Source organism: Pediculus humanus, genomic scaffold, assembly GCF_000006295.1.
Source record: "Pediculus humanus corporis 1103172108269 genomic scaffold, whole genome shotgun sequence".
NCBI lineage: Eukaryota > Metazoa > Arthropoda > Insecta > Psocodea > Pediculidae > Pediculus > Pediculus humanus.
The window spans coordinates 478,300-622,478 of record NW_002987838.1 but is presented as its reverse complement, the minus strand read 5'-3'; the positions used below and the strand labels follow the sequence as shown (position 1 = coordinate 622,478).

The window sequence follows — 144,179 nt, the reverse complement described above, 5'->3', positions numbered from 1 at the left end:
CCGACGTCGAAGATGACGACGGTTATGGTAAAAACAAAATGGACGTCGAAAAAAGTTCGAGCATAAGTTCATTTTCGAGCGGATGTAGTTTAACAAGTGCCATAAGTCGAGAAATAGAAAAAAGAAAAGAGGTAAGGATTTTTATTTAAAAAAACAATCGACGCCATGGTCTCGTTACCATTTTACCGATAATTCAAAACAATAAATGGCGACAATCGCAACAACTGACCGAACCGGAACAAACATGACTCATAACAAAAAAATCGATAATGATTACGCGAACAATACTCGAACCTTGACGAAACCAGGACGTTTTCCGATTCCCTGTCGATTGTTTTCCCAAACAAAAAAAAAAAAAAGGTTTTTATCGTCGCGAGCAGAACAACGACGACAACAATACAAACGAACAACAAACGTACCTAAAACAAAATCGAACGCGTTGAGAAAAAGTAGAATTCAATTCGCGTTGTTCGGGTTAGGTTTTTCCGCGTGAAAACATGAAAAAATCAAAAAATAAAATGTACAAATCGTATTTTTACACGGATTCGTTTCAGAGACGGCTCAAAGGAAATGGTGTGAAAATCGATGAACCGGAAACGTCGAAACCCAACGTTGTTTCCAAACAGCAAAGACAACATCAACACGATTTACTTATTGCGGAATTAAAGAGGAAACAATGTCTCGACGATAAAACTCTTTCGACTACAACGAATTCGACGCCGTCAAAAGTAAGTTTAGATTTTTTTATATACATTTGTGTATCCCAAAACGTAAAGCGTGTAAAACGGGCGGATTTCTCGCAGGTAAAAAAAATATACAAACGAATTTTTTGTTGTTGTTGTTCTCGTTTGTTTAAAATTTCTTTCGAATTTTTTTTTTATAGAAAACAACAACAAACGTTTTGATTACAATAAAAAAAATAATTTATTATTATTATTATTAATTGTTTACGACTCGAATTGTTATTAATATTATTATTATTATTAATCAACAATTCGTCGTTTGTATAATGATTTTGCCAAGGTTTTAAAATTCGCGATTTATAGGCAACAACCACAACAACAACAACAAACGATTCAATGTTCAATTATATTAATTTTAACGTTGAGGCTTATTCGTTTTCGTATTATTTTAATTATTATTATCATCTTCATAATTCTTAAATCAATTCGAAAATTTATGTCGAGTTTCGTAAATTTGACAATTTTTAATGAGATGATTTTATTATTATTATTATTATAACCGGAAAATCCTTCTCTCTTTTTCTTTCTCCCACAGGATTTTTCATTAAATTTTCCATCTAATGAAAATTTCAAACATTTTCGAACTTTATCAAAAAACCTTGATGAAAATATCAAATTTTTCTTTTTTTCTAAATTTATTCGATTACGACAACATTAGAAACAAAAAAAAAGGTACGGATAAAATTACTTAATTAACACCTGTTAATTAATTTTACCTTAATTCGCACCTGGTTAATTTTTTAGGAACCTCCCTAAAAAAAAAAAAAAAATTAAAAAAACGTCATTCGAGTTTTAAAAATGAATAAAATCCTAACCGAATATTTATTTTTTTATTATTTATTATTTTTATCGTGTCATTAGAATAGAGAGAGAGAGAGATCGAACTTTAAAAAAAATTACAAATAAGGAGTAAAAATTATTAAGTACGAAAAAAAATAAATTATGGTAAGAACGATAAAATTTCCCGAAATGATAAAAAACGATAAGAAAAGTTTTTAATTTTTTTTTTATCGCGTCATTGTTGCCAACTTAAACTTCCACGAAAAAAAAAAGAAAATGTCAATAATAATAAATTTAAAGTTTTTTTTTTTTTTCTTATTTGTTTCTTTAATATTTTGCGAGATAAAAAAAAATTTTTTTGAATTGATTAAGCGCACGCGCGCGTACTCGTTCGCTACAACCACGTCAAAAAAATAATTTTTTTTCTTTTTCCACGTTTAAAAAAAAATTGTTAAGGTCGTGGGACGTAAAAACTCTTTTTTATAAAAATAAATTATCAAATCTATCTGACAAACAATAATCGTATTTAAAAATTAAAGAATTCGTTACGAAATTGGCAGCCCTGATTTTAGCACTCACACTCGCACCTCATCCTCTCGCAAATTTAAAAAATCCGCCATTTTTTTTCCGGAACGAACCACCGACGCCATATTTAATTTTAAAAAAATTTCACGCTTCGTTCGTTCGATTATAATTAAAAGGTATACCAACAAAACAAAAAAAAAAAGAAAAGAAAAGAAATTCATTCGAAAAAATAACGTTTTTCGTCCGCGATTAATTATAACATTCGTTTTATCATCATTATTATCATCATCATTAATTAATTAATTAATAGGATAATCGGAACGTGAAAATATATATTAATTTAAATATACGCCCATCAAAAGAAAATTTCTTTATAATTATTAAATCGTTTGTTCTCCTTAATACGGTACTGACAGTCGTCGACGCCGCGCAGGATCTCATGCGCCGGTGCGTGAGTGCGCGTGCGGTGATTTTGCAACAATCTATTTACCTTTTCAAAAAGAAAAACAACCTGATTCCTATTATTATTATTATTCCCATTCCTTTTAGGTTTAACTATTATTATTATTATTATCATCGTTGATCCGTGCCGAGTGTGTGTGTGTGTGTGTGTTGTCTGCTTGTTGTCAGTCGAGTTATAACATTCGTACGAAGCAGAAGACGAAAAAAAAACGCGCGCGTAAAAAAAAAAAATTTCTTTTTTTTCGATTTGATTAATAATTAATTAATTAATTGTCGATTGATTGATTGATTCGTTACCGTTATTATCATTATTATTGTTATCGTTTGTTACGTCATCGCGATTTTTTTTTGTGCTTAAATATCCTCCTTCGGGATTGACAACAACTTGAAAGGTAAGATTAAGGTTTTCATTTTTAAGTCGTTTTTATTAATAATAATAATAATAATAATAATAGTAATGATGATTATGATGATGATGATGATGGCAAACGTTAAAGCGAACGGATGAAAACGGGGAGAGGGGGGGAAATTTTTCTTTTTTTGAGCTCATTATTATTATTTCGAGTGATGAGAAATTAATAAAAAAATATTCTGCTACCACGATTTTTTTCGGGAAAAAAAGACCTAACGTACGTAATAATAATAATAATAATAATAATAATAATAATAATAATAATAATAATAATATGGGTTTTGAACGTTTCGAAAGGTTTTTTTTTCAACCGCGAAAAGGTTTTTAACGGTTTTAACGGTTTTTAACGGTTAAATTTGATGATGATGACGTCATTAATAATTAATTTTCTTTTTTTTCCGATGATTTTACGAAGGTTCAGAAACGTTTTCTTTTTTAAAATAAATATTATTTTCTTATCAATTACCTTTTTTTCTTTTATCATCATTATTTCTAAGTAAAGAGAGAGAAAGAAAGAGAGAGAGAGAGAGAGAGAGTGCATGCGTTCGTTCGTGTGTGTGATAAGAAAAAGTTATCGATGCCGAAAAGAAAAAAAAAAATTTTCACAGTCCGTGACATGACGAAATTCTCTCTTTTTTTCGTTTAATCACGTAACAATAATAATAATAATAATAATAATCGTGGATGCAGATAATTTTAATTAATAATAATAATAATAATAATAATAATAATAATAATAATAATAATAATAATAATAATAATAAGGAAAACAAACGAAAAAGAAAAAAATTTTTTTTCAAACATTAGTTATAATTGAATTTATAAAATTGTTTGTTGTGATAATAATAATAACGATGATGATGATGATGATTATGACGGGTACGACGATGCGGAAAAAATTTAAAATATCCAGTACCTGATAATGATAATAATAATGATGATGATGATGATAGAGGCGAAAACAAAAAAAAAAATTCCCGTTTGCGAAAGTTCAAGGGTAACGTAAAAACGTCGTGTAAATAATTTAACGCGAATGCGAAGAAGTAACAAGTGTAACGAGAAAAACGGATGGGAAAAAATTTGAAAACGACGTGGAAGAAGAAAATTTCGAAGTGAAATTTTTTTTTTTTAAAAAGTAAATTTAAAAAAAAAAAATTAATCATCCGTGATAATAATTAATAAGTAATGATTGATAATGATAATAATAATAATGATAGGGATAAGACGTGGAAGCAGAAAAAAAAAAAAGAAAATTTTTTTTTCTCTTTTTAATTACTTGTTATTTTTATTCGTTTACCGTAACCGTAATTAAATTTTTTTCGATTCGAACGATTTTTCTTTTTTTTTTTTCATTTCTTTCGAAAGAATTTTTTTTTTTGCCGTGCGTATGTGCGTGAGTGAGTGCGTGAGTGCGCGAGTGTGCGTCGTGGCTTTAGTAAATCGTTTTGTGTAAAAAAAAAAAAAAAATTAATCGGTGGAGTCTCTCGTTAGCTTTTTCCATAAGCAATCCCCATAGTACGCAAACGACCTTTAAACACTTTAAATAAAAATCTTTATTTGAAAATCTTTGATTTTGACCTTTGAACTTTAAACACCTTTTAAATCTTATCAATGGCGTAAATAAGTGCGCCCACTTTTAACCGAAAAAAAAAAAAACGCGACAACCGTCGTAAAATTTTTTTGACCAATAATAAAATCTACCATTTTTAACGATTTCGATAAATCGTAGATAAAAAATAATAATAATAAAATTCATATTAAATCTTTATCGTCGATAAACGGAGTGTAATCGATAATCGATAATCGATAATTAAATATTTATTTTTTAACAAAAATAATTAATCCGATCAAAAAATAATAATAATAATAATAAAAAACAAGAAATATCGTCGTTTTCCTTGATAATTCTATTCGATTGTATAACATTTATTATTATTATTATTATTATTATTATTATTATTATTATTATTATTATTATTATTATTATTATTATTATTATTATTATCATCATCATCATTCATTTTTTTTTTTATTGACTTCCTAGTGGCAGCATTGAAATGCAAATTTTCTTTTTTTTTTTTTTTTTTTGTTATTTTGAAGTATAAAAACGTTAATTATTTAGTCGTGGAAATAAATTATAAAAAAACAACTAAAACAAAAGGTGGGTTGTTGTTGTTGTTGTTGAGGCGTTTGTCGAGGTTATAAAATTTACGGTAAACGTAAGGATTTGAATGAGAGTGAGAGAAAGAGACATAGAGAGATAGAGAAGGGGGAGAAAGAGAGACAGAGAAAGAATGATAGGGAGAAAAGGGAGGGAGGGAGAGATGGTAGAGAGGAATCACACACACACATAGAGAGAGAAGACAAAGAAGACTCATACACACACACATAGAGAGATAGATAGATGGAAAGAAGACACATACGTAGAGAGAGAGAAGGCATATAGCACAGACATGTAGAGAGAGAAGAGAAAGAGAGAACACGCACACAGAAAGAGAGAAAAAGTACACGCGTACCTAAAACGTACTTTGATAAAAGCTTCGGCTTTTAAGATTTTACGTCACTCCAGGTTAGGTCGTTCTTTCGAAAAAGGATTCGAGAATACGAAAAAGGACAAGAAAACGGAAAAAAAACTTCTAGAATATTTCGAAATTATCCGTTTATAGAAGTTGCGTTGGCCGCAAAATAAAAAAAAACCGCGAGAAAAACGCTATAAAAAAAATTTATAGCGATAAATAATCAATAATCGATTACATCCTACAGCATCCGATACGCCATTATTATCATTATTATTATTATTATTATTTTTCTCCATCAATTCAGCAGAAGTCATTCGTCTTCTGCTTTCATTTTTTAATCTGCTTTAATTTTCCTACCGAACGAGAATTTTAAATAATTTAAAAAAAAAAAAATTTTACTTTATTAAACTGGAGAAAATTTTTTTTTTACTCCTCCAGTTCCAGATGAATAATTTATCTAGATAATAATAATAATAATAATAATAATAATAATAATAATAATAATAATAATAATAATAATAATAATAATAATAATAATAATAATAATAATAATAATAATAATAAATCGTGATCGATCGATGACGTACATAATTTTTTTTTTTTAAAATTATTCACTATATTTTTTTTTAGAGATGATTATCGTCTGCATTTAACCGTAAATCACTTTTTATTTTTATTTAAATTTTTCTTTTTTTAATCTACGGTTGTTGTTTGTTTGTTTGTTTGTCGGTTGTTTCAAATATCGATTTTACATACTCGGCAACCGAGTTTTTTTTTTTTTTTTCCATCATAAATTTTTAAAAACATGAAAAATTTTTTGTTTTTGTTTTATGGAGTAAAAATTACACAACAAAGAAATTATCATTAAAAATTGTTTCGTTTGTTGTTGTTTGTTGGTTGTTGTTTTAATGTTTCGAAAAATGTTTTTTTTTTTTTTTTTTTAAATTTTTCCCATGTTGTTTCTTCATTTCAAATTTTTTTTTTTGTTTTTGTTCTGTTTTACATTTCGAATTCTTAATGGAAAATGATTGTAATAATAATAATAATGATGATAATAATAATGATGATGATAATAATAATGATGATGAAGATGATAATAATAATAATAAGCGACGGAACATTTCCGGTTTTTTGTTTTAATTTTAATTAGATTTTGCGGAAAATTTTTTTAAAGTTCGCATCATCGGTTGTTTGTTGTTTCATCACTCTTTTAAAAAACGTGACACGTTGACGATAGGATTTTTATCGAGGCGATGATTGTTGTTTGTTGTTTGTTGTTGTTACGTTCAACACGATTAAAAATTTTTTTTTTTTTGTTACCGTTCGATGGATTTGAAATTTTTGCTGACGTTAATTTTAAACGACGGGAAAAAATCTCAGACAGTAGAAAATTTTAAATTTGCTGTCGGTTGTTTGTCGTTTATCGTACAAACAACGACATCACCTTATCGCTCGCATAAACGAGGTTAATATTATTTTTTCTTTTCCCAAGGTTTTTTTCTTTTTTTTTTTTTTCCTAATTACGACCGGGAAACATATCGAAACGAATATAAAATTTTTACTATTTTATGATTGATTGATTGATCGATTGCTCGAAATACGAAATATCGAAATAATAATAATAATAATTAAATCGTTAAAAAATGTGTAAGAAAAAGTGAAATAGGTGTTTGTTGTTGTTGTTGTTAAAATATCGTGCCTCGCGGTTTTAAAACTCCTCCCACGATAATTTCAAAATTTTTTTTTTTTTTGTTATTTAACACGACGATAAATATGTCGACATTTTCCAAAAATTTTTCATTTTGCTGGAGGAGGAGAAGGAAAAGTGGGGAGGAGGGACGAAGGGAGAAGGAAGTGAAAAAAAAAAAAATTTCGAGTTGGTGTCGGTTGATTAGACCCACGCAAACAAAAAAAAAAAAAAATGTAAAACGTTTTAGAAATTTAAAAAAAAAAAAAACGTAAACCGATGGTACGTTTAAGGTCGTGGCATTAGACGAAATCAAAAAAGAAGATCAAAAAAATGTCACGTGAGCATCGAATTTTGTTTTAAAAAGAGGAAAAATAAATAAATAAAAAACGCTTCTTTTCCGGTTTCCGTCGTTAAAAAAAAAACAAAAAGGCAGTAATTAAATTTTCTAATTCCACGTTAATTTTTATTTTTATTTTCTACCGTATATCATTTAATTAATTAATTTTTTTTTATTTTTTTTTAAACGGGATACTAATTAATATTAACGGTTTTTATTAAATCATAAATTTTTTTTCTTTTTTTTTTATAAACGTAATTTCCGCCGGATATTATTATTACTATTATTATTATTATTGTCACTCTTAAACACGACAAGATTCTTATTTGTAGGGGTTTTAAGCATTTATTCCAGGTTTCTACCTGATTCTTTAGAAATAAATGCTCAAATTTCGTTGGTGCTATTTATAGAGTATTTTCCGAAGAATCAAGGGCCGTCCCACATAGTGCGATTTCCTTTATTATTATCATTATCATTATCATTATCATTATTATTATTAGTAGTAGTATTATTATTATTAGTATTATTATTATTATTATTATTATTATTATTAGTATTATTATTATTAGTTATATTATTATTATTATTTCGTCTTTTAAAAAAACATAAAGAAGAAAAAAAAATACGAACGGTTAAAAAATTTTTGTTTTGTTTTTCTTTAATTTTATAAATTTCTTATTATTTTCGGATTGATTCTTTTAATATTTTATTCAATCAATCAATCATTCAATCATTCATTCATTCATTCATTCAATCAATCAAATCATTAAAAAAAGAATTTTTTTTTTTTTGTATAAAATAAATGATGAACTACATCGGTTTTGGTTTTTACGGAAGCCGTCAGGTATTACGTCACGTTAACCGGGTAAAAAAAAAAACAGCAGAAGACAAAAAGTTAAGAGAAAAACAATCGAATAGAGTAAATAAAATATTGTCATAGAGTAAATAAAATTTAAATGGGAAAAAAAAAAATTTTTTTATCGTGTAATATTCGTTTTTCTCTTTCGTGTCTCGTAAATATAGTTTTATAGTCTATATAAACTATAAAAAAATAGTTCATTTATGGATTTATAGCACTGATAACACGATTGATAACAAATCCTTTTGTTTGTTTTGAAAAAAAAAATAATAATAATGAAACGCGATATAATTGTTTATTACATTTATCACACACACGCCAATTATTTTTTTTTAATCATTCTAAAACCACGTTCGATTTTATATTACAAAAAAAAAAAAAAATTCTTTATTAATAAAATTCATTCATTCATTGAATTTAAATTTCAATTGAATTGAATTTGAATTGAAATTTTTTTTTGCGAAGTTGTAAACATTTTGTAATTAACAAAAAAATTGTTTTTTGTTTGTTTTGTAAAACAATCGAATTATTACGTGATTATATTATTATTATTATTTTTTTTTCACTTTCATTGTTTTTTAAACCGTGAAACTCACGATTGATTAATACTAATAATAATAATAATAATAATAATAATAATGATTATGATTTTGACGGTGGTAGTGACGTCGAGGGTGACAGTAGTTTAGTTAAAAACGAATTAAAATTAAGAAAAAATTTTTTTATCGTTTAATTTTCATTATATTTTTAATTTAAAAAAAAAGTGAAAGTGGTACAAGATGATATTAAACGATGGGAATCGTGCCACGACGATTTAACGCGACCGATTTACAAAAAAAAAAAAAAATTTTTGACGTCTTTCGTCCTCATCCAAAAAATTTATATTAAAATCATTTTCATCGTTTGTTCGTTTTTGTTTGTCGTTACGATCACGATTTTAACGACGTTTAATAATAATAATAATAATAATAATAATTAATTAAATAACATTTTTATCGTCGTGTCACGAATCATTATATATTTTTTTCATCGCGTTTTTTAATGTAAAATTTTTTATCAATCCCACGATTCCATAGATAAAAATTAAAACTACTACCGGTTAAAAATCGTTAAAAAATTAATAATATAAATTATTATTATTATTATCATCATCATCATCGTTGTGACGTATGTGTCACGCACTCGTTCGATTCTTTTTCACACTCTGAATACGACAAACGCACGCGCGTTTCGAAAACAAAACAAAAAAAAATTTTTTTTCAACGGCCTCGAACGTTTATTAAAAATTTTTATTATTATCATTATTATTATTATTGTAATAATCACGTGATCGAGCGATGGGATCCTATAGACATAATGTAGTAATTTAATTGCGCTATAATTGCTATAAAACAAAAGAAAAGGAGGAGGAAATTTAATTAGCGTTAATAATTAAATGAATTAATTTGATTTTGATATTTAACCGTCATTCGTCGGTTATTATTATTATTAATTTCGTTTGCAACGTGGAAATTGTGAAAGAACATTTTATTGATGACGTAATTTTCTGTGAAGTAATAAGTAGTGGGGGAGGAGGAGGAAGGGGGGAGCAAAGTTCGTATCGCGATAAATTGTTCGAACCGTCGTTTCCAAAAACAAAATGGCGGATTGACACACGCGTGATGATAATTTTTTTTTTTTTTTTCAGGAAACGAAATTTCCAGAACCTCTACCGCCACCTCTACCGGAAAAATCCATCCCGATCGGAATAACAAAACCGGAAATTAGTCATCCGATCGTAAAATCATTGACGACTTTACAAGATCGAACTCCGCCGACGCCGTCACCGCCGCCACCACCTCCTCCATCTTGTCCGACTCCAGATTATTATTCGGATAATAATTCATCATTACCCGACAACCAAAGTATCGATGCTAGTCAAACGGTTAAAACTTCAATATTGAAATTCGAAGAGAAAAACAAAAGGTCGCCGAAGTTGTTGTTGTCTTCGTCTACGAACGGTGGAACGACAAACGTACCCGTTCATAAAACCGTCACGTTCGGCGTTAATAGTACAAAAGAAATAACACCGTTGAAAAAATCAAATTGTAAATTTTTAAACGCCGCCGCAATTAAAAATCATTTTATAAACATGTCGGATAAGAAACAACAACAGCAACAACAACAGCAGCAACAACAGGATAAAGTTGAAATGCAAAGCATTGAATCGTTAGATTTGACGGAACCTAAAAAAATATCACCCAAACCACCGCAAGTTTATTTTCAAAAAAACGATTGTCGCTCTCGCGCACCCCCACTACCCCCCGTGAAAAAAACAACCGTCATTAAAATAACGGAATATCCGACGGATAAACCGAGGAGGGAACCATCGAAATTCGATTTTATTAATCGTAATTCGAAAGAAAACGGTTTCGACAGCGAATTGGCATCCACTCTCCTAAGATCAAATCTTAAAAACAAAGTCGATGCATTTTCTAAATATTCAAACGGGAACACGGTTATTAAAACCGGAAACGATAAATCATCGACCGTTAATAACGTTAATTGTATTTCCGGTCGTTTAAATTCTCATCATCCGATTTGTTCTCCGACCGTTATTCCGACGGGTGTGATAACCGAAAATCAAATATCAACGGCTAAAAAATCATTGAAAACTTTTGAAAAAAATTCCCCCAGTAACACTGTAGTTTTCAAAATCCCTAAAATCAATTAAACAAACAAACAAACAAACAAACGAAAACAATCGAAAAAAAAACCGGTAAAAAAAATATTAAAAAAAATAATAAAACAAAAAAAAACTTTCGAATTTAAATTTAAAAATTATTAAAAAAAAAATGGCGGCCGGCGAATTAAATTTTAATCGTCGTTACTGCCAACTTTACAAAAAAAAGTTTATTATTATTATTATTAATAGTATTTACATTTGATTTGTTTAATTAATTAATTTTTTTTTTCTTTTTTTTTTTTTTTTCGTCGTCTTTGTCTTCATCACCCACGGGATTATTTTCCGCGGTTTTTTTTTTTTTTTTATACTCGTAATTTTCTTTTTTTATTGTTTATACAATTATCATTATCATTATCATTATTATCATCATCATTGTAAAATGTCGTTAAACAGAATACAAAAACTTTTATTCTCCGAATATTCCGATTTTGAAGATATGATATTAGTTGAAAGTCCTTTTGCGGAAACAACACGAGAAGGTCGGGGAATCAGACAGGTACAAATAGGTACGTTAGATATTATTATTTTTTCTTCTTCGACCAGGTTAGGTTAAGTTTGATTTATTATTATTATTATTGTTAGGTTTGACCCCGACGAAATTAGTTTTGGCGACGGATATAATTAAACATGCGTGCGATTATCCCGTTGCTTTTTTCCCCGGATGCATTGATGCGGAAATAGAAAGTTTAGAATTGATATCGATATTTCCGATCGAATTGGTCACCCTGAGCGTTTTCAGGAGACGAAGACGGAAAGTTTTAAAAGCTAAATTCCACGACGGAAATCCAAATCACAACAGCAAAATCGTTTATTTCGAATTGGGAGGCTCGGACAAGAGAAAGGTATTATTATCAGGTATATTTTTATAGATAATTTTATTTATTGCATTTAATACTTATTGATATAATCATCATCATCATCATCATCGTCATGCAGATGTTTTGGAACCTTTGGTGCGAACGTGTGAGATTTCTAAGTCCGGAAGATAAAGCAGGATCGTCCATGACGGAAACATCCGTTGCAAGTTCAACGAGTGCAAGTTCGTTACACGTGGCAAAAACGAGAGTGTCGAAAGATAAAATATGGCAATACTACGCTGGAAAACATCACAACATAATATCGAATTGTTCATTAAAAGTTTGTTGGTCGTTCCGATCCCCCCGCCCCCGCTCCCCGCCCCGTCCCTCCCTCTCTCGTGCAAGACGTAATAATAATGATTTTTTTTTTTTAGAAAAATCTTCGATGGACGGATAAAGATTTATTTTTCGGTGATAAACTCGAATTGATAAGTTACAAAATAGAACCGATATCTTATGCCACGTTATTACAAAACGATTCGGATGAAATTCGCACCCTGTATCGACGACAAAGATTTCAAATGAGTAGATCCTCACTCAGTAGCATACCCTCGAAGGAAGTGTCCATATGTAATAGTAAAAAAGCAGAACACATAAATCGTTTCGGGGAAGGTATAGACGAGGGTTGCAAAACCGGTTTATACCTTCCCGCGATAAGCTACAGCAAATGTTCATTTTCCATACAGGTACGTTATAGTTTTATATCTCTCGTTGATCGATGAGATGGACATAAACGCGCGCGTTAGATTTTTTTTTTTTTTTTTTTTTTTTTTTAGGGGGTAAAAGAATTTATTTTTATAATTTAGTCTATAGATTCTAGAACGTTAGTGCCGACGAAATTGAAACATTCACCTGCCACGTTTACTAAAATATGCGACGAAGCTGTGGAAACGTGGGAAACGTCACTTTTGGAAACGAAAGAAAATCGTCATCCGCGACATTATGGACTCACGACAATGTCTGATCTGTCCTACGGTTTGGGTATATACGCGACGGGAAAAGGAGATTCCTTTTCGATTCAGGTACGTTAAAGTGAGTGAATGGGGGGTGGGGTGGGGAAGGAGGAACGCCATGCGACTGAAAAATTTGTTTTTTTTTTACAGATGAAAAAATCCGTTTCGTTGGTACACGTGATTGACGAAACGACAGAAATGGAAAATGAATTTGAAAAACCATCGAAAAAATTACATTTGTGCAACAGCACGTCATACGAATCCTTTCGACCATGGAGTGCACAACACGTCATAGAACAACAACCCATGCAATTTTGGACAACGGATTTATGGTGATTTTCCATCTCTCTCACTCTCTCCCACTCTCTCAAATGTCGCCCGTTAAAACGATTTTTTTCCTTCCCCGCCCCTCCCATCCAGGTTTAAACCTTACACTATAAAAACAATATACAGAGCGAATCAATGTTATTTGAAAAAATTAAACGTTTTCCTCATGAGAAGAAACGGAAGTTCTGCAACCACGACAAACGGAAGTTCAAACAGCATAATATTACCGAAAAAAATGAGACTCATGAATTTTGGTAAAAAATTAATTAGAACGTCGAAAATATTTCATTTGAAATACGATAAATCCGAATCGGATTTTAAAAAAAATTTAAAACTCGAAAACGATATATCGATTTGGGATATCGATAGCACGACTCTGGCTTTTCAATTGACAATGTTAGATGCACAATTGTTTTTAAAGGTTTGCATCCCCCTCCACCCCCCCTTCTCTCTCTCTCACTCTTTCTGTTTACACGAAATAAATTTTGTTTTTTTTTTTTTGTTTGTTTCAGATACCACCGGACGAATTAAGATTATTAACAATTCATAAAAATGGTAAATCATCCCTTAATTTGATGACTTGGATAATTTTTTCATGCAGGGTATCATGTTTGATAGCATCTGAAATTTTATTAACGGATGATTTAAAGGTAAGGAAGGAATTCTTCCCGTGGGATGAATATAAATAAAATTCCTTTTTTGTCGTTTTCAGTTTCGTGCGAGACTCATATCGAGATTTATAAACGCGGCTGAAAAATGTCATATGCTACATAATTATCAATCCTGTAGGAGTATATTATCCGGTTTGCAAAGTCCTGGAATATACAGGCTAAAATATACTTGGGGACAAGTCCGACACAATCACGCAACAAAATATCAGTTGGTATAATTTTTTTTTTTTTTTTCTTAATTAAAATTTTTTGATGACGATGATGATGACGGTGATGGTGATGATGTGATGCCTACGTCACATTTCTAGAATTTTCGAAAAGTTAAGTCGATTGTACCGTGATCCAAGATTGGGGTCTTATCAGAAAGCTTTTAATAAATCATCATTGGAACAACCTTATCTTCCTTGTGCCACCCACATACTCTCAACATTTCTCGGTTATACCGTGAAAGAAGATTTAACAACTTCTTCGTCTACTTCTTTTTCACAAGGTAGTGCCACCATTTTATATTTTCCTTTCCCCTGCATGATCACCAGTTTTGTCATTTGTCGATATTTTTTTTTCTTTTCAGATTTGTTTTATTTTCCCGTCAATCACATAAACGGTGCTAAAAATTTAACGATGAGTAGTAGCGTGAATGCTGCCGCAGCCGCCGTCAATGCTGCCAACAATTATCAAACGGAAAAAAAAACATCAGTACCAAAATTACTAAAACAAATTTTTTCCGCATTGAAAATATATCCGTCGGAAAAATCCGTTAGAGAGAAAACAAACGAAGAACAATCGTCTGAATTTGATAAATCATCATCGTCGACAACGACGGATTCGCCAACCGGATTGTTAAATAATTTAGGTAAGAATTTTCTCTTTTCCTTAAGGGTTTTTTATGCCGCGGAGGGGCGGGGGGTGTGTGTGTGTGTGTGATAAATATTAAAACGGGAGATTTTTTTTTTTTTGAAGATTGTTTATCGCCGGAAGAAATGCTTAACGCGACGGTTAAAACATTTTTAAAACATTTTAAAAAAAATAAAATCGGAACCGGAATTGAAGAAGCGGAAAAATTATTGAAAAACGGACAGAAAGCAGCGAGAAAATACGATTTGAGCGAAAATCAATTGGCTAAAAATTATCTATTGAAAATGCCCTATAAAGAAAATAAGGATTGTTATTTTGCATCGTTTAGAATCGAACCTGATTAAGCAAAGGGACTGGGATAATCCGTGGGGGGCGATAAGAGCCCCCGTTGATAAGAAAACGAGAAGAAAATTTTTTTTTGAAATTTTTTATTTTTTATTTTGTATATATATATTTTTTCCCATCATCATCATCATCATCATCATCATCGTTTATTTTATTTAATTGGAAACTCGTTCGTCTTGTTGCCGTCGCCATTTTAGTATCATTTTGCGGAAGAGACATTCGAAAAAGGCGAAAAAAAATCGGAATTTTTCATTCATCAAACGTGGGATTTAAATACCAGAAGGGAATAATTATTATTATTATCATCATTATCATTATCATTTATTGATATTTATCAAAAATGTGTGATAAGAAAACTTTAAATAGTTTTTAAGTTTTTATAAATATATATATATATAAATAAATAAAATGTAATAAAGTAAAATATATAAAAAAACGTGTACATAGAAAAAAAAATATATTTTATACTCTATATATATTATAAATTTATTAATATTATTATTCTTATCAATAGTAATTATTCCCTTATCACGATTGATGACGTTTTTTCGGGAAAAATGGGGAGGGGGAGGGGAAAAAAAATTTTTTTGCGTTATGACGTATATTGGGTATGTACGAAACGAAGGAGAATCGTTACCGTTCAAATTTAATTTAATAATTTAAAATCGGACAAACAAACAAACAAACAAACGATAGAAAATTATTTTTACTTAAATAACAAACGATTTAAGATGAAAAAAAAAAAAATTTTTTTTTTTTTTCATCATCGGATTCGAACCGCCGTGCCTTCGCCGTTTGTCGTAACGCGCATGCTTCGTTTCGTTTGTTTGTTTGTTTGTTCGCTTTCTCAAAGGAACGTCCAAAAATAACGGAAGGTTATCAACCGACCTTGATATGATTTTTCTTTTAACGAATTTAATGAAATTTTTTTTTTTTTATTCCAATGTCAAGGTCGATTACCTAAATCAATTCATTTATTATTATTATTATTATTATTAAATGCAACAAATCCGAGGTCGATATTATTATTATTATTAATATTCACGGTAATTATCGTACGATTAATATAATTAGCAAACGATTCGGGTGTTTAAATTGTTTGTTTTCTTCTGCTTTTTTTCGCGCGTTTATAAAAACAATTTAATTTGTTATAATTAATCGAACGTGGCTTTAGACAAACACACGCTAGACTCACATTAACGCGTGTGAATTTTTGTTTTTAATTTTAAACGCACACACCCACACCTTGTTATTATTATTATTATTATTTTGTTATTGATGTGTGTTAGTTTTTATTTATTTCGTTTCCATTGATATGATTAAATTCTAATTCGTAACGTTTTTTTTTTTAAGGGGGAAGGGGGGGATTTAAAAAAAGAAATTATTAATAAAGAAAAACGTTTTCGTTTTTAAAAACAAAAAAAAATTCGAAGGGAATTTTTTTTTTTTTTTTTTTTTTGGTACGATAGAAAAAAAAATTTCAAAATGAAGTCGAAACGTTTAGTACTTATTTTTACCGCTGTTTGTTGTTTGGCGCTGATGGTTGCGGCAGGAATTTCAACTAAAAAACGTAACAGTGGTTTCGGTTTAAAACCAAAACAAGTTATGTTAAACACCATGTGTGACATCGTTTATTTCATTCGCTCGTGTGCTCGGAGGTTTTATTGAGTCGTCGTCGAATTTTATTAATAAAATTTTTATTTTTATTTATTTTGTTGTTTTCTGATGGGAAATATCAAAAAGGAATGAAAAAGTAGGTGAAGGAATGAGAAAATTATTTTCGTTTAACGATTATCATTTATAAATTAAATGAAAAATTTATGACGAAAGTTTTTTTCGAATTAACCTTTCGGTTTACGATGTGTAATTATTATTATTTATTTGCGTTTCGAAACGGATTCGAATGAGTTTTATTTATTTATTATATTTATTAATTAATAAATTTAATTAATATTTTTTTAAATTTGTGTTTATATATATATATATAAAAAAATAAATTTTTTTTGAAAGGTAAATAATAAGAAATATACGTTAGCGTTTATTGTGTTATCGAACTCGGGCGAAAGTGTTTTACTCTATGACCGGTGTTCACTCACGAGTGACGTCACTACGACCATTTCATGCGTTCCAAAGATGGCTGAAAGAGTACGTGAGGTGGAAAGGAACAGGAATAATAAAATACGATTAATGAGTGAAAATGGTGAGTTTATGAGTGGTAATTGTGAAAAACAAATCGGAGACGAAAGTTTGAATAAATTGAAAAGTTTGTTTTATTTAAATAATGTTGAAAACGATTGTTTTACTAAATATTCGGTGAATAACGATGGTGGTGTAAACCGCGCCTCGGAATTTTGCCCTGACGTTGATGGGTTTTCGTCCGATTACAAAGGGATATGCCCTAACAACGATGATGAAAATTGTGGGAAAAAAAGATGTTCGGATCGGTATGATAGCTCCGAAAGTTCCGACAGGTATATATATTTAATACGTTATAATTTTTATTTATAATTTATTCAAATTATATATATATTTCATTCTCATTGTACATATATACAAAGAAATAGGCTTTCGTCGGCCATTGGCCTAGAGATGTCTCGCCCAAGTTTAAGTTTGCGGTGCTAGAATAAATTCTTAAAATCAATTTTAAATTAATACTTTATTATTATTATTATTTTCTACTATATATAATATTTCTAACGATTAAGTAAATGCATAATTTTAAATATGAAATCCGTTTCATAAATTCTAAAATCATCTCTCATCATCTCATAGCATCTAATAAAAAACTTTGAACGCTTTTTTTTCTTTTTTTTTTTTTTTTTTTTTAAACTAACATTTTTTTCGTTTCTAATAAAATAATTCAGTTAGTAAATGTTATAAAGTAACTCCCCAAACATTATTTAATTAAAAAAAATTAACATTTCAAACGTTTGCCATGTTTTTTTTTTTTTTTTCACACATCTACAAACATTCTCTCATTTCAAATGTAAAAAAAAAAAAAAACTAAAATTTGAGATTTTATTTAAAAAAAAAAACTAAAACTTATTTATTATTATTATTATTGTTACTACCCTCATGCTATATTTAAGTTTTTTTTTTTTTTTAAATAATAATAATAGCTCTAAGGGTTTTTATAAGGAAAAAAAAAAAGGAAGGAAAGGAAAGGAAAGAAAAAAAAAAATTTTTTTTTTATTTTGTGGCTGCCATTTTGTTTTGTTGAACAGTAAACCCAAAAATTTTTTTTTTATCCTTCAATTTTTTTATTCTTTTCTTTTCTCTTTTTCTTCTTTTATTTATTATTATTATTATTATTAGACAGGTTATTGGTTTTTGATGGAAATCAATGTATAGGTTATTGATTTAGAAACTTTTTTTGTTTTGTTATGTTTGTTGTTGTTGTTGTTGTTGAAATGTGACCATTACCATCATCACCATCACCATCACAGTAAGTAAATTATTTTCATCGTGACACAAACCTTTAATTTGTAACAAACAAACAAACAAACACACGGTTTAATAATAAGGTAAAGTTGTTGTAGTTAATACAGTGTAATATCTAATTACACGATAATAAAACATTTACAATGCGTTACACGGATTATTTTGTAATTTTTTTTTTTTTTTATAATTCACACACACACACAAACGGGGGGGGGGGTTGGGATGGGGGGAAATTATTACTGCGATTTGTTATTATCGACTTATTCGTCTTGTAGTTTTTTTTTTTATTAACAACAAACGTTTGTAGTAATAAAACGACGAATGAGTTGATGCTCGCGATGATACCTGTGTGTGTGTGTGGGGGGGGGGTCATATTAGAAACCAAAAACTCACGAGTGAAAATTTTTTGAAAAAACGGTTACTATTTAAACCGTGTTGTTAATGAAACAACAACAACAACAACATTTGTTTGTTTGTTGGCGGTCAAAAATAATCTTTACCCCTTTTGGGAAAAGGAGAAAAACTTTTTTGTGTATATTCGGACTCCTTGCTGTGTGTACGGCGAAGGGTTGTTTTAAGGTAATTTAAATCTTCCATCGTATCGATTGTTTGTTGTTTGTTGATTATCATCATTATCATTATCATTTTTTTTACTCTCATCTCGGGGATTTTTCATAACCTTTGTAAAGGGAAAGAAGAAAAAAAAAAAATCAAACGAGAGAAGAGTAACATGATTCCAAATTGAATTTTTGTAATTGATATTCCGATGATGTTGTTGTCCGGTTGTTGGTTTGTTGTTTGTTACCGTTGAGAAGATCTAATATAAATATATATATATAAATCACCGTAATATTCAAACTCGTGATATCATTTGTCTATTTCAAATGTTAAATAATCGACAAAGGAATGCGAGAGTCTCTCTCTCTCACTCTCTTTGTGTCTCTCTCTCTCAATATGGCGTTTTATATTTTTGTGTAGGGAATAAAAACGTTCTGTCGATATTATTATTATTATTATTATTATCATTATTATTTTAAGTCGATAATACTTTTATTATTATTATTATTTTTTTAAATCGTTTTTGATAAGAAATTTTTTTAAAGAAAAAAAATCGTAAAAAAAAAGTTAAAGAATGATAATAATAAGATGTGTGTGTGTCGTTGTAATGGTGGCGTTTTTTTTTTTTATTTGGGGGGTATGGGGGGGGGGTTTCCAAGCTTGTCTCTTTCAAATGATTATGACAAAATTATGGTAGTAATAATAAGTTATTGATAACCTTCATGTTATCACACGTTCACGATTTTGTAAATTAAAAATTTTTGTTTTTTCTCATTCTTCTCCCTACCTTTTTGCTCTTCCCCTTCCTCCTCTCCCCTCCCCGTTTTAATACAATTCTTTTCATTCAATGGAAAAGATTACACGTCTCGTAAAATCAAAAAGGTGTTCGACTCGAATTCATTTGCATCGTTTTCGAATGTTTTTTTTTTTTTTTTTCGAAAAAAAAAGGTGTTCTAGACGCTACACATTTTAGTCGTTTGTCATGAATGATGGTCACAATACAAAAAAAAAAAAAAACCGGCTGCGTCACATTGAACGTGGTTTTTGTTAAAAAAAAAAAAAAAACACGTCGATTCCGTGTCGTCGTGGTCGTAGTGTCACCATCATACGTAAGATTAAAAAAAAAAAAAAAATGCGCTCGTTCGTGGGAATATCGAATTCCATCGCATGAAAATGACCATAGATGAAAAATCCGATGATGCGGTTCGGTCTTAAATGCTTCCACGATATTTTCATTTTGTCCTCTCCTCCCCCCCCCTCCCCCGGAGAAACGAAAGAATTTTTCTTTCCCCCCTTCTCTCTCATCCTTTTTACGAAAACTTTTTACACACGTTTTGAAAATTTTTTCCATTCGCTTCCATTCGCTTTCCACGAAAGAATCATTTACGTGCCACAATGTCGTTTTTTTGTGTTATAAAGCTCTAAAGCGATTAAATGTAGTTTTCCGGTAATAAAAGCTAAAGACCAACCGGCAATAATAACCTCGTGACGTAAAAAAAAAAAAAAAAAAAAACTAGTTAACAAAGACTTCTGGAAAATTATCTGATTCAATTTAATTAATTTAAAAAAAAAAAAAAAATAATAAAAACGTGAACATAACTTGGTCGAATGTTTTTTCCTCGGTTGTTTTGTATGTTTTTGATGTTATGTTGGGCGTTGATTAATTTTCCATCCCGTTTTCTCCTTGTTTTCTGTTTTTTTGTGTGTGGGGGGGGGGTCGGAATGGAAGTGAGGGAAGAGGGGGAAAAGGAGGAAAGAAGGAAAATAATTTTTTTAAAAAATTTATTTGTTTGACTTGCCTCGGAAAACTTTTTGGACAGTTTAAAATATTTTCAAGAAGAAAAATTTAAGGATAAAAAGAGAGAATGGGGGAAAGGGGGGGGAGTCGAAGGGTTTTTGTTAATCGGTTCTAAGGAAAGGTGTAAAATTTTTAAAATTTTCTGTCTCATTCGAATGCAATGATTTTCTTTTTCTTTCTTTTTTAAAGTAATAAATCGTATTTATAAATAATAAATGAATCTTTTTTGCCTTTTTCCCTTCTGCCTTATTTACACCGCAAATCCTTTGAGATTACTCAACTCAACTTAAATTTCCTTTTGGTTTTTTCCATTTTTCCATTTTTCATCTTGATTAAAATTATTAGTCTTATTTACATTATTTTTTAAAGGGTTGAAAAAACATTCTAGATATTAAAATTGAGAGAAAAGAGTTTTAAAAATCTTTTTTTTTTTCCAACTCGTATGATTTATAATTATTATTATTATTATTATTACCATTATCATTATTATTTTTTCTTTTTCGCTTTTGCCCAAATAGTTTTCCTTTTTCCTCTTGCAGGTGAGAAAAAACTTGTCGGGGCAAAAAAAAATTTTTTTCTTTCAAAATGGTTTCTTGTCGTGGCATTAGTGAATCGCATGAGTCTTCGAGGGGGTAGGGATGGTTGATGGGGAGTGGGGGAAGAACAGATTTTTTTTTTTTAAACGTTGTCGAAATTTGTTTTATTTATTTATTTATTTGCTCAAATGCATTTATTAAACGTCATTATTATTCTATGTACATAAGTTTGTGTTCCGTGAGCTTTTTAACAATGAAAATAAATGTCGAACGTGGCGCCAGTAGAATTTAATTATTATTATTATCATCATCATTATCATCGTCGTCGTCGTCGTTTTTATTTTCTTTTTTTTTTTTTATATAGATTTCTGATGATGATGATGACTGGGAGTGGAGTGGATGGTATGAAGTTATTCTCCACCATTTTTTTTTGTTGTTGTTGTTTTTGAAGGTTGAAAATAAAAATGGAGCAAGAGAGAGTGTGTGTGTGCGTGGAAAAATTTAAAATGGCGTTAATGATAATTTTTTTTAGCGAATTATTAATGAAAAAATTCGATTTTCAATATTAAAAATTTTTTTTTTTTAAAACCACTTTCGGGTATATATTTGTTGATCGTCGGGTTTTGCCCCCTTCTTCATTCCTTCCTTTGTTTACATTCATTATTTATTTACCGGTAATAATAATAATAATAATAATAATAATAATAATAATAATAATAATAATAATAAAGTAATAGTTTTTAGTTGGTACATCGTATACGAGATCGATATCGTTAAATATCCGGTTTATCCTCTCTATTAATTATAATAATTATCGTTTTTTTTGTTGTTGTTGTTGTTGCGGTTGTTGTTGTTGATTGACACGACTCCGGTAAACTTTTCTCTCTCTCTCTCTCTCTCTTTCTTCATCATCATCATCCATTTCTTTTTCGTTGTTGTTGTTGTTGTTGTTGTTAAGGTAATCTCGTACACGTCTTTTAAAAGTTGCAAAAAAGCAGGCAAAATTCTCTCTCTCTCTCTCTCTCTCACCTCTTTCCCGTTAGTGTGTCCTTTTCCGTCGTCTCTGGTGGTCTTTTCGTTTTGTCTTTACTACCCCTCGCAACGTTTATAATAACAAAAAAAAAAAAAAAATTTATTTTCTCGCTTATATTAATCTGTCATTTATTATTGGTGGTCGATCGCCGTTCACCATCATCATCATCGTCATTATCATTATTAATAATAAATTCATTCGTATTTTACGTAACAAAAGCGAGGAGAAGGATATCAAGTCGAAAGAGAGAGAGAGAGAGAGAGAGAGAGAGAGAGAGAGAGAGAGAGAGAGAGAGAGAGAGAGAGAGAAATATCATCATCACTGCATATTGCATCGCAATATTTTTTTTATATGTCGGATTTAAAGTCGAGTTTTTTTTTCAAATGATTATCGATTATCGATTATCGATTTTTTTATCGTAAATATGATAAACAGAGTATAAATATTTCGGTTTTAAATATTAGTTTAAAAAAAAAAAACGACGACGACGGAAATGAATGGACAGACAGGCGGGAAAAGAAAAAAAATGAAAAAAAAAGGTTATTGTCGTTTAAGTGACAAAAGAAAATGGCGATAACCGTGTACATTTTTTTTTTTTTTTTTGTAAATAACAATTTGTTTAGTTTTATTTTATAGCTTTTTATAGCGCTTAAGAAGAAGATGAAGAAGATGGGGGTAGAGGGGGGAAGGGAGGGAGGGAGGGGAAGGAAAAAAGAATTTTTTTTCTATATAAAAAAAAAAAAACTGGTTTTTCGTCTCGTTTTTTCTTCTTCTTCTTCTTCTCATTATTATTATTATTACGTTTTATTTTCATTTCAAGATTGTCGTGGAAACAGAAAGAGAGAGAGAGAGAGAGAGAGAGAGAGAATGATTTTTGTTCGAGTTTAACGTTCGTTTCTTTCGATCGTGATTATTATAGCAAATATAGTAATTATTATTATTGTTTAATAATTTTATCCTGTTCGTTACGGTCGGATTAATTTTGCAAACCAGATAATTTTTTTTTTTTAATAAACGTTCACATGTTTGTTCGTTTGTTTGTTTGTTTGTTTTTTAATTTCTATCCGTGCTTGAAAGTTTATTCTCGTACCGGTTTTTTTTTAATAAGTTTTAAATATGTAAATTTTTTTTTACGTTCGGATTTATGAGGTTTACGAAATACGACGTCTAGGAGGAGATTGACTAGAGGTATAGGGAGGGAAGAGTAGTGAGGTGGTAGTAAGAATAACGTCGTTAGGAATGGAACGATATGATGAGAGAGAAAAAACATTAACAACAACAACAACAAACAACAACCCCTTCGTTTCTTAAGAAAAAATAAAATAAAAAAGATATTTTAGATGATAACAAAAAAAAAAAAAAATTCAAGACAGGAAAAGTATGTCTGTCTGGCAATCAGTTTTTCTCTCTTCATTTAGTGCCAACATAAAAAATTTTAATGTTCGGAGAGAGAGAGAGCACCTAGTGTGTGTGTGTGTGAGAGGGAGGGATAGATTCATCGTTCACTCTCTTTCTCTCTCTTTCTTTCTTATTTTATTTTTCTTTCTTTCTTCTTCTTTTTCTTCTACCTGTTAAAGTAATGCGATAAGTCTCTGGTGGGTAGGCGTCACGGATTTTTTTTTCTTTTTTTTTTTTTTTCTTTTTGTCAGAATAATTAATAATACTTTGTGAAAAATAAGAAGTCATCTTTTTAAAAACTTAAGTCGTCGTTTACTTAAACGATTTGGGGGGGGGAGGAGGGGGGAAAAATGGAAAAAAAAGAGAAGAAAAAAACATTTTTTTTCTCACTTTTTTTTTCATTTTTTCATTTTTTTTTTTTTACAATTTTTACACTTTCATCCTATCATCATCATCATTATCATCATCATCATCATCATCATCATTATTATTATTATTTTTTAATTTTCCAATGGTAGACGTGCAAACAATTTTTTTTTTTTTTTTACATAATAAATGTCGAAAGGGGGAAAAAAACAAACGTGATTTTTTGTATTATGAAAGTTAAAGAAAACTTTAAATTTTTACCCCCCCCCCCACCGCACTTACGCACACACGCACGCACTCACTCACGCACTCGTACGCAAATTCCATCACATTAGACGAATTTTCCGACGCGAAATTGAATTTATTTTAATGCGCGGTTATAAAACGTATTCAATTATATTTTGTGTATTTTAAATCGAAATCTATCGATCGATATATCGATTTATCGACGAATGAATAATCGAATATTTTTTTAAATTATTTTCAAATTAATTACAACGTGCCCCTATTTTTTTATTTTTTATTTTTTGGAATTAAATAGAAAAGAAATATTGGGGGATGATGGTGACGACGACGACGACGCCATTTTGTTTCTTTTTGTGACGACACAACACGTGATAGTGGTTGTCGTCAAAGGCAGTGCATAAGCTTTTTTGTCCGATCGTATTATTATTATTAATCGTATTGGAAATTTGTTTTAGGGAATAATCTTTACGGTGGTTTTTTTTTTGTCCTTTTCTTTTTTTTTCTTTTTAATACGGAAAAATAGGGTTGGGGAGAGGAGGGGGAAGAAGAAGAAGGAAAAGAAAGTCGTAGAGTAAAAAAAAAAAAAATGATAATCTTGATATAATAAGGGTTTTTTTTCTATTTTTTTTTTTTTATGGAACAAAAGTAAAAATGTCGGAAAAAAATGGTGGGAGGGGGGAGAAACTGAAACTGAAAGAGAATTATTATTATTCTTAATATTAATAATTTTTTTGTATGACTATGATACTCTTTGCATCGCAAATTATTATTAATTTTAAAAACGTAAACAATTCTGACGGAAATTCATTTCAAACCGGAAACGCATTTTTTTTTTTTTTTGTTTATCGAATCGAACCTTTTTATCGAAGGATGGGAGGGGAGAAAAAAAGGAAAAAGAAATTCAACGTTCGGAATGTGACATTTCGGGTCAATTTATTTTTAAAGTCCTTTTCGATTCGTTTTTACCTTTTCTCTCTCTCTCTCCCTCACTATTTTTTCATTTCTCTTTCTCTCTCTCTCTTTTTTTTCCTTTACATTATTCCTCCTTCATTTTCAATTCAGTTTAGGAAAGTGAAAAACGTTTGTTGTTGTTGTAGTTTCCGGTTGAATATTACAATTGTTAAATTATGAAAGAGAATTTTCAGTTTCCGTTTTATTTCTTTTCCCCTACCTTCCTAAGGTATAGTGGGGGGGGCTACTACAACGGCTCGTTCTTTTTTTTTCTTTTTCATTTAATTTTTATAAATTCGATCGAGAGAAAAAGAGAGAGAGAGAGAGAGTGAGAGACGAAATAAGAGAATTTATAATTTGATTAAATAGCATTAATTTAATTTCCGTCTTGCATAAAAATCACAAAAAAAAATCCGACGAAAGCCGATCTGAAAAGAAACTGCATACCCCTAACCTTGATAGTCGTGGAAGTAGGGATTTGCTCACACGAGAACACGAAAAAAAAAAAAAAAATCATTTGAAAAATTGCATAACGACATTGTCACGAATGCGAGACCTCGCATTATTATTATTATTATTATTACATGGGAAATTGCATTGTTATCACGCGCATTTAAATTCAAGGTTGATCGTTTTTTTTTTTTTTTTTTTTTTTTCTAGTTTCTTACGTGCAATTTTACTTATTAATTTATTTGATTTTATTATCATTATTATTATTATTATATCGCTTCCGCGTTTGCTTCAATAATAGTAATAATAATAATCCACTCATTTTTTTTTTTTTTCCCTGATCGGTCATATTTTCTGATAATTAAAGAGAACGAATATGGCGGTGGCGGTGGTGGTGGTGGCGGTGTGTGTGGAGGTGGTTGCATTGAACAAGATGAGGTCAAGTACGATTATAATTGATTTATCGAGGGAATTTTTTTAAAAAACAACAAAATAGGAAATGAAATCGGTGAAGTTGCAGTTTTAATTTTAAAAAAAAACCCACCCAATGAAAAATGCATCGTTGAGAACGCATTGGGTACTTACTACCCGAAGGTTAAAAAAGTAATAAAACCGGTTATTATTGATCTTGATTGATTTAAAGGCCGATTTATCGTAACCAATTATATGTGAATACGTAAACGGGGGGGATTCTTGTCAACAACGAGAGAAATTTCATTTTCCACGAAGGGAAGCTAAAGCTAAAGATAAAATTATTATTATTATTATTATTGCTGCTGCTGCGTTACTCCGTGTGCGTGTGCGTGTGCGTGTATCTCGACGAATGACGAAATTCGATTTCGTCACTCGAAAAAAAATTTATTATTATTTTTTTGTTTTGTTTTACAATGTTGATGCAAAGGCGTGACTCGCGATTAATTATAATTTCGATTGATCGATCCATCGAACGATCGATCGATCGCAAATTATAATCGATTTAAATATGAATTATAACGGCTCCAGAGTCGTGATTTTGAAATGCAGTTTGAAAGCCTACGCGACTTTTACTTCTCTCTTAAAAGATTTTGTCGCCGATACGATGATGATCGTTTCGTCTTTGTTTTGTCTAAAACATCTAAGCGAGAGAGAGAGAGAGAGAGGGGGGGGAGGGTTGAGATAGAAAGAGAGAGAAAATCGAAGTCGGTTTGAATTGGAAAAGGAGAATTTTTTTAAAATTGCGTTGGAATTTTGTGTGTGTGTGTGTGTGTGTGTGTGTGAATTTCAGGCATGGAAAAAAATTATTATTTGCCTTCCGCCCCACTTTATCATTTCCCCCCGAACCGGATCGTTAGGTTTGTTAAATAATGATGATGATGATGATAATAACGGATGGTTTGTTTTTTTTTCCGATGCGTTTCCGTAAATGCATGCGGATGCGTTTTTTTTTTTTGCATAAAAAACAGTTATTTTTTGCATTTTTATTATTTTTTTTCGTGTCGGACGGGCAAAAAGTTTCCGCAATGTTCGAGAAAATAAATAAATAAATAATAATAATAATAATAATGAATTTTTTTTGTTCGAGACGATATTGTTGGCACCCTTGACTCAATTGGATAATATCCAAAACGGACGTGCATATGTGTATTAAAATATTTTCTAGAATGCAAATGTTACGAAATCGAGAAATTTAAGATAAAAAAAAAAAAAATCATTGCTGGAATTTCAAGGGTGAGTGTGTGTGGAGGGTGGGAGTGGAGGGAGAAAGGGGGGAGGGGGTGGAAAACGATGTTAAACAATGTGAGATTGATTGAACAATCGTAAAGTTCAAATTGAAAATTTTATTTTGTTACAAAAAAAAAAATCGTTCATGGTTGTTTTCTATTTAAATTTTTCCTGGAGTTTGAGTCTGGAAGAGAGAGAGAGAGAGAGACAGGGGGGGAGGAAAAAAGGAAAGGGAAGGGAAAGAAAATAAGAAAAAAATTTTTCCGGAAATAAATTTTTTTTTTAACGACAACGACGACGTAGTAGTAATAATAGTAGGCTTAAAAAATCGAAGTTTTGAAATCTTTAAAAAGAACTCGACCGACGCCGAAGTTTTCTCTCTCTCTCTCTCTCTCTCTCTCTATCAAACATTTTTTTTTTCTTCTCCAGTTATTTTATTTTTTTTTTCCTTCTTTTCCCCCTTCCGCAGATCAGATTTCCAGAAGGTCGTATTATTGTATACGACCTTTTCGAGAAGAGAGAGAAAGAGAGAGAAAAGCTTTTGAAGAAATTTAAAATATGCTTTGCACTTAAGTGTGAAGAGCATATATTTCCTGGAAAAAGCGCTTTTTTTTTATCTCTTTTCTTTTTTTTTCTATCTCTATTTCTTTCTCTCTTTTATTCTTTTTATTATAATTTTTTTTTTTTAAGCTCTTTCTTTCTCTCTCTCTTTTTTCTTCTCCACGTAGGAGGAGTAGGAGAACGTGAATGACGCTCTCAGTTTTCCAGTTCACATTATTATTATTTTTTTTTTTTTTTTACGCCATTGTTTATTTTATTTAACAAGTTTTTTACTTTAAAAAAAAACCACCGATCGATTTTCCCGTTTTTTTTTCTGGAATTTTCCAGCCTGAAAAAAAAATAAAATAAATAAATTTTTTTGTACAATGATCCGAAGGCAAAGAGTAAAAGAAATGAAAAAACATTATTATTATTATTATCGTGATGAGTTTATACGGTCAATGATACTAGTTTTCCAATAATAATAATAATAATAATAATAAGGGCTTCCTCGCCACCCTCGAGATAAATTCACCCCTTTTTTCTTTTTTTACCCGCCATCATTTTCCACTGCCCTAAATCTGAATTAATTGAAACGCGCATTTGTGATTGACGTCTCTCTCTCTCTCTGTGTGTGTGTGTGCGTGTGTGCGCATGCGCGTGCGTACGATTTTCCGTATGGTGAAATACACTTTTCCAAACGTGTTCTCTGTTCGACTCGAGAGATTTTTTAATTGAGATTTGAATATTCGCATTTACAACGTAATCAAATTCGATTTCGCATGCGATTGGTTCGTCGTTATTTGTTTGATTATATAACGCAGCAGGATGGAAAGGATCGATCTGCCCCCCACCACCACCTCGCCACTTCCGTTGATTCCTTCCCTTATTTTTCTTTATCCAGAAAAAAGGGTTGACTGACTGACTGACTCATTTTTAAAAACTTTTAATCCTGGTAAATAATCTTTTTCATTTCGATTTTTAAATTCGTTTTTATTGAAATTTGCTGTCGTCGTTGCTGTCGTCGTCGTGACGTCATCGTTTGTGGCGATTTCAGCGCGGCAAACGAAAGCTTTTTTTTTTGGTTGATTGGGACGATTTGGTCGTAGCACACATCGTAGGAAATTTTAGTTAGCCAACATATGTAGAGGGGAAAGACGGGGTGGGGGTGGGGGCGGGGGTAAACGCACAAAAGGAAAAAGCATAAACGATGTCGAGCATTCATCGATGGGGGAGTTTTTATCAAATGAATGCAGCCATGTCAAAATCAACAACGTCCGGGCTAATTTGATTTATGAACTTTATTTTTTTTTTGGGGGTGAAATTTCGGATTGGGTTTCCCTGGAAAATAAAAAAAAAAATAAAATTGTTCTTCTCCCCTCTCCCCAAATAAATCTCGTAGGTTTTTTTTTTTTTTATTTAATTTTTTCACGAACGGAAATTAATCTTTTTTTTGAGTTACGAATAAATAAAAGTCCACGAAATCCGTCGTGGACATTGATTATTCGTAACTATCCCGAGGGAATGTGAAAATTATTTTACCTTAACCCCACCCTCCCCACCATCTCCATTTTGTTGTTTTTATCATAGTAATAATGATGACGAAAGAAAAATTCGAAAGGAAAAACATAGAAAAAAAGTAAATTTTAACGGTGGGGGTGAGGGGTTGGTTATTTTCCTTAGAAAAAAAATTGAGAGAGAGAGAGAGAGAGAGAGAAATTGAAATGCTGATGAAAACCTTTCAAAGGTGGTTGTGGTGTTGATGATGATGACGATGATAAGGTCTAATTTGTTCATATTTCATTTGTTTTACAAGGGTGTTGTTGTTTTGTTGTTGTTTGTTACTTTCGTGCGTAGAATTGGTAAGGGGTTGCTCGCGATGAATAGTTGACGAAAAAATTAAAAAAAACAATACACGCCACAACAGGGTAGGATAAAGGAACAGGGTAGTAAAAAAAAAAAACGCGCCACAGGTGTCAGGAAATATAAGGAAAAACGATATAGTTTGAAACGTTCTTGGTTTTTAATAGCCATCAAAACCTTTCGGTTATCAATCATGAAAATCTAAACTGACCCTCTCTCTCTCTCTCTCTCTCTCTCTTTCGTTTATTACTTGTTATGTTACTTCCCCCTTAAAAATTCTTCATCTTCCTCCTCCTTCTCTTCCTTTACGATAGTTGGGAAGGGGGAAAAAAACCATTTTTACATCAAACGATGAAAATATAATCGTTGCTCTTCTCTTAAATGTTTATTTGTCTGGAAAATTTCGCAGGAAGATTCAATTCGAGGGCATCCTCGCACGACCATCATCTTCTTTTTTTTTCATCTTTCCCCATCTTTCCTAAGTCTTTTATGACGTCACAAAAACTCATCATCAGTCAATCGTACATCAATGAAATTCCGAACGTGTTGATATTATCATCACCATTTTCTTTCTCTTTGAGCTTTCGAAATATTTTGATTAATAAAGATATGTAAATAATAATAATAATAATAATAATAATAATAATAATAATAATAATAATAATAATAATAATAATAATAATAATAAAAATGGCGTCATTTGTAATCGAAGTTGTTAAATTAAAAAAAAACATTAAGTCAGAAAGAAGAAGAAGAAGAAACAAACAGTAACATCCCACGAGAGAGAGAGACATTAATATAAAAATTCAAATCGAATTTTTTTTCGAAATTGTTTTTAATAGGATTATTATTATTATTATTAATAAATTCCAGGATTTTAAACGACGATGTGTATTTACTAAATTTTTTTTTAACGGAAAAAAATTAATAATAAAACGGGGAATGGGGGGGGCATGGGGATGGGAAATCCATTATTAAATTTAATTTTAAATCCGCGTAGGATTTACTATATATATATATATATATATATCTTTCTCTCTTTTTCTTTCGTTCTAATTGATTTTTCATCTCTCTCTCTCTTTTTTTTTCTAAATATATATGTGTACAGGTTCAAAGGTGTCAAAAAAGCCACCATCCGGGAAATTTGAATGGATTAAAGTCCCCCCCAAAAAAAAAAAAAGAAGAAGAAATCGATGCGAAAAATATTTTTTTTATTACGTGCGTCCTCCATATTTGTTTTTACCCCCGATCGCGAATTATTATTATTATTATTATTATTAATTTTAAAGTTTTCATATCCGGTCGTTACGTTTACGTTACCGTTCTCGTACGCGTTCGTAAAAATTGGATAGAAAAAAAAAAACCAAAATGGAGTCGGCTGAAATGGTTAGTAAAAATGGTGCGTGAGAACATAAACACACGCACATGAGAGAGAGAGAGAGACAGAGAGAGAAAGAGAGAGTATATATCGAGCCGTTTAATAATTTGAAAATCACGTTTTTTTTTTTCTTTTCTTTTGAAATCTTTTAGCGAGTCGATTATAATTTATCGAAAACATTTCCGGTTATTGAAAAAAAAACAAAAAAAGGTCGCCGGAGTCGCCACCGAAAAAAAAAAAAAATTACAGGTGACGCCATTTTTTTTTTTTTTTAAACGACTACAACAAAGCCCGGTTCTCTCTTAATTCTTTTTCTTAAAAATTCCCGAAGGGAGGAGGGAAGGGAGGAGGATAAAACATTTCGAATTCTCATCGGTAAATATAAGAAAGAGAGAGAGAGAGAGAGAGGAAGAAGGAATCTCGTTTGTTGTTTCCGTGAAATTAAATAAAAAAAAAATTCAATCAACAAAATTTTTTGTGTCCTTTAAAGAACAATAATAATAGAAAGAAAGGAAAAAAAAATGGGGTGGATTTTTTTTTTTTTTTGAAAAAGGGAAATTATTACAACAATAATAAATAGTTCTTTTAGTTAGGGGTGGTTTTTTTTTTTTTTTTTTTTTTATATTCCTCACGACGAAAAGTGAAGTTTGTTGTTTGAAAGAGAGAAAAAGAAACGTTCGTTTACTTCCGTTTTTTTTTTTTTTTTTGCTCAATTTAAGAGAAAATAAAAAATAAAAATTCGCGTTTGTTGCTGTCGTTCGAATCTTTCATCATCATTATTATTATCATTTTCTGTCGTTTTTTACGTTGTTGCGACTTTTTCATAGAATTTTTTTCCCACGCTTTGTTGTTGTGCGTCTTCTGTTTTGATTTTGTAATTTTCTATTTGACCTTCTATAATCCTTCCTACCGAAAGAAGGAAATGGACGATGATGATGATGATGGTGGTGGTGGTGGCGATGGCGAAAGAGAATCGTTTGTTTTGTGCATACATACCTTCGCCATGTTTGTTGCATTTTTTTTTTTTTTTCGTTTCCTCCCACGCGATGTGTGAATCTTTTCGTCTTTGTTTCTTAACAAACGACAACCGCGAGCGTGTGACGTTGAGAGAATTTTTTTTTTTTTAATGTCGCGCGTGTCGGAAACCGTGGTTAATCGGACTGGTGATATTTATTGTTGTTGTTGTCGTTGTTGTTGTTGTTTTTTACGTCAGAAATGATTTTGCAATAATTTTCACGTCTTTTTATTTTTTTTCTCTCCCACTCCGATGCTCTTTTTTTTTTTATACATTAACGGTTGTCGCCAAATGGATTTCTTTTTTTTTTGGGGGGGGGGGATTTGTCGACGTTTTGAATCTACGATTTGGTTGTTTAGCCTAATCTCTGTAGATTTTCTAAGAGATAAGAAATTAATGGTAACTTTCGAAATCGCGACAAAACATGTGTATAGGTTGACGACGGGGGATGGTGCGGTTCAGATCGAAGAGTTCGAAGGATTAGAGAAAATGAGTTTTAGGTTTGCCGAATGTTATCGTGTCAGAAGAAAAGAAAATATTAAGCCGAAACAAAAACGAATTTTTTTTCCAAGAGGAAATTTTATAATCAATGAAATTTTATTTTAAATTAATTTGACGTGGCATTAGTATCTTCATAAGATGAAATGAGGTGGATGAGTGGGTGGGTGGGAGGTCACATCATTGGTGATTCATTTTATTGTTGATTCTTTTGTAATTTAAGGTTTGTGCTATTTTGTCTAGAATTGATGATGATGATGATGGCGTTTCAGGTTTTGTTAATTCGGTTGTTTTTCGTATCGTATGATGAAGCAGGTGAAAGGTCAAGATAATATCAAAAGTTTCATCTGGTTCTCATTGATAATGTCAATGTAATAATTCCTCAGGTAACAAAAATTTTTTTTTTTTTTGGTAAAAGTGAAGAGAGAAGACCGCCATTTTGAAGAATCTGTTGCACCTTAAAACTTTCCGAGTCCCGAAGAATAATTTATTTAAAATTTTAATTTTCACGTGTCAGGTACCAACGTCGGACATTCCCCCTCCCCTCGCGTTCAAAATCATTGGGAAAAAATATTTCACGCCATTGTTTGTTTGTTTGTTTTGTTTGTCGACATAAAAAAAAAATTTGTGATTTTGATTTTTTTTTTGTTTTTTTTCTGTTACAGGTATGTTTTTCTTTTTTTTGGTTTCTTTTTTTTGATAAACGACGACGGCGTATTTCCGGTTCCTGAAGTCGACACTTTGACGTCAGGTTTAAAGTTGCATAGATCGATCACAAGGGGTAAGTTTCGGGGTAAACGTTCGATAGATTTAATAATAATAATGATTTTCATTTAAAAGGTTTAAATGTCGATGGAAACGATGAGAAATTTTAAAGAGGGGTATAACTTTTTAAGGGTTGAAATTTTTTAATTACGTAAAGGGATGAATGTTACGAACATAAATGAACGTGTACGAAGAACATAAATTGGAATTTGTGCGTTTATAGCAGACGACACCTGTCCATCCTTTTATTTTTTTTTTTTTTTTATTGTTCGATTTTTCCTCTTTCATCCAACAGGATTTTACGTTTTTTTTTTTTTTTTCGGGAGGGGGTTTAAAGTTTTATTAAAAACACGAATGTTAATGACACGTTTTTAAATCATTAAACTAGTTACCCGGTCAGTTAATTTTTTTTTAATAAAAGGGAAAGTAACGAATTGGAAAAAGTTAATGAATTTATAAATTTTTAATGTCGCGCGTTTTGATTTTTCTTCACATCCTCTCGACATCAAATCCAAAAAGACTATGCGAGAAGCAGGTAGACAGGGAGCGAGGTAGCAAGCAAGCAAGCAAAGCAAACAAACAAACAAACACACTCGCACACAAACGCAAATTATATTTATATGGGGATATATTTAAATGGGGCGGACGAGTTCGAGAAAGAGGGTTTGTTGGATTATTGTTGTTGTTGTTGTTTCTTACGTAGGATAAATACACGAAAAGATGGTTTCCATTTTAAATGAGATGCTTTCCTTAGAATTCGTTTATGGTTGTCTCATCACGTTTGTCTCGATGTAGAGAAAAAATGTAGGTTTGTTTGTCCGAAGCGTTTGTTGCGTTTTAAATTACATGGAAAATCTAAAACGTTCTCTCTCTCTCTCTCTCTATGTTTCCCTAGCTCATCATTTTTCCGGTTGCTTCCGGTTCTTTACTCACTTTCTTACATTTTAGGCGATGAAAGAAAAGTTTTAGTCATGATAATGGGGGAATGGGGGGGGGGCGTTCGAATGAACGTACTTTACACGACGCGTACAATAAATTCGTATTTCATTCAATGATAACGATTACGACCTAGACGAACAAACGTTTTACATTATTATTATTATTATTATTATCGATTTCATAATGTTAATAATAATAATGATCATGATGATGATGATGATGATGATAAAAACAATTACACAGTTACCGTAATTATTACATGACGATCGAAGCCGCGATTTTGATTGAATTAAAAAAAAGTATTTATTCGATCGATAAATCGATTATTATTATTATTATTATTATTATTATTATTATTATTATTATTATTATTATTATTATTGGAATCGTTTAACGATTTACCTGTTATTATTATTATTATTATTATTATTATTATTATTATTTTTATTAACACGAGAATGAAATAATAAAAATTGTTAACTAAGCATAAAGTAATAATAATATTTTTTTTTTTTTTTTTAAGTTTCGGTGTCGTTTTCTTTTTAATGATAAATAAATAAATAAAATTGAACGATTCGCAATAAATTTTTTTTGTCGATTTCAACTGTTTATCATCATCATCATCATCATCATCATTATCATCATCATCTATTATTATTTATTCATTATTGACGAGGCGCTAACGTTTACGTAATAAAATTTTGTTAATGTTGTCAAAAAAAAAAAAAAATTAAATGATTTGAAGTCGGAGAAATGGTCGGATTTCTTTTAATACATAACAAAAAAAAGAAAAAAAGTGTAATTAGTGTTTTAAATTTCTTGTGACACGTTTCGTGTTACAGGCATACGAAAAATTTAACGAAAAAAAAAAAAAAAAACTGCTGAATCCGATCAAAAGTTTTTAATATTACAGAATCTTATTTTTTTCCCTCACTCCTTTCTTTCTCTTTTTTTTAATTACGATCGAATTAATGAAATCGTATCGCGATATATCGATATATCGATCGATTCAAACGGATTCAATGAAAATGAAATCGATTAAAGAAAATTTTTTTTGTAAATCAACCCTTATTTATAGGGTGAAATCACTAACGATGAGCTAATTATAATCGTTTAGTTTTACGAGTTTTTCCCCGGAAAAGTTTTTAAAAAACTCGAATCGACGAAAAGAGATTTCCAGTTTTTTATTATTATTATCATTATTCAATTTTTATTATCAAGAGAGGAAAAAAGTTTTGGAGAGAGCAAGAGATAGAGGGAGAGGGGGGGTGGTGGTGGGAGCGATGATAAAGAGATAAAAAAGGAATTTTCCAGATTTTTGTTTTTTAGTTTGATGACGAGACGATATCGGTCGCACGTGTTTGTCCAGAAAGGTTGTTTACGTATGACGTCAAATAATTCCAAGTTTGTCGTTTGTGTTTCGACTGGAGAAATTTTTTAATGAATGTTTCGTCAGATTCGTGTGTTGAACAAACTAAAATTTTGATGGTGATGATGAGTTTGGGACGGAAATTTCACTTTGAATTATTTATCTATCTTTGCGTTGTTGGGAAAATTTCATTTTTTTTTCTCCAGAGCTTCACGCCATTGCGTCCTGGAATAGAAAAAAAAAATTGTTGCGCGGCGTATTCTTCGTAGTCCTCCGACATTTTTTATTTTAAATATATATAGTACGATTTTCTGGGAAATTTTTGAGGTCGAATCGGAATTTTTAATTTTCCGGAGTCGAAAAGGTTAAATTCGAGGGGGGGAAAAGGAATGATGGCGTTCCAGTTTATCTTTTGTTTCTGGAGAGATTCTGACGACTCCGATCCGATTAAATTTATTAACTGTATCAACTGATTTACGAAAAAGTAAATTTTACACTTGCCAGCCGATATTTTTTTTGGGGGGTTCTGGAGAAAAGCGATGCTGGATTTTTTTTCGGTGTAGTTCATCACCCCCCCCCCAAAGAGAAAAAAAATTGAAAGGTTTTCGTTGGACACTTTTTTGATGAATTTCCTACCGGATGCTTTTTTTCCTTCTTTCTTTTCTTTTCTTCTGCTTCTTCACTTGAAAATTTATCTGGATCATTTAAGTGAATTTCTAACCGATCCTGGATTACATCATTTCAAAACCGCTGGAATGTGAGAATTTTTTTATTTTTTTTGGAATTTTCTTCTGGTTCAATGAATGCATTTATATAAAAAAAAAAACCTTGTTTTTTTATTTCTTTTGTAAAAATTTTACATCTGTTTCATCCCCCCGTTTTTTTTTTTTTTTTATACAAGAAACCTTGTAAGCGTGCCTTCTTTTGATTAAATGGAAAAGAAGAAGAAGAAGAAAAGGAAAAAAAAAAAAAACTGGAGTAAAAAAGAAAGATGGATAAATACAAAGAAAGGCACCATTCGCAGTCATATGGCTTGCATTTTTCTTATGCGTTTTGTTTGCGTGCGTGCGTGTATGCGTGCGTGTGTGCGTAAGAACGAACAAAGACGTAAGAAATTGTTAGCAGCAGCTGACACACACACACACACACACTAGTTGAGTTTTTTTTTTTTTTTTGATGACGCGGTTGTTTTCTTTGGTTTCTGTTAGAGGGTTGATTCCTTCCTTGCCATACAAGGATAAAATCGAAGGGGTTGTTAATTTTCGGAGCAATTTTTTTTTTTTTGGATCTGTCAGATTTTTTTTTTTTTTTTTTCGTTTCCACACCCTTTCTTTCTTTCTTTCTTTCTTTATTTCCATCTATCTATCTTTTTCTCTCCCTCACGCGTTCTAAGGTTTCTTTTTGTTTTTCTTGCTATAAAGCTCTCGTTTTTCTTGTTAAAAAATATCGTTATCGAGGGTTTCAAAATGGCCGAATTTACTTTAGTTCGATGGGTAATAATTGGTTATTTAGAAAGGTAAAAAGGTTTTTGTTGTTGGGGGAAGGAAGAAAAAGAAATTTCCAGTCGAAAATAAGAAATTCCAGAATTTTTGTTAAAATTTTTTTTACAATGTTTAGGGTACGAAGGGATCCGATCGAAATCAAACAGTTTTTTTTTTTTTTTTGGGGAGGAGGGAGGACGAAAGAGATGATGAGAAATAGAGATAGGGTAGTAGTAGTAGTATTATCAGTTTTGAAAATTTCCTACCCTTTGGGGTCAAAATCAGAAAATTGAAGACTGAAAGGTTATCCGAAAAAAAGGGAGAAATGTAAATAATACAAGGGGAGGGGGTTGTTGTTGTAAATGTTGTTTAACTTGATCTCGAAACGACGGACGCGGACTTATTTCGATTGTCTCGTTGGGGTTTTTACATCCCCTCTCCCCCTTCATCCCCTTCATCCCACCTCTACCCCAACCCCCTATCTCTCTCTCTTTACGACCAACACCACCCTTAAACGTTACACCGGATTAATAATTTTAAAAAAAAATTTGTGACGTCATTAATATTACAACGCAAACGCCCGAAAAAATTTTTTTTTTTAATTTAAGATGGCCGTCGTTTGTTAATAATAATTAAAAATGGGGGGAAGGGGAGAGGGGAGAAAGGAATCGGACGGGGGAGCTCATGATAAATTCGTGAGGGCCGTTTTTCTTCTTCTTCTTTTCATTCATTCAAATTTTTGTTACAAATTAAACTTTTTTATTTATACCAAAAAAAAAAAAAAGACAATAAAATAATAATAATAATGATGATAATAATAATAATAATTTAATTCGTTTAATTATTATTAATATAATGTCGGCCGGTCGGTCGAAATCAAACGTTTCGAGCCGAAAAAAAAAAAAAAAAACAAGAAACAGGATTTGAAATGCTAATGAAGACGTTTAACAAGGCAATAAAAAAACCTTTTTTTGTTGTGTGCGTTGTCCGTTTGTCCGTTTGTCGCGAGTATGTATATCTGTTGTCCTACGTAGTAGTAGTTAAATTTAAATGTCACAAATGCAAAATTTATAATATTTTTCTTCTTTTTTATTTATTATTATTATTAAGTTGGAAAGAGAGAGAGAGAGATGGGGGGGGCTTGATTCGAAACCTTTTTTTTTTAAGGTTTTATTCTAGAACGTTCGTTTGTTTGTTTGTTTTACCATTTTTTTTTTTATACCTGTGACGACATAATAAGAAATTTTTCTAAAACGTTTTTCTTTTTTTTTTTTTTTTTGACGTTGGTATTAAAATGAAAAATGTCGAAACTTTTTTTTTTTTTTTCTTTTTTAATTGAAGGCGTTGACACTTTTTGACATTGTAAATCAATCAAACTGGAGACAAAAGTTTTTTTTCTACTGGAAAAACCGTTTTTTTATTTTTGACGACGATGATGATAATGATGATGATTTCATGGAGACGCGGGGGGATCCGTAAGGAAAATAATAACAACAACTCGACTTACGCTTTCTGACAAGAAATTGATGAGTTTTTTTTTTTTTTTCAAAAAAATGTAATAATTTTCCAGGTTGTGTGTTCTACCATTATTTTGACAGGTTAATCGAAGGGGGAAAAAGGGAGAGAGAAACGAGAGAGGAGGGGGTTGAAAAAAAATAAGAAAAAAAAGATGGAGATTTTCCGTTTTTTCTTATTTATTTTGATTCCATATAAATCCTCGCGAGTTGATTGGATGTAAATAAAACAAGAAAAAAATTTTTTTTAATTTACGTTTTTCGAAAAGCTGTAAAGGGTGAAAGGTTAAAAGGAGGGGAGAGGAGGAGGAGGAGAAGAAGCGGAGAGAAAAATGGTTTACGTTTGGCATATTTGTATTTCGTTATTTTAAAATTGAAGAATAAGAAAAGAAAAAGAAAAAAAATTTTTTGAGTTTTCCAGATTTCTCATTCCAGTTAACTCGTGATTTAAAATCTTTGTTTTTCCAGTACGTTCTGGAGTCTTGGATATTTAATAACGTTTTTTTTTTTGGGTCGATAAATAAGCGGAGGAGAGAAAGAGAAAGATTTTGAAAACTATAAAAAATGTCGACATTTTTCGATTCCTTTTTTTTGTTAAAATTATTTAAAATTTTACTTATTATTATTATCATCTTCTTTCGTTTTTGTTGACGGCGGGAAAAAAGGTTCGATTGTTAAAATTTACATTTGATTTTGTCAAGTTGGTAAAATTTTTTTTTTTTTTTTTTTTTTTTTGGAAATCGGTCAAGAACGTTGACATTGAGACGATTTTTTTTTTTTTTATAAAGGAAAAAAAAAATAAAAAACTCGCATTTCTTTTTTCTGAGAGAGAGAAAAAAAAGGGAAAACGAAATGGAAAAGAAGTAAACGATGGGGGGGCGGAAAAAGAGGGGGTAGTGAGAGGGGAGGGGGATAAAAGGGTAGAAAACGGAAAGGAAAAGTGAAAAGAGGTGAAGGAAAAAAAAAATGCCGGAGGGGTTGAGGAAAAAAAAAAAAATTCTATTTTACGTAAATCTTTTTTTTTTCCTTTTTTTGTTCGAAAGCTCTCGAAATTTCAAAAAAAAAGGAAAAAAAAGGAAAAAAAGAAAAAGGAAATGAACTTTTATAAAATTCTCATCCATTTTCAATTTTTTTTTTCCTTTTTATTATTTTTATTTTTTTTCTACGTTTGAAAGAAAAAGAAAACGACGATTGATTAGTTTTGTGTTGCTTTTTTTTTTTTTATTAAATTTAATTTCGGTTCTTCCACCCCTTCCCCCACTCACCCCACTCCCATCTTTTCCACGTATAAAACAAATATAAAAAAAAAAAAACTGGAAATGGTTTTTTTTTTTTAGTTGATGTGCGTGACGTAAATTATAGTTTGAATTTTTTTTTTTATATTTGCATCCTTTCACGTGTAATTACTTACTCCTCGGGTTGTTTTTGTGTATTTTCATGGCTTTTCAATTATTATTATTATCATCATCATCATTATTATTTTTACGTAAGGTATACACACACACACACACACATGTGAACGGGAAGATATTAGAAAACAAAGTCGTCGCACACACACCTGTTCAATTTAATAACCCGCTTTATAATGTCGACTATGATGACGTCGTCGACGACGACGACGACGGTGGCGACGGTGGTGGCGGAGAAGGGAATTTCATCGTTTCGGGTCGGATTTTTTTTTTTTTTGGGTAGGAAAAAGACAAAAGCGAACAAAAAAGTTCATCAAAAGAAATAATATACAATTTAGGAACGGCCTTACTCTCCTCTCTCTTTCTCTCTCTCTCTGTCTCATTATGTCTCACTTATTCTCTATCTCTATCTCTTTTTTTTTCTTCACTTCATATTGTCTTCTTTTTTTTTCCCCTAGTCATCGTTCGATGAATCGTAAGTTGATATTATCGAATCATTTGAAAAATTAACCATATCCCGATCATCTTACAAAAAAAAAGAGGAAAAAAAAACCCGAACCCTCTGTTTGCTTGTAGGGTCTTAGCTGGACTCCAGCCGTCCTTGGCCCTCATACGTAGCCACCCTCATTTCTCTCTATCTCTCTCTCTCTCTCTTTCTATACGTTCCAGCTGATTTCTTTTTTGTCACCGGGAATGAAAGAGGATCGATCGTGAGAGGGATATACGCACATATATTTTAACAATCTCTTAACGACGTTTTTTTTTTTTTTTTCGTACACGCATGAAACTAATGGAAAATTTTTTTTTTTTATTATCGGATTCGTCCTTTCGGGGTAGTTAGTCGTCGGAGAAAACTTACTAGAAACGATAGTAATAAAATTGAAAAGTGGAAGAAGAAAAAGAAAAAAATAAGTCATAGATGGAGATTTTTATTGGAAAGGGAATGAAAATAGTTTACTGCTTCTCATATATATATAAATTTTTATTTTTCAATAAACTCTCTCTCTCTCTCTCTCAATCATTAAATTTCTACAAGTAGTAAAAACAATTTGAAATTTAGCGCGCGAAATGCATTTTCTCTCTCTCTCTTTTCATTCCCGAAGTGTCACAGCACAGCTGTTTTCATTTCATTATTTCGTTTGATCCCCTAAAAAAAAAAAAAAATTTTTTTTGTTGTTGTTGTTGCCTTCTGTGTACGAAAGAACGTATTAAAAAGAAATCGTCTGCTTGAGTCTTTTAAAAAAAATGATTGACTTTTTGTTTCGTTTCGTTTTTTTTTAAACAACCCTCCGGCAAAAGTTTTTAACAACAATAATAATAATAATGGTTGGTTGGTTGGTTGAAAAAAAAAAAATATTCAGGCTATTATTTATTAATTTTGCTCGTGAGAAAAACATTTATCGTTATTATTATTATTATTATTATTATTATTTTTATATTCAACGCCTTAAAACTCGACAAGCCAAAAGGAATAAAAAAAAAAAAAAAAAAATGTCTGACACGCTCGAGGCTTTACAGGGTTGAAAAAAAAAAAAAATATGTATGGGTATATACGTATATATAATAACGTGACCCATTCTATTTATTGATGGTTTTGGGCGGAGGTAGATAGGCAGACACCCCCTTCCTTCCTTCCTGCCCCCCCAAGTGCTCCATTACCCCCTTAATCCCTTCCATTTTTTTTTTTTTTTTAATTCTTAAAGACCCTCACGGCCATCACGGCGATGATTTAAAAAAAAAAAAACGACATCGTTTTACCACCGGTCAAATAATGTGTTTAAAAAATTTAACGAGTGAGTGCGTTTCGATCGCAATCGATGACGTAACAAAACGCGTTCGTTTCCGGTGAGTCGGAGTCGGAGGTAAACAAAAAAAAAAAAAATCTGAGGTTTCGAGGTTCGCTCCCCCTCAAAAAAAAAAAAAAGAATTTTTCTGAAAGGTTAGTTTAGTTACGCATGCGTACGAATCGTACGCACGTACGCACGCGTATTATTTACGCGGCGGCATACGCGTAAAATCAATCGAACGGCGGGTTTATTTATTTAATTTCGATTTATTACTTCCCGTAATAACAGGTTAATTAAATTTTTTATTTTTATTTTTGGATGATCGAACGTGTTTAACGATTTGGCCCGGGAATATTGAACGTGCGTGTGCGTGAGGGGTGGGAAGTGGGGAGGGATAGGGGAGTCGTACGCGCGAACGTATTTCCGGTAGAGATTTGACGTTTTCGACGACGTCGAGAAAAAATTATTATTGGCATCGTTTGTTATTTAAATGTCGATTCCGTTACTGCTCCTTGAACGTTATATATTAATTATATTTTAGTAATTACAACGTTTTGTAGTGGTTGTAGTAATTGTTGTTTGTTGTTTGTTGTTGTCGTTGACGTCGTACGACAAATTACAATTCGCAAAACGATTAAATGTTTTTTTTTTTTTTTTTTTTTTTAAATTAAATTAATTGCAAATCTTTCGAAGAGATTTTTTTTTCTCTCTCTCTCTCGCTCCATCGTTGAGTTTCGCTCCGGGAAATTTTTTTTTCTCGGTCTCTCTCTCTCTCTCTCTCTTTCTCTCTTCATTTCTTTCTTTTTCTTTCCTTTTCCTGTAGCAAAAATAAAAAAAAAAGAAAAGTTTCACCCTAAAAACGGTCGAATAAGTGGAAAATCGAAACTTTAGGGTGGAAAATTTCTCATCTCTCTCTCTTTCTCTCTCTCTCTCTCTCTCTCATTCTCTTTTTTTTCCTTTCGGTTATCGTGCAAACTGAAAATTGACGTGGAAAAAGACAGAATGAGAAAAAAACACACACGCACACGCACAAGCACAAACAAACAAAAACAAAAAAAAAAAAAAAAATTTAACGAATAAACTCGGATTTGAAATTCTTATCGCGGAGAATATTTTGATTTGACGTGGAATCAACGTTTTCAAACAAACAGACAAACGAACAAACAAACACACACACATACGGGGGAGGAGAATATGCGTGGTTATTCGAAATAACGTCGTGTCACGAATCAATAATCAATAATCAATTTTTTTTTTGTTTTGAAATTTATTTTATTTTTTATTTTTTTTTTCTCGTATTCGATTATCATCATCATCATCATCATCATCATCATCATCATCATCATCATCATCATCATCGTCGTCGTCGTCGTCATAATAATGATAATAATAATAATAATAATCGGGTATATTGATTGATTATCAATCTTGAATTTTTAATTGATGTTGTAATTTATTTTTAATGGTTTAATTATTTAAATTATAATATTAATATACCTACAAACGACTAGAAAACACGTGTTTGTGTGTTTGTTTGTTGTTAAATTATTAAACATTTTAAAAACTCGTTCGATTCGATTATCGAAAAAATAATTATCATTCGATTATCGTTTGATTTTTTTTTTTTTAAAGTTTCCGATGGTTAAATTCGAAATACGACGTTGGTTGTTGGTTGTTAGGATAAAACGGCCAACGATTTGTTTGTTAGTTTTGTTTTTTTTTTTTCTATAGTCGTAAACAGTTTTTTTTTATGTGTCTTGTGAGAAAATGTTGTTGGTTTGTGGTTGTTGTTGTTGTTGTTTTTTGTTATTGTTTTCGTTTCGTCTTTTTTTTTTTTTTTTTTTCGTTTTCTTAGTAACGTGCCAAGTCGAACATGTGTTGGCACCTTTTCTGTTGTATATACGATCGTTCTTAAACAAACAAGAGGAAGAAAGAAAAAAAATTAAAATTAAATTGTAAAAAAAAAATATATATAATTGTTGTGTCGTGTTGTCTGGTGCCACTTTTTTTTTTTTTTTTTTTAAATAACAATATTCGATCTCGTGCCTGTGGAAAATGAAAATTTGTTATTTAAAAAAATAATAATAATAATAATCGGGAGGAATGAATTTTTTTATTTTTGAAAATTTTGTTATGAATCTCGGAGGCAGCGGAAAAAATGAAAATTTTTTTTCATTTTACTTTTCCTTTTATTTTTTTTCTTTTCTTTTCTTTTTTTCTTCTTCTTAATTTTTCCTCTCTTTTTTTTTTTTTTTTTTTTCAAAAAGCGAAAAACATTTTCTTCCCGTCTACTTTTTTTTTTTTTTTTTTTTTTTTTTTAAAACGTTTCTCTCTCTCTCTCTCTTTCTTTTTTTACTGGCGGTGAAAATTTTCTCATAGCGATGCTTCGGGGAAAGAAAAAGAAAGAGAGAGAGAAAAAGAGAAATAAAGAAAGCAAAAGACTGAATTTTTTTTTCTTTTCTTATTTTTTTTTCGTTTTCGAGGAGGAAAAAACAAAAAAAAAAGAAAAAAATGTTTTCCGGGAAGGGAAAAAAGGAAACGTAAAAAGTTAAGAAAAAAAAAAAAAGAAAGGAGAAGGGAAAAGGTAGGAAATAAAGAATGAGTGGAAGGGAATGGGAGGAGGAAGAGGGGAGTGAAGAGAAGGGGAAAAAGAAATTGCCGATGAAAAATTTTCATGTTTTTCCTAATTAGTTTTTGACGATTCTAACCTTGACTTCTTTCTTTCCTTCTTTCTTTCTTTTTTTTTTTTTTTTTAGTTTTTTTTTCGGTTCATTCTAAAGAAGGAGCAACGACAAACAAACAAACGAACGAACGAAAGAACAAACGTTAAAATTTTTCTTTCCTTATTATTATTATTATTATTATTATTATTATTATTATTATTATTATTATTATTAATTTTTTTTGGAAAATGAAATTTTCATTTGTAGAAAAACAAAATTTTCATCGCGATTTTTAATTTAATTTTTTTTTTACATTTCTTCTTCACAACATTATTATTATTATTATTATGATTTCAATTTATAAGGGTAGTTTTCTTCTGCTGTCAGAAAAACTTTTCTTATTTTAAACTATTGTAATTTGAGAAAAGGGAAATAATAACGAACGAACGAGCGAGCGAGCGGGTGAAGAGAGGAGAGAAAAAGAAGGGAAAGAAAATTAGGAGGAAGAATGTAAAGGAAAACTAAAAAGAGTTAGAAAGAGAGAGAGAGAGGGGGAAGAGGGTAAAAGGTAAAGTGAATTAATAGCGTAAAATTTTAACCGTATTTTAATATTATTATTATTATTATTATTATTATTATTATTATTATTATTATTATTATGTGTTTAAAATCAATTTTACGAAAAGCATATTTTGAATTGAGAAAAAGAAAAATTTTTTTTTTTTTTTTTTTTTTTCTTGTAAAAGGAAAAATGAAAAATCGGAATTCAAAGCGTTGGAAAATGTATGTATGGGGACGGGGGTTGGGGGTAAATGGGTTGCCGGGTAAGGGAGGGTAGTAGAAATTCGGCAAAAGAGAGAAGAAAGAACAAAGGAACGATATGAAAGGAAATAATAAGTGGAAGAAGACCTATATAAAAGTGAATAAAAAGAGAGAAAAATTTCACGGTGGAAAACATTTTCTTTTAAAAAATTTTCTTTTCTCCATTGTTTGTTTTCCTTTTTTCCCTTTTCCCCCCACCCCTCCCCCCCTAATTTTTTTCGAAGAATTTCCAACGTCTTAATGAAAAAAACGAATTTAGTCGTTTGAACTGGAGAAGTATACGTATATTTTTTTCCAGCGGGTTGTTTTTTCTTATTCTTCATCATCGTGACCTTTTTATCATCATCATTATCATCATCTATGGCTACCATTGTGTGAAAGTGGTTTAAGAAAATGGTGGTAAAATCGGCGGTAGTGGTGGTGGTGGCGACGACGACGACGATGGTGTTGGTGGTGGTGAAATTTATCGGCGGTTGTCGCAGCGGCAGCAAAAACCGGAATCTCTCTCTCTCTCTCTCTCCCTCTGTCTTTTTTGCAACTTAACCGACATTTTGCAACAACTATGATTTCGTCGTGATGGAAAAGTAATCGTGATTAACCTCGAGGAACGATTATAGTCATAATGATAATAATAATGTTAAAAACATTGGTAACGAATTAAGTAAATGGTTAATTAAATTAATAATAATTAGTTATAGTTTAAATCGGTGGAAAGGTGGTAGTGAGGCGGGGGCGTGGAGCGGGAAATTATTATTATTATTAATATTTTATAAAACCATAAATATAGATTTATAAATTTTTTCCCCTTTCCCCTCTCTTCCCGTTTGACACGCATTCGTTTATTTTTTTCACGACGCGTTCGGTCGCGGGCGTCACGTGACTGTCGTTAAAATTAACCACCGTTTTTCCTATCGGCGACAATCCTTTTTTTTTTTTTCCAGATATTGATTTCCACACTCTCGGTTAATTTACTTTTTTTCTCTCTCCCCTTACTTCCTTCTTCCCTTCTTCCTCCTCCTCCTCTCCCCTTTCCCCCACACACGAGTTTGTCGGTTGTAAGAGGGTCAACATGATGTTTTTGTTGTTGTAAAAATATTTATTACGTCGAAGCATCGAAATTCAGAGAGAAATGAGTTTGTCGCGGTTGTCGAGCGTTGTTGTCGTGGCGCCAGGTAAATGAAAATCATTCGAATGGAGGGGGAGGAAAATTTTTTTTCGCATGGGGGGATGCATTTGTAAAAAAATAATAAATGTGTAACGGTGGCCCGGGGGGTTCGGGGGAGGAATAATTTTTATTTACAAGTATGAAAAATTGAATTTAACGTTATTAATATCATTATTTATTTATCGATTCCCATTTATTCCCTTATTTCTCCCTTCGTTTGTTCCCGGACACACACACGCACACGCACACACATCCCCACATCGAGTTTTTTAAATTTGTTACTTAATTACGTCACTGAATGCTACCCATTGTTGTCGTCGTTATTATTATTATGATTCTTCCTGTGGTAGTTATTATTATTATTATTATTACCGTGGCACGAGAAAGAAAAAATAAAATTTAAATTTTTTTCATTCGCGTTTTCCTCCTCCACTCTCTTCCCCCCCTCCATCGAATTTTCACGCGGATGAAAAATTGCAAGATTGATTTTTTTTTTTTTAAAACGCAAAACTCCACATCCGTTTTCGATTATTATTATTATTATTATCATCATTATTACCGTAATTATAATTTATTCCAGCGTTTTTATTCACGAAGCGGCTGGAATTGTTGTTTACATGTTGTACGTTGCATCGTCAGTTTTATTTATTGGAAAAAAAAAAAAAAAAAAACTTTACTCAAATGGTAAATTTAGCCGAGAGGGAAATTGCAAATTGCAATGGCGTCCGGTGACGTCATTTACCGTTAACGTTTGTGGATTGAAAGTAACAACACCCGTGATTTTTTATATTTATTTAAAAAAATATGAATTTATTGATTATTATTATTATTATTATTATTATTATTATTATTATTAGTATCATCATTATAAGGTTTTTTGTGAAATCGTCCTATAGGTAAATCCATGGGAAAGAAGATTGGAAGGGAGGGGGAGGGAGAATTTTTTAAAATTTGTTTGTTTTGTTTAATGTTTTCTACCCCCAAAGAAGAAACGATTAAAAATTCAAAGGAAAAAAAATGTTTTTTAAAAAAAAAAAAGGGTTGAAAATCACATGTAGGTGCTAAAAATAATAATAATATTTTCTTTTTCGATTTGGCAACGCTGTTTTCATTTTTTTTTACTCAACCGAAAAAAAAAAATTTTTTTTTCCTTTTTTTGTTTTGTAATTTTTCACAAAGGTTTTAGTTTTTTTTTTTTCCATTCCATTCCATTTTTAATAATATTTCCTTTGACCATATTTTTGCGGTTGAAAAAATTTTCCTTTGTCAAATCACATTTATTTATTATTATTATTAAAACAAGACAAAAACAATCGATTAGGTTTACATCGATTCTCTCTCTCTTTCTCTCTTTCTCTTTTTTTCTCTTTTTTATTCTTTTCCGTTTATTTTGCATTCGCGTTTCCGGTATTGAAATCATCAAAGGTGTGAAGCAAACTAGAAATTTTTTTTTTTTTTTTAATGACCGCGTAAAAGAATTTTCTGGAAAAAAAAATTTTTAAAGCGTTTGTTTTTGTCGTTGTTATTTTTTTTTCTCCAGTTCTTTAGAAGTAAATAGCAAAAGGTACGGAAAGCCGCGGTGGATATGCGTGACGTAAACGAATTATTTGGATTTTCGTACTTTTTTCTACTTCCACGTCGATTTATTCTCGTTCGATTCTTTCAAAAAAAATTTTTCGCTGTTTTTATTTTTAAATATTTATTATCGTTTTTTTTTTTTACCAGTTTGTTTGTTTGTTTGTTTGTTACATATTGTTTCCGTAATTATTAGTATTATTATCGTCATCATCATCATTTTTCCGTTGCGCGGTTGTTGATTTTTATGAATCGATGTAATTCGTCGATTAATAAGTATCAATAATGAATTAAAACACGATTTTTTTTTTGTTTGTCTCATCAGTCTCTCTCTCTCTCTCTTTCTCTCTTTAATTGTCGACTCGACTTTGGAATAAAAAATGCCAACGCGTGTGTAAAAATAGAAAATGGCGCGACATCATAATTTTGCGTTTTTTTTTTTGCGTGAAATGCTTAATCGACGGATTCGATAAACGGAGACGCCATATTTTTAAGGTTTACAAATCGAACGACGTGTGGCTGGCAGGAAAGGTTAGATGGAAAAGGTAGAAATTGTCCCCCCTCTCCCTCTCTCCCTCTCTCTCTCTCTCTCTCTCTCTCTCTCTCTCTCTCTCTTTCTCTCTCTCATTTGATTTTCTTCGTTGAAGTATTATAACCCTCTTTCACGGATTAATTTCATTTGGTATAAAGCAGATGGTTCATCGTCTTCGTCATCTTTCCTTCCATCTTTCTTTCCCCCCGTCCCCTCCCGTATTTTTAAACCTCCCTTCCTCTCCCTCCTCCATCCAAATACGAAAATGCATCAGGTATCTTTAAAGAGTTATTATAGTAATCATTATTATTCGTTTAAAAAAAAAAAGAAAAAAAATTTTTTTTTTTTTGCTATGCACAATCACGTCTTACCTGTTATAATAATAATAATAATGATGATGATGATGATGATGATGATGATGATAATAATAATGGAAAAATGCATTTTTTAAGGTATTCGTAAGAAAAATTAAAAAAACACGTAAATGAAATTAATTTTTTTTTTTTTTTATACGTACCTGAAAATTTTCTCACGATTTATTTATTTTAAGGTACGTAAAAATTTCGCCATTTTTTTAAAAAAATAAAAATAATTTTCTATCTCTTTCTCTCTCTCTCTCTCGTTAAAGTAATGGTAGTGGTGGTGGTAGTGGTAGCGGGGGTTACGTATCCGTGTAATTTTTTTTTCTTATACCTGAACGATGCATATAACGTTTGATTCGATCGTGTGTACCCGACGAACAGGTAGCATAAATTTTTTTTTTTTTTTTTTATACTTTAATATCGTGTTAGACACGTGATAATTTTTATTTTTTTATTAATCAGGCCCCCGGGGGCCCTTTTTCTTTCTTTCTTTCTTTCTTTTTTTTTTTTTTCGTAAAGTTTTGAATTCATTGATTGTGTATAAGAAAAAAAAGAGAGAGATGGGGGGACAGGGGGAGAAAGGGAGAAAGAGAAAGAAAATAACAATAATAAATTATATTCTTATGTTATGAAACTTTAAACATTGAAGAGAAAAAGAGAGAGAAAGAGTGTGTGTAATATACAGAAAGAAGAGAGAGAATGTGATGTACAGAAAGAAAAGAAAGAGAGAGAGAGAGAAATAGAAAATCTTATGACTTTTTTTTTCGTTTTCACGTATCGGAATAAAATAGAATAATTTTTCGCGTTTGTTGTTGTTTTTTTTTTTTGTACGGTACGTTTGTTTTCTTCGAGCTCGTATTGTGTTTGTTTCCACTCCCTATCTCTCTCCCCCTCCCCCTCGTCGTCCTATCTCTCTCTCTCTTTTTTAAATTTCGTTTTAAATTTTATAAAAGCGATTTATTTATTAAATCTAATAACCGTTCTCGGGGTTTGGGATGAGGAAGAACGCGAACGTATTTACCGATTGATTTAAAATTGTTTCCATATTGAATTCAGTGTTGCCAACATAGCGAAACAACAGATTTTTAAATTTGAACAAATAAAACAATTTGTAAGGTTGTTAAGTACGACGACGACGTTCGTTTCTCCACGGGTTACTACTCTCCGATTTAGGAATCTTGAGAGAACGTGTCTATATGAAAGCGTTCGAAATTTTTTTTTTGTGTGTGGTTAGACATCTCTCTCTCTCTCTCTCTCTCTCTCTCTCTCTTTCTCTCCTTTTAACGAAAAACAAAAAAAAAAAAAAAAAAAGAAAAGCGACGACGATGACAACTTCCAGATTGTTTTTAAATTTCGCGTGTTATTCGTTCGTTTTTCCATCGGATTTATAAAATTGAAAAAAAAAAAAAAATACGTTCTATTGTAATAAATAACTGGAACTCTATGGAAAAATAAATTCCAAAGGTTACGACTCTCTCTCGTAAACACACGCGCACGCACACACGCACGCACATACACATATTAAAATAATGCGATGGAATTTCAAGTCGTTTTTTTTTTTATATTTCGTATTGATTTTTTTTTTTAAATTTTAGTTTCCAAACGTCCGTTTGTCGTTTTATTTTGTTTGTTCCTTTTGGTTGTTTGTTTTCTTGTTTCTTTTTTTGTCCGTTTGGAAAAGAATTAAAAAGAAAAGCAAAGGAGGAGGGGGGTGGGCAAGTTTTAGTTAGTTTTGTCAAGTCAAAAACTTTTGCTATAAATCGTTTGTGGTTTTGCTATTTTTTTTTACCGTTGCAAAAAATAAATATGAAAGTTATTTTTTTTTTTAAAAAAACTTTTCGATTAAGTTGGTAACACTGTCACCATCTTTTTTTAAAAAAAACAAAGTTTGTTCGTTTGTTGTTGTTGTTGTTTCGTAGCGAGCTCGTGTTGTATTTTAATGTCGAACGATTGATTGATTCTCGGTGGTTGTTGTCAGTTTTTTTTTTAAAGACTCAATAAGAAGAATTTTATTTAAATAGGAAACATTTGGTTTGTTTTTTTTTTCTATTTCTAAATTTGAATTTAAATTAGGAAAAATACGTCGTGGCAGAAGACACACACGAAAAAAAAAAACAATTTCGGATACGTTTTTAATTTAATTATTTAATTCTTCATGTCGATTTTTGATCGATAGGAGCGAATGTTTTTTTTTTTTTTTTTTTTTTTTGGATTTCGTCGTGTAATTAACGTTTAAAAGTATAATTGAAGTGTCTTTAGAAAAAGTCTAAGGAATGATCGGTAAATATAATAACATTTTTTTTTTAAATCGATCGTCCGTGTCGAAAATAATAAAAAACAAAAATTTTTTTTTTTCAATTAATTTTTTTACTTAGTTTTTTTTGCTTGATTGTTCGTTCGTTTGTTTGTTTGTTTGTTTGTACGTTCGTTCGTTTGTTTGTTTGTTTGTACATTTCCGTGTAAAATACAATTTCGAATGCAAGTTCCACGAACATATCGTAAAATATCAATTGTTTGAATTTTCTTTCGCTACAATAATTAATAACAAATTATTATTATTATTATTTTAAATGAGAACAAACGAACAAACAAACAAACGAAAAAAAAAAATCGTGGCACTTTAAATTTACTACAAAAAAAAAAAAAATCTACAACCACGAGGAGGTCTAAATATTCAGTTGAAGCCGGTGTCGAGCTGCGGTGAGACCTACCATATCGATCGTGGGCGTCCGTTTCAACTCCCTAAAAACCTCCCCAACGAGCGTGCTCCCTCCCTCCCTCTCTCTCTCTTCCGCTCCCTCCTCCTCGCTCTTTTTGAAAGTTAAGTCTCCCCAACATTTTTCCTTCCCTCTCTCTTCACCCTCCCTCTCTTCTCTTTCTCTCTTCACTTCGTTTTACCTTCTTCTACTTCTACTTCTTCTTCTTCTTCCGCCGTTTTCTCTTGACTGTTTTTTCTACCCTTAGGAAATTCATAACAACCTTCCTCTTTTCCCTTATCTCCCCTACCCCCACCTCTCCTCCTCCGATCGCGAGGGTTCTTCTTTTTCTTCTTCTATCTTTTACGAAATACTACTACTACTTTTTTTTTTTTTTCATTTTTATTCTTTTAATTTTTTTTTTTTTTCCGTAAAAAAAACCTTTTCTCGCGCCACGTTTTTTTTCTTTTCTCTTCCTTCCCCTTCTCCTCCTCATCTTTTTTTTTTTTTTTTTTTTATTTCCTTTTTCCGTAATGATGTTGGTGGCAATGTTAATGATGATGATTATGATGATGAAGACGACGACGGTGATGATAAAAATAATTTAAGGCTCAAACTTTTTTTTTTTTTAATATTATTATTTATTTTAATAAGTTTTATCATAAGGTTTCGTTTGTTGTTGTTGTTGTTATCATTATTGCCATTATTATTATTATTATTATTATAAAATGTTTTATTACCAGTTTATTAGGTAATAAAATATTAATGGGCGTTTTTCATACTTTTTTTTTTTTTTTTTAATTGCGTGGCATATTTTTAAAATTTTATTTTGTTGGTTGGTTTTCTTCCCTTTCACTCCACCCTGCCCCCTGCCCCCTGCCCCCTCCCTCAAAAAAAAAGCAATCGGCAGCGTTGTTTTCTAGCGTTCGTGCGTGCGTGCGTGTATGTGCGTCAGCATATTTTTAATGATAACATTCCCATACGTTATTAATCCGAGTTTAAATTGTTTTTTTTTTTTTTTTTTGTTTTCGTGGGGGGAGGGTGGGAGAATGTTTTAGCAAATTGCTACAATCAATATGTTTTAAAAACGTGGTAGGTAAGGGAATGGAAGTGAGAAAGAGTGAGAGAGGAGGTGGGGAAATGAAAGAGATGTTAATGGGTGCGAAGGGAAATTGGAATAAAACGTGGAACAAGAAGAAGAAAAAGGAGAGAGAGAGAGAGGGAGTCAAAGAGGGAGAAGGAGGAGGGATTTTTAAATGTGAGCGTATTGTAAATATTATTATTATTATCATCATCATCATCATTTTTTTTTTCGTGCTGTTGTTTAATGGGCAATATTTTGTATTGAATACGATATTGGTTTCCGCCATTTTTTTTTTTTTTTTTTTTTAATGTTTAACGTTCTCCCTTCGTTCGTTTTTTTTTTTTTTTAATGACCAAATAAAGGGTTGAAATCGAACTTAAATGAACCGCGAGGTTCCTCTTCTACCTCTTCCTCACTTCCCCTTCCCCCCCGTGTGATTCGTATTTAATTCCGTTATTTTTTCGTAATGTGTGTATGTCGTCGTTCGAGTACACAACCGGAAACATCGAAAGGATTAACTTTTTCCACAAAACAAGTAAAAAATAAAATAAAATTTTATTTTATTTTTTTTGTTTTTAGTAGAAATTAGCCTTTTGTGTGGGGTGAGGAGGGGAGGGGGAGCGACAAAGGAAGAGGGTTCAGGAACGAATGTTTTCCAATTTAAACATATTAACTTGTTAAACCCTTGTAATTATCGTTTTCGACCGGCGTCGATCGGAGGGTTTCTTTTTTTTTCTTCTAAAAAGATCAAATAAAAGGTAAAAAAAGGAAAAAAAAGGTTTTTAAAAGAAAAGAAAAAAAAGGAAAATCAAAGGAAAAAAGTCAGAGAAATAATTTTTTTTTTTTTTTTTAAATTAAGTTAAACGCGAGGAGGGGGAGTGGAAAGAAGAAGAAGAAAATTGAATTTTGTTTTTAATTTTTACTTATTATTATTATTATTAAATTTAAAGGTGGGGAAGAAGGGTAAGTGAGAAAAGGTGGGGGAAAAGGAAACGTAAGAATTTTGATCGGAATGAGAATTTCGAAGGCTAACGCACGCACACACGCACAAACATGGCGACGAACGCCGTTTAGAAAACAGTTTCACAAAAGGTTCTACATTTTTCGTACGTTTCGAAGTGTTTTTTTTCCTTATACACTCCCCCCCCCAAACACCGTCGACATCCGCCATTTGCACTTCTTACACTCCCCCCTCAAACCCCCCCCCGCTTTGCAATTTTCGACTTAACTCGAAGCGATTTTGATGACGTGTAATAAAAACGTTTCTCCGACCATTTTCGTACGTATGTACCCTATGAAGAAGATGAAGTTTGGAGTAATCATTATCCGGAAACGGAAATGGATTGTTTAGAATATCGTCGTCACGGTTTTCACACGGTTTAAAAATGAAGGGGGAAGGAGAAGGAGAAGGAGGAAGAGGAAGAGGAAAAGATTCACCGAAATAAAAAATGAGAGAGAGAGAGAGAGCTGTGCTGTGTTTTGTGTGGATACGCGTACCCTCACGCACACACGCACTTCTTTACAGCATCTTCATCATCATCATCATCGTCGTCATCGTCGTCGACAACGGGTGTGGTTCTTTCGTTCGTGGTGTCTCGCGCATGTGTCTTCCTTCTCACCGCCTGCTTGCCCGCCTGCCTTCCTGCCTTCCTGTGCGTTCGTGCGTGCGTGTGCGTGCATGTGCATGTGTCTCTTTTTTTTTTAATGGATAGTAATCAACCGAGATTTTATTGCTCAATTACGCACGCATAAAATTTTTTTTTTTATTTTACGTACGAAGGGGAAGAAGAATCATCCATTTAAAAAAAAAAAAAAAATTTAAAAGAAAAAAGTTTCGACCTTCAGGTTCGCCAATGCATTTTTTCTCCATAAAGGTTTTTTTTTTACCGATTGTTGTTGTTTGTAATCATCATTTTTGCCTTGGTTTAATTTTTTCATTTTATCTCTATCTCTCTCTTTCTAATCACGTTTCTCTCCGTTAAGTTTCTCTCTTTCTCTCTCTCGGTTTGATATTTAAAATGCACTTACGGTATGACATCATCGAAATTATGCACTTTCAAATAAACGGGCCTTGATTTGAAGGTTGACGGTTTGTAGTAGTAGTAGTTGTTGTTGTTGTAGTTGTAGTTGCAACAATACACGAGATGCAAGAGTTGCATGGTGCGGTCAAGTTTCCTCTTTTGTGTTGTTTGTTGCGTTTGTTCTTCGTTGCGTTGTTACGTTCATTAGTTTTGTTTGTTTTTCTCCATCATCGCATTTGAAAAAAAGTTGAGGTATTTATTATTATTATTATTATTATTATTATTATTATTATTATTATTATTATTTTATTTTTAAATTTTATATTAAGGATGTTTGTTTGTTTGTTTGTTGATGGCGAATGGGTGAAAACAACAAAATGTCAACGCGCGTTGCTCTATTTAAGAAAAAAAAAAAACACGAATGCGAATAATGGCGTCGCGCGAAGGTCGGGGGAAGGGGGAAAAACAACTTTGTCAAATGATAGAATTTTCCAGGTGACTTTTCTCCAGATATCATATCAAGTTTTTATATCTGGAATAACATTGACTTGATTTAATATCACGTGTTAATTTTTGTTTTTTATTTATCTCGATAAATTTTCCCGTTTTTCCTTTTTTTCATCAACGAGGAAACTTTTTCCGATGTGGAAAAACTTTAATTAAAAAAAATCTTTCTCTCTCTTTCTTTCGTTCTCTCTCTCTCTCTTTTTTTTCTTCGTTGAGTTTGTTTCCAGTCATTCGACACCACTACAACCGAGAGAGTTTAATTAAAAACCTGATTTAATTGTTACGCACGCGTAACAATTAACTCTTCGAACGGTTATTTTTTTTTTTTTCACGTTACGAAAACGCGGCGTTTTTTCGAGTTTAAAACAAAAACGGGAGGAGGAGTGGGAATACCCCTTACGCGTGACGATTTTAACGATAATGATAATTTTTATATAAAAAAAACGCGGCGTACAAAATTTATTCGTGTAATTTAAGCAGATGACTCGCACATCTTATTCTTCTCGCGCTCCCTCGTAAGTAAAACAGGAGAAACAGTGGAGGGAAGGGGAGGGGAGGGAAAACATGCGTTGCGTGAGTAAGTGCGTAAGTGCGTGCCAATGTATTTTGCGTATAAAAAAAAAAATGAAAAAAAAAATTTATTTTTCATTTTCTTAATATCAAATGAATTTCTCCAGGGAAGTTTTTTTTTTTTTGAATCCGTGCGGTTAATTGCCGAGGGAGAAAAGTCAGATAAGTAATAAAGTCATTTAAATTAGTTAAAAGAAAAAGTGTGAGAGAGAAAGAGAGAGAGAGGAAGAGAGAAAATGGAAAACGGATTAGGTGGAAAAAATAAAAGGAAAATTTAAAAAAAAAAAAAAAAAAAATCTCGCACGAAGAAATACATTCCCTTTAAATTATTATTATTATTATTACTGCGATGATGAAAATGGAGGAAAAGGAAACGAAATGAAATAGATTGAGAGAGAGAGAATGAGAGAAAGAGAGAGAGAAAATAAAAAAGAAAAATTTTTTTTTCCATTCTGATTGTCTAGAGATATTTTCCTTTTTTTTTTTTTTCATTTTATAAATCGAATCAAATCAAAAAGAAAAAAATGAAAAAGTAACAGGAAATAATAATAATAATAATAATGTTAAGGCAAAGCTTCGATGGATGTGTATCAGCTGTTGTTTTTGTTTCGTTTGTTTTGTTTGTTGTTGTTGTAGCCGTTTGGAGTAAGAAAGCTTGAAAGTTTTTAGTCTTAGAGGAGGCCAGGCCAGCCACGACAGCGAAAAATATATATTAAAAAAAAATTTTTAATTAATTTTTGAATCAACATTAAATCACTGTCACTTATCCCCCCCTCTCTTTCTTTTTCATTCTTTTTTTGGGGGAGGAGAGAAGAGGGAAAGAGGGGGGGGGGAGAATAAAAAATAAAATCAAACAAACTCGACCAATTCCAACGTGTTTGATTTTCGAATGATTTTTTTTGTTTTTTGCGGGTTTGTAGTCGTTAAAGTTCCGTTTCCGGTTTTAGAGTGGGGAGAGGGAGGGAGGGGAGAAAATGGAAAACCGTTGAAATAAAATTAGTGTTTTCGTGTTTTCGTACTGAAAAAAAATTGATTCGTTCGTGTGTTAAAAAAAAAAACAACCAAATCAGCAAAAAAAACGCAGATCGTTCATTTTCTGTAATTCGACAGATACATACATTATATTCTATCTCTTTCTAATTCTCTCTCTCTCTCTCTTTCTAATTACCTGACGTTTTTCCGGTTGTTGTACAATTTCATTTGTAAAGGTGACAACAACAACAACAAGAACACATATTATCGTTTCGAAAAAAATGTTTTTTTTTTTAATATAATAATTATTTAATAATCTCTTTAATAATTTATGTAAGACGGAAAAAAAAGAAAAGAAAAACCAGTTGAAGATCATTGATAAAAATGAGAAAGAGAGAGAGAGAGAGAGATGATAAAAAATTAAAGGAGAAAAAGAGAGAGAAAGAATAATAATAACGAAGAGGGAAATATGTATATATTAACGTTTTCTCACCTGTTTAATTTAATTTAATTTTTTTTTTTCGATTTGATTTGTTTTTCCAGTTTTTAATTATCATTATTATTATTATCATTATCATTATCATCATCATTTTCTTTTTCCTTAACTGCAAAACTTTGAATAATTTTTTTTCTTTCTCTCTTTCTCTCCGAATGGCGAAGTCTTTCGTCGGTCGCCATATTTTTTTTTTGTCTGTTGTTTTTGTTTTGTTTTAAAAACCTGCGGCATCGTCGTAACTAAGATTTCGTCTGCTTTCCAGTTTATCTTACGAAGTAATGATGATGATAATAATAATAATAAAATCGTCGAATCATGACGATTATTATTATTATTATGTAATTGTTATTAAAATGTTTCGCACGACGTGTACGTAATTTTTTTTTCTTTTTTATTTTCCAAAGAATTTTCCGAATTTAAAAAACAAAGGTTATGATTTTTGACAAAAGAGGTCGTTGATGAGAGAAAAATTAAATTTTTTCCTCTTTAAAATAATTTATGTGATGATAATGATGATTTTGTTATTATCGAAAAGGTCCTGGAGTGCGTTTGTCGTCACGATTAAAACGAGCGTTAATTAGTAGGAATTATCTCACTGGAGAAAAAGACAAAAAAAAAAAAAAAATGGAAAATTTCATTTCGCGGTGAACAAGTTAGAGTCTCATCACCGTCGTTTTTTTTGAAGGGCTCGCGAACGTGTGACGTCATAGGAGTTTCGATTAAGGATTTACGACGACGATGACGACGACGATTTTTATTTGCTGTTTGTTTTTAGTTGTTAATAATTATTAAAAATCGACGTTGTTTGTTTGTTGTTGTTGTTGTTGTTATTGTTGTTACGTATGAGTAAAAAAAAAAAAAAAACTCTGCTAAAAATATGCCCTCGAAAATAAATTTTTTTTTTTTTATTTTGGCCCCCACTTGGTACGGGCCCATGCTTGGATTTTAAATTAATTTTTGTTTCGTTTTGTTTCTGACTGGGTCGTTTGTTTGTTTGTTTGTTTGTACGTTCGTTCGTTAATTTTCTTATGTTTTACAGTTTGTTTTGTGGTTAAAACAAAAAAAAAAAAAAAATGATAAAAAGGTACGTGTCGTGTGGTCATTTAAATAATCAAGATTATTTTTTTTTTTTGTTGTCGAAGTTGGTATTCGTGCGTTTTTTGGTATTTTATTCTGTCCAGAAGTTTTTTTTTCTACTGGAAATTTCGATGATGACGAGTGGACGGGGGGAAGGGAGGTGAAAAAAACGATCGAAAAAAGGAGGAGTCGAACGATGAGGATGTTAAACGAATCAAAAGAAAAAAAAAAAATTATCACTGGACAAAATTAATAGATATTTCCAGGATTTCTATCTCCTTTCTCTGTCTCTCTTTGCCTTTCGTTTGTTATAAAAACGTTTTTCTCTCTCTCTCTTTTCCCTTCGATTTTTTTTTTTTATCTTGATTGTGATTTCACGTTCGAAAGCGCTTCCAGCAGTCACAAATATAGTTTAATCGGAAAAAAATCCAGTTTTTTGTTTTTGTTTTTTTTTTTGCTTTTCGTACAGGGGAGAAGCAAGAGCACGGTAGAGGGAGGGGAGGGGGTGTGTGTGCGCGTGTGAGCAGAGGAGAAAAATGTTAGGTATGAAATTAGGTTTGCCATGTTTTGTTTAAAAAAATTTTACGGAAGGTGTTTTATTAAAAACTAAACGTTTACATCATCATCGTCGAGGAACCGCCAATTTTTTTTTGAAAATGTCGTGTTAATCACGTGATTTGGTTCCCCCCTTAAAATTTCCGCGCCGACATTCGGACCGAAAACCTTTTTTTTTGTATGAATCCGCCATTGGAACGTTTACAAAAGGTTTTTTTTTTCATTTTAGTCTTTTAAATGTGGGTTTGGGTGGGTTGTGAAATAGAATTGATCGATTTTACCCTCTTTTTCTCTCTCTCTCTGTCTCTCTCTCTCTCTCTCTCTCTCTCTCCAGAGTATTGTGTATTGAAGTCAGATGAGAGAACAGAGAAGAGAGTGAGAGAGAGAGAATTGATTGGATCTCTGGATTTTTTAAAAAGAGAAAAAGATCCCTCGTGCGTTGATGCATTCAAGTCTTTTTTTTTTTTTAAAAAAATAAATAAATTATTTAGGCGCGTGTTTATTTTTTTTTTAGGCTCCCTTCTTTTTCTTTACGTTTTCGACAGGCCTGATTCTTCCCTCCTCCCTCCCCCCGTTCGTCAATCCCATCGTTTCATTCTTATTCGATTTCGGAAAGAGAAATAAAAACAATATTAAAGTTTCTTCTTTTTTCTTTTCGTAATAATAATAATAATATTAGTTAAAAACAACGACGATGACGACGACGGCGACGACCCCAAGGTTCCCTCGACCGAACCAAAGAATTCCACGAGGAGGTAAAAAAAATTGTATTCTTTAAGGTTGTTGTTATCCTTGGCACAACGGAGATAAATCTTTTTTTTTCATCCGTGTTGCATTTCGTACTGATATCTTACTTTACATATGAGGCAAGACGAGAGAGAGAGGGGGGGAGGTAGAGGGAGAAAGGTAGAGTTGGAAGAAGGAGAACGATCGGTGAAAAAAGGACAACGCAAGTACTTACGTACGCACTTACACACACACACGCAGAAACGGGTGCGTGCGTGTATGTGTGTGCGAGAGAGAAAGAAACATATCAATTTGTTGTTTGTTTCCTATTGAAGTTTCCTGACCTAGGGCAAATGCAATGGAGAACCGGTCTTTGATTGTTTTTATTGCTGGAGAAACTTTTTTTTTTTTTTTTTTTTTTTTTTTTTTTTTTTTTTACGATCAAGTTTTCATTTATCAATCGCTGGAGCAATTAAATTATTAATTAAATAATGGGGGTGGGTAAGGGGTAAGGAGGGAAAAGGTAAAATGGAAAAGGATCGTATCACGGTTATTATTATTATTATTATTATTACTACTCCTGTAATTACAATTAAGAACGATTGCTCCTACAATTATTATCACTATTAATATTATTTTTAAATTGTGAGTGTCGTGCGTGTGTGCGTGTATGATAACGGGTTAGAATCGATTAAAGATTTTTAGGTTGGAAAAGGAGGGAGAGAGGGAAGTGGAAAGGGGGTGGAAGAAAATATGGCGGCTCACGAGGAAGAAGGTGATGGAAAAAAAAAGAAGAAAAGAAAAAAAAAGAAAAAAAAGAAGAATCACGTGGAAATACATTCGGGTCAAATAAATTTGTAATGAAATTGTTGTTGTTGTTGTTGTTGTATTTAGTAGGTGTCCTTGAGAGTGGACGTTCAACTTTAAGACAGCCAACCTGATCCTTGGGCACATCATCATCATCATCATCATCATACGTCGCTCTTTTAAGGTGCATACCTCTTCCGTTCGTTCATCCTGTCCGATATGTGTGTGTGTGTTCAGTTATCCTTCATTCAATTATTTGTTTTTTTTATTATGCGTGAGGGATATGTGCGTATTTGTGCGTGTGAAAATGCGTCTCGTTCGTTGCATCCTTCCTTCCTTTGTTTGTTTGTTTGTTTTTGTATTTTTTAGCACCGTTATTACCTCATTAATTAAATTATTTATGTAATATCACTCGTGCTATCTGTGAGTACGCTCGGTTTTCTATTTCTATGTCCTCCCCCCCCTCTCTCTCTCTTTCTCTCTCTTTTTTTTTGAATCATTGTTCAATCTTGTGAATTCGATATCTCGAGGCCGTGATTTTATTGAATGAGTTTTATGAACTTTCAAAACCTCGTCGCTTATCATCGATGAGTCAACTTTTTTTTTTTTTTTTTTTATTGTTTTAATACCACCCAAACGAAAAAAAAAAGAAAAGAAAGGCACGATCGATAGCCGGAAATACCATCGAAATTATCGTCGGAATGTCGGTAGAGAATATAATTTTCCTTAAAATAATTTTTTTTTTCATCGACGATGAAACCCTCAATCATTTCCGGTTTAACGATATGAATTTTTCGAACGTGCTCGTTTTTTTTTTTTTTTTTTTTTTTTTTTTTCATTACTTCTAACGAATAAGTCGGGATCGCGAATGATAATAATCGTGCACGTGGGCGGAAGGAAGAGCAACCGACAGAGAGGAGGAGAGACAGAGAGAGGGGAGAGGGGAGTCAAAAAGTCAATCGAGTAATAAAAAATTAATTTAAAAATTACTAACGACGAAAGATATGAAAAAGTCAGTTGATTATTCTCCATCGTCGCCATTTTGATTTGAATCTTAAAAAAAAAAAAGAACGACGAGAGTTAATCGTGTCATTAGACGAGATGCGGTGTCGGAGAGATTTTTCGAAATGAAATTTTGCCTTCCGAAGAGGGAGGAGGAGGGGGAAGGGAACGGAAACGCGATTGTCAGCAGGAGAAATTTTACGACGTTTTCTTCGAGTATTCTACAATTCTATCGATGAATTAAATTTTTGTTTTTGTTGTCTGTTTGTTTGTTTGTTTGTTTGAACTCACACGAGTTACGTGGATGCGAAATAACTGGTTATCACAGGTGGTTTCCGTATACCTCGCGGATATGTTTTTATACGATTTGAAAAAAAAACGGTGTTAACGGACCCTGGTGGCAAGGTGGTCTTCTCTCATTATTTCGTCGTCGTCGTCGGTTCCCAAAAAAAAATTATTACAAAGTCGTAATCAAACGAGTTTTTTTTTATTATTTTTATTTTCATTAATTAAATTAATTAATTAATTGATTATGTATGTAATTGATTTTGTACGAATGAAAGAAAGTTCTAGAAATCACGGAAAATTACGATTTTTAAATCGTGAAAAATACCCATTGGGAAAGATGGAAGTGACGTTTTATGAGTATAATCGAACGGGTATAATAATTTTACTCCGATTATTTTTATCGTGGCAGTAGAAAAGAAGAAGAAGAAGAAAAAAATTAAATAAATAAATAAATAAGAGTTTTTATTTACAACACACGACGCTCACGTAAAAAATTTGATTGAAATATTATTAAAAGGCGGATCGAAAAATATTTTATTATTATTATTATTATAAATTCTCGTAAGTTAAACACTGTTTGAAGTGGGAGAGGGGAAACGAGCATGGGCGTATATTTAACCGGAATCTACTCGCGCATACGTTCATTAAAAAAAAATTAATGGGAGGTTATGACCGTTAATAAAAAAAAAAAAAAGGAAAATTGCACAAAATCGTAATTCATACGTACGTTAAATATTGTGAATGTGTGCGTGCGTGCGTGCGCGCGCGGCTCATGATTGTATGTGACGTCACCCGAAGCGGGGGAGGGTCCCCGCTTCGTCATTATCAATTAACGGTCCTTTGTTTTGTTTTTTTCCCTTCTTTTGCGGTGGTGGTGGTTATCGGTGTTGTTGCGAGATCATTGTAATTTTTATCGATAAGAAATCTAAAGAGAGAGAGAGAGAGAGTGAGTGAGTGAGTGAGAGAGAGATAGATATTTTTTCCCCGCTGGAGAAAACTACCGTATCATTATACGTAGTAGTTTTATTAAGAGGAAGGAAAAGTTAAGGGGCGTCTTGGGGTTGCGTAGAGAGAGAAGAGTAGCGAGTAGCGATGTGAAGAAGGGGGCTGATGGTGGTGGTGGTGGTGGAGGAGCGTCGGCTCGGGGGCAAAAGGTGAGACGGTTTTGAAATTTTTTTTTTTTTTTTACCTGTTGGGGATTTTTTTTTTTTTTTTTGTATATTGAAAAATGGATTTTTTATTAATGACATTGCCCTTTATTTCTTTCTTTTATCTCTTCAACCCCTTAGGAAAGAAAGAAAATTTTATTTTTCTTTTCCCTCTCTCCCCCTCCCCCCTGTGTAATGGATTAAAGTTTACCTTTTTTTTTTTTTTTACCTTCTGCTTTTTAGAATAAAAAATTTTTTTTTCTTCACTTATCCTTACGCAGTCAATTATTATTATTATTATTATTATTCATGGTGGAAAATCCACGTGAGTGGATCCGGCGCGTCCGTTTCTGGAAAATTTTTTTTTTTTTTGCAATGTAAAAAATTTAAATTACGAATAATAACAGTTATCAAATTTATATTTGAACATGGTGTCGTCGTTTTATTTAGTCATCGATTTATCGATCGATCTATCGAACGATCTATCGATTGATGGGGATTCGATAAAATGTAATAATAATCGTATTTTTTCCTTTTTTTTTATTACGCGGAATTGTAGGGATTAAATTTTTTTTTGCGTGCCGGTACCGGTTTAAAAGGATGGTGGTGATCGTTGTTACCTTGATACGGCCCTGATCGGTTGTTTGGCAATTCAGTGAATAAATATTTAAACCGGAAATGGATCACCAAAAGTTTACCCGAGTACGTTTGATTTGAATTTTCTCTCTCTCACTCACTCTCTCACTCTTTTCTGAATTTCAAATGTTGCGTAATTTTTTGTTTGTTTGTTTCATTGCAAACCGGTAAGAATGAATGAATGAATGAATGAATCAATGAGTGAGTCAGTAAGTGAGTGAATGAATGAATGAATTAATGTTAAAGTTTTCGAATGGAAATTTTCTTTTTTTCTCTTTCCTTCCTTTACGGTTGGATGATGGTCGGTTGTCGGTCGAACTGTCGATCGGTGGTTAATATTAAAAAGGGTTGAAAAACCGGTGACGATGTTTATCTGGAAAACTGGAGAAGTTTTTTTTTTTTTTACGTCATTTCCTTTTCTCTCTCTCTCTCTCTCTCTCTTTTCTTTTGCCACGTTGTCCGTCCTTTTTTATTTGCAATTTTGTCGTCGTTTCTCGTAATACATCATAAGTAATAAAGATTGACCACCCTTTGGTTATTTTTTTAAGGGACAAGAATAGGGGGGGGCGTAGGGAGGCGGTTGAATGAAGGTGGGGGAGGACAGGGTGGTGGTGGTAGTGGTGGAGAATAAGTTTGAGTTTAAATCCTTGGATTTATTTTTTATTTATTTTTTTTTTTTTGCCTGAATTCGAATTGGAAATTTTTGCTTGCGATCGTGTCGTCGTTTGTTTTTTTGTTTTGTTTGTTTTATTTGCTTGCTCGCTCGCTCGCTCGTTTGTTTGTTTAGCTGTTACGATAAATGCAAATACGTGTCAACAGAAAATAAAAAAAATATTTACGTTCGATACGTATTTTGTTTTTATAATGCGAAAGGAAAATAAAAAAAAAAGAACGAAATTTTTTTTCCTCGACATGATCGAAACCTGATTTTTTTATTTCTGCGACAGGAAAAACATTTTTCTTTTATTTTTTAATTTACTATTTCCGGTTTTTATTTATTCTTGTTATGTTGTTCGAACGAATTTTCTCATCGTTTTCCTCATGTTCGTGTTTCTCTCTCTCTGTCTTCCTTTTCCGTTTTAAACTTGTTTTCCGTTTGTTTTTTTTATTTTTACTCGACGAGCGAAGGTCGTGAAAAAAAAAACATTGGCGTCAATGATTATTATTATTATCATCATCATTATTGTTAAAGGTGGTAAATACGTGATGTGTCATTAAGTCTCCTTCCACGACGTTTTAAAATCGTCAATTTTTTTTTTTTTTTGGGTTCGTCACAACAAAATCGAATGTAAAAAATTTTCTCGGAAGACAAAAGAAAAAATCGATGAATGAGTTTTTTTTCCTTGCGTTTTCATTTTAGTTTTTCCGTTTCCGGTTTTTTTTGTCGAGGTTGCGAAAAAGTTTTTTCCATGAAAAATTTGAATCGGAAATTTTATATAAAAAAAAATATTTCGAACAAATTAGAACCTTAAAGAAAAAAAAAAAAAAACCCGTCTAATTAGTGTAAATTACATACATTTTTCCGGTTAAAAAAAATTTTTTTTTCTTTTTGTCTTCTGCTTTTTATTTTAGTTCTCAACCTTATTTTACCGCCTTTAATTACGTTTGCCATTTTTTTTTTTTTTGAAAAAATTTTCACAATCGTTAGCAACCTGTTTTGTTTGTTTGTTTGTTGGTTTGGTTTTTTTTAAAAAAAATTATTTATCACGTTGGTGTTAAAAAAAATTTTTTTTTTCAAATGTTTGTATTCGTGCTGAACGTGGTACGTACGTACGTACGCGTCTGTTTCAGGTACGGTTTGTTACTTTTTGATTTATTTTTCTGCAGCTGTAGAGTGAGAGATTTCTTGTCTTTCTCTTCGGGGTCCCTTTCACGTTTTCTTTTCTTTCACCTGCTGTTTCAGGTTGTGATGTTTTAGGTACGCACGCACTCGCACGCGCACCTGCTTTAATCAAACGAGAGTAGAAAAAAAAGTATTCTGTCTCTTTTTCTCTTTTTCTCTTACTCTCTGCACTCTCTCTCTCTCTCTCTATTTGCTTTGTGTTTTCCCCGATTTATCCCTCGTTCTCTCTCTCTCTCTCTCTTTCCCTTTTATTGCTCGAGATTTGTGACTCTTTTAACCCCGCGGTAAAAAAAAAAAAGAAAAGTTTTTTGAAATTCTAAAAATCCCGTTTTTAATTTGATGCCTTTAATTTTTCCGACATTTTATTACAAAGTTTAGAATTCTTTTCTTCTTCTTCTTCTTACCCGCTAAAAGTTATATAAAAACTTTGGTAATTGAGAAAATTTGTACGGGGAAAAGAGATAGATAGAGAGAGAGAGAGAGAGAGAGAGAGAGAGAGAGAGAGATATGAATCGTCTGCTTCCGCAAACTTTTTATATTTGATTATTATATCATAAAAGATTTTTTTTTCGTTTTTTTTTTTTTTTTTGTTTTCATTTTCATCTTCGTCCTCATCATCATCATCATCGTCGTCATCGTCATCATTATCATCATCATCATCATCGTCGTCGTCATCTTTTTTTTCTTCTTTTTCTTCTTCTTTCAACGCGATCGGAAAATATTTTTATGATTTTTTTTTATTCTTCTCTCTTTCTCTTTCTCTCTCACTTACTCGCTCGCTCTCTCTCTCACTCTCTCTTGGAATTTTTTTTTTTTTTTTTTTTCATTCGGAGGGTTTTCTTATAAAATCTTTTTCCCATCTCTTTGAGATTACTTAATTTGTTTAACGAAAAAATGAGGAAGAAGGAGAAGAAGAAGAGTCGCGGCTTATGAATCCCTTGTTCTTTGACTTGGAAAATAATCTCTCGAAACTCGTAGGGAGAAGGTTTTAAAAAAAAAAAAAGAAATAAAAGGTGAAAGAATGAAAGAAGAGAGAGAGAGTGAGTGAGTGAGTGAGTGAGAGGGTAGAATGAGGAAAAAGGGAATAAGGAAAAAAGGAAATAAGTCGGAAAGGTATTAAAAAAAAAAAAAATTGTCGCCGCCATTTTTTAGGCTTCCCCCTCATCACGATGATCTCTGATGATTTTGTCGCGTTTATGTCGGATCGGAAATTTTTCTTCGTGTGTGTCGTCGTCGTCGTCGTCTGCTATCGTCTACGAAAATAGTACTTATTATTATTATTTTTGCGCGACGGCTCTCATCGTCGTCACGACGCGACCGTTATCACTTTTCTCAAACTTCGACCTTGACCCGCGAAAATTTTTCTTAAATACAAAATCGAACCGTGTAAATATTTGTCGGTTCGATTTCGAGTTCGAGTTCGACCTAGAAAAAAAAATATTACGTTATTAATAAATGAATGATGCGTGCGTGCGTGAGTGTGCGTGTGCGTGTGTTGTTGTCAATCTTGTCATTTTTTGAAAACAAAAAAAAAAAAAAAAATAGGAGAGAAATGAATGAAAACGAATGATTGGATTTTGTTATTTTTTCCTTTCTTTCTTCCTTTTTTTGTTTGTTCGTTCGTTCGTTCGTTTGTTTGTTTGTTTGTTTGATGATAGGTAGTTAGTTTTTTGAGTCGACTACTAAATAGGAAAGAGAGAGAGAGAGAGAGAGTGAGAGTGAGAAGGAAAGAAAGACAGGAAACGTGTTTGAATGAATAAAACAAGTGTATTAAAATCGAATTCAAAGAGTTTTTCGAGTCTCATTATTTCGACTTTTTCCCTCCTCTCCCCCTCCCCTCGCCCCTCATCTCCTTGTTGTTACACTTGCACACGACAATGACAATGAATAAGAAATTATTTTTTTCTTTTTAAAGTTGGCTAAACTGTTTTTGACGACGACTTTATTTTCGATCCGCTTGCCTTTTGTTATTATGATGTGCGTTATCATCATTTAATGATTAGAACGAGAATTCGTCTCAGCGTGATTTGACCCCACCGGAAATAATATCAATGACGTCATTGATTTTCTCACGGTTCTTCACCCGTTGTCGTACCTACCTACCTGGCTGGTCGGTAGGCCTACCGTCACGATTACAAATCATCATCATCATTGCGAGTTCGGTTTTACTCTCGTGAATCATATTTTGTAGTTTTTTTTTTTTTTTTCCAAACCCGTTGATTATTCTTCTTTCGAATTCTTTTTATTAATAATAATAATAATAATACTGTTTGCTATCGAGTACGTAAGGGCGTCGACGAATGGAATTAATAATAATAATAATAATTGCATTTAAAAAGAGTTTCCGGTGTGATGATGTTGTACATGCATGAATGACACCACAGGTTCGTCTACGCACACACGAACGAAACCTTGAAACGTGAATTTTTTTTTTTTTTGTAATGTTTTCTTCCCGATTTCAAAAGCGGAAATGCATTTTACGAACGACTTTTTTCGTTTCGCGAGTTTCCGGTTTTTTTAAAAAAGAAAAAATTTTTTTATGATGGGAGGAAAATGAACGGAAAGCGGTTGAATCGAAGATCGTGTCGCAAAAATTCGAGCACCGCCAGGTTGAATTTTTTTTTGTCTTTCTATTTCCACGTAAATTTCGTGGCAGGATCGATTAAAAAAAAAAAAAAATGAAAAATGTTTCTTATAACCGTGAAATTTCAGTAGTACGGAATGAATGAGAAAAAAACATCACCATGACGACAAGACGCGAAAATGCTGCTGCTGTTGTTGCTGGTGTTGGGAGAGGAGGATGAAAAAGTCGGAAAGGGGTTAAGAGTAGGTAAGGGGAGAGGGAGGAGAGGAAGGGAGGGATTTTGTTATTGGTCAATATCACTTTTTTTTTTTCCCTTTTTTTCTTCCTTCTTTTCTAACCCCGTGAATTATGTTCTTAAGGCATTATAATCTGTAAATATCCTTTTTGAAAATTTTTCTTGTTTTTTAACACTTATCCTTTATTGTTTGTCTTTACTTCTTTCCCTCCGTTTGTTTGTTTGTTTGTTTGTTTGTCGTTCTCATTCGTCCTTTTCGAATTTTTTTTCATTCCTATTAAATGGGGAATTTTTTTTTTTAAATCAGGTGTTTAGATCGTAGTAAAATTTTCGAATCGTATGATTTAATTAAATAATAATGATAATAATAATAATAATAATATGAATTTAAAATGAAAAAAAAAAAAGATTTTCCGGGGGACAAATCGTTCCAGATGGTGGGTAACATAACCAACGAAACCGCCCTAGGATATTCAACTCTTTTTATACGGATGATTGCATTGCCCATTTTTTTTCCTTTTTGTTGTTTTCGACTTGAATGAATTTCCACATGATGTATTAAATCGTAAGTTTTATCTGGAAAGTTCTTTCGTTTATTTACCAATTTTCTCTCTCTCTCTCTCTCTCGCTCGCTCGCTTTTCTTTAAATGCAAATACGAATGAAAAAATATGTAAATGTTATAATTGCCATTGAATATTAATTTAAAGTCGATTAATCAAAAAGCAATAAAAAAAAGTGGCAGCAGATTTTAACGAAGGAGGGGAAAAGAGGAGAAGAAGGAGGGAGAAGGTGATGGGGGTAAAAAAAGGGAGGAAACTGAATTTGGAAGACTTGACACAAACGATGTTAAAAATATTAAAAAATTTTGTGTTTGTGTGTGTTGAGATGCACTCACGAGATGAAAAGGGTCGTTGGACCCGCCAAGGACGACCACAAAATAAAAAAAACAAACGCACACGCACGTACTCACTTACGCACTCACGCACGCACAATTATTAGAACCTTAACGTTTGCCTTTTTTTATTTTTTATTTTTTGTTGACGATTTTTTAAAAGTTGACGACGAATTGTTTGAACCTTTCGGGGGAGTACGTTGGATGAGATGCAGAAGAAAAATGGATTCGATCGATAAATGATGATGATGATGATGATGATTTATTTGTTCGGCTTATTTCGATTATGGCACTCGCACGCGCACGCACGCACATACGTACACAAACGCAAACACCCACCCACACAAGCGTTCGCGGTTGAAATAATCGATGAAAATGATTCTTCTGGGCGTTAGTAAAAAAAAAAAAAAAAAAATTTCAATACCGGATGTGATAATTCCACGGTATGAATTTTATCCGGAAATGGTCGTTTCGCATTTGTGGGAAAAATTTCGTTCGACGTGGTACTGAAGGATCAACGACAGTGACGACGACAATGACGACAGAAAACGACGACGGAGTAAAAAAAAAAAAATGATTTCCTAGTATCATTATCATTATCATTAGTATTATCCCGAATTTTAAAAGCTCATAAATTTTTTCCTTAGTTTTCCCGTTGAATTCGTCCGAAATGTTAAAAAGAAGAAGAAACACGTGACGTGCGACGCCGCCATTTTTTCTTTTCTTTACTTTTTTTTTTTTCTTTAAAATTACTTTGTTAAATCTAATTATCGTAAATTACTTCCAGTTATCTTTTCTCTCTCTCTCTCTCTTTCTCTCTCTTTCTCTTTCTCTCTTTTTCGGCAATGTAGTAGTATTTTTTTTATTACAAAATGGCGTCGAATCGTCATCCATCTATGAAATCAAAGGAAATTTTTAGTAATTTTTATTGTTTATTATTATTATTATTACACATACGGCAGCTGCGGTCCAGCACGGGAGCCTTTGAAATATTTATTATTATTATTATTGTTGATTTTTTTTTTTTTTAAATGAAAAAAGCTTTGCAAATAATCGTTAACCGAAACCGTAAAACCGCCATTTTTAATTTTCAACTTTTTTTTAAAAAAAATTCTCCAGTCTTTTCTTTGACTTATTAATCCGATTCATAATTTTAATTGGAATTTAGAAAGAGTGAGAGAGAGAGAGATGGAGAGAAACCGCTTGAGGTTAAAAAGAAACAAAAAACGGCGTTTTTTTAAATTCAACATGGCGCGGTGTGTGTGTGTGTGGATTTTGGTTTTTTTAAAAAAAAATTCGTACGAATTATACTAATGAGAAATTCGATTAATGTCGAAATGGGAAGTGACGTGATGAGGGGAGGGGAGGGTGTAGAAGAATAATGGCGAGATGATGTTTTGTTAGTTATAACAAAAAAAAAAAATGTTTCGTAAAGAAATAAAATGAAAGCGTGTTTGTTAAGTTGGTTGATTGGTTGGTTGGTTGGTCCTCATATTGGGTCGCAGCATCCCTTACGAATCTGTTATCATCACCCTTTTTTTTGTTTGATAATCAATAGTTTGAAAAGTAGGCTTTTCACCCTTATAAAAAGTGGCTAATGACTGACGTCATGACAGACCTAGTCCCCCACATACTACACTGAGTCACACACACACACACACGCACACGCATCTCATCTCGTTCTTTTCGATTATTATTATTATTATTTAACTTATTTCGCTTTCATCTCTTTTTAAATTACATTCATCTCTTTGCTGCTGATGCTGTGAAACCCTAAAGAAATAAAAATAGGATAAGTCAATATAAGGGGAAGATGAAATGGGATGGGGATGTGTAAAAAGGTTGTCGGCGTTTTTCACAACCCTTTCGCGATGCGTATCCTCCTCCTCCTCCTCCTCCTCCCTACATATGTTCATCGATTTTCTTCTTACACGTTTCCATCGATGACCTTTTTCTTATCGTGTACAAATGATTGACGGGGAAGAATGAAATGATGGACGATGGTTATCCGCGAGTTTTTTTTTATTAGAGTTATTAAAGAAAATTTTAAACTTTATAGTTTTGCTCGAGGGAAAGGCGGCGGCGTCGTCGTCGTCGTCGTCGGCGGCGGGGCGGCATGAGGCGGTTTCGAATAATCTTGACATTCGGTTGTAATCTTGTAGGCCGCATCCTGACTTCTTCAAGTTGGTCTTTCATTTTTGCCTTGAGTTTTTTTTTTTATTCTTCGCACGCGCCCATGTTTTCTTCTTCTCGTGGTTGTTGTTGCCGTTGTTGTTGTTGTTGTCGTTCTTATCCTTTTTTTCTTTTTGGTTCGATACACCCGAGTACCTCTTATTTTTTTTCCCCCGTAGATTTTTGCCATCGTTGTTAATAATAAAAAAAAATCGGTTTCGTCAAATTGTTCTTGTTTTCGATATCTCGATGACATTTTGAAATAAAGCTCTCTCTCTCTCTCTCTCTCTCTTTGTGTGCGTGTGCGTGTGCGTGTGCGTGTTTCACTTTTTGTTTTATGGTTTTTTATTGTCGGACTTATTCGGAAAATCGTTTTGATTTTTATTACTTTTCTTTTTTTTGTTAATTTTTATCGGAAATGCCCTTAGTTGGGTTGTCGTTTGTTTGTTTTTGCAAACTAAGCGAACGTGTCGTCGCCGTGGTTTTGCTTTTTCTTTTTTCCTTTCCCCCCCTTCCCCCCTCTCTCTATCGATGCTTTTTTTTTTATTACAAAATGGTCATTAAAGTCTAACTCCCGGATATTAAACAGAATTTTTTTTTTTTTTTTTCACGCGATAAATTAAAGTACAGTCGTGTGTATTTCGTTCGAAAAAATAATTTTCTTCTGCTTTCAATGTTTTTTCTTCTGTTAAAAAAACGTTCGTTTGTTCGTAAGCGATCGTAATCGTACGCACGCACGCACGTGATTATTCATATCCAGAACGTGGAAAAAAAAAATAAAAATATGGAGAGAGAGAGAGAGAGAAAAAAAACAAAACAAAAACAAATTCGTCGGTTATCTTCTCCGTAATTGCATTTCCATCTTTACTCTCTCACTCTCTCACTCACTCTCACACACTCGCTCACTCTCTATTTCTCTCTCTCTTTCGCCGTTTCCGTAACGATTAGATAACCTCTGATACAGTTTGCCACCGCTTACGATGCGTGTCGCTAGCGTCGTAGCCAAATGTAAATGAACTCGTTTGTTAAGTTATTTGTATGTATTTAAAGGATTTAAATGTGATTTTTATTTTAAATTACATCAATAATCTCTAGGTTGTGAGTGTGAGAAGGGCTTAAACAACTTTGACGCGTGCATCTCGTCGGTGGTGGTGGCGGCGGCGGCGGTGGTTGTAGATCACCCGACCGTGTACCGAATATTTTTAATGATTTTTTTTTTTTTTTTTTTTTTTTTACTTATAACAAAATGGTAAGAGCTACTGCCACGATGAAAAAAAAAAAAATGGCGTTCGAAGAACAATACAACAAAGCTCGAAGGAGTCGTAATTGTATATACATTTTGAGATTTGAACTTGACCCAGGGAACGGTTAAACTCGCGAGATGTCAAATTTATTCTTTTCCCCCCTCCCCTGGAAAGGGGATGGGGAGGTTTCGATTTTTCCGAGAGGGGGGTTCGTCCGAAAAAAAAAGAAAATCCCGGACCGAACGTTGTACGTGATTCGATTCGTTGATCGCCATTTCACCTGAATTTTGTAGGCGAAGTTTGATGGCGATGAAAACGCCCGGAAAAAAAGTTTTGAAACAAAAAAAAATGAGAAACATATCGTTATTATTATTAGTATTATTTTGTATTTCGGTCACATTGCAAACGGTCCGAACAAAATTCGAGTTTGGCTCGACTTACAAAAAAAAAAAAAAAAAAAATGAGGCCGTTAAAAAAACTGACCATGCAAGACGTTTGTGTTGCGTCTGGAGCAGGGCAGGGAGAATTTTATTGTCGAACAAACACAAACCGAACGGTTTTTTTTTTCTCTTCTTTTTCCTCCTCCTCCATAAAAGTTAAAATTCGCCAAACGACCGGAGACATATTTGGAATTCAAACTCCGAAGAGTCACCGTGGTCATAATTTAAATAATGTATTTGGACGAGGCAGGATGGGGGGAGGCGAAGCGGGGGCGAAGGCATGGGGAGAACGGAAGGAAAACGACTGTGGTATAGAGAGAGAGAGAAAAAGAGCGAAAGAGAGGAAGAGAGAGAGAGAGAGAGAGAAAAAGAGCGATGAAGGGATGTACATGTCAGGGTTGATGGTGGGGGGTGGTACATTTTCCTACGAATGCGTTTTTTAAACTTTTTAAAAGAAATCTAAAGAGGAAGAATTTAAAAAAAGGGGGGAAGGAGGGAGGGAAGGAGGATTTTTCGAATTTGCCGAACCGTGACAAAAAATTATCATTATCATCAGTATTATTATCATTATTGTATAAAGTTTTTTACATAAATTAATTATTAAAATATAAATTAAATTGCAAAATTTTCACTCTCTCTCTCTCTCTCTCTCTCTCTTCCTCTCTCTCTTCCTCTCTCTCTCTCTCTCTCTCTCTCTCTCTTCCTCTCCGTCTCTCTCTTCCTCTCCGTCTCTCTCTCTCTCTTCCTCTCTCTCTTCCTCTCTCTCTCTCTCTTCCTCTCCGTCTCTCTCTTCCTCTCCGTCTCTCTCTCTCTCTTCCTCTCTCTCTCTTCCTCTCTCTCTCTTCCTCTCTCTCTCTTCCTCTCTCTCTTCCTCTCTCTCTCTCTCTCTCTTCCTCTCCGTCTCTCTCTCTCTCTTCCTCTCCGTCTCTCTCTCTCTCTTCCTCTCCGTCTCTCTCTCTCTCTCTTCCTCTCCGTCTCTCTCTCTCTCTCTTCCTCTCCGTCTCTCTCTCTCTTCCTCTCCGTCTCTCTCTCTCTCTTCCTCTCCGTCTCTCTCTCTCTCTTCCTCTCCGTCTCTCTCTCTCTCTCTCTTCCTCTCCGTCTCTCTCTCTCTCTCTTCCTCTCCGTCTCTCTCTCTCTTCCTCTCCGTCTCTCTCTCTCTCTTCCTCTCCGTCTCTCTCTCTCTCTTCCTCTTCGTCTCTCTCTCTCTCTTCCTCTCCGTCTCTCTCTCTTCCTCTTCGTCTCTCTCTCTCTCTCTTCCTCTCCGTCTCTCTCTCTCTCTTCCTCTCCGTCTCTCTCTCTCTCTTCCTCTCCGTCTCTCTCTCTCTCTCTCTTCCTCTTCGTCTCTCTCTCTCTCTGTTGTATTTCCTTTGATCCTTCGTACGAAGGATTTTTCTTCTTCCACGTTTGTTTTTTTTTTTTTCTTTTATTCTATCGTTTTGGCTCAAGCAGAAGACGCATTATTTTATTTTTAAAATTTCAACAAAAAAATTTACCTGTTGATAATATTATGTTCGAACGGATTGTTATGGTCGAACCGAAAAAAAATAGTAATGATGATGATGATGATGATGATGATGATGATGATGATGATGATGATACCCTGATGGTCCCGTTGATAAGGACACCGCTGGAAAATGGTTTGAACTCAATATGCGTGACCTTGAGGTGAAAACTTATGAGTTATCGGGTAGGAAAATGTTGTTTGTGCCCATCTCATACAAAACAATGCCACGGTGACGTAATGAATTCACTTGTGCGTTTAAAAATGGTGCGTGTGCGTGTGCCTATGTGCGTGAGTGCATACATGCTAGTTCGAAGATCTCCTTCTGCCCCTCACCCCCTCGTTAATAAAAAACTTGGCAGTAAAAATGAATTGAATTTATTCTGTTGTATTCGATGCATTAATTTCGTCGTCGTCGTGACCCAAATTTAATTTAAAAAAAAAAAATGAAATGAAACTGTGTATATGAATAATGTTATTATTATTATTATTATTACTGTTATTGGAGTCCGTGATTGGATTGAGGATAAGAAAATTTGGCGGTAAAATAATAATAATTTAATTGACCGTTTCGGAAATGTTTTGGTTTTTTAAATTGAAATTTTTGTTTATTCGTTTGTTTGTTTGTTTGTTTGTTGCGAAAAGATTTTAATTTTTTGTTTTGTTTCTTTTGATTGTTACAGTGGGATAGCCGTATCGAGTAGCGCTTCTTCCGGAACAAGTGACATCACCGACCCGGGTTCTCCGTTCAGCACGTCGAGTGACGATTCGACGAGTTCACCGGGAAAGTGTAAAATAATTGAAAAAAGGAGTCAAAGCGAAGAGAAATCAGAATTATCTTGGTCGGAACCACCGACTGAGAGATGCAGGAGCGAAGAGAAAATTTGGACGAAGACGACAGAGGGAGACACACAGTGGGAGAAGAAAAAGAAGAAAAAGCCGGAGGAAAATGAGGAGCAAAAATGCTGCAATAAGAAGACTGAGAATAATTTAATAAAAAACGCGTCTGAGACTGATTTTAAAATGGCTCCAAACGTGCCCTCGGCATCGTCTCCCTGTGACATATGGACTTCGATAAAGGGAAACAACACTGCCAATGACAACACTGCCCATTTTAATAAATCTGATAGCAAAGCCATTATTATCAACAAAAGACTGAACGTCGACGACGTGAACGAGTCGATACCTTCTCATCCTCCATTAAATAATAATAATAATAATAATAATAACGTAGTTAAAGTCCCTAGTCCGATTCTTAGTGAAATTGAACACGACGAACGTGTCATCGATAAGAACAATAAGAAGAAGAGCAGAAACGATAATTGTGAGGGTCCGAAAGTGAAAAAGAGAAGGTCGAGTTACGATAGCGGAAAAAGTGCCACGAAGGAAAGTACCGACAATGGTGGTAATAAGATAATAATAATTAAAAATGGAATCGTGAAAGGAGGATCGTGTGAGAAATTCGGAGTCGGATCCGTGTCGACGAAACCTAAAAACGACAGGAGTCGACATCAGGGTAAAATAACGGAATATTTTAAATCTCAGATAAAATCACTCGTGGGATCGAAAAGAGATTTCGGTTTGACGAAGAAAGACGCGACGGGAAATGGGAGCAAATCGAAATTGGTGTCGGGAACGGAAAACCTGGAAGAACCGCCGTTGAAAAAAATCGTCAAAGTCGTGCAAGAGGATAAACAGGGAGCCCCGCAAGAAGTTCCCGTTTTCGCGAAACCCTCGTCCAAACAATCCCCCCCACTTCACACCATAATGCCTTTGACGGAGCCGAGCCGATTGTTTTCGCAGCTTTCGAACTTGCCACGAGCCGCGGATTTCCTTTTGAGCAAACCCGCGGAAACGAAAACGCTTTTCAATAAGATATTACAAAATCACAAGAATCGGAGCAAACTCGCGGAGAGTTACTTAAAATGCAGGACGGTGCTCAAGCCGACGGGGAAACCGACACCGGAAACGGATGGAACCGTACAAAATCACGCGCCATATGATTCTAGTAGTACAAGAAATAACTATAACATTAATAACATTAATAATAATAATAATAAAGAATTAGATTCGAATTTGTTAAACGTTGTAGTTGTTTCAAATGTAACGAACAATGATGTGATCTCAAAAACCGTGGAAGAAGAAAAAGCGAATGCGATAGGATCGAAGGAATCGAATCCTCCGATATTATCCGTACCGAAAACGATAAGGTTTCCGGCAACGTGTCACAGCAACAGGGTGGATAAACACAGGACCTCGAGGGAAAGCATTTCCTGCAGGTGGAACGCATGCTCCGTACAATTTGATAGTGCCACCGGATTACTCGAACACTTACAGGTAAGGAGAAGGAAAAGAGAAGAAGTGAAAGAGAGAGCGAGAGAGTGAGAGGAAGAAAGAGAGGAAGAGAGAGAGAGAGAGAAAAAGAGCGAAAGAGAGGAAGAGAGAGAGGGAGAAAAAGAGCGAAAGAGAGGAAGAGAGAGAGAGAAAGAGCGAAAGAGAGGAAGAGAGAGAGAAAAAGAGCGAAAGAGAGGAAGAGAGAGAGGGAGAGAGAGAAAAAAAGAGCGAAAGAGAGGAAGAGAGAGAGAGAGAGAGAGAAAAAGAGCGAAAGAGAGGAAGAGAGAGAGAGAGAGAGAGAGAGAAAAAGAGCGAAAGAGAGGAAGAGAGAGAGAGAAAGAGAAAGAGATAGGGAGGAAGAGAGAGAGAGAGAAAATTAGTTCCACGACGAGGAAAATTTCGCCCTTTTTCCAAAAAGAATTTTTTTTAATCTTTCACGTCACGTTATCAGAAATTGTAGTCGAAGCCCTCGAGTGCCTGTCATCGATATTCTTCAACACTTATTCTCCTTCTTCATCATCTCCTTCTTCTCCTTCTTCATCTTCTTCTTCTCCTTTTTTGATTTTTCTTCAGCAATTTTTTTTCTCACTTCCAGTCACTTTTTTATTATTCATTAATAGCCAAAACAAATCCCAATCGAATAATTTTCAGCCCCTCTCTCTCTCTCTTTCTCACTCTCTTTTAATCGACGGGTAAAAATTTATTTTGTTTGTTTGTTTGTTTGTTTGTTTTTCATTCGTTTTCAGGTTCGTTTATATACACGGATATCAAATTATTTAAATGACTTTGATATATTATTACTTTCTCTCTCTCTCTCTCCCTTTCTCCGCGACGGAATAATTTTTTCACATGAAATTCAATCGTCTTCGTCTTTTATTTAATTTCTCTTTCTTTTTCTCTTTCTTCCCATCGAAAATTTTTATGAAAAGAGAGAGAAAGAGAGTTTGCACATGCGAACGTTAAAACATATTTTGGTGGCGGCGTGTCGAGTCGTTCGTCACCGAAGAAAATCTTAATAATCAATTAGGTTGTTAGTACAAGCGTGTGTGTGTGCGTGCGTGCGCATGTACCTGTTTTTAAAGCGTGAACAAACACAACAACAACAACAACAAAAAGGAAAAAATCGTTTTAGACGGACATCAATCACTTATGCATACTTATCATGTTCGTGTCAGCTGCTTCATAATGAATTATTATTATCATCGTGTTATATCTCTCTCTCTCTCTCTCTCGTAAGGAGGGGGGGATTCATTTGTTGAGCTCTTATTACGTCGGGAGAGTAAAGAAAAGTAAATAAATTAATTTCCTTTTTTTACAACGGGGTGGTAACTCAAAGAGAGAGAGAGAGAGAGAGAGAAAAGATGTAGGAATCGGTGGGTGGACAACGGTTGGTTGGTTGTTGTTGGTTGTTGTGTAGGCAGGTGAATATCGTCTTTTACGTCATTTACGAGGTGTCAGGTAGTACACGAATAAGTTGATACTCGAACGAAAAACTCGATTTCACGTTTGTTTTAATTATCGATCGGGGGAAGGGGGGAGCAGGGAAATAATGATAATAATAATGTTTTAATTAATAAAAAAATGACATGCGGAGGTGATGGCGGCAGTGACGGTCGTAATGGCGGTGGCGGTGGCGATTGACCGATGGATTGACTGAATTTTTCTTTTTCTCCCTCCCACCCTTTATCTTATATCCAATGTTTTCGAATTCGTACGGAAAAAGAGAAAGAAAGAGAGAGAGAAAGAGAGAGAGAAAGAAAGAGAGAGAGAGAAAGAATGAGAGAGAGAGAAAGAATGAGAGAGAGAGAGAGAAAGAGAAAGAGAGAGAAAGAAAGAAAGAGAGAGAGAGAAAGAAAGAGAGAGAGAGAGAGAAAGAAAGAGAGAGAGAAAGGGAGAAAGAGAGAGAGAGAGAGAAAGAAAGAGAGAGAGAGAGAGAAAGAAAGAAAGAGAGAGAGAAAGGGAGAAAGAGAGAGAGAGAGAGAGAGAGAGAGAGAGAGAGAGAGAGAGAGAGAGAGAGAGAGAGAGAAAGAAAGAGAGAGAGAGAGAGAAAGAGAGAGAGAGAGAGAGAGAAAGAAAGAAAGAGAGAGAGAGAAAGAATGAGTTTCCGAATAAGGCTTTCGGGTTCGATTTCCGGTGATTTTCGGTGGCGAAATTATTATTATTATTATTTTTATTACGTAGTAAATTTTGGTTACGTAATTTTTTAAATGCGTGCGCAAAATTTTATTTTAGTTGTTTGAGGTCAAGGTCACCATCCGAAAAAAAAAACAATAATAATAATAATAAATTTTATTTTTTCTGTATTTATATCCGAATCGAACCTGATATTTTAATAATTATTATTATTATTATTACTAAGGTAATAAAATAAAAATTTATATTAATTTATTATTTTTTTCGGTAATAAAAAGAGAGAGAGAAAGAGAGTGAGAGAGAAAGAGAGATAGAAGTTGAGACTAAATTTTTTTTATTTTTTTATTTTCAGTCTGCACACGTTTTAACTCAGGTCTCTGGAGAAAAATTCGTTTGCCTTTGGGTCGGTTGTAAAGTTTTCGATCAGAAATCATGTTCCAGAACCTGGTTGGAAAGGCACGTACTCTCACATGCCGGAAACAAACCCTACAGGTACGTACATACATGCGCGAATACAATTTTTTTTTTTTTTGCATTTTGCAAAAAATCATTTATTTACTTCTCTCTTACGCATTCCGTGCGATTTGTTAAATGATAATAATAATAATAATAATAATAATAATAATAATAATAATAATAATAATAATAATGGTTTTTCTTTCTTGTCCAGGTGCATCGTCGACGGTTGCGGTCAAGGTTTTTCAACTCAAGCAATTCTCGAACGTCACGTAAACAATCATTTTGCAGCAGACGTTAAAAAGGCATTAGATAATTCAATAGTTCATAAATTGTTTCGCAGAAATGGGAAAAAGTTACGGTATCGGAGGCAACCGTGGTCAGGTTAGCACAAAAAAAACCGATGTTTGTTTGTTTGTTTGTTTGTTTGTTTATCATATTCGTACGTATATCGATCGATCCATCGATCGCGCGGGAATTTTAAAGATAGAGGGAAAAAGGAGTAAATTTTTTTAACGGAAAGCCCAGTAGGAGGAGAAGGAGGAGTGAGTTTAAGCGTTAATTAAACAACTTTAAATAATAATAATAATAATAATAATAATAATAATAATAATAATAATAATTTATGGAGATTTATTCTCGTCTCGCTTGCGGTCAGAAATAATAATGATGATAATGATAACAAAACTGGAGAAGGAAGAAAAAAAAGTTTTTTATTTTTTCACATTTCACTCAAGAAAAAAAATTGGAATTAAAAAAAAAAAAAAAAATGACGTCGTTTGTTTGAATCTAATATTATTATTATCATTATCATCATCAGCATTATTATTATTATTATTATTATTATTATTTTAAATATCGTTCTCGAAGTCGGATTTCGATGAATCGACGAGAGTAATCGATCGATTGATAAAAACAAATAATAATTTTTCCCCATTTTCCTTTAAACCTTTGGGGAGGAGGGGAGGGGAGGCGGAGAGGTTTGCAAACGGTTATTAATTAGAATGGAGAAAGGTGGAGGGAGAGTCACGTGACACTTGTAAACGCGTTCGCACTAATTAATAATTTGAATAATTGTTTTTTTTTTTTTGTTTTTGTTTTCTTCTTCTTTTCCTTCTTCTCCTTCTTAAACTTTTCTTTTCTTTTTTTTTTTCTTTTTCCATCAACTCCATCGAAAAGTTTTTCGTCTGCTTTTCGTACCGTACGACGGGGAAAAAAAATAAAAAAAATAAATAAATAAGTTAACAACCGAGGATTCGACATTAATTAACCTCGCGTGTTGTTCTTTTTATTTTCCACCTTTTTTCCAGTTCTTTGCTACTACGCCTCATCCCTCATTTGTGTCTCTCGACTTGACGTGTGTGCGTGTGTGTGCATGCGTGCGCGTGTCTTCGTTCCGTTTCTTCCCTTTTGTGTTAATCCACTTCCTCCCATCTTTCCCGTTTTTCTCTTTCCCCTAAAGTTTTCCTCCAACAAAATGTTATTATGAATGTGGACAAAACGATTTTTATTGTGATGGAAATTGGTAATAAATGACTATTATTATTATTATTATTATTATTATTTTATTGATATTCGTGAGTGGTTTAATTATTATTGATCACTCCATTTCCCCCGCCCGCCTCCACCGCTTTTCCCCTCGATTGTTTTTTGAAAATCGTTGGATCGATGGATCGATCGGTAGACGCGAAACATTTCAAAATGTAATAATTATCATTATTATTATTAATATTAATTTACCGATGAATTTGATTTTCCAGCTCGAATGTTCGATTTTTTCGATTCTGGAATAATGGAAGGTTTAGAACACAGACTCGTAAAGTTGACCAAAGCTCGAACGGGAGGCGACATCACGGATATTCCTGGAAAATCCCTCGCACTCACTAGTCAGGTACGTCGTGTATCCTTCCCCGTTTTTTTTTTACGACGGGAGAATAGGGAGGGAGGGGGGGGGGTAAAAGAGTTTGTCTTATTATTATAATTATTATTATTTATTTTCGTTTTAAAGGTCATCGCGCGAAGAATGACCGAAAATGGAAAACAGCAGTTCCTGCTAAAATGGTTTCCCCAAAACATGTAAGTTTTTTTCCTGTTTAAAAAAAAAAAATGTCGAAAAAAAAGAAAGAAAAAAATTAAAAGGGGGGGCTTGGGTGTTTTCTGAACAGATTGGAGGATGAATGGGTGTACGAAGAAGAATTAATTAGAAAGAAAACGGTTTCAATTCCGAGTCTTTCACCCTCAGTGAGTTCATCACTTCAGGAAACTTTAGAATTGGTGACAAGATCATCATTGACTTATAGAAAAGGAAGGAGAAAAAATAAAGGGGTGGTTGTTGTATCCTCGTCTGTTCCTACGACTCCGTAAGTTAATCATAGAGAGAAGAGAACCTTTTCTGACTCTCGAGGTTGTACGTCACGTGATGTATTTATTTTTGGTTTCAGGGAAAAATTGGAAAACTACGAAGAAGAGGGATCGATCAAGGATTGCCCCCCGGTTACCGAAAAACCGGTAGAAAAGAAGGAAGAGAAAAGGGAAAATAATAATAAACGTCCCGACGAAGAGTGTAAAATCGTCAAAGTCGAATTGGAAAAGAAAGTTAAAATGGCCGAAGAACCCAAATTACCGCCGCCGAATAAATGCACAGTCGTGAAAAAAGTCAAAAGAAAAACGAAGGTGAAGAAAACGATGGAAGAAGGAGAGAAGAAAAAATTTGACGAACCCATTTCGTTACCTCCTGTCCTAGCAGCAAGAGTTCCTGTTTACGATGATAAGAAAAATGATTGTTTGATAGAGGAAAAGACGACGGTGTCGCTGAGAGCCAAAGAGGAAGGAGGAGGAGGAGGACCCCACCCGCACGGAGTCACGGGAGTTTTACCAGAAGAAATGTCAATGGTACCCGTTTGTTCGACCGCCGAAGAAATCGTACCCGTCCAAACAAATGGAATAATAATGGATAACGGTGCAAAATTAATTGGAACCCCAAAACCGGAAATGATAGTTAACGGTCCGCTCAAATTGGTCACGTCGCAGTACATCGAACAACCTTTCGTGCAAGCGGTCATGCCGGTACAAATGCCGGTAACATACCAAATACCCATCGTCAAATTATCACAAACCTCTGGAATGTTTTTCTCTCAAGTACCAAATTACATAATACCACCCTCGCCTCCGGTTTTCGGTCCCCCTCCTCCCCCGCCCGTTTCAACGTTCAGAAACGGTTTTCATTTTTCCACGAGCGGTACCGCTGTACAATTTCAAGCATCGTCGACGACGCTTCAACAAACGACAAACGGTTTCATGCAAAGTACAAATTCATCCGGATTTCAAATCGTTCAATCCCCCGCCGCGAACATACAGCAAAGCGTCCTCCTGACCGCATTTCAAAATTCCGGAATTCCGAACATAAATATAAAATCCCCGACGTTGAGGTTGTTGAATTGTCAACCCCTCATACTCAACAATGCGAAACCGTTGACGAACGTGAGTTTAACTGTCACAAACGTGTCGTCGGTATCGAATCCGAACGCCGCAAGTGCTGCTGCTGCCGCTGCTGCTTTGACGGTGCCTACACTCGGAGTTCCAACGATGGAATCCCCAAATAAAACCGGTCAAAAAATAATAACGGCCGCGACTCCGAATTCGTTGATGCAACCGATGAAAAACAACCCGGGACCAATGGGTGTGGCGGCGGCGGCGGTGTCGATGGTGACGAGTGGTACGACGACTCCAAAAAAATTGACTCCGAAAAAATTAAACATATTACCCAAACCGCCGACGACGACGAATTTAGGATCAAAAAGCGGAATCGCAGACGGAGGGAAGAGTAAAAAACAGTGCCTTCAACCGTGCGGACCCGCCCCCGGCACCACAACGTGATTGTAGGAGTAAGAAAATGACCAAGACAACACAACAACAACAACAACTACAAACACGTTCGGTGTGAAACAAACGGAAGAAAAGGTCACTAGGTGTTTAAAGACGACAAACAGCCATCTAGAGCCATTAATGTAGAGCCATGTACAGTTTGCCTACTGTTTAAGGAGGTACGTCGACGTCGACGTCGACGACGAGGACGACGACGACGATGACGTCACCGATGATGGAAGAGAAACTGGAGGAAAAGAAAAGAAAAGAAAAAAGGTTTTTTTTTTTTTTTGGTTTCCCCCCCTTTCCCTCCACATTTTCCGTTAGTTTAAATTTTTTTTTAATAATAATAATAATAATAATAATGTGTATATTATCATTTACGATAACGTTAATTTTTTTTTTTTGTAATTTTTTGCTACAGTTAAAAAAAAAAATTAGGGATAATAACAATAATAATAATAATAATTTTTATATGTTAGGTACGTGCGTGCGTGCTGCGTGCGTGCGTGCGTGAGTGCGTAAATTTTTTTTTTTTTTAATAAACTTCGCCTCTACAAATTTTATAGCGCTTGTTTTATAGTTAAGTTGATTTGCTATATAAATTACATGTGTATTTAAAAGATGGAGAATTTCCCCCCTCCCCACCAGGTTCGTACCTGAATTTTTTAGTTACGAGGCGAAGTTTTGTATAGCGATGACGATGATGATGATGATATTTTTGTTTTGTAAGGATTACTCGCGAACCTATGTAATAACTTATGTAATGATGATGATTGATCATATCTAACGATGATGGTAATGATAATGATGATGATAATTTGTATGTAATTAATTATTATTATTATTATTATAAAAAAAAGAAAGAATCCGTGTAGATGATTTTTAACTGTACATGATTGTGTTCACTTTTTTTTAGACGGTTGTTATTTACGTATTATTATTATTAATTATTATTATTATTATTTCACGAAGTGTAGATAAAACGAAAACATTATTATTATTATTATTATTATTATTTTGTATTCGTTTGAAGGTTTCGATTGACGTTCGGAAAAAAAAAAAAAAATGGCAAAAGATTATTTGAACATTTTTCGATTTTTTTCCGCTTTTTAAATGCTCATTTTTATGTTGCTTGCATTGTTATCAACAATCAACAAACAACGACGACGACGACAACAACAACAACAACAACAGTAAAGAAAAAAAATCTCGATGTGATCTCGTTTATACAAAAACATTATCATTATTTTTTTTTTTTTTTTTTTGGAAAAGTCCGTAGAAGTTGAATGATACGTTTGCGGCGGCTGCTGCTGCTGCTGCCACGTATAGAGGGAATTGAATAATAATAATGATAATAATAAAGTCAAGAGTAAAACAGCTCTGGGCACTGCCATTTGTGTATAAATGAAAATTTTTATTACTTATTATCATTATTATCGTCTTGAAATGGTTTTAATACGAAAACGAATTTTTTTTTTTGGAATGGTCGGGGGGAAGAATGGGAAGAGGGGGAGATGTTGCTGCTGCCGTTGTTGTTGTTGTCGTTGTAGTGAGAAAAGCGAAAGAAAATATTTAGTGCCATTTTTTTTTTTTTTTGTTTTCTCACCCGAGAACCGATATCATGAAGTCAATAATTAATTTTCTTGTGCCACGTTTTTTTTTTTTTCTTAGAAGATAATTAATACGATGGTGACGTCACAGATGACGGCACACGATGGTCACCGCGAGACAGAGACAATCTCTATTCGTACATGATTACAAAAGGAAAAATAAGAAAATGTCAGCAATATTTACGATGCATATTTAAAAAAAATTTTTTTCCCGTTATTACGTTTCCGCCATTTTTAATAATTTCCGTTTCCGTTTGAAAAAAAAAAGTTACCAATTCAATATCGAAATGAAAAAAAAAAATAAAAAAATTTGACAATCTTAATCGTATTCAACGAAAGAATAAAAATAATAACGATGATAATTTTTTTTTTCGTGGCATTAGAATCTTCTTCCTTTAAAAAAAAAAATTAATTTTATTATTGATTGTAACCGCGTGTGTTTCATATCGCGAAATTTTTTTTCAAGATGTAATTAATTAATCGAATGTTGCTTTAGGCGGGTTTATAGAATGAAAGAAAAAAAAAAAATTGACGTGGCACTTGAAAGAAAAGACAAAAAAAAAAGGCCTTTTCATAATAATGTTAAAAAAAAAAAATTGAAGACTTATTTTCGTATTATCATTCATCACTAAAAAAAAAAAATAATATTATTATGATATGATTAATAAAAAAAAATCAATAATAATAATAATAATGATAATAAACAATATAACTTTGATGATGATAATGATGATGATTTTTGTGTTTTTTTTAGTTTTTAATTTTAATTTTTTTTTTAATTTTATTATATTCGATGAGATCGCATCGAATATAATAAAAAAATGTATAAATATGTGAATAAGTTTATATATATATATACATATACATAATAATAATAATGAATAATAATAATAATAATAATAATAATAATAATAATAATAATAATAATAATAATAATAACGAATAATGCACACATTTAACGCCGCCATTTTTTTTCTTTTCTTTTTTTATATTAATTTTTTTTGTAATTATTTTGTCGTTTATTATTATTATTATCATTATTATTAATTTTTTTAGTTTAATTATTATTATTATTATTATTATTATTATCATCATTTAAACGTAATTTGAATCACGAAACGAGCGCGTTTAAAAACAAAAAGAAAAGAAATTTAATTTTTTTTTTTAATCTTTTTTATTTATTTTAAAAATGTTTATTTACTCTATGATTTATTATTATTGTATTCATTTGTTTTTTTTTTGTTTACATTTATTAGTTACGAATTTAAACGAATGATGGCGTTTCTAAGCGTTTGTTTGCGTTTTCTTTTATTTTCTTTACTTTTTTTTTTATTTTTTTATTTTCCCCATTATTATTATTATCATCGTTTTGATTAATTATTATTATTATTATCGTTTTCATTTATTATTATTATTATTTTTTTTTTTTTTTGGTAAAGGGCAGCGTTCGAATACGAAATTTAAAATTTTTCGCGCGTTTTTTTTCCTCACCTTTCAATTCTCTTCGATCGAGTAATAATAATATTAAAAATTAAGAAACAAACAAACAAACAAAAGGCAAGCAAACAAACGTCGTAGCTCCATTGAGTTTATGTATATATATATATATATATATATACATATATATGTATTTAATTCCGATTTTTCGTGCTCAATAATAATAATAATAATAAATTATTTATGTAATTTTCTTCCCTCATGTGTTCAATTTTTTTTTTTTTTTTGTATCCCCCGAATTATAACGATGCGTAATCATTATCATTATTATCATTACGATTTGTTTTTTTTTTGAGAGAGAGAGAGAAAGAGAGAGCCTATATATTCATATATAAATTTTTCAAATTGACTTATTATTATTATTATTAATTTATAAAAAAAAAAAAAAAAATTTTTTTTTGTTCGCCGCGTTAAAAAAAAAACGTGCGACGCGGTTTTTATATGTATTTATTATTATTATTATTTTACGTATTTTTTGTATTTTTTTTTATAGGCTCAATTTGCCACACAATAATAATAATAATAATAATAATAATAATAATAATAATAATAATTTGTAATAATCGAAAGAGCATTTAAAAAAGGGAAGGGAAGGGAAGGGGAAGGGTGAGAAACAAACGTTTCAAACTTTCCCTTTCCCTTCAGCCCCCCCTCCCCTGAATGATCTCAAAATCAATCAATCAATCAATCAATCATTCATTCATTCATTGTCTCTTGTATCTAGCTAATGATAATAATAATTTTTTTTTTTTATTATTTAAATTTTTTTTTAGGTTTTTAATAAATAAATAAATAAATAATTTTTTTTCTTAAACAATTTTTTTTTTTTTTTGTTTAAATCGTTTTTCATCTATCTATCTATCATTATTATCATTATTATTATTATTATTATTACCGTCGTCGTCGTCGTCGTCGTTGTTAATTTAAGGAAAAAAAACCGGGAAAATAATAATAATAGTAAAAAAAAAATAAAATAAATTCGGAGTGACGTCACTCTCGCGTAATAACTCTAGTAATAGTTTAAGTAATATTAATAATAATAATAATAATAAATGATAGTATTGATAAGATTCCGAGGGTCGTTTGGTTATTTAGCGTAGCGTAATAATAATAATAATAATAAATAAATGTACTGAGATATGATAAGCACTAACTGAAAAAATAGATAAAAAAAAATAAATATATTATATAAATAATATTTAAAAAAAAACGATATCAAAATAATTTTTCCCCATCAATAACCATTAGAAAATTTTTATTACGTATATAAATTTTAAATTGAATCGATCGATATATCGATATATCGAACGGAAGGAAACAAAGAAAGAAAAACTTACCGTTAACGTATATATATATATTTATATTTATAATTTAATATAATACAAAATAAATGTACTCGACATGAAAAAAAAAAAAAATTACAAAAATAAAAGTAATAAACTGGATAAGAAAAGAAAATTTACTGGAGAGGAAAATTCTGGAATGCTCGAGAACAAAAAGAAATAATTGAGCAAAATGGATAAAAGAAAAGAAAAGAAAATTTTTTTTTAACCGTCATTTCTATGGAGAAAATAATTCCTCTTTTTATCTTTCTCTATCTTTCTCTTTTCCTCTTTCTTTCTTTTTCCCACTTAATGACGTCATCACCGATAAAAATTAATTAATAATAATAATAATAGTTGCAACGATAAAAAATTAATTAATAAATAATCGAATCAACAAAGAAGAAGAAGGATTCGATTGAGAAAAAAATTTTTTTTTTTTTTTTTTTTTTTAAATTTATCATACAAAGATTAATTCGATCAATTATCTCGATTAATAATCGATAAATCGATAAATCGATTTGTTATGGCTAATGATGGAAATTAAATGAAGGTAACTGATCAAGAAACCTTTGAAAAAAAATTTTTTTTTTTTTTTTTGGCTCTTTTTGTTATCGTAAAAAAAATTTTTTTAGGATGATGATAATAATAATAATTATTCTTCTGTTATTTCGTTATCGACACGACTATTTTTAACTCCAGTTTTTCCAGTCCATGGATAAACTTCCGGACATGGTTGACACGTTCTCATATATCTAACGCCACTTTTATGCCACAAATTACAAACTTTCGGATTGTTACATTTTTTAGCTTTTTCCTTTAAAACAAACAAACAAATTATTATTATTATTATTACCATCTCATCGAACGTGGAAATAGAAAAATGATAATAATGATAATGATAAACTTACCACGTTACATTGAAACGGTGGAAAATTATTAACGGTCGATAATGGCTGTGGATTTCTTGTATATTCTATGGCTTGCCACGTGGTTACCAACCAAACTTCCGGCATGTTTACTATCGTATCCAAAAATGCTATGAAACCTTCTTTGTGATGTTCGTGTGTGAACCAAGCGGCGTGATAGTATAAACCGAAGGGAGCTCTGTTAAAAAAAGAGAAAGGAGGTTAGTGACGTGGAAGTAGAAAAAGGATTCAACAATACGTTTACGTACCTGTTGGTCGTGAAATGTCTTTCGAAATTTTTAATCAACATTTTATAAACTCCGTCTGCTGTTGGAGGATTCGAACATGCGTCACCCATCGAACATCTACCCCCGTTCAAATCCTGCCACATGACCATGGGTACTTCCCAAACTCCTGGATAACTTTTTGTCGGACATGGAGGAATCATACAATCGTGGAAAAGTTTATAATCGAGAGTGTAGGGCCAGCTGGGTGGACGATTTTCGTAAATGGGCATAGATGAATCGTACGTGAAATTAGAATCGTATAACATTTTAAACATTTTATTACCACCGACCTGTAACCGATAAAAAACAATGGGAATGAGTTTATGTAATTCCAGAATGATTGATTGATTGATTGATTGATTGATTGTACTCACGGCTAAAAATGGCGCTCTCATTCCACGTACGTCTTCTAATCTTACGCCACCGTAAGCGGCTAATATTTCTCTTTGTCCTGCTATTTCTTTATTCCATTTCTTTTGTGAAAATTGTTCACCGAAACTGTGACTGTAATGAGAGAGAGAGAAACGGAAACGGAAGTGGAATTAATAATTAAATTTTTGGCGGGAAAGTTTAAAAAAAAAAGGTAAATAAACGACTTACGTTATTGAATGAGATGCGATTTCGTGTCCGTTCGCGTAAAGATTTTGAACTTGTGAATAATCCGTCCATTCGTGTGATACGTAAAACGTTGCCGATATTGGACAACCGTTCGGATTGACACGTCCACGTTCGAATAATTCAGCGTATAAACCTTTGTTTAAATCGTTAACGGAATCGTCGAATGTTAATAAAACGAGTTGGGGGATTTCTTCGGCGTTGTAACCACCTTTGAAATAATTCGTTATTTTATCATTTCCGGTTCCGTGTGTGTTTTCGGTGGGGGGAGTGGGAGGAGAGGGTAGGGGGTCGTACCTGGAATATCCTTTCCGCCGCAGTTACAATCTGGCAAAAGGCAAACATCTTTTCTACATTTGGCAGCACTTTTATCAGGAGTCGGCGTAGCGTATATGTTTTGCGGTCTTCTCGGAGGATATCGATAAATGTCGACAAATTCCGATGCTTTCGATACGATTGCCGTCGACGGTTTGAGAGTCGGTCTAGTACCACGACTGAAATCACACACAAACAAAATTTTTATTGATCATCTTTCTTTGAAAAATTTTTATTTGTATTTTCCTGTTTCCGGAAAACTTACCTCGGAGCGGGTGTTCCTCTATTAACGGTAACTTCATTTCCGGTATTTTCAATTGTATAACCGCCTCCTGGTTGTCTGCAAAAAAAAAATAATAATGATAATAAAATCGTGTAGAAATAATTATAATGTTGATTAATGCAAATAACGAGCAGGAGCGTAGCAGGACACGAGCGGTTTACTCACTACAAAAAAAAAAAAAAACATGCACGATTTCAGCAATTTTGTTTGTTTTTGTATAAATGTGGGTGTGTGTATATGTGTGTGTTTGTAGCGTTTTGCAAATATTAACAAACAAACAAACAAAAAAAAATCAATAAACAAACAAAAAAAAAATTAAAGAAATTAAAAACAAACAACAAAAGAAAAAAAATAAAGCTTTAAAGCTGACGCGAATAAAAAAATTTTTTTTTAAAACAAACAAACAAACAAACAAAAATGTTATGAGTTTGTTAGGTGGTGATAATAAGTGATATAAATAAAATGATAATAAATGATTTTTTTTTTTTTACATATAAATAAAAACGTTCGTTCGTCCGTTTGTTCGTTTGTCCGTTGTTTGTCTTGGTTCCATTTGTTATGTTTCTACTGTGACGTCACGCGGGTAAAAAACGTCATTCGCGATTACGTCATCACACTTCGTCGTTTTTTTTTTCTTCTTTTTCTTCTCCTCCTCCTTCGTTTTGTTTTCGTTTTTTTTTTTTGTGCAAACAAACATATTATTTATAACATAAACAAACATAATAATAATAATAATAATTTACAATAAATAAATAAACATTTTAATAAATTTTTATGTATACATAAATATATACATATGCATACGTATAAATAAATAAATAAAAGCTTCAAGTTATGCGTTTGCGTAAATAAATAAATAAATGAAAATCGAGCAACAAAAACGTTCGAGAGGCAAATAAATAAACAAACAAACAAACAAACATGCAAATAATAATAATAATAATAAATTTTAAAGAATTTCTACAGTGAAAATTAAAAAAATTTTTCTTTTCTTTTTTCTTTTTTCTGTCGTTCGGTTTGCTTATTGTCATGAATGAATGAATGAATGATTGGTTGATTTATTTCCGTTTCCGGTTGGGATAACTATTTCCCTGTAGAAAATTGATGATGATGATGATGAATCTTTTATTTAAACGTTTCCGATGTGTTTTATCAACGACTTTATCAAGTCCCCCCGTTCGTACCTGATTAAATAAGCAAACCGAACGAACGGAAAAACGTTCGAAAGAAAAGAAAAACTTTAAACAAATTCTATTTATACAGCAAAAAGAGAGAGAGAGAGAGAGAGAGAGATAGAAAAAAAAAGCTGCTAACAATCAAAAAAAAAAAGGTTAAGCGATATGATTGATAAGAAATAAAAATCGATAATATATATATATATAAATAATAATAATAATTCGCGTGTCGTGTCATTAGATAAATCGTATAATAAAAGCCCATATAAATAATGCGAACGTGCAAAAAAAATTAATTACCCCCTTACTCTATACCTAATTTTACGATGATATTAATGATGATGATGACGATAATGATAATGATAATGATGATAATCGTGCGTGCGTGTGTGTGCGTGTCGAATGACACGAAAGAAAAAAGAATAAATAATAATAATAATAATAATAATAATAAAAAGAAAAATTGCCCTACCTTGTAGAAAGGTGAGGACCGGGGCCTACGTTATCGCTATCAACAGGGGATGCTCCTGTCGTGGGTTTTAATCTATATATTGAAAAAAAAAAAAAGAAAAATATAAGAATGAGTAAATGATAACATATATATTTCATAGAGAATTCAAAATGGCCGACTACTACTTCCGGTTCGAAAAAATTCAAATTTTTCACCCCAAACCTCATCCCGCCCTATCAAGAAAAAAAAAATTTCCCTATCGATTTATTCGAAAATTATAAATGGCGGATATCATTATTATTATTATTATCATTTACAAAAACAAACGTAAGAGAGAGAGAGAGAGAGAGAGAGAGAGAGTGTGTTTGAGAGAGAGAGAAAGTAAGGAAAATTGTATTTGTTTTAGTTCTCCGCCATTTTCTTTCTCATCATCATACAAGGCTGTGATTAACGAACTCTTACTTTTCCCCTCCCCCCCTGGCGGCGGGCGCGTTTCGCATTTAATAATAATAATAATAATAATGAAAGGAAATAAGAATAGTTATAAAAGAAGAGGAAGGACAAATTTACCTTAATTTAATATCGGAAGGTTTAAATTTTCCTCTGTAAGCCTTCGTTGTTGTTGTTGTTGCTCGATTTTCAAATAATTGCGTCACGTTTTTAACCGTCTGATTTGGTCTTTTTAGTTTTGGAATCAATGGTTTGTTATCATCGTCGTTATCATTATTATCACTATCATTACTATTACTATTATTACTAGAATAATCATTATTATTATTGTTTTTATTTTCCGGTGGTGGTAAATCGTTTTCCGTATCCGTTTGTTGTGATTTTTTATTTTTTTCGGTGGTTAAATTCGACGGTGGTGATATTTTATTATTATTATTATTATTATCGACGTCAGAAAAATCTTTTTCGTTTTCGACGGTAAACCGGAAACGAGTTTTATTTTTCGTTAAAGTCGGCGGATATGGTAAATCGCTAACAATTATCGGTCTGTACGTGGGTTGTATTTCATTTTCTTTTGAAAATTTTTTCTCTTCGAGTTCTTCTAAAACCACGATCGGTAATTTTGCCGAAGAAGGTTTTCTCGTTCTTTTTTTTTGCAAAGGTTGTAGCCTTTGATTTTTAGAATCGTTTCTATTTATTTTAACGAGTCTTCTTGGTTGCTGTGGTTGTCTTCTGTTGTCTTCCGGTGATGACTCATCAGAGTTTTGATATCCGTTTCCGTATTTTTTATTAATCGTTTCCGTCGAAGATGGCGACGTTTCCTCGACGTCGGATGATTTCACCCGGTGTTGTTGTTGTTGATTTTGCTTTCTTCTTTTCTTTTGATTATGTTCAAAATCTTCTTCTTTGGCGGCTTTGTTTTCTCCTTCTTCTTCTTCTACTTCCGGTAAAACCTGTATCGGTTTTATGTTTAACGACGCTATCGTTTCCTTCTCTTCCGTTTGAGATTTTATTTCAGGAACTATAATTTTTGGAGTTATGACACTCGGTATTTCCGATTTTCTACTTCTATTATCTTCTGCCACGTTATCTCTTAGTCTGATTTCCGGTCGCGAGTCGGTTTTGTAAATGAATTTTCCCGTTTCATCGTTTTCGTTTTTCTTGTAATTTTGTACGAAAGGTACGACCGACTCTGTCGATTCTTCTTCCGGAAGTGGCAATCTTCCTCTTCCGCGATTGTTTTCCGGTTTCGTTTTGTATTTGATTCTTTCTTCGCTCTCGTCTTTGTTTCTTTCTCCTCCGTTTCGTCCGAAATCTTTTTTCCTATCTATGTTAACGTATAAAAATTTATATGGACTGCTGCTGACGGATTCCGTCGGTGGCGGTACTTCTTCCGTGCTGCTGATGATCGGACGATTTTGTAAGTAGTTTTCTTCGGTTCTTGCAGGCACGGGACCTTGGGAAATTTGTTTTCTTTCTATCGGTTCCGGTACTACACGTTGAGTTATTATTTGCGGTTGTTGCGGTGATGTTTGCGGTTCCAACAGAATTTCTTTTTCTTGTTTTTTCTGAATGTAAGCGTCGAAAGGTGTGGGCTGTGGTGTGGTTGGCAACCTTGCGGGTTTTTCTTGATTTTTTGCAATAACCCATTTTCCAACTGGTTTGTACGGTTGATTGTTTGTACCGAACGGTCCGATGATCGTTTGCTTTTCAATAGAAGAAGAAATATTATCTTCTTCTTTTTGATTTCCGTTTGTGGTCAATTCCGAATTGAATCGTGACCTTTGATTAGTTCCTCCTCGACCGAAACCCGATTGTTGTTGCCTTTCGAAATTTCCTTGATTGTTCGATTGACGATTTCCTGGAATTCTTCGACCGTTAGGTCGGGATTGTTCATCAGTTTCGAGGGGAACGTTTAAATAAAATCCTCCACGTCCCGATTCGATATTTTTAGGTTTTTTAGGTTCGATTTCTACGAAATAAGCCAAATAATCATTTTGTGACAATTTCGGCGGGGGTACGTGAGTCGATGATGGCGGCGGAAGTGATGCGACAACTTTTGGCGTCACCGCGTTTGTTTTTTCCCCTCCATTATTATTTTCTATTATTACCGGTTGTCGTATTGAAAAATTTTCCGTTATTATAATCGGATCGTGACGTATTCTACCGATTTCCGATCTCACGATCGTTTCCGGTATCGATTTTTCCCTTTGAGAATTCAACAACTGAGGAGGAGGAGTCGAAGTGGTGGTTTCAACCGTCGTAGATGTTAAACTTTTCGGACTCGTGACGGCGGCGATAAACGACGATAGTAAAGAATCGAAACTGTTGAATGTTTTAGCTAAAGCTCCGCCATTTTTAGGCGGATCGAAATGACTTCTACCGCCGTCTCTACCTCTTGCCGACTCGGTATAAACGGGTTTTTCGGTTGTTTTCGATTGTTGTGAGTACGATGTGTCGTAATATTTTTGAGTCGTTTCCGGAAATGGTAATGGCGGGAGTAAAACCGTCGAAGGACCGAAATTTAATAGGGAATAATAGGAATCGGAACGGCGGGTTATGGGAGATGATTCTACATAGTTTGACGTCACGTTCTCTGGAACACGATTGACGGAAGTTGATGATTCAACCGTCAAACCATCGTCCTTTGATGAATTCGTCCTTTCATTCCTAAACATTTATAAAATTTTCTCGTTAATAATAAAAAAAAAAAAAGTGTCATTATTTGTTAATTATGTCTACTGCTACGACAACTCGATCGAACCTAAATAAAAAAAAAAAAAATCGATTGATTTTTACCCCCCGCCCCCCTAGCCCACTGATAATAATGATAATTTTTTATACCTGGAAGATAATTTTGGTGTCGGTTGTGTGAGATGCTGTTGCTGATACTGCCGTTGATCGTCAACCTGAAAAAAAGAAAAAATTTTTTTCTTTTGCAATTCCTCATAAGAATTTTAAATCGGGAAAATAAAAAAAAAGATGGCGGACCTGTTGAACGTTATATTGATCGTTAAAATCTTGTATGACAGGCGGTGGCGAGTACAAATCTTGGTTGTAGTTTCTCTGTTGTTGAACAACCGGTTGTTCTTGAACTTGTAATTGTACCTGTTGTAATTCCACAGCTTGTTTATGATTTATTTGTCCCCTGTATTGATGAGCTATGTTGTTCGATGATGGCGTCGAACTTGGCGTTTGATACTGTTGCTGTTGGTTGTAATCTGTCACGTGACACGAAAAACAAACAAACGTTAATTTTTCATTTCCTGTCGTTCGTTAAATAATTAATATTTTCCATATACGGTCATCTTACATAAGTTAAACAAATAAAACATTCTCCTTTCAAAAATTGTAATTAAAAAAAAAAATGGCGGATCAAAATGGCGGCGAAAGAATTTGAAATTTCATTAATTATGAAAAATGTTACAGTTTTTTTTTTTTGTAATTAAAACGAAAGTTTAACCGTCATTGAAATCGGCAATGACACACTTTGTCATAAATTATCATTAAATCCACGACTTTTGTCCAGTCTATTGATTTTTCTGGTTCCACGATAAAAATTAAATTTAAATAGATTTTATCGATTTTTTAAAATGATTTTATAACAAAAAAATTAAAATTATTTTTAACGATTTTTTTTAACGTGGCAGAAGATTACGGTTACAAATCGGTTAACGAAATAATTTTTCTCACCATTTTGTCGATAGATATCTACGTTATCGAAAACCGTGTAATATGGATCGAATTGATTTGTTTGAAATCTTTGTGACGTGTTGTAACGTTCGACGGGTCTCGGAGTCGGAGTCGGCGGTGGCGGTGGCGGTAAAGCTGACGTCAATTGATGCGTTTGTATTTGTTCGACTCTGAAAAAAAAAATTACGAATGATGATGATGATGATGATGATGAAATATATATTCGAAAAATACTACAAAAAAAAGGAATTTCATGCTCTTGTTTTTTACCTCCTCCCATCTTCATCCACGTGATTGTTTGTCGTTGTTTTGTCGGGTATTTGAAAAGTAAAACCGCCGTATGTGAAATTCTCATTCGTTTGTGTCGTTTGTCTTTCGACAATGTTGTTTGTTATATTTTTGTAAAACGTTTGCATCGTTGTCAAATCGGGATAATAATAATACTGATCAGTATCAGGAAAATTTACTGTTGTTTCCTCGTTTCCGTTTGTTTGTAATAATACGTTAGAAAAAAATTCATCGTTTGTTGTCGTTTGTTGTTCTTTTTCCTTTCTTTCCACGTCGGGTAAATTTGTTGTCAATTTTAAATTTTCTTTTAACGATAATGATTCGGTTATCGGTTGTATTATTTTCACCGTACCGAAATTATATTCATCATATCCATCATATTTATCGCGGTTGTCGTTTGTCGATTGTTTTGGTTCGTCGTCGTCGTTATTTATTGGTTTGTTTGTCGTTACACGCTCGACTTGTTGATTGACTGAGGTTAAACGTTCCAAACTGATGGCTACATTCTGCGGTCGAAACGTTTCAAAATCATCATTATCCTTAACCCCCCTAAAAAAATCTCTCGTTTGTTCGTTTTGTCTATCTCCACGACTTTTCCAAAATTCCAAATCTTTCGAATTTCCATCGTTTGAAATTATTTTTATTAATCTCAAATTTGGTAAATAAATTTTTTCACCGATAGATGGTGTTGATGAAAAAGTCGGAGCTAATGTTATCATTTCCGGTTTTACCAACGGTTCGATATTTTTATTAATTTGTTTAAAAAATTGTTTGTCGTTGCTGTTGTGGTTGTTGTTGTTGTTGTCGTTTTCATCGTTAAGGGAAGGCCTACGAAAAACTGGTCTGAATTTTGTTTGTATCGTCGATTCCGTTAATTTTTTTAATTCCTCATCACTGTCGTTGTTATCGTGATTTCTATTAAAATTTTTTACGAACGGCCTTGGAAAAGATGCGTCGTAGGGCCTTATGAAAAAATCATTTCCGGTTTTTTGAACATTTCCGTTCGGTCGAGATAAAAAAATGATGGGATACTGTCCGTAATTTGTTTGGTAAAAGGTCGGTCGTCTGCAGTTCGTACGTGCAAAAACAAAACAAAAAAAATTTCAATAATCGATAAATAATCGATATCGATTATCGATCGATTAATTGTAATTTAACATAGAGTAAGAAAAAGTTTTTTTTTTTTTTTTTTTTTAATAAAATAATAATAATTAATTACGTGTAAAGAAGAAATTAAAAAATCATTAAAAAATTTTTATGGTTGTAGTTGTTCTTGTTTGTTTGTTTGTTTGTTTATCGTTTATTTTACCTTGGGAAAATTTGTCGTTTTTCACGTCTTTTCCGAGTTTTGTCGTTGTCCGTTTTGATTATGTTAAATTCCGCCATGTTTGTTGAATATGTCAGGTTTCTAATTTAAAACGATTAAAAATTTTTTTTTATTACCTTTTTCTTCATTATTATCATTATCATCGAGTTTAATAAAGAAAAAATGGCGGAGGATGAGAATATTCGTACCTGTATTGTTCCTGGGGACGCGGTGGACTCGGCCTTTGACTTCCAAATGAAACGACAGAAATTTTATCTTGACCGTTTGAATTTGTTTGTATAACATTTTGTGCGTTGACGTTGTTTTTAAATTGCCTTAATCCGTCCCTGTCTCTTTGAACTTGTCCGATGCTGGATGATTGTCCTCTGTAAACTCTTTGCTGTCTATCCGATTCTATTTCTTCTGCCGGTCCGAGATCTTCCGTGTAGAATGTCTGTTGCTGTAACGCGAGTAAACGTTTATTATTATTATTATCAACATTTTAATCGTGAAACGGCGACGACATTTTGATTATTGTCGCGACATTAAACGTCGCACCTTTTTAATCAAAAAAAAATCGATAAAAAAATGGTGTCGACAGTTTTTTTTTATGTCGATCGTCACGATAATAATATTATTATTACGTAAAAATCGTTCGGGAATAAAAAAAAAAAATTTTTAATTAAATTTAAAAAAAAAAAAAACGACGTTGAGGGAAAGTAAAAAAAAAAGGCGGATGAACAATCATCATCTTTTGTTACGTAAAAATGTCAAAGATCATATCAGGTCGAGAGCTACCAATGTGTAAACATTTACGAGTTGAAAATTAAAATTTTTTTTTTTATGATTTTTTTTTCACTTTCCTTTGTCTCCTTCCTCCTCCCCCCTCCCTCCCTCTTCCCAAAAAAAACCCTTTGCGAATTTCAAATTTCCCGCTCTTTTTCCTCCCTTCCTTTCAATCGATCCATCGATCGATCGATCGAAACGCAAAAATACAAAAAAATTATTAATTAAAATTATAATTTCCTTATTACGTCACTGTTCGAAAAAGAAAAAATAATATTAATAATAATGATGATGATGATAATACCATTCATCGGTTGTAACCTTTCGTAAGAGTAACAAACAACAACCAAGTTTTTTTTTTTTTATTTTGCGTTCGTGATTGTTTACGAAATGCCATTTTGAATTTTTTACTTTTATAAAAAAAAAAAAAACGATAAAAAGGCGTCACGTCCACTTCCGGTTACCGAACAAACGCAAATTAACCGAAACGATTTAATTCCAGACGTGAAAAGTGAAATGATTAATTAACCGTAGCAAAAAATTTAAAAAACGGTAAAAAATTTTAATTAAACGGTTGTTGTTGTTGTTGTTGTTATCGTCACGTGACACGTCATAACGCCTTTTTTATTTACCCCGTCGAGTCTAGAGAAAAAAAATTTTTCACACCTGTATTATTTCCGGTTGTCTTTGCCTGTTGTAATCTTGACGTTGTGATACTACCCCTCTACCCGTGGGTACTTGAATGGGTGATGAATTTTGTTGTTCTGCTGGAATGTTCGACGATACCAATTGCGGACTGTAATAAAAATTTCATTTTTTTCTTTAGTTGTGTCGATGTCGTAAATTCCCTAATTACGGTCCTGTTTTACCTTTGTTGTTGTTGTTGTTGAGGATTTCTACTTCGTGAATCCGTCACGCGTACGGCGGCGGCGGAACTTATCGAACCGCCATCGGCAGCTGAAGTTCCAGTTTCTCCACACCCGACATTTCTAGGCCAATCACAGGTCTGGAGTTCATGACTGTAAAATTATTAATTAATCAATTAATTATTATTATTATTATTACGTAAATCTCGTTGAAAATGTAACGAGTTTATTTCGATTTTTTTTTAAATTCTCCAGTTCGTTTCGTAATAATAATAATAATAATAAATCTCGTCGTACGTACCTGTACATGAGACCACCGGTGCAAGATTCGAGCAAGGCACCACCGAAAACGCAAACATAATATTGCGTGCAATCAGTTGGATGCGGGTAGTACCCGAATTCTTCTGGACAATCGAAATCGGCTACTTGAGTGACTCCAGCTCCTAAACCTCTCCTGGTGTGAGAAATGGAGGAACCTGAAACCAAAAAAAAAATTTAATTATTAAATTATCGTTAAAGTATTTCTTTTTTCTAATGACACGTCGTTAAATTTTATTATTTTATTTCCTAGTGTGAGTCAATTTTTCCAATTCGAAGAATTTAAATTGAAATCCATTATTATCATTATTATTATTATTATTATTATTATTATTTGAAATGAAACGAGGCCAAATTTTTTTTTTCTGGGCGGTGGTGGGGAAAGGGTTGCAAATTTTTTTTAAAATTTTCCACTTCGGGGCATTATTAAATTTACGGTGGGAAAATTTTTTTTGTTTTATGTACGACAACAAAAGTTTCAAGTAGACAACATAACAAAAAAAAAAAAAACCTGTCGAACGGCTATTTGGGTCACTCGACAAAAATTCAACAAAAAAAAGTAGCATTGACCTCGTTAATGTAATTTAAAATTTTCACATTCTCATAAAACATAATATATATATATTTTTCATAATTTATTAATATTAATAATAATGATTACGATGATGATAATAATAATGAAATGAGTAAGAGAGAGAGAGAGAGAGAGAGAGAGAGAAAAAATTGAAATTCGCGTGTACGGAAAACGTAATTTTAATTTTTAATTTTTTTTGTTGCTTAATTAATTTTTAATTTGTTTTTTTATTTGTTTGTTTTCTTAATACGCTCCTGTCTAATAAATTAATTTGTTTATTGATTAATAACTCTTTAATAAATAAATAAATAAAATTATTAATTATTAAAACAAATAAATAATAATTAACGTGTAATTTATCAACAGTTAATTTTTTCTTCTTTTTCAATGTTTAGCTTATTAATTCTTTAAAACAGGGGGGAAAAAAATTACACTTGTTTGTTTGTTTGTTTGTTCGGTTGTTCGTTTGTTTGTCGTCGTTAAATAATCAATTTTTACTTTTTATTTTTTCACGTACATAACCGCGCCTAAAAATTTTTTTTTTTTTGTAAACCTTGAAATATTTTTCATTCCAGATCGTTCGTCAAATTCCTGGAACGTTTTTTATTTTACTACTCCAAATAACCCCCCCTCCCGCACCTCCCTTAAAAAAGAAAATTTTCCCATTTTTCTATATCCTTCCCCCCCCCCTTTTTTTCTTTTTTCCAACTTTTGACTGTTACATATTGTCTCGGCGACTTTGTCCGTGACATGATTTTTTTCTTCTAATCAAAACACAAACTTATTATTATCATCATCAATAAGTTAATAAATAAAATTTAAATAAAAAAAAAAAAAAAAACATTAATCAAAATTTTTCCTTCCAGGTACGACGTATATAATCAATCAAATTTATTATTATTATTATTATTTGTTTCTTTTACCCCGATTTCAAAATCATCGTCCATCGTATTACACGTGTGATAAATTCGAACACGTATTAAAAATTAATTAATTACACGTGTAGACAACAAGTACGACGTTAAATACCTACTGCCTCCCCCCCTCTACTGCATTAATTAATAATGATGATGATGATGATGATAAATATGTTGGTTCGGTGAGGAACGGCGAGTGATGCAGACAAAAAAAAAAAAAAACCCAAAAAATTTTTTTTTGCGGAAACTCCAGGAGATTCGAATCATTTCCGGAAAAATTTTTTAAAAATTTCCCGCCAAATCGAATGATTAAAATTTTTTAAAACTCCTCCCCCCCCTCTCCTCTCCTCCCTCCACGAATATTATTGTTATTAATAATAACGTCCGTTAGAGAAAAACACAAAATGAAAAAAATGTGATTGATTATTAATTCCACGGAAAATTTTTAACCGTCGTCATTATGACGTCATTATAAATTCGAATGATTGACCGTTAAAAAATTCATGTGATCGGCGATGGTGGCGAGGAGCTGAAATTTCCGCGCGAATTCATCGGTAGACAAATTGGCGGTAATTTCAGGTGTATGGATTAGCATCGATTACCTGACGTACCCCCGTACCTGACATTTACGTATCTGATTGATTATCATCATCATCATCGTAGCCTTTTAACGGTTTTATCGAATCGTACGAGAGTCATGCGATTAACGGATTTTAAAATTTAAATGTCCGCCATAATTGTTTGAGTTTCTCGAAATGCATTTTCGCAAAATGGATTTTTTTTTTTAAATTTTTTTTTTTACGCATTAAATGCAATTAACGACTAACGCAACAAACCTCGACGCGTAAGGCAAACGAGTAATTTCTTCAAGGTTAAACAACTACAACTATAACAATAATAATAATAATAATAATAATAATAAAAACGATCGTGGAAGTAATAATGATAATAATATAAAAGGCGTTTAAAAAACGAATCGAAAAAAAAAAAAAAAACTCATTCGTATCGGACCTTGATTAAGATTAAAATAATATTATTATTATTATATTATTATTATATTATTATTATTATTATATTATTATTATTATTATTATCATTATTATTATTACATTTGCTGGAGAAAAAAAAAAAAATTAGTTAGTTACACGAAGTTTTATTTGTTTTACGAATCGACCCCGAAAAAAATTACTTTTCTTTACATTTTCCACAGTTTTTTTTTTTTTTAAAGTAATCGAATAATAATAATGATAATAATAATGATAATGATAATAATAATAATAATAATAATAATAATAATAATAATAATAATACTTTTGAATTTATAAAATCGTAAAGGAGAAATTTCGTTAATTTGACGAAATTAATTTTTTTTTTGTAACCTTTTACATAATAATAAAAACAATGTCGAAGAAGCCGCCGCCATTTTTTCCTCCTATGACGTCACGTGACGTAATTTTCCAAGAAATCCTTTTCCCCCATCCCCTCGTTCGTTTTTTTTTTTGAATTTTTAATCAACGATCGCTTGATCGTTTACGCATCGTAAAAAAACATAATTTGTCACGCGCAACGTAATTATATCATAATCATCATACATTTTCATCGTCGAGAAAATTTTTTCTGTAATTTGTCGTCTGTTGTTACGTCATGGATTCGATTATCGTCGTCGTCGTCATGATGCGAATGAAAGAGAAAAAAAAAAAAGGTTTTCTTTATTTTTTTTCCTCCGTTTTTTGTTTATTATTTGTTCGATTATACAACAGTCATTATTATTATTATTACTCAACGTAATAATAATAATAATACAAATTAACTCTCACTTTTTAAAATTTAAACAATGATTATTATTATTTATTTGGTGACGTTTGCCAAAATCAAAAAGGAACTTATCATTCGATTATTTAAATTTAAAATAAATATGGCGGATAACGGTTAACGTCCATCATCATCATCATCACCACGTTTTTACATTCTCATTATTTTTTTTTTTTTTTATCGATAATAATTTAAATTCGTTATACTTTTCTTTTTTCTACAACAACAACAACAATCTAAATCCACGGCCTTAGTAAAAAAAAAAATTTTTTTTTGCAAAATCATTTCACGTTTTCCATAGAGAACGTATGTCGTATTCACGGTCACTTTCATAGAGTAAAAAAAAAATAGGAAATATTTTTTTCTATTATATTAACGATTGGTATTGATTTGATATTTCAAAAAAATTTCCAGTTTTTTTACCAAATACCTGTTCTCCGTGTGCTAATTATTTATTATTATTATTATTATTATTATTATTATACCTGTAAAAGGCAAACCGAGCTTAACAAGCTCATATAAATTATGTTTTTTGTGAAAAAAACGAGTTCATTTTTACTTTGACACACTTGTACGTCTACATACAAGAGAGGAAAAGCTATAAAATAGTCGATCAAGTTCGAGGATTGCCACGTTCCTGCCATGTTAAAAAAAAAAAAATCGTCCATTTTGTTATTTACCAAGTTACCTTCGTTCTTTTTTTTTTTTACAACAAAATTTTATTATGAGGTTTTCACTTAAAAATTATTCGTGACACTCCATGACCGTACACCTCCCCCCTTCCCGCACGCGCGAGCATGACTATTACCACGTCATTAAATTGAATAAATATATATATTTACTTAATGGAAACGTGTACGCGGGTCAAGAACGTATGTAGGCTGATTTTTTTTTTTTTTTCAAAACACGAAAATTTATTTAAATATAATTTTTTTCCCAAAATCCTTAAATAATCAACAAACATATCAAAAAACAATCAATCAATCAATCAATCAATCGCGATGAATTATTACGTATACGCGTAATTATAAACAAATTACTACCACGTCGCGTAATAATTTTTAAATTAATTTTATTATTATTATTATTATTATTATTATTATTAACGGAAGTTTTTGTTTTGTTTTTATCTTTCGTCGTGGTTTTAACAACAAACGCAAACACAGAAACAAACGTTTGTTTGTTTCGTTTTTTTTATTAAAATTTCGGTTTCGAACGATTCGTTTAAAAAATAAAAAAAGTGTAAAATGTCGCCATGTTGCAAAATTTTTCCTTTTTTTTTTTCGACTCCTTTTTAAAATTTTGACCCCGGTCGAAGATGAAAATGTCAAGGTGATTATGATTATCATAATTACAAAAAAAAAAAAAAAAAAAAAACTCGTAGTGATAATGATAATCCATTTAATACGTCACGACCGACCGACCGAACGAAAAGAAAGTTTGGGTACAAAGAAAGAAAACCTTGATTGATTGTTTCAAAAGGTTTCGAAAACCACCACCCGCACCGCCACCGTCACCCCCAACCAACGCCACCGCCACCTCGAACGCGTGAATTCTGAACAAAAAAGTTTTCACCCCGGATTCCGTTTGTTGTTTGTTCGTCATTGACGGACATTAATAAGATCAAAGATCCAACCTTCAAAAATTATTTTTTTTTGTCCAGACGGGGGGCAACGTGACGACCTTCGAATTGTTGTAATTGATGTAACTTGTCAATTATTTACATTTTCATTCGCACTCCCTTCCCCCTCCCACCTCTTCCCTCCTCACGTTTTTCATCCGTTTCGTATATTCGAGAAGGAAAGAAAGAGAAAGAGAGAGAGAAAAGGAAAATTAACGCAAATGATTTGGCAAGAATGATTGATTGAAACTTGTAGGAAAAAAAAAAATTTGACGTGGTAATAGAATTGTAATATGTTAAAAGCCACGCGAACGAATCATTTTTTCTTCTTCTTCTTCTTACTATTGACACGTGCACGATAAAAACAATTTATAATAAATTTTTTGCGTGTCCATCGTTTGTCGTGTACGTTCAGAAATCCAAACGGAAATAAACAAACAACGAAAAAAGAAAAGAACCGAAAATTCTATTGAGATTAATTTCATTCCTTTTCCTCTCCCCCTCTCTCTCCCTCTCTCTCTCCCCCCTCTCTCTTTTCTTTTGAAAATGATCGAATTGAAAATTTTAAGAATTCATTAATGAAAAGAAAAAGAAGAAGAAGAAGGCAAACAAGCGCCCACGACTCTCTTACCACGTTAAATTATTTGCACGCGAATAATGAAAAATTTATTCTAATGCCACGACAAAAATTATTCCCTTAAACGTTAATAAAATATTACGCTAATAAAATAAAATAAAATAAAATAAAAATTTTCTTTTAGTTCGTTACGCGAACCGTAAATTAATAATAATAATAATAATAATTATGATGATGATGATGATGATAATGATAATAATAATAATATTAATGAGTAAAAAGAAAAGAAAAGCAATTATAGCGCTATAAATTATTAAAAAATATTTACAAAAAGATTTTTTTTATTCATACGTCACGAATCTTTATTATTATTATTATTATTATCATCATTCGCACGCGTGTTTAAATGATGACAAACAGCAGAAAAAATTGAACAAACGTTAATGCGATAAACAAAATTCGGGGTGTTTACGACAACCGCCATAAACAAACAAACAAACAAATAAGGAAAAAAACTTAAAAATTTTTTATTATCTTCAGGTCCCCCTCGCGTAATTTTTTTTTTTTTTAACGTTTACCGACGCCATTTTGTTTTTTTCCTCCTTTTTCGTATATATCAGCTATTAAATTTTTTTTTTAATAAAAATAAATAATTAACGATAATAATAATGATAATGATAAATAATTGCAAGGTTTTATTAATAAAGTTGGGCGTTGAGAAAACGTTAAAAAAAAAAAAGTTGTGACATTTTTATTTTTTTTGATAATGATAATAATAATGATAGTGATAATAATGATAATAATGATAATTATAAAAATAAAATTAAAAAAAAACGCCGCGAGAAATATATATATATATATAAGTTTTTTTGTTGTAGTAGTTAAAACAAATAAAATAAATTAAACTTTTCAAGGTACGCGAAAATATAAAAACTTTTCCAGTTTTCCATTTTTCCAGTCGACGGTTGAAAATTTCGGGGCGTTTAATTAATTACGTCGTCGTAATTATTTCAAGGCCAATTTTTTTTTTTTTCGAATTTCTATTATTATTATTATTATCGCCATTAATTTTTTGGTCGTTCAACTACAATGTCGTCAATATATAGATAAAAAAATTTTGCTGCCACGTCTACGCAATAGTAATAAAAAATAAATTCGTTACGGATTTGTATCGCACGTCAAAAAAAAAAATTGTTTGTTTGTTCGTTTGTTTGTTTGTTTGTTTTTTCGCTATTTTTTAATTAAAATTTAACGCGCGTGCGTGTTTTTGCGAACGTTTGCACGCGCGCGTTTCGCCTCGAAAAAAATTCCAAAATTAATTTTTTTTTTTTTTTGCGGTTTGTCGAGTTTTGTAATTAAGTTTGTTTATTAATTAAAACCGGATGTGGAAGTCCTTATAAAGGAAGTTGCTACCAAATAATTACAAGCCCATGTTTTTCGCATATATATAATTTTTACGATATTAAATAACGAAATGATAATAATAATAATAAATCAGGGCAATGAGATTATAGTCGTGAGATAGTGGTTGTTATTGTAGTAGTAGAGGTAGTAGTGGTGGTGGTATTAGTAGGCGAAATTTTATATAAAAATCGACTTGCTTCTGTTTACGGCGCGTGTGTTACAATTAAGGCGTGGTTCTATAATGGTTGTCAAAAATCAAGACCAACCCAATGAATTTCCCATTTAATAAATTATTATCATTATTATTATTTTTTCTTTCTACAATGTTTTCTTAACCTTTAAATAAATTATGTAAAAAAAATAAAAATAAATTCGACGATTTGTGATCTCGAGGCTTTCTCTCTCTCTCTCTCTCTGTGTGTCTCTTTGTTTCTCTCTCTCTCTCTCTCCCTCTCTCTCTCTCTCCCTCTCTCTCTCTCTCTCTCTCTCCCCCCCTCTCTTTCTCTAAGTCTCTCTTTTTTGCATACTTGTGTGTGTGTGTCTCTATCTTGCTCTATCATTTTTTCTGTCTCTCTATCTTTCTCTCTTTCTCCGTGCTTCTTTCTTTCTCTCTCTCTCTCTCTCTTTTTTTTTACATGCGTGTGTGTGTGTTTTGTGGGTCCCTTTTTCTCTAAGTTTCTATCTCTATTCTCTCTCTCTCTCTCTCTCTTTAATATTTTCCTTTTTCAATAAAACAACTTTCCGAAAAATTTCAACGGTTTATGCATGATTCATAATTTCGTAACGTGAACAAAAACAAACAAAAGTTTAATTGTTTAAAATTATAAATAAAAAAAAATAAAAAAAAACGAAACAAATCCCTGACATTACAATTATTATTATTATTATTAGGGTTGTTGTTGTTTAAAAATTAAAATTTTTGTAATCGATAAATCAATGAAAATAAAAACAATTCAAAGGAAAAAAAAAAAAAAACAAAAACAATTATTATTACCGATAATAATAAACGAAAACAATCGACACAAAAAAAAAACAATTGTTTGTTTAACGTTTGTGTGTGTTTCCATCACCGCTTATTCTTTTTCCTCATCTTCCTTTTTATCTCCCCCCCTCTTTCTCTTTCTCAACTCTCTATTCGTATAGTCGTGTCGTCATTTTATAAAAATCAAATATAAGTAAAGAAAATTTTTTTTTTTAAAAACGATTATCAGAAAAAAAAAAAAAAAACGGTTGACGAGAGAAAGTAAAAAAAAAAAAAAAAAACGTGACGTAAGAAAAATCGCAAATAATCGCAAACTCAAAATAAAAAAATTTTAATCAAAAATTATTTGAGAAAATTTAATCAATGAAAAAAAAACCGTCAAAGGAAAACCCTCAAAGGAAAACCGTTAAAGGAAAAACCAAAAAAAAAGAGAATTTTACATCGCGAAAATAAACGCGCGTCACTTTGATCGATTAAACGTCATTTAATAAATGTGACAAAATTACGATTTCGATATTATCGATGTCGATCGAGTTCGATAATCGTTCGATCTTTCGATCTATCTCCCTTCCTACCATTTCCTCATTTTCACCGTCCGTGAAAAACATATCGCGATTTTTTCCAACGAGCAAACCAACAAAAAACCCCCGCGAAAATCGTCAAAGCGCATTTGCTATAAACTATTTATAGCAAATCAAACCGCCGCTATAAAAAAAGGCGTTGTAAACTACTCTATAAAAATTATAGCATTGCTATAATTTCAAAAACGACGGGGAAAAAAACAAAAAATTATTTGGCAACTTTCCCCCTCCCCCGCCCCTTCTCCCTCCCTCCCCCGCAAAACAATACCGCGCTATAATCAATCAATCATTCACTTTTCCTTCATCGACTCTAACTATATCATTATTAATTTCCTTATCGTGGAGCGACACGTTCGTTTTATTATTATTATTATTATTATTATTATTATAGTTACCGTAGCATAATTAGTAATAGTAATTTTTTTTTGTAACGATTTCACACACGCGCAGACAAAAAAAAAAAAAAAAGTTTCAAAATAATTCGACCGATATGAATTATTTATAGTCTTTATAGTCGTTCGATTATACAATGGTCAGCCTTGATTGCTATAAAAAAAAAAAAATGAAACGAGAAGGTAACAACAATCGTTAATGATAATTGCATTGCTCCAATACTAAAAAAAATTCTATATAAAGAAAGATTAACGTTCAAGGATTTAAAAAAAAAAAAAAACCTTTCACCGGTTCTTTCTATAGCGCTATAAATTACTCTATAAAATATTTAAACCGACATAAAGCGCGCGTTTCACTTTTTTTTTTTTTTGCCAACCAGACGACGGAATAACGTGTTAATAATAATAATAATTGTTAATATTTCGTTTTGTCACCATGAGGAGTGATTTTGTACTAGAGGTCAATAGGTCACGAATAAACAGTGGTAACACGGAACGTGGAAATAACGGAAACGGTAAAAATAGAGTCTGCGAAGGGTCGCGACGTTTGCCGCGGGTTTGCCGCACGTTTGCCGTTTAAATAAATAAACAAAAATGGCGTCGTCATTTAACTAATCAGATAATTTTACGGTTTTCTATAAAAAAAAGAAATTTTTTTTTTTAATAAAACAACCGGAACGATCGTTTTTCCCCAAAAAAAAAAAAAAAAAAAAAAAAAAAAACTTGTTAAAACAATCGAAAAACAAACGAACAAACGAATCGAAAAAAAAAAAAAAGAAAGTGTTTTGTTGTTCGGCTTTCGTTTTCATCGCATGCATAAATAATTTTTTTTATTTCAAAATGGCGGCGATGGCGGCGGCGGATGTTAAGGTTTCACCCATTCAAAAATAAAAAAAAAAAAAAACCGTAATTGATATTAATTAATAATAACGTACCAAAAAGAAAAATCTAGAAAAATTGTTTTATCCATTGTTGTTTTGTTTATCGTTTTCATTTTTTTTCTCACTCGTCACGTGACTTTTAAATACGTCATAACGCGACGGTTAAAAAATATTTTCCGTTAATGAAAATTGTTCTATAATTTCAAATTTTATTTATATAGCGGGTTTTTTTCAAAACGAAAATATTTTTATTTATCGATACGGTTATGGTTTTATGCTCGCGAATTTCAATTTATTTTTAAATCGAACGAGGCGAAACAAACAAACAAACAAACGAACAAACATTTTTTTTTCAACCTAACGTTCGACTACTCCACGTTATTATTAATTACCTTATAAGAATTTGGGCATTCGTTAATTCGCGCGTTCGGATTAAAAATTGAAGTAAAAATAACGTGGCATTAGATAATAATAATAACATGTTGGCAACGAACGCGGCGTTCGCGTTTATTACTTTCTCTACAATTTTATTTGACATTTAAAATAAAAAAATAATTTTTTTGTTATTATTTTTTATTATTACGTCATTAATTGACTATTTTTTTTGGCGAAAAGTTTTTTTTCCCTACATTTTGCGGGGGGAGAAGGAGGGAGGGGGACTAAAATAAAAAAAACTTGCGCAACGTTAAAAATAAAAACAAACGAACGAACGAAACGTTACATTTTTCTTTTTCGTAATTACGTAATTAATTAAAATTAATTAATTAATCGTCGGGTAATTAAATTTTAATTTTATTCAAACGAAATAATAATAATAATAATAAACGAATTTTTTTTTTGTTTTTTTTTTTATGCGAGAATACAAACAAACAAACAAACGAAGGGAATTTGAATATTCGGTGGGCGCCAAGTGGCAGAAGATAATAATTTTTAAATAAAAGTGCCACTAGAATTTTATTTAATTATACACAAATTTTTTTTTTTTTTTTTGTAATTTGGAATTGACGACACATTTTTTTTAAAAAACAATGGCGGCCCCTTAAAAAAAAACCGTTACGAGTTTTTTTTTTTTTGAAAAATTAATATATATTTTACCTGTCAACCTTGCGAACTGGAATAAATTAATTAGTTTATATACGTGGGAGAAATAAAATCGAAATAATTTTAAGGAAAAATACGAGTTCAGGTATATTTTATGTAACAAAAAGAAAAAAAATTTTCATTCCGCCATTTTTAAATTCCATGGCAATTCGTTACCTTACGGGTGGGGTGGAAAATTATAAATTAATAATTTTTTCTGCCGTTCTGCTAGAATTTTTTTTTCTTTATCATTTTAATTTTACGTATTATTATGTATTATTGTCCCCCCCCGCCCCCCGAAAAAATTTGAAAAATAATTATAGTGATGCTCCCTAAAAAAAAATTTTCCAAATAGAAAAAACCGAAACAAGTCAAAAAATGAAGAAAATTTTGACGTCGGTATTAAATAATTATAAGAAGTTACATTCTTTTATGTAAAATGTAATGACTCAATGGGTTTTTTTAATTTATTTATTTTTTCGGGGTTGAAATTTATCATTCTAAGAAAATGATATTCGTCACGTTAATTAATCTGACAAAAGGTTTTATTTATAATAAATATTAAAAATTTATTTTAAATAAAATCTTTGGTTGAAATTTATCATTCTAAGAAAATGATATTCGTCACGTTAATTAATTTGACAAAAGGTTTTATTTATAATTAATATTACCTAACGGAAAGAAAACTTAAATTTAACCACATGATTTTCCTAAAAAACCATCACGGCTTCATTTTAATTAAAAAATTTTATATATGAAAACGTAAAAAAATTCGTTTATTTACCCATTTCGTACGTTTGTTTGTTATCGTTTGCCGTTTGTTTGTTTGTTATCGTTTGTTTTATTACAAAAAAAAAAATGAAAATATTATTTCGACCTTGTTTATCATCCACGTAAAAAAATAAAAACGATCGAATGAATGCCCATTCTAATAATACGATTTATCTGATTTAAATCCAGCAAGAAAAAAATAAAAACTGGAAAATTCTTGAACGCTCCCTTCTAAGATTACAAAAAAAAGATGACCGGATGATGATGATGATGATGATGATAATGATGAGTTATCGAAGGTCAAATAAAAAACTTGGCAAGGTCCACAACCTCTCCTTTTTTTTTTTTAGAAACGATTTAAAAACGTAAACACGAAATTATTTAAAAAATAAAAATTTATCTTTTAATAGATGATAGATAAAATTAAGATAGATAGATAGATGGATGGATGGATAGATGGATGAATGGATTTGAGCGTTCGTTAAAAAAATTATTAATCGATAACCCGAATCTGTGGGAAACTAAATTTTTCTTTTTTTTTCGAGTTACGCAAAATAATTAATTATTAATAATAACGTAATAAAAATTTTTATACAACGACGTGAATTTAGACCGTGGTAAATTTCTATCTCTCTCTCTCTCTCTCTCTCTCTCTCTCTCTCTCTCTCTTTCTCTCTCGTTTGTTGTTGTCGTAATGTTTGCTCACAAAACATTTATATGACTTAATTGTAATAATATTATAATTATAATAATAATAATCATCGAAGAAGAAAACAATCTCTCTCCTCTTGTCTCGTTTAAATCTTTATGTCATTCTATTGCCACGAAAAATTTATTAATTAAATTATTAAATCAAACGAAAAGAGACGGAAAAACCCGAATGAATGAATGAATGAATGAAAAAGTGAGATGGGGGAAAAACGCCTTTACGAGAAAATCATCATCAATTCCACCACCACAGCCGCCGCCATTTTCGACACCATTAACGCCACCTACGTCATCACCACCTATGACGTCATACAATTCCATAACCGGACGTTATTAAAACAAAATGCCTTACATATCTTTAATTTTTCTTCTTCTTCTTCTTCTCGTTTTTAATTCCAGTAAAAGCCAAACAAAAAAATTTAATAATAATAATGATAATAATAATAATAATAATAATAATAATAATAATAATAATAATAAAAGTGGATCAGTTTCTCCAGTTCGATCTAAATTACTTAAAAAAAAAAAAAAGAGAAAAACTTACGAATCGATTTAAAAACCACCTTAAAAAAAAAAATTACACCTGTCGAAATCGTTCCGTTCCAGTGCAACGAAATTTTGGAAAAAATTTTCGCAACTTACCTAAAAAAAAAAAAAAAAAAAAAAAGTTAAAATATTAAATTTGTACTCTTTAATGATAATAATAATAATAATAATAATTTACGAAATCGAACGTAGAAAACAAAAAGAAAAAAAATTTTTTTTTTTTTGGAGCAAATTTACACGTGTGTAAACACGATGATGATTTTGACTTATGTTAATTTCCGTGAACGGAACGTGGAAATAGAAATAATTTAAAAAAAAGAAGGTGATAAAGTATCGTTTATCATTTAAATATTTAAGAGCATAAAATTATTGACTATTTAAATATCGATAAATCAAATCGTCGATTATCGATATGATCGATTCTCGATAATCGATATCGTTTTAGTAAATGTAGAAAAACAACGAAAAGAAATTTTTTTTTTCCGTTACGCAATTTTTTTTTTGGTTTTGTTCTTCTCCAGGAGTGTTAATTACAATCGCGTAATTAATTACGACTTTTACAAATAATAATAATAATAATAATAATAATAATAATAATAACAAAGTACACACACTTCGCACCAAAAAAAAAAAAAAAAGAAATGGCAACGAAAAGTGAAAATTACGTGGAAACGGACGTGGTATTAGAGTAAAACCATTTTTGGTCGTGGATAATCATTTGAAATACGATTTCAATTTTTTTGTTTTATTTTCTCCAGATTTTATCGATCCGGAACGTCTGAACGGTTTTTTTTTTAATTGAAAATTTTAATTACGCGCACGTTTTTTCTTAATTTTTTTTTCTCCAGGTTTTCTTATTTCCCACTTTTCCCACTCGCGCGCCCACTTTATTTAATTAATTTTTTTTCTTTTTTATCATTTCTCTTTTTTCTTCTTCTTAAAAAAGAAAACTTTCATATGACGTCATCACGGAACCGCAAAAAAAAAAAACTTTTTAAATGGAAAAAAAATGGAATTTTCCGAAAAAAAAACAAAAAGTTTCGTTAATTAACGTTACCGTAACAATGAATGGTAATTATGTAAAATAATAATAATAATAATAATAATAATAATAATAATAATAATAATAATAGTAATAATAATAATAATGAGTGAAAAGAATCCGTTGTATATCTATTTATAAAAAAAAAAAAAAAAAAAAAAAATTTTCTCACGTCTACCTCGTAAAAAGTACAAAACAATGGATGGATACGTAAGATAAATAGATGAAGGCGGATGTACGAAACGAACGCGCGTACAAACGTCAAATATCGCGTTAACTCATTACATCACGCTCCTTCTCCGGGATAAGTGTAAACAATCAATGTTGCCAACTTTGTGAAAAAAAATTTCCCTACCCCCTCGCCTTTTCCTGTCGTTGTTGTTGCCGTCACCCCATATCTCTCTCATTCGATCTCTTGCTGTGTGCTTGTTTCTGCCTCTCTCTCTTACTCTGTGCCTGTCTTTCTCTCCCCTGTTCGGTGTCTGTCTATGTTTCTCTCGCTCTTGTTCTGCGCCTGCCTCTCTCTCTCACTCGATCTCTTTCTGCGTACCTGTCTTTACCTCTATCTCGCTCTCTTACTGTCTACCTGTCTACCTGTCACTGTCACTCTTTCTCTCTCTCTCTCTCTCTCTCTCTTCATAATTTAAATATTATTATAATTTTCGCTCTATAAAACACAACCTTACTCTATATTTTATAGCAACAAAAAAAAAATATATTCGATGTCGAAACCGATTTCACTTTTATTCTACGGCCTTGAGTAGTATCCACGATATCGTTTTTTTTTTGCATGGATTGTTCCAGAACTTTCCATTTTTTCTCCGAACGAAACCTTTTTTTTTTTTGTTTTCATTTTCTTCGGGACTTTTTTCTCTACCGTATCGTTTTCACGTTTTTTTTGTTTTATTGAAAAAATTATTTTTTGATTAGCGGTATAACACAATCATCTTCATTAGAAAGTATCGTGGCAATAGTTAGATAAAAAAAAAATAAAAAAACCGCGAAATTTATTATCATTACAACGATATTAAATGCAATTACTGGAGTTTTTTTCACTCGCGCCTTTTCCGGTTTTTTCCGCGGAATTATTATTATCATTATTATTATTATTATTATTATTATTATTATTATTATCATCATCAATTTTTTTTAGTTTTTGCGTAGAAAAAAAATAAAAACGTTTAAAAAATTATTTGCGTGATTAAATGTTTATTACTCGGGGGGGAAATTGTGGGAAGTTGATAAAGATGACGATGGTAGTAACTCGGCCTCCTTTTGGAAATCAATGATCGGGTCGTTTCCGGTTTTGGAGAAAAAAAAAAAAGTTTGTCGTGGAATTAGCAAACTTTGTTATTATCTATTTTTTCAATTTATCGTATCGATAAAATATCAGAAGATCTGACCACCAACACATTTACAAACAAGTATAAATGTGTGGGATGCTGCCTATCTCTCTCTCTCTCTCTCCCTCTCTCTTTCTCTCTCGGGTATCCGGGTGTCACGAGATTTACGGATTCACCCAAAGTGACTAATCACGTAATTAATAAAAATGTCATAAAAAATTGGAAAAAAACGTCATTTCCAAAATGACTGGAAAAGTCGTCCAGGAATTTTCTTTAGTTTTCTCCAAAACCGGAAACTCAATTTAAAACGGATGTCAAATTCCAGAAAGTAATTTTTTTATAATAAAAAATTTTATCTCTCATCATTAAAATAAAAGTAATCAAAAAAAAAAATTACTCTCGCGTTCGGTGAAAGGTTTTTCCGCCATTTTGTTTTTTTTTCTTTCATTTTTCGATTAAATTTTGCGTTATTATTATTATTAATAATTTTTACACAATTTGACCGGACTTTTTTTGTAATTACCGGGGGGGGGGGTAGTACCCGTTGATGACAATTAAATTCGAAAGATTTTTTTTAAAGAAATCATTCGAATCGTGAGAGAAATAAATATTAAACAAGTTAATTCCACGACTTAAACGTGGTTCTGACATTTAAAAAATAATCTTTCGTATCTCGTTGCGTAATTTTTTTTTTTTTTTTCCACGGGTACAAGTTCGATTTAAACGAATACAAACACGCGCGTTTACGATCGCACGCACGTACGCACACACGCGTACAATTTTTTTTTTTATTGTCGAATTGGCATTTGTTTATGCCAATCCTTTTTTCGATTTTTCTCCCCGGGGAAGCGGGGCGAGGCGGGGGAGGGGGAGCGGGTGTAGGGGGAATCGTTCGCACAACACATATTCTTCTTCCACGATTACGTAATTCTTTTGTAACGTAATTAATTATCGTACGAAATGGGGAAAAAAAAAAAAAATTTTTTTTTACAAAAATTTTGGAATAACGACGAAGTATGCGTCGTCGTCGTCGTCGTCAAGTTTCTAGTATGTCCGCGTGACATTACGCGTGACACAATCGGTCACCTAAAGACCTACATTATCAAATGAAAATTAAAAAAAAACATATGGTTGTGTACCTGTTTCGAAATTACGAGTCAAGTGTATGCTAATAAAAACGACAACGACAACAAATTTATTATTATCATTATTATTATTATTATACGTGAGGAAACGCGAGAAAATTTTGTTAGTTGAAACCCTTGAATCGTCGTCGTCGTCGTCGTCGACGTTAATCCGGTTCCCGCCATTTTTAAAACGCGGTTTGGCACATAAATAACAAACGACAAACATTTCACAGCCAACAATACTCTTAAAGGTTTTTCGTATTTCTCTCTCTCTCAAAAAAAAAAAAAATTTAAACGTGGCAGCAATTAATCATATCAAAACGAATATAGCGCTATATTTTCTCGTGTGATTTAATGTGACGTCATCAATTTAAAACACCACACATTAATTGTGTACCTTTCTTATCAAGGATATCGAATGTTGTTTTTATACGATACGATCCGCCCAATTTAAAAATAAAAAAAATTTTATTAATTAATAAATTTATCATTTGGGCGCGAATTTTTTGTAACCGGAAGTTCTGGTTGTTGTTGTTGTTTTTACAAGGCAAACAATCAAAACTTTTCCGCATTTTTTTTTTCACTCGTACGGTCAAATTTATAAGGTGTAATTATTCGCGAAATTTTTACACACTTATTTATTTATTTATTTGATATTATTATTATTATTAACAATAAAAATTAAGTAATCTTATTGAATAATAATAATGATGATGATAATAATAATTTTCGAGTTATATAAAAAAAAAAAAAAACTCGCCAAACGTCTTTTTTTTTGTTATTAAAATAAATTTTTTTTTTTATTCGCAGGATTACGCGTGCGTTTTTGTTGTTTTTTTTTTTTTTTTTAATTTAAATTTCAGGTTTCAGGTATAAGAAACGATGAAATTTTTTAATTACACAAAAAACATCTGGATGATGAACTTTCGATTTGGATTGAAAAAACATTCAAAATGGCGGCGACGAGCTCAAATTTTAAGTTTGAATCTATGTAATTATTTTTTACTCTATGACATTCATCACATTTGATCATCCTCCATTTTTTTTTACTTTTTCATTTAAGCTCGTAAAATTTTTATTTAAAAATAAAATAAATAAATAAATATTTAAAAATGTCCTTTGCTCAATACAAAAATATTAAAATAAAATAAAAAAAATTTTAAAGGTTGGTAGCCGTGAATAATTTATAAAATATCTTTAATACTTGTTTTATTATTATTATTATTATTATTATTATTATTATTGCGTCAGGCGGCTCATTTAAATTTTTTGCACCTTCCTTAATTTTATTTTTTATGTTTTTTTTTTTTTTTTTTTTTTTTTTTTGATAACCTGTTACACTTTAAATGAATTTTTATTCGCAATAAAAAGAGAAGGAGAAAGAGAAAGAGAGAAAGAGAGAGAGAGCGGAAGAGAATACAAGCATGAGTATACAAGAAAAAGAGAGAAAGAATTCGCAAAAAAAAATATTGAAAAAAAAACGAAGGAAAAATAAAAATAAATTAATTAAAGGAAAAGCGCGCGCGCGAGAGAGAAAGAGAGAAATAAAAAATAGAAAAGAAAGAGAGAGAAAAAAGAGAATAATCAAGAGTGAAATAGAGAATAAAAAAAAGAGAGACAGAGAGATATGAAGAATAATAAAAAGAGAGAGAGAGAGAGAGAGAGAGAGAGTGACAAAATTTAAAATTTTGAAATCGAAAAAAAAAAAAAAAACCAGAAAGAAAAAAAAAATTAATTAATATATATAATGATGTCAAATCAAATTGAAAAGTCAGTCCAACGCCCAGTTTTTTTATTGTTTTCGAAATCGCACGTTCGGAGGGTTGGGTCGGGGGGTGGAGGTGGGGTTAATAAGAAACAGGATGAAGGGAACGGCGGTGGGAAAAAAATTTTAAAAAAAAAAAATTGATTTACTTTTGCGCGTGCAACAAAAAAAAATTATTACACCAGGTAATAAAAAGTAATAATAATAATAATAATAATAATAATAATAATAATAATAATAATAATAATAATAGTAATAATAATAATAATAATAATAATAATAATAATAATAGTAATAGTAATAATAATAATAATAATAATAAATAATAATAATAATAATAAATTATCGTTTAAATTAAATGAGTTTTCAAAAATTTTTAATTCCTTTTTACGCTCTTTAACTCTACTAACTATAAAATTTTTTTTTTTTTTATAGTCTATAAAAGGCGGAGTCGGGTCAATAGAAGAAGGAAATGCAATTATTAATTAATTTACATGCCAAGTAACCCCGAGGCAATATCATTATTATTATTATTTATAATAAAAAATTCGCTCCGTTAATAAAATGTAACAACATAGGAAAAACGGGATTTAAAGAAATTTATTTTCACACAGAAGTGGCAGCAGAATAATTGATCTGTCATTTCATACAATATTTTTTAATTTGTTCCCCCCGTCGACATTAGGCAAAAACAGGTTTCCGTTGCACATTTATTATTTTTGTGGGAGGTACCCATTATTATTATTATTATGCGAAAAACCTGAAAAATTATTTGCTCTGGTTTTTTCATTAATTTCTCCCCGCGTAAAAAAAAAAACGCGTTTTTCAAACATGGCGGCCTTCTTAAAAAAAATTTTCACGAATATAAAAAAATTCAAAAAATTTCCATCGAAAGGAGGCGGGGGGGAGGGCGGTTAAGGAAAAGGATTGTCCATTAAATTTTTTTTTCGGAATCAACTGAAAACTTGTTTCCCCCCCCAAATCGTGGTTCCATCATTTTTCTAGTTACACTTTCCCGTCTTTCAAACGATAAATTTTCCGATTAATTATCACGAGTGTAATTGTTTCCTTTTTTTTTCACGAATATAAAAAATTCAAAAAATTTCCATCAATTTGTTTGTTACTGTTTGTTGTTTGTTTTATCGTTTGTTAAACTCGATTCGTAATTAAAAATTTTCCCTTTTTTTTTTTTTTTTTTTTTTAAATGTCGTGGTTGAATTTTTTTTTAAAAGAAGAAAATTCCAAATAAAGAAAAACAAGTCATGTAATTTCCCTTATGATCGTTTCGACGTCCAATCATTCATTCATTCATTCATACACGTCTAAGACAACTTTATTAATATTTCATCGAAAAAAAAAAAGTTCTTAGACATAATAATTTATCATAATTTGTCTATTGACACGTTAATAATTATTTAAACGCATTTGCATTGTTAACAATTTTTAAACAATATCAATGGCCGCCATATTTAATTTTTCTACTTAGTTTTTTTTAGTTTATTACAACTACCACCATTATTTTTTGTCTTTTTCTCTCTCTCTCTCAATTATTCCAAGGTTTTCTTTCTCTCTCTCTCTCTCTCTCTCTCTCTCTCTCTCTCTCTCTCTCTCTCTCTCTCTTTTCAAACATATTTTTAACAACTTCCATAAAGAATAACCCACATGGTAATAAAAAAATTGACCTTCCTTAAAAATTTTTTTCGCATTCACCCAAGGACGTTTGGTTACATATAAACTTCTGGATGCAAATCTATCGACTCTAAATAATTATTAACAAAAGAAAAAAAAGGAAAATAGCCATTTTTATTTTTAAAAAAAACTAGAATTTACACCACCTCCGCCATATTAATAATAATAATAATTTTACTAACCGACTATCAACCTTTTATTTCCTATTTGAAAGTATTACGTGAAAATAAAAGTATTATTATTATTATTATCATTACCTCTCTCCGTCCGTTCGATATTACGAAATAATAAATGTAATTAATGAATTAGATCAAATCTTAAATTATTTCACTTAATTATATTTTTTCTTTGGCAAGGCCGCCGCGTCTTTATATACAAAAAAAAAAAATACCTTGAAGGCTGTTTTTTTCTTTTTGTCAGATGAATGCACATTTTTACAAAAAAAAAAACTATTTTTAAATTAAATGTAATTTATACGTCGAATATATAGTCATTGAATTGAAAAAACGTTAAAAAAACGGTAATAAAATCAAATTTAAAAAAAATGAAAGCGTTCCACGCGTTCTTTTTTAAAACGACTTTTAAAAACCGTTACACTGTTCACTTTACATTTCATCTGTCGTTATTACGTCATCGGGGAACAGAAACGACGACGACCAATCAAAAAAAATCTTTTTTTTTCCTTTGTATTTTTGTCATTATTACGTCATCGGGGAGAGAAAACGACGACGACCAATCAAAAAAATTCTTTTTTTTTATTTTTAATGAAAAAGTGGTGCGCGTTCATGAATCGAAAATTTTTGTTTATCGAACGTTTACGCGACACCGAAAATAAAATTAAATGAGTTGAATTATAATAAAAAAAAAAAAAAAAAATTTTAAATGCAAGGAAATCAAGCAGAAGAAAATTTTGTTGTTGTTGTTTTTTTCGCAATTTAAAAAATATTTTTAAAATGATAAATAAATAAATAAATAAATAATTTAATGTTGCTTAATTTTTTTTTTTTTATTTGTTAATAATTTTATTGTATCTCGCACATATTCACAACATGTGAACACACCTTTTATTTAAATTGTTGCATACGAATCAACAACAACAATCGATTGCAACAACAACAACAACAACCGCAACAAAAAAAAATATTTTCGCGTTTGATTTATATACCCGATCACGATATCGTTATCAATTCAAGGTTTAAAAAAAAAGTAAAAGGAAAATTTACAAATTTAAAAATTTACAGGAAAAAAAAAAAAAAATTAAAACAAACGGAAACGATAATAACAAACGCAACAAACAATTAATAAAAATTTATATAAATAAAATAAAAAAAATTAAACGTTTGCAAAAAAAAAATTAAGGGCGTTAAACAAACTCGATATAATTTTTTTTTTTTTTCGTATTCAAGGTTTTCCTCGTTTATACCTTTTATTATTATTATTATTATAAATTTTCCTTCCCTCTCTCTCTCTCTCTCTCACTCACTTTTCGCCTCCGTTAAAACGTACGAATTAGATTAATACGGTTGAGATAAATAAAAAAAAAAAAGTATGAAATTGAAACGACATTGACCCAAAGTATCGGTGGCGGTAAACAATTGTTACCAACATGAAAAAAAAAAAAAAAAATTTTTTCTAAAACAAAAAGAAAAAGAAAAATTGCACGGTAGGTAACACAACGCACGTATTTACCTTGAAATTAACAATGGAAGGAAAATGAAATAAAAATGGCCGTTCGAAATCTTATTATTTATAATTTCGATCGATTTTCCGTGACGAAATCAATAAATCAATCGATTAATCGATTGTTTGAATTTCGATTGTCGAAATTATTTTTTAACGTTTCGTAATTATGTCGTGTGCGGTTAGACTTCGATACGATCGTTCAATGTTTTTTATTTTTCGTAACAAAAAAAAATTGTTGTTTTCTTTCTCAATGGAATCTCTCTCAACTGTTCGGGTAATTAAAAAAAAAAAATTAACAATAACCGGAAGTTCAAACAAAAAAAGAAAAATTACCTTAAACCTGACCGTTTTAAAATTTATTTCGATTCTAAAATAAATGATTTTATTATTTATTTGGAACGACCTGGAAAAAAAATTATCTGGAACTGGAGAAAAAAAAAAAAAAATTTCGTAAACTTATAAAACAACCGGACTCCATTTTTTTTTTTTTTTTTGTTGACCTTTTATTTAACGAAAATTTTTTTCTTATTTTTCGGGTGTGGTTTTTTTTTTTTTTTCTCCAGCAAGGTCGTTAAAAGTATTAATTTGATATCGATGAAAAAAAAAAAAATAATGGAGAGATAAAAAAAGAAAAAAAAAAAAAAAGAGAAAAAAAATTTAAAACATTGTTTCCCCGGTTGTTTTGTCGGTTGGTCGGTCGATCGGGGGGGAGGCAAACACATTTATCGCGCGTACCTAGAAGTGTGGGAAAAAAAAAATTTTTTTCGAAATAATAACTAAATGACCTTGAACCAAACCCAACCGTTGGCCAAAACCTGATGTCCGTTTACTATGAAATATTCCACGGAAATTTGTAACAAACAAACAAATAAACAAAATTTTTTACTATGTAAGTCAAAACATTCAGAGAGAAAATATTCTAATCATCGATCAATCGATCGATAAACGATTTGATTTAATATTTATCGATTTAAAATGACGAATAGGTTAAACGACAATTGTTGTGGTTGTTGTTGTTGTTACCTTAAAAAGTATGTTTTCATCGATTGTCTCTTGAGACAGTTATTGTTGTTGTTGTTGTCGTTGTTATTGTTGTTAATGTATATTTTCATCGATACTCTCTTACGACGGTTGTTGTTATCATTGTTCCTAATGTAGTTGTCATTATGTTGTTGTTTAAATTGTCGTTTTGTTTTTGATGCTGTTGTTGTTGTCGTTGTTGTCGTTTTGTTGTTGTTGTTGTGGTTGTCGTTGCGGTTGTTGTTGTTGTTGTTGTCGTTGCGGTTGTTGTTGTTGTTGTTGTTGTCGTTGCGGTTGTTGTTGTCTTTAAAAGTACATTTTCATCGATACTTTCTTGCAACAGTTATTGTTATAGTTGTTGTTGTTGTTTTTGTTGTCGTTTTATTGTTGTTCTTACTGTTGTTTCGTTGTTGATGTTGTTGTTGTTTTTGTTGTCGTTTTATTGTTGTTCTTACTGTTGTTTCGTTGTTGATGTTGTTGTTGTCGCTGTTATTATATATTTTTATCAATACTCGCTTGGGACGGTTGTTATTGTTGTCGTTTCGTTGTTGAAGTCGCTGTTGTCGTTGTTGTCGTCTTGTTGTTTCGTTATTAATTTATATTTTTATCAATACTCTCTTGCGACAGTTGTTGTTATCGTTTCATTGTTGTTGTTGTTGTTGTTGTAATCGGATCCAAAGTCGGTTACATTTAAAAAATTTACGCGTCATCATTACGCATGCGTAAAATCGTTTAAAAAGTAAATATTATTATTTTTTTTTCCTCCATAAATTTCCATAAAAAAATTTCATAATTTTTTCCAGTACAATCTCCCGGACAATGTTTCTATTTTATTTTTTTTATTTAAACAAAATATAACAAGTGGGCGAAAATTTTTGTTATTTTTTTTCCGAACAAAATAAATAAATATTATTTAACATGTTGAATAATATTAGAAAATTTTTTTTTTTTTGTAACCCCCACAATTTGGCCTGAACCAAATATGGCAAAGCGGAGGCCTTAATTGGATCTGACATTTTTCTTAACGAAATCTCATCCGCGTGCCCGCCAGGGGTAAAAAAAAAAAAAAAAAACATTTTTTCCTTTCTTCTTAATTTTTTTTCCTTACTCTAGAAAACTCGCGTTATGCGCGCGTTTTTTTACATTTTAAATGTCAAAAACCAAACGTCGCGTCGCTTATTTTGAAACACGATAAAAAAGTTATTATTATTATTATTAACAATAATAGGTAGTTAATAACATTCCAATCGGTCGATTACGCCCAAATCTTGAATTACGCGGCGTTTGTACGCGCGCGTAAAAGTTGTTTTTACAAAATTAAAAATAAAAAATTTAAGAAATTCGGGAGCAAAAAAGTTTAAAAATAAAAATTCGTGATTTTTCTCCAGGCGATACCTTAACGGATACAACCGAGTCACGCGACCGCCCTTTCGATAAAATTCAAACAAACAAACAAACAAATTCGATTTGATTTATTTACTCTATGACAAATATTTGACAAATGACAAACTGTATAACTTTTTGTATTAGAAAAAACAATATGGCGGCGTTAGAAAGTTTTTTTTATTATTAATTTTTTAAAAAAAAATTTTTTATTTTGTAAATTTTATTTTTTCGAATACGACTTATACATTATTAATTTTCGTTTGTTTGTTTGTTTGTTTGTACGCTCTTAACAATAAAATTTTTCAAAAAAAAATTAAATTTTCTAAAGTCCGGTTTTAATATAAAAAAAAACAATAAAATCGTGATGAGTTAAAAAATTTTATGAATAATAATTTATATTAATTAGAAAAATAAATAAATAGAAAGTTATTGACGACGGACAAACAAACAAACAAACAAAATTTTGTAGTTGTTTAGTTAGCTTTCTTTTAAATTTTTTAAAATGACCGCATCTGTCGTCACCACCCACTAAATTTTTTTTTTTTTTGTTATTTATGTGCGTTACGATCGTTTAAATTAAACACGCCCAAAAAAAAAACAAGAAAAATGGTTATTGTTACGCGTATTTGTCTGTTTGTTTGTTTGTTTGTTCCGCCAATAAATAATTTTTAAGGTTTAATTACACGATCGATTATAAGAGAGAGAAAAGGAAACCAGCTCAACGTCAATCAAATTTTATTAATACGAATGCGCGCGCAAAAAAAATCGAACAATGACAAAAATAACAAAACGACAAACAAACAAACAAAGTTTATAAATTTTTTTACAAACAAACAAACAAACAAACGCGATGATTTAAATTCGATGTGAATTACGATGTAACGTAATCGTCGTTGCAAAAAAAAAAAAAAGAAAAAAAAATTTTTTTTTCTTCTTGTTTTTCTGCAACGATGATTACAAATCGTTAATACGACAAACAACAAACGTTTACCGTTTGTTGGTTTTTGTTTTATTATTATTTTTTATGCGTGAGAATCATGCGAAAAAAAAGAGGAAAAAATTAAAATTAAATTTTTTTTTTTTTTTTCATTTTCGCTCTGCCACGTAAAATAATCATAAATTTTTTCTCTATTGTTACATAATAATAATAATGATAATAGTTATAACAAACAAACAAACGCAAACGGATTACAAATATAATAAAAAAAGAAAAAAAAAATTTTAAAGTGCGAATATTGTAAAACAAACGCGTACAGACAAACATTTATTATTAAAACCTTTTCATTATTATAACTTATTCTTTTCTCCTCCTCCTCCCTTCGAAAAAAAAAATTATTTTACGTGCCAAAAAATATTTGTAATGTCGCGACTTTTGACCTTTTAACCTTTCGACGTCTCCACCGCCACCGCCGCCACCCCGCCCCCCTTCTTCATACCGCCGATGAAAATAAATAAATAAATAAAATAAATTTTCTCAAGGCGATTTTACAACACGCTCTGAATACGACTTATATGTAAATAAGAATTTTTTTTTTTTTGTGATAACGTGGCACTAACAACAACCGTACAAAAACCACGTTAAAGTGTCATTAACTCTCCCTATTACGAAAATTTAAGAAAAAAAAAAATTACGAAGAAGGACACCCCCCCAAAAGAAAAAGTTTAATAAAAAACGTCACATTTATGACGTGTTAAAATTTTCCCTTTAAAAGCGACGATAATAATTATTATTATCATTATTTATATTATTATAATTATAATTATTATTATTATCATCATCATCGTTTTTTTTTCACTTCCTCGTGTTTTCTTATCACGTCAAATTCGAATATAGAATTCGATAGATAGGAACCAAAAATAAGAAAGTTATTTTTAAAAAACCGTTGCCAGATTGTTTTCGTGCGTGCGCGCGTGCGCGTAAGGCCGAACATCCTTAATGAAATATTCCGGCCGGAAATTCATTATTTCCATAGAGTAATAATAATAATAATAATAATAATAATAATAATAATAATATAAAATATTCGTCGATTAATCGAATCAATATGTTAAGTTAAAAAAAAAAATTTACTTTCACTTTCGCACTTTTTTTTTTTTTTTTTGTTTAATAATCCAAACCTGTGTCTATTTTATAGCAACGAAAATACGCTCGTGACGTCATCAACGCTATAATTCAAAATAAAAAAAAATTTTTTTCCCGTACGGTTAAAAATAATTTCGAAAACTATTCGCTATAAATTATATAGAGGACGTGTAATTCGCACGCGCGCCCGCTTTAATTTCGCTCCGTTTTTTATAGAGCTATAAACTTTTTTTTTATAGAGCTATATAATCTTTTTCTTTATCGGTTACCGTTAATTAAACGACATAATCATTTTTTTTTCTTTCTTATTACGTAAAAAAAAAAAAATCCCTTTTATCTTTTTCAAAGCGGACGAAAATCACAAAAAAAAAAGAAAAAATTTATAGCTAGCTATAAACCGCCATAATAATTAATAATAATAATAATAATAATATTCGAATATAGTGAATAGATATTTAATTATTACCCTTTTTTCTTACATCTATTACATCTACATTCGATAAATTAATTAGAGTGAAACGTTGTTGTTGATAATAATGATGATGACGATAATAAAAAAATTTGGGCTTTAATTAAATTACGTTATAGTCGGTCAGAATACCAAAAAAAAAATAATAATATTGATTTGATGACGTCACGTGAATGCAAGCGAGTAATGAAGTATACCGAGTAGTATATGTGTGCAATAATTCCTTTCATTTATTTCCCTTCCTTCCCCCTACTCCCCCCCTGATTTACCACCGATTTACTCCCGATACATTTTTTTTATAACCGTTTTTTTTTCTTTCAACCATTGCGAAACCATCCATTATTATTATTATTATTATTATTATTATTATTATTATTATTATTATAAATCAAATTGAGCGAACAAAAACATTTTTAAATAATTTCGTTCGATTATATATTATATAACCACCATTTTAACTAAAAAAAAAAAAAACGTTAATACGATTACGTTAATAAAAATAAAAATAAAAATAATTTTTTACTTTAATTACGGCGCAACAGGTGAACGAGAGCAAAATTTTACCTTATTCATAGTAGCAAATCATCACACACGCGGGCGGAAAAAAAAAACTCTAGAATATTCTATAAGACGACGACGTGATTTTCCGGTTACGACGAAATGTGATACCGTCACCAATTGAAACCGAGTAAACGACAGCAAATTTTATGTAAATCGAAATTAATCACAGCAAAAAAAATTTGTAAGTATTAACGACCGAAAAAAAAAAAATTAAAAAATTTCAACGTCATTCATCAATTATTTATTTTTTTTCTTATCGATAATTAAAAATCAATAAATTATTATTATTATTATTATTATTATTATTATTATTACTATTATTATTATTATTACTGTTATTATTATTATTATCGATTGAAAGTTATTATTACAAAAAAAAGTGAATGTTGTCGCCGTTTTATTAAAATGTCGACATTTTGTCAATTTAATACGTCATTTTTTATTTCGAAAAAAAAAAAAAAACGAACGTCGTAAAAAATTATTAACGCGCCTAAAAAAATTTTTAACTTTGAAAATAATTTCCGCCATTTTAATTAAACCCCTCCCCTTTCCGCGAATCCTTTTTTCCCTTTTGTTTTAACCAATCACAATCGATCTTTTATTAACGTTATGCAAAAAAAAAAAATTTTTACGTTCGCGAACTCGGGTCATAAGTTGTTTGTTGTTGTTGCTCTGGTTTGTCTAATTATTATTAAAATTTGCGTGCGTTAATAAATACGGTAAATTTCTCAGTGACGTAATCAACGGGTAAAAAAAATTAATTATTCTTTTTCCCTTTTTTTTTTTTTTTTTTTTTTTTTTTTAAGAAAATGGCGTCGAAAAAACAAACTTTCCATTTTTTTTTTTAAAAAGTTAATAATATGAAATTTTCATAAACCTAATTTAGATAATTTTCAATGTTTATTAATTTAACCATTTTTGGAAAAGAAAAGAAAAGTGAAAATTCCATTTCCGGTATTCGATCGATATATCAATCGATAATAATAATAATAATAACTAACTCGACTTTCCATCGTTTTTTTTTTTTCAAACTGTTTTTTCCCGCGTTTTTCTCATACCCGTTTAATTCCGTATTTTCTTATGAAAGAAAGGAAATGGTGACCCCCAACTTTTTTTTGGGGGGTCTTCCTTTTTAACTTCGTTTTTTTTTTTACTCAATAGGTCGTGTAATAATTATTTATACGTCAAGGTTTAAAAAAAAAAAATTTTTTAATTTTTTTGACCGTTATCAAATCGTCATTTTTTTTTCGCGCGTTTTTCGCGTTCCAGACATAATAAATTTTTTATTAAAAAATTATTAATTAATTACACGGTAATAATTTATTACCTGTAAAGTATTAATAATAATAATTACGATTTAATAAAAAACCTTCTAAATTCTATTTTTTTTTTTTTTTTTTTACGGAAGGCCGAAACGTACACGTTTGAATATAAAAAAATAAAAAAAATAAGGCGAGTGACTATATAAATCGTAGCAAAAAAAAAAAAAACTGGAATTTTCCATATGCAAAAAAAAAAAAATTTCTCTTTTCTTTTTCCGGTTTTCTTTTTCAAAAAATTTTCCTTTAGTATCTTATATCAATGTTTTTTTAATCTGGAAAATCTTCCCGACTTTAAATTAATTCAAAAAAAAAAAAAAAGAAAATTCCTTTTACTTTTTTCCATTTTTCCTTTTCCTTTTTTTTTTCGCGTAACGGTTTTTTATTCGAAAATTCAAAATTTAAAAGATAACAGAAGTGAAAGGTAATGCACGAAGGGGAAAAAAACGTTTTTCTCATAAATTAAACATAAGCGCCTAAGGTTATCTTACAAAAAAAATAAAAGGCAGAGGGAAAAAATCCGATTTGGAATCACGTGACGTCTTCATTTGGTTATTTTTTTTTTTTGAAATGTTAATTTACGCGCGCTTTTTTTCCCTCTCCCTCTTACTACGCACGTCAAAAAAGGGTAAAAAATTTAATTATTGACTTACCGAACGGTTATCGTAATTAATAAAAATTTTTTCTTTAGACTTACCTGAAACAAACAAAAAAAAATTAATTATTAATTAAAATACAATAAAAATCACTAAATAATAATTTTAAAAAAATTTGGCGGGAAAAAAATTTAAATTTTCATTTTTGAAAAATCCACAAAATGTCGAAATAAAAATAAAAAACTCGATTGTACTTAGGGAAAAACAAAAAAAAAAAAACACGATCGTAATTTAAAAAGAATATTGCAACGTATAATTTTCTTATAATTAACCTAATTTTTCTTACATTTACATTTAATTTAATTGCGTATGTAAATGTATAACGGATTTTAATTGAATTTACTTAGATTGACCTTTGATATGAAAATTAAGGTTTTCTTAAGTTCAAATCGAAAGTCAAAATAATAAGTTCATTACCAACATGATGATAAAAATTTTCTCTTTTGAGAAAGATGAGAAAAAGTTCAAATGCCACGTCGAAAAAAAAAAAAAAAAAATTAAATTCAATCTCACGCCTTTTATTATTTATTAACGTTATTTTATATAACGTTAAAACTTTTAAAGAATAACAAAACCACTAACGGTCAATCTCTTTCTCTCTCTCTCTCTCTCTCTCTCTTCATCCTCTCTAAATCTGGACCAAAAATAATAAAATATGTAACAGGTATGGTTGTACGTAAAAAATCCCATTATCCGACATTAATCCAATCATTCAATCAATCATTCAATACGTAAAAAAAAAAAAAACGTAAAAGTAAAAAAATAAATTTCTCATGCGAATCGACAATTTATTATTATTATTATTATTATTATTTTAACCGCATATTTAATTAGGTAATAAAAATAAATTACGTAACTTCGTCCATTCACACACACGCACGCACACGCACACCGTGATAAACTTTTACATACACTTTGTCGTGGTTAATGAAAAAAATTTTTGATTTTATATTCAGATATCAACAATGTTAGTCTTATTCCACGATAGATCAGAAGATATATTTGTCAATGTCTGAACAAAAAAAAAAAAAATACTCCGTCACGTCCGATTCGAAAACAAAAAATAATTTTTATTACGTAATTTTTTTTAAAATGAAAAATCACGAAGACGTGGAAGAAATTTAACTTTAATAATAATAATAAACAAATAAAATTTTTTTTTTCCCGTTAAAAATAAAATAAAAATGTCTGCCGAATTTTTACTATTTTACTGCCACGAGTCTTTCGTTGTTATTTTAAAGGTCATCATCATCATCATCGTTCGTTCGTTACAAAAAAAAAAAAAAAAAAAATTTATCGAATCGCAACGTCCGTCCGTTCGTCCGTTATTCACGCCTTTTTATTACATGCTTATTATCATTATTATTATCAATATGTATTTTCGTAATATTTTTTTTGCCAAATTTAAGTACGACGGTAGTGCCAACGTACGAAAAAAAAAAAAAACAGGAAATCGTCGACGATCTAAATACATGATAAAATAATTTTTTTTTTTCGTAACGTTCGATCGATTTATTATCATCATCCTTATCCTTATTATTTCCTTATTATTATCCTTATTATTATTATTATTTATTATTATTATTTATGATTATTATTATTTATCGATCGATATGAAAAATAAAATAAGAACAAATCGAAAATTTTAATTTAAAAAAAAAAAAAAAAAAAAAAACTTGGCATAGAGAAAATAAACAAACGCGGGAATAAAATTTTTAAATTTAAAAACAAAAAAACCGTTACGAATGGAACGTTATTTAAAAATAAACGACCATTTAAAGTTTTTTTATAGAAATTTTAGAGCATTTATATAGAGATTATAGTAATTATAGTAGAAAAAAAAATTTTTAATTTTAAAGGAAACGACAAAAAAAAAAAAAGAAAATTGAGGTCAAGTTTATTATTATTATTATTATTTGGGAAATTATAGGAAAAGTTTTTTTTTTTTTTTTTTGAAATTTGGCGGGAAAATTTTTTTTTTGTAATTAAACGAAATTTATTAAAAATACGGCAAAGTCATCAGGAAAAAACCAAACGAAAAAAAAAGAAAGAAAAAGGAAAAAAACTCGGTCGAATATTATTATCATTATTATTATTATTATTATTATTATTATTATTATTATTATTATTATTATTATTATTATTATTATTATTATTATTATTACAATGGCGCGATCGTTAAAAAATTACAACTTTATCCGTACGCATAATAATAATAATAGTAAATGTTTACCATTGTAACGAGTACGAGTACATACGATTATAATAATAATAATAATAATGTAAAAAATTTAGGTCGTTAATGTAATATAATGTGAGATTTTCTGAGTATGACTGTGTGTGTGCGTGCGTGTGCGTGCTTGTGTGTGTGTGTGACTCTTTTGCAAGAATAAAAAAAAAATTTACGAAAAAAAAAAAGGGAAGGAAAGAAAACGAAACTAATTGATTGCTTTATAAAAAAAAAAAACTTTTTTTTTTTTAGAGTGTTACAATGTTGCCGAATTTTTTTACACTTGCTATAATTTCTCATAATTGCATAATTATAATAATAATAATAATAATAATAGTAATGTCGCGTTCGTGTTCGGTCATGGATTAGATGGTATCGTCGTCGTCGTCAAAATTTAAATTTTTTTTGCAATTTTTCTCTCTGTCTCACTTTTCTCTCCTTCCGTATCTTCTCTTTTTCCTTTGTCTCTCTCTCTCTCTCTCTCTCTCTTTTCTTACGTTTTTGTATCTCTCACTTTTCTTTCTCTCTTTGTATTTCTCCCTCTCTCTTATCCTACTTTTTTGCCTCTTTTGCCTTTCTCACTCTTTCTACTTTCTTTGTATCCCTGCCTTTTCTTTCACTCTTTGTACCTCTCTCTTTCACTTCAGTTTTTTCCTTTCTATTTATATTTATGCCTCTCTCTTTCTCTCTCTTTCTACGTTCTTTGTACCTTTTTCTTGTCTTTCTCCCTTTTTATCTCTATTTCTCTTTTCTCTCTGTCTCTCATTTCCTTTACTCTTTCTTTCCCTTTCTTTCCCTCTCTCTGTTCTTCTTTCTCTCCCTCTCTTTCTTTTCTTCCTCAGTCTTCTTCCCAATTTATGAAAATCATCTCCAAAAAATTATCTTCCATCTTATATAAATCCACATGACAAGAACGATTCTCGTTTACAAATATCATTAACAAAACGTTACGTATCGCTATAAAAAAAATGTTAACTCATAATGATAACGCTATAAATAAACAAAAAACTATCGTCGATTCAAACTCTATTTTTTTATAGACTTGCTATAAGCGCTATAAATTAATCCAATTACATTTACCAAACGAAACTTATACGATTTCAAGACAGTAAAAAAAATTAATAAATATTTATAGAGCCTTTTCGATTCTTCAATTCGTACCCTGATAACACAATCGGTTAACTTCGACCGGTCGCATTAACAACAACAACAATAATAATAATAATAATAATAATAATAATAATGGTAATAATCGAAGCTCTATATTTTAAAAATGGAATTACTTAACGCGCTCTATAATTAATATAATTAAAAAAAAATTTTTTTTTTTTTACGAATAAGAGATTACAATAATCGCCCTGTCTCTCTCTCTCTCTCTCTCTCTCTCTCTCTCTCTGTCTCTCTCCATTGGTCAACATTCTCACATAAAAAAAAAAAAAAAAAAAACATTTTTCGTTTGTTTGTTTGTATGTGCGTGTCGTCGTCGTCTGTTGTTGTTTCGTTCCAGTTAAAAAAAAAATAATAATTTTTTTCATAACAACAATGAAATGGTTAATGGCAACGTTTTATTATTACGTAAATATTTTTAACAAAAAAAAATTAAATAATAATAATAATAATCGTTATACCCACAAAGTACTCACGAACGAAAGAACGTTCGACGTTTAATTTTATTACTCGGTTAAAACTTGAAAAATAAAAAGACCAACAAACGAAACAAACAACAAACAATAAGAAAGTTTTAAAAAAAATTTTTATTGGAAACTTTCAACCGAATAAAACAACCGAAAGAAACCCGTTTTTTTTATTTTTTGTTTATATCAATAAATTTAAGTTTAAAAGTTGCTTGTTTGTTTGTTTGTTTGTCTGCTTGTCGTATCAAGGTTGTCTCGTATACGTATATACGATAAAATATTTTTTATAAATATATTTTTAATTTTGTCAGTAATAAACGGATCGAAAAAAAAATGTAACGATTAGAATGTTTTTTTAACAAACAAACAAACAAACGGACAAACAGACAAACAAACGATTCAATTGAGTTTGTATGAAAATTTTATTAAAATTCTCGTTACAGAACCGTTAACAATGGCAACCCAACAAAAATTTACAATCGTGACTTCGTGTACTGCGTGTGCGACCTTTTCAAATTCACGACAAAGACCACCACCACCACCCCCCGCCACCACCGTCACCACCCCCGCCTCTTATTGTATATGATGATAATGATAACGATAAATCACGTGTGTGTTTTATAAAAGTTGTGAACGAAATATAAATTATTACAAACTAAAGTTATAAAAAAAAAAAAAACGGCCGAGAGTTTTAAATTTCAAAAGGAAAAAAATTTGTTTGTTCGGTTGTTTGTTTGTTTACGTCACGTTCTCACGCATTCGTTGCGTATACGAAAAGTTTTTTTTTAAAATTCTCACGTGGTACGAGAAATGAAAAAAAAAAAAAAAATACGTCAACGACACAGACAGCGAAAGGAAACAACAATTGTTTGACAGAAATAAAAAATCGATAAAAATGTCGTGGCACGTGTAAAAATAATAATAATAATGATATCCGTAATAGATAATGTCGATTAATAATAATAATAATAATAATAATATCGAGAGAAATTATAGTGACAATAAAAAAAAAAAAAGTTTTAACGTTTTCACCGTGTGAGAGAGAGGGAGAGAATGACGGGGATATTGTTATTTTATATAAAAAAATTTGGACGGTTATCGTTGCCAACAACCGGAAATGAAAAAAAAACGAAACTCGAACTTCCGATTCGTAAAAAAAATTAACGATTTTTCTTTTTCCCGCCTTTTTTTTTAAACTTTTTTTTTTGTCGAGATTTGGTTATTTCGAATTTTTTTGGTTTTTTCGTGTCAGAAGAATATGAAAAAAACAATTAAAAAATTATTCGCACGGTAAAGTAAGAACGCGTGAATATTTAATTAAAAACTAAAACAATGATTCGTTTGAATAATTTTAAACGACAGCAAAAAAAAAAAAATAAAAATAAAAATGGCGGATTTTTTTGTATCTTTTAAGACTGTGAATTTTTTTTTTTGGCATTTTTGACTGTAAATTATTATTCTTTCCTCCTTTCACTTTAACGACATAATATCTCTCTCTCTCTCTCTCTCTCTCTCTCTCTCTCTCATTCTTTTGCACTTTTGAACCGTATTTGAAATTGTATCGCCGCTAAAAAAATGACGTAATACATGTCTCGCAGCAAAAATACTTTCGATAATAATAATAATAATAATAATAAAATGCAAAAATTATAATAAATTAATTATTATTAATAAATAAACGAACGTGAATATTATTAAACGACGACATATTGTTAACGAAAAAAAACAAAATGGCGACCGTTATTAGAACTACAAAAATTGACCCAGTTAAACAACTTTTTATTTAAAAAAAAAAAAAAATTAAAAGTGACGAATTATATTTTAAACGATCCGCCATTTTCTCTTTTCGTTAAAAATTTTTAACGAAGACGCGCGCGACGTGGTACTAGAATCAGAATCAAATATTCTATAGTTTACCGATAGAAAACGTCAGGTTCTCGGAATAATTATCGTGTCAACAGACAAAAAAAAATTTGTCGTGTTCTTTGGAAAAAAATTCGCCATTTTTTTTTTATTTTCCCGCCATTTTTAATTTTGACTTTTTTTTGAAATCGTGACACGAACTCACTTAAATTTTTGTTTTTTTGTTATTGTTTTCGTTTTACGGTTATACAACCTAACAAAACAAAATAATTCACGTTATTTTCTAAAACGATTACTTCGCTTTTTTTCGTTGTTTATATTTTTTTTACAATTTTAATTCCACGACGGAAACACGATTCGTACCTTTCTTTTTTTTCTCCCCATTTAATCATTAAATAAATAATCGTTTAATAAATTGCTACCACGTACCGCCTTCGATATTATTACCTTAAGGTAGAAAATATTACGTCATAACAAAAAACACGTCGGTAAGTTAAACAGTATTAAGGAGGTATTATTATTATAATTTTGGCGGGAAAATGAAATCAAATTCAAATTTTTTAAATTTTCAAGGAAGAAATAAAAAATAATAAAAATGCTGTCGGGTAAAATTTTTTTTTTTAACTTTAACTTTAAATTATTTTTATCTTTGAGGCACAAATTCCAAAATACCGGATTAATTTTTATCACGTCACGTAAAAAATTCGTAACCCTCGAAACGACGACGCCATATTGTTTTTTTTCTATCATTGTTTTTATCACACATTTTTACCGGAAGGCTAAATTACGTTTTAACGATCGATTTTATTACAAAAAAAAAAAAATTACGTAATATTATCACCGTTCGGTAAATATTTTCATATAAATTATGTTAATGATAATAATAATAATAATAATAATAATAATAATAATAATAATAATAAATTTTTCCCGCGTTTTTTTTTTTTAAAATCATTCGAATATTTTTAAAAAAAAAACCGTTATTTAATCGTTTTTAACGCATCACTCGATCTATAAAAATTTTTTTTTTTACTTTTCTTTTCTAATCCGAATCATTTTCTTTATTATTATCATCATTATCATTATTATTATTATCATTGTTATTATTATTATTATTATTATTATTTTGTAATGTTTTCAATTAAGAATGAGGTTAAGGTCGCGTTGAAAACTCCTCTAGTTTTTCATTTTACCTTTTTTTTTTTTTTAAACTTGTTATTTAAATAAATGATATATCGTTTAAAAAAAAAAAAAAAAACTCATTCGTCTATAATTACTTTAAATGTCTCCCCCCTCCCCCTCCAGTTCCAGTTCCAGGTTCAACCTAACCTCCCCACTTCCCCCCCGTCAAATAATAACCGTAAAAAAAAAATTACAATTTTTTCATTTCAAAAAAAAAAAAAAAACTAATTGAAAAAATTTTATATTTTTTACATTGAAAAAATATTTTACGTTATTATTATCATTATTATCATAATTATTATCATTATTATTATTATTATCGTTATTATTATTATTATTGTGATAATTGTAACGAATTAAATGAATTGAGTTGCGTGAAAGAGAAGATATTTTTTTTTTTTTTTTAAATTCGGGTCAAAAATAATAATAATAATTTCTTGCAAAAAAAAAAATTCACACGCGTGTTAACTTTGACCCCTACTCGCTTTTCTCCCATCCCCTTCCCCCCACCCAACCTCCCTCCAATTTCCCACCACAGGGTTTTATTATTACTAAACTTCTTCTCACTAATTGTAAACGTTAATGGTGACGTATGCAAATAACGAAAGCGAGAAAAGGAAAAAAAAAAAGTTTGTGTTAAATAATGTCAAAGGTCAAATAATGTAAGAAAATCTTGTTTAAAAAACCCCGCGACGACGTTAGTACCACGACGATAAAAAAAAAAAAAAAAATACAATTTAAATATCGTAAAGAAAATTTTTCGTTAAAACCACGTACGACGGAATTTTTTTAAATAAAAAAAAACGCGGGGTAAGGGAGGGATCGCCGCTGAACCGCCCCCGCCCACGCCCCCATCCTTATTATATTTTCTATTGTTAAAATTATGATCATGATAATAATAATAAAAGTCCGAACGATGACAATTAATTAATTGTTGCGGTCGTTTGAACGCGCCTAAAATCGCCTAAAAACCAAAAAAAACCCTCAACCGTTATTATTATTATTATTATTATTATTATTATTATTATCGTCGTCGTCGTCGTAATACGCGCGTCCCGGCCAAGGAATTCAACTAAACAAAATGGTCGTCAAATATTTTGAAATAATCGAATTTCATTATTATTATTATAATTTATAACTTTTTATAAAACTCTTTACGTTATTATAAATCGTTTGTTCGATTGTTGTAGTGATAAAACGTTGTTTGTTGTTTGTTTGTCGATATTCACAATCATCCGTACATAAAATATCTTTATTAAACAAATTTTCAACGTGTGATGATGTAGTCTTACGTCATAAGTCGATGTAAGTAAACGATTAATCGATATAAATCGATCGATAAATCCTTTGATCGAGATAATTGTTTTAAAAAAAAAAATTATTAATAATAATTTTAATCGAAGATTTTCACTCTCTCTCTCTCTCTCTTTCGCGTGCGCACGCGTGTAAACTTTTCGAATGATTTTTGTTTTTTATATCAGACGTGGTTTTAGATTTAAACTCGTTATTAACAATGATAATAATAATAAAAAATCTTTCACTTTTTTTTATGTTAACACCGATCCGACGATCGTTCGAGTTTTTTTTATTATTCAATCAACAACCAACAACAACAACAAAAATTCGGTCGAATTTTTTTCGTTCAGATATTAAAACGTAATCATTTTTTTCTTCTTCTTCACAACTAAAATAATGAAAACAGTACCGAAACTAGTAAAAAAAAAAATATTTAAAAAATGTTAGAGGTAGTGAGTGACAGAGAGATGAAGAGAATGAGAGCGAGAGAGAGAGAGAGAGCGCGGGAGAGAAACAGCGAGAGAAAGAAGCAACGAGAGAGAAAAAGAAAGATCAAGAGAAGGAAAGAGAGAGAGAAAGAGAAAGATAAAGAGAAGGAAAAAGAGAGAGAGAGAGAGAGAGAGAGACAAAAACGGTTTTTTTTCCATCCATTCATTGTAAATAAATAAACGCGCAAAAATCGTGTCAATAGTCAATGATTTAAATTTTTTATCCGAAGAACGTGAGACATTTTTTTTTTTTTTCTTAAATTTTGACTTCCTATACAACAAACAAACAAACAATCGAATTACGTAAACCAACAAAAAAAAACGGTCGAGATGAAATAATACAAACGCATTTACTAAAAAAAAAAAATTATCAACAATGATAAGTGATAATAGCAAAAAAAAAAAAAAATTGGGCCTTGCAAAAGTGGACCGAACGAAAATAATAATAATAATAATAATAATAATAATAATAATAATAATAATAATAATAATAATAATAATGATGATGATGATGATGATAAAAAATTTTTTACCTGAAACGAAAGAAAAACGGATGTTTTAAGGTTAAGTAGAAAATATTATTATTATTATTATTATTATTTCTTTTTTTTTATCGTTTAATGGATTTTCCAAAATTTAAAAAAAAAAAGAATAAAATAATAATGATGATGATGATAATAAATTTTCATTATCGCTAATGGAAAACGATCATTTGAGTTTAAAAAAAAAAAAATGGCGGAATCGAGTAATTATTTATTTTATCACTTATCAAAAAAATATAAAATTTTATTATTATTATTATTATTATATATTATTAAACAAAAGGATTTTTAAACGAAACGTGTAAGAAGAAAAAAACTCGAGTTGAGTAATTTTGGTTTTCTTTTTAAATTTTACAAACAAACAAAAAAAGAAATGATAACGGTGGAAAATTAAATAATGATGATGGTTTTCTCTTTCTCTCTCTCTCTCTCTCTTTCTCTTTGGATTCGAGTATTTTAAATTTTTACTTGCGTGTTTGTTGTTTGTTTGTTGTTTTTACTATTCCATGAGAATTTCATTTTGTCATGAATTGTTTAAAACATTTTTTTTTTTTTTGGTCGAAATAAACGAGAGAATAAAATAAAAAAAAATTTCCGGTATTGTGTCAATTTGGGTTTTATTATCATTATCATTATTATTACTATTATTTCTCGTAAAAAAAAAAAAAAAAAGAATTTTAAACTCCAGTTTAAACTGGAATTAGTTTTTATAAGTCGTGAGAAATTTAAATAAACTATTATACTATGATTATTTCCACGAAAGTTATATATATGTACATTCATCATCATCATCATCAACATCATTACCATCATCATTATCATCAGCACAAACATCGTCATCGTCAATGCCATCGTCAACATCATCGTCATCATCATCATCAACATCATCGTCAACATCATCATCATCATTATTAACAACAACATCATCATCAACATTATTACCATCATCATCATCATCAGCACAAACATCGTCATCGTCATCGTCATTGTCATCGTCAACATCATCGTCATCATCATCATCATCATCATCATCATTAGCACGAACATCATCATCATTATCATTATCGCGAATAACACGAAAAAAAAAAAAATGAAATGAAAGGGCCATATTATTATCAATAAAATTTTATTCAATTAACCAATAATCGAACAAAATACATTTTTTTTTATTAATTTGAAAATTCCATAGAGTAAAAAACAAACAAAAAAAAATTAAATTTATTATTATTTGCTTTCACTTTCGTCTTGTAGGTCATAGAGATAAAACAAACAACAAACGAGGAACGAAGACGACGGTGACGACGGCGGCGTGTTTTGTAACGTATTACAATTTACTTATATCCACCTAATACGAATTTTTTTAAAAAATCGATAATCGATTAATCGAAATAATCGATTTATCGAAATAAACTACTCGTCGACTGCTGCTGCTTCATAACCGATCGTTAACAGAAAAATAATAATTTAATTTCACATTTAAGTGAAAATTTCTTTTTAACCGTAACCAATAATTTTATTAAATTTGCCATCGTTAAGGAGTAACAACAAATAAACAACAGCAACCAATCGCGTTCGTTTATTTCAATTAAAATAAATAATAATAATAATGATGATGATGATGATAATAATAATTTTAACAAAATCCTCATTAGAAATTTTCAAAAAAAAAAAAAAATTATAATTAATTTTATATTTACGACGTTTAGTCAGGGGGGAGGTTGTTCGAGGGAGGGGGGGTTCAGGGTGAAGTAAAGGAAGTAAGTGGAACGATCTTAATAAACGTTTAAAATTATTATTATTATTATTATTATTATTATTATTATTATTATTATTATTATTATTATTATTAATTAAACGATAATAATCATAACTTTCTTCGTTTTGATTCGTTTTTTTTTTTTTTTCGAAAAAATCCTAGAGAAAATTATTATTATTATTAAAAAAAAAAAAAAAGAAATTCGAAAAGACTCATCATAAACCGTTTTCTAGAATCTTCTTAATGACGTCAATTCAAAATAATAATAATAATAATAATTTTTGCAATACTACGGCGAGTTAAGATAAATAATATGAATTATCTATCTATCTATCTGTTATCAATTAATCTCTTCAATTTCGTCTTCAATTTTGATAACTTTTACCAAAACTTGGTAATAGTTAATAATAATGATAATGATAATAATAGTAATAATAATAATAATAATAATAATAATAATAATAATAATAATAATAATAATAATAATAATAATAATAACGACCGAATTCGTTTTTTTTTTTTTTTTTAATTAATAATAAAAGATGAAAGTTGCCGTCAAGAAAAAAAAAGTAGTGCAATATGATGATGAACATTTTTTTTTTTTTTAAATTAAAATCCTGTTTGTTTGTTTATTCGTTCGTTCGTTTGTTTGTTTGTTTGTTTGTTCGTTTGTTTGTTTGTTTGTTATTTAGAATTTTTTTTGGCGATTATTAGTATCGTAATTGAAAACAATTAAATTCGAAATTTTTAATATAAAAAAAAAATCAAATTCGAAAGCAAAAACTTTATACCCACGTCTCAAGCCTCATTTCCCCCCCTCCCCTCCCCGTTTAATTAATGTAAATAACATTGACATATATTAATAATAATAATAATGATAATAAATCGTAAAAATTTTTTACACTTTTCTTTTTTTTTTCGTAACCGCATTTATTGCAAAAAAATTTTTTTTCTTTTTAATTTGGCTACGATTTTGTTTTACCCACGTAAAATAATCCGCGCTTTGAATAATAATAATAATAATAAAATTTTTCATTTGGAAAATATTCATGAAGAACCGTGCGTTTAAATGCGTAGATGATGATGATGATGATAATATGCACGATTTAAATTCATAAAAAAAAAAATAAAAGTATTTATTACGATTATTACGTAAAGAAAAATAAATAAATAAATTATGATAATAATAATGATAATGATAATAATTAATTGATAATTTATGGAGAAAACTGGAGAGCGCGAACGTGGAACGTGAATGGATTTTATAAAAACGAATCTTCCCCCTCCGCCCCCCCCCCAAAAAAAAAAAAAAAAATCATTAATAAAAGTTTGACGTTATGTATTAAACGAATTCGTTTTGTTTACATATTCATATCGTGAGATTTTAACGAAAACGAGATGACGTATTAGTGTCACGTGATTAAACAATTGATGACGATTCGATATTTAAAATTTTGGCGGGAAATTTAATATTGACAAGTAAATAATGACGAATTTTCATTTATGTTCCTTTTTAATTTAATTAACGGTTTATAATTATCGATGAAACAATAATAATAATAATAAAATAATAATAATAAAAATAATAATAATAATAATAGTGCGTGTGATTAGACAAAAGAAAAAATGAAAAAAAATTTCGAGATTATCGTTTGTGTAACCCCATAAAATTGAAAATGGCCAACCACGACTACGACGATGATAAAACACGTTTGTCTGTTTGTTTGTTCGTTTGTTTGTTTTTTTCTTGTAATTATTATTATTATTAAAAATATCGTTACGCGTCTTTAAAAAATTTTACGATTATATATATTGAGAATTAATTATTACGTGTAAGAAAGAAATTTAATGATAAAATTACCGTAATTAATTTTTTTTTTTTTGTTTTTGCCAAAAAAAAAAAAAATAGAAGCGCAACGCGTGACGTTTGATAATAATAATAATAATAATAATAATAATTGCATTTAATCGGGTGTTGTTTGTCAAATGGGTACAAAAAAAATGCGCGTAAATGATTACGAAATGCGCGATGATTTGGGGAGAATTTGTGACACGAAAATTTTATTTTTCCTGCCACGTTTATTACTTTCGATAGATTATTCGTAAGAATTTTTATTTTTTTACTCCTTCCACGTCTCCCATTTCTCAATTTGAATTATTCATGTATGAAAAAGTACGTAGGTTATCTATCACTTTTCATTCAAACGAATGAAAAGGAATGATTGACTGAACACTTGAACGAACACCGACACCACCATCAACACCACCCCTACCACCACCACCGCCACCACCTGAATTCAACCGATTGATTCATCATCAATTTTGTAATTATGTAAAACAAGAATCTGAAAGTGATAAAATGAAAAAAAAAAAAATTTCGTAACGAATAAAACCAACATCAAACAAACAAACAAACAACGATTGCTTGGAAATTTTTTTTTTTTGTAACAAAAGACAAACAAAAAAGTTATTGCAATAAAAACAACAATCGACGATTCATGTGCGATATTTGCGGCATAAATAAAAAAATGTTTGTTTTTTTTTAAATTTATCTGCTTCCACTTCATCTCACTCGCTACGTCACTTCCCTTCTCCATTTTTTTTTTCTTATCGAAAACTCTAACCTTTCCCAACTTGTTGTTATTTTGATTAACAAACGCATTTTTTATTTTAAAAAAAATTAATTTTTTTTTTATATTCTAATTACACGTCGCGCGAAACGTCGTCGTGTTGTCGATATCTCTTTAAAAAGTTAAAGAAAAAAAACGTTTCCAGTTGCAAAAAGAACAACAACAACAACAACAAACTGGAGAAAAACTCGTTTTACAAGCGGATTCACATAACCGTAATTGATAATAATCGAACGATTCGATACAACTGGGTCTTGTCCTCTTTGTATGACCTTTGTTTCGAAATTATCACTCTAACCATCACCACCACCACCCCCACCACCGCCACCATCGCCACCATCATCATCATCATCATCTTCCTGGTTTTTCTATTTTCTTCGACCGGCAAAACTCGTAATAAATAAAATAAATTTTTAATCAAACATCGAATAAGCGCCTTGCAAAACTTATGACGTCATATGTTTTATTTAAAACTTCCCCCCCCCCCGCACAAACGATATGTTATTTTTACAATGCAAATAACGATAATAATAATAATGATGATGACGACCTGTACACACACACGCACACACACCTGAATCAATTAAATTTTACCTTATTTAGTATTACGTAAAAAAAAAAAAAATTTATACGATAAAATCCGTGTAAATAAATAAATAAATAAATAAAAAATTTCACGGGATTCAAATTATTCAATTTCGCGCCAAAAATAAATTTCGTTTTTTCTTTTTTCGTTCCAGTTATTATTTTAAATGTGGAATTTTTTTAAAATCATCGTTTTAATCGCGAGAAATTGAATAAACATTGTCAAAAAATTAATTACGTAATATTAAAATATATATTAAGGTTTGGATGCGTAGGTTTATGACGTCATTCACGGTGAAAGGAGTGGCGGTGGTGGTGGTGGTGGTGGTAGAAATGAATGGAAGATGAAAATTTGGGGTAGGTCGGGTTTCGAATATAACGAAAAAAAATTAATTTTCCGTTAAAAAAAAAAAACGTTTTTCCCCGACGCGAATATATCGAAATTTCCTAATAACGATCGATCGATCGATCGATCTATCGAACGATTCGCTTTCATCGTTACGTTACGTAAATGTCAAAAATTATTTAATGAATTTTCATTATTGTTTTTCTTGTCACCCGAATGAAATTTCAAGATTTTGCATTTGAGAAACGATAAAGAGAAATGGGGGGGAAGGGGGAGGGAAGGGGGTAGGGAATAAACGATTAAATCGATTTATATCGATCGATTAATTTTCTAATATAAAAAAAAAAAAACTTTTTTTTTCTTATACAATACATCGTCAGTCAATTCAGATTTCTAATAACACGATGATGATGATGATGATTTCTTTTTTTTTTCCTAATGATAATGATGATAGTAATAATAATAATAATAATAAACGATTGGGTGGAACGTTCTAGAAAATAAAATTTTTACAATAAATCGTTTCACTTTTCCCATAAATTTTAGTAATTTTTTGAATCGCGGATTTTAAAAAAAGTCATCGTCGTGGCACGAGACAAAATGGAAGGTGAGTGAGTGCGTGAGTGTTATCACACCAAGTGATATTTCTCAATCAATTTAATAATCACAATATTATTATTATTATTAGAGTTACGCGTGTTTAAACGATTGACCTTTGACATTTAAATTAATTATTATTACAGAAAAAAAATAAAAAAATAAAATTTAAATACTCTTCTCGCTCATGTAAATGACGTCATCGTTGATAATAATAAAAAATCGATAATCGGGTAATAAATTTAAATTGTTTAAACCATAATAATAATAATAATAATAATAATAATAAATTTTACTTTTTTTTTTTTAATGCAATTTTTATGTTATTGATTTTTTTTTTAAAAACATTCGTTCCATAGAAAGTTAATA

General features: G+C 31.1%; 8 protein-coding genes across 8 annotated transcripts in view; 5 read left to right on the top strand and 3 right to left on the bottom strand.

The window, feature by feature from the left end:
- Nucleotides 1–149, top strand: part of Phum_PHUM503270 (Harmonin, putative) — a gene marked incomplete at both ends in the record, with an annotated part of 6,522 nt that extends 6,373 nt beyond the window's left edge. The window contains one exon of the mRNA XM_002430844.1: nt 1–149. This exon is cut by the window's left edge and continues 72 nt beyond it. Within this exon, the coding sequence (XP_002430889.1) occupies nt 1–149 (149 nt within the window).
- Nucleotides 150–518: 369 nt separating this feature from the next.
- Phum_PHUM503260 (uncharacterized protein) lies at nt 519–905 on the top strand (the record flags this gene model as incomplete). The annotated part of the gene is made up of 2 exons (XM_002430843.1): nt 519–721; nt 884–905. The coding sequence occupies 2 exons, from the start codon at nt 519–521 to the stop codon at nt 903–905; spliced, it is 225 nt and encodes a 74-aa protein (XP_002430888.1).
- An 8,759-nt stretch (nt 906–9,664) lies between these two features.
- On the top strand, nt 9,665–11,040 carry Phum_PHUM503250 (uncharacterized protein; the record flags this gene model as incomplete). Its single annotated transcript, XM_002430842.1, has 2 exons — nt 9,665–9,688; nt 10,015–11,040. The coding sequence occupies 2 exons, from the start codon at nt 9,665–9,667 to the stop codon at nt 11,038–11,040; spliced, it is 1,050 nt and encodes a 349-aa protein (XP_002430887.1).
- A 391-nt stretch (nt 11,041–11,431) lies between these two features.
- Nucleotides 11,432–15,059, top strand: Phum_PHUM503240 (guanine nucleotide exchange factor, putative; the record flags this gene model as incomplete). The annotated part of the gene is made up of 13 exons (XM_002430841.1): nt 11,432–11,558; nt 11,635–11,894; nt 11,989–12,189; nt 12,284–12,595; nt 12,716–12,931; nt 13,013–13,194; nt 13,283–13,610; nt 13,702–13,839; nt 13,902–14,068; nt 14,187–14,350; nt 14,432–14,713; nt 14,821–14,855; nt 14,940–15,059. The coding sequence occupies 13 exons, from the start codon at nt 11,432–11,434 to the stop codon at nt 15,057–15,059; spliced, it is 2,532 nt and encodes an 843-aa protein (XP_002430886.1).
- Nucleotides 15,060–74,814: 59,755 nt separating this feature from the next.
- Nucleotides 74,815–83,511, top strand: Phum_PHUM503230 (ae-1 binding protein aebp2, putative; the record flags this gene model as incomplete). Its single annotated transcript, XM_002430840.1, has 8 exons — nt 74,815–74,876; nt 75,396–77,049; nt 79,532–79,671; nt 79,850–80,019; nt 81,396–81,526; nt 81,644–81,711; nt 81,801–81,995; nt 82,077–83,511. 8 exons carry the CDS (start codon nt 74,815–74,817, stop codon nt 83,509–83,511), a joined length of 3,855 nt encoding a protein of 1,284 aa, XP_002430885.1.
- Nucleotides 83,512–88,586: 5,075 nt separating this feature from the next.
- On the bottom strand, nt 88,587–90,358 carry Phum_PHUM503220 (uncharacterized protein; the record flags this gene model as incomplete). The annotated part of the gene is made up of 7 exons (XM_002430839.1): nt 88,587–88,748; nt 88,843–89,038; nt 89,109–89,416; nt 89,501–89,630; nt 89,727–89,952; nt 90,039–90,235; nt 90,348–90,358. 7 exons carry the CDS (start codon nt 90,356–90,358, stop codon nt 88,587–88,589), a joined length of 1,230 nt encoding a protein of 409 aa, XP_002430884.1.
- Nucleotides 90,359–91,982: 1,624 nt separating this feature from the next.
- Nucleotides 91,983–100,238, bottom strand: Phum_PHUM503210 (uncharacterized protein; the record flags this gene model as incomplete). The annotated part of the gene is made up of 12 exons (XM_002430838.1): nt 91,983–92,058; nt 92,536–95,085; nt 95,260–95,324; nt 95,407–95,636; nt 96,109–96,278; nt 96,379–97,461; nt 97,706–97,804; nt 97,912–98,162; nt 99,155–99,284; nt 99,358–99,507; nt 99,656–99,830; nt 100,184–100,238. 12 exons carry the CDS (start codon nt 100,236–100,238, stop codon nt 91,983–91,985), a joined length of 5,034 nt encoding a protein of 1,677 aa, XP_002430883.1.
- Nucleotides 100,239–103,342: 3,104 nt separating this feature from the next.
- Nucleotides 103,343–103,619, bottom strand: Phum_PHUM503200 (uncharacterized protein; the record flags this gene model as incomplete). The annotated part of the gene is made up of 2 exons (XM_002430837.1): nt 103,343–103,419; nt 103,535–103,619. 2 exons carry the CDS (start codon nt 103,617–103,619, stop codon nt 103,343–103,345), a joined length of 162 nt encoding a protein of 53 aa, XP_002430882.1.
- Between the last annotated feature and the right edge of the window lie 40,560 nt (nt 103,620–144,179).